Here is a 144,179-nt window from a genome sequence, read left to right on the forward strand (position 1 = left end):
TCCAAACCCTGCTTCGGGCAATCCTAATGGAACAGAGCCTCGTCAGAAGGAAGCTCTTCAGAAAGGTAGGCAGAAGAAGGGTGATCAAATATGTTTCTCGAGTCCATACTCGAGGTCTGATTTTCCTGTGAAAAAGGTTGCTGAGAATCTTGTAAAAGTTGACCTCTGTCGGGGCCCCCTGCTCCAGCGCGGCCCCTAGGTCGTCTACCCATACCCCCAAACGCACTGCTTGACCTCTACGAAGGACAGGGCACTGTGCTCGCCAATGACCTTCCTGGCGGCAATAAGCGCATTGATTAATATTCACAGTACTCAGAGGAGCATTTCCTTTTGGAACGTACTGACCTCTAGTCTGTGTCGTACCTCCTCTGGGGTTTCTAATAATTTGCTGTAATAATACTTTGGTTTTCAAATCTCCCTTTCTCTTTTCAATTTTTTCCTTCTCCTTATTAACACGGTTCTCATAATACTGAGCCATGTGCAAAACCTCAGATTGAGATTTTGCCTGCCAAGCGCTCTCAGAGGACATAATTTGTGACTGGATGTCAGGTAACAATCCACGTACAAATTTGTCCACGAACAACCTCTTCCCCGACTCTGTACCTAAATCCTGTCCACTGAAGTCAGAAAATACCTGCTCGAATCTATTGAAAAATTCGGTGGCGCCTTCAGTTTTCCCTTGAACACAGGCCGTATGCTTGTCCCAAATAATCCTTTTTTCTGGGATTATAGTTTTTAGTTTAGTGACAATCCTATCAGGTAAAGTAAGTATTACCTGTGGCGGTTTCTCACCAGCTGGTCTTTCTCCATCAATTCTAATCATATTTGCCCACGTATCTCCCAGCCCTGGCACATCGTCTATTGTCCGAACCTGTTTCCATACATTTACGGGTAGGAGTACAGGGAATAACAAGTCAATGTCACTCAAGGTGAACACAGAGGACTGTAAAACGGACTCTATTTCTTTATAAAACCCCGTCAGGTTTTTTCTAATATCAGGAACTGATTGTCTAATTGAGTTCACTTCCTGTTGTGAAAACAGGACGTGAACGAATTGCGATACATAATGTGCAGGGATATCCACCGGGGGGGCACCAGTCGCCTCGTTGGTGGGGATCTCAACTTTTGGGACAAAGGTCAGAGGAACCTCTCTCATAGGCAACTGAGATATAGGTACCTCCAGCCGCTTACTAAGCAATAGAGCCAGGTCGAGCGCTAAGGCAGCTGTAGAAGTGTCGGGCGAAAAAGCCCTTTTACAAATCCCCAATAGTTCTATGGGGCAACTAACCTTCTTCCTTACATATTCCTCTTGCAGGTGCTGCACCATCACCTGAATTACTTTTCTTTGCATCTCTACTGTATACTGATTATACGTGTCATACACTTCGTCTGGCGGTATCGATGAATCCAAGATCCATCGGACCGCATCTTTGGTACAAATTCGTACTTCCTCAGGTGCTGTTCTTCGGCATGGAAGGAACCGCTTCTGTACATATATTCTATCGTCCTCATCATCCTCATCTCGTGATTTTTCAAAGTCTTTCCTAAACTCAAACAATCTTTCAACATGTCCATATACTTTCTGCTCTGTGTCCCTCGAAAGTGCCAAAGAATTCAGATCTCTCACCCCTTGTGGAAGATCTGAATTTTGTAATCTACCCCACATCACACACAAATGAGTCCCCAAACCTTCGATAAAAACATTTTTCTCGGGAAAACTATTCAAATTAGATAATGTAGAAAAAACATTAGCTTGATCACCTTTCTCCGTGCAATGCTTAGCCCTTGCAAACAATTCCTGTTTCCTATCTGCAGAAACAGTACTACGAGTCACAATCTTTGACCCTGCACCTGGATCGACTCCAATCAATACGGGGCCACTCGGGAGCGAAGGTATAGGTAAATTTAACAAAGGTGTAGGTGCAGGGGGAAGGGGCGGTGCGACAGGCGGAGGAACGACAACCAAAGGACTAGGAACAATAGGCTGTACAGGGGGAACAGGAATAGCAACAGGAACAACAGCAGGAATGGGCAGAGTGCCCAAAACAGGAGCATACGGAGGTGCGCTGAGGCATCGGGTCTGCGTTCATTTAATAATTTCTCAATAAATTCCTCAGACACATGGAAATCCTTAAAGGGATACATTTTCTGGATCCCGAGTGAAAAGGCTCTATCCATATTTTTAACTGATTCTGACCGCTTTTCTTTATCATATAACAATGCTTTTTCAGCGTTTGTTTTATGACAACGTGCATGTTTATCCCTACTTTTAAGCTGCTGCAATGCTTCTTTCTTCCAATTTTGTAACACATCAAAGGCTGCTGGTCTATCCTTTTTCTTTAACAAGATCGATTCTAAGTATTCAATACGGGGGATCTCAAAACTACCGTTGATTGGCCACTGAAATTCGTAGGCATGTCTGGTCTGTCTGTGCCAAATATGATTAAATACTATACTTCCAATGCCATACTTACAGTACATAGTACACGCCGGCGACCCCTCCTGTGGTGCCGGGCGGCTAAATTCCAAGGATTGCCGATCGCTGCGGAACAGAGCCCTAAAACAGCTAGACAATTTCCTAGGCATTTCACAAAAAATTGGTGTTACCTGGTTCAATAATTGTGTCTGCAGATACAATACGCCAAATTCAAAGTGTCAGGGTTAAATTAAGAGCCGGGTCACGACTGCACCTGACCAAACTTAAGGAGGACCGTACGGTTTACAAAGAACTTACCTAACGAATTTTACCTTGCGTTTGGTGGTTTCGGCAAATCTGCCCGCCTCAAAATTGGACCCTCATCAAGATGCCGTGTCAGACCACACGACTATCGTCCAAGGATCGGATCGTGCAGCGCTGCCGAGGTTTCGCGTCTCGATCGGTCGGGCCCGCAGAATCACACCGTCCGATCCCGGTTCGATAGTCTGCGTCAACCTTAAATGATCCGGCATCAATCTTGAGGGTCCCTATTCGGGCGCCAACTGTGGAAACAGAAAAATTGATATGAGGCCGGGAAGCCCAAAGGAAACACACCAACACAGGTTACAAAGGACATACAAAGCGCTTTATTCAAAGTTACAACAATTACCAAAAGTCAATTGACATACGGATAGCTATTCGGCCCTCAGAGTAACAGAACGAACCATCAACGGTAGTTCGCCGTGTTAGTGTGAGAGACCGTACATTGGGATACTCGGGTTTTTATACTTTTTATCCAGCCTTGGCCAACCCCCTCGCGGGTTAACCATTCTTTGGACCAGGCCTAGGGTTCGTTGCCAGGTCAATCCCATAATGTATGCAATTTGATCAGTTCCGCTGATACAGTTGTTCATTTACACATACGTCAAGGATAGGACAAGGTCTCAGTTCGCGACCCCAACAAGTGGCCTGCGGGCATATTACTTATTCATGTGTGCGGAGGTCACAACGGCCAGAATCCCACTCAAAATGTCATTCGGCCTCCATTTTGTTGTTCAGGGTGACTTCCACACTGCAAGAGTACCTAAAATGGTGGCTTAATCCAAGATGGCGATTTGCACAATACATTAAGGTCAAGACCTTTCCGCGGAATCTATGTCCACAATGTTTTTAGACATCTTGGCGTAGGCCAACATACATTCAAACAATGCGATAGGAGGTACAATATTATTTCGATTTCCACAACTTGGGAGTGACTTGTCTTGTGGGGCACCAGTACTTATTCATGGGTTCATGTTTCACAGGGTATGCTTCTGATGATGGCTCTGAGCATGGTGTTGTTTGAACGGATTGGTGGGGCCATTGATTTCGTATTCTACATTGTGGGCATTCAAACTGTGTGGGCCTTTCATGGGTGTTTGGAAGTAGGTTGCATGGCCTGATGTGTGTGGCATGTGACAGGTGTTGATGGCCGTGCCAGTGTGTGTCTTCTGGCACTTTTAGCATGTTTAAGGAGTGACACTTCACAGCCCTTGCAATGTGTGTGGGGTTATGGACTGACAGCCCATTTGGGCTGTTCTGATTATGAATCAACTATTATGGTGTGCAGCACCAGTTAAAAGCCACAAACCTGTGGGGAATTATGCACTTTTTTGGGATGCTATGTTGTGTACCAGCACATTAGGGCTAGTGGTGTTGATGCTTTTTCATGCATGTACCATGCATACTGCACCATGGTGTTTTCAGCTTCAAATTGATTGCAGCTGGGTGCATGGTGTGGCTGCATTATATTGAATGCAATTTTCAACCAATTTTATGCTATGACAATGAAGTCTGCTTTGACCATGCACTTTTTGTTTGCATCCTACATTTAGCATGCATTTATCCTTGTTTGCTGTATCACATTGCTTTGTGCTTTCTTCTTATGTGTTCCATGGCAGTTGCCTCAGTGGCCGCCTTCCATAGTGACATTGGCATCTGCAAATTTATGTGTCAATCATGATACTTCCGGGAGTGAAAGATGTGAGCATTTGTGTACTTGCATTCTTGTGTTTTGCATCACAGCTGCACTCCAAAAATGTGCATCCAACTTGCAAACACATCCGCTGTATCTTCTGTCCCTAACCCTTCACAGTCCCTTTGTAATGCACTTGCAGCTTACTTATTTTCAAAAAGCCGTTTCATCCTTGTGACACGCTCTTCCAACACAACCCTACCCATCTGCCCCCCTATCACTCACCCTCCTCCTGCTCCTCCTTCGCTTCTGTATCCCCTGAAGAAGTCACTAGAGTTGTGAACTCCATGGCAGTCTCTTCCAAACAGGTCGGCCCATGTTCATCCAGAACCATCAAGGGCAACATCTCCTCTCTGGCCCCTGCTCTTGCTGATCTCTGCAACCACTCCTTTGCTGCTGGTCTGTTTCCATCCTCCCTACAATACCATCTGCAGACCCTTCCTGCCCAACCAAATAACGCACCATTTCAATCACCACCTTCCTGGGGAAAGTGCTCAAGAAGTTGCCCCTCCCCCAAATCAATGGCCATAACTTATTTGTTGGCCGTAGCATTTCTCAATTCTTAATACCCTGCTGTCCTGATCCTGCTTGATATCTCATGTGCATTTGACAAAGTGAACCATTCCATCCTCATTAGAATGCTCCATGATACACTTCTTATCACAGAGGGGGCAGTGGAGTGGCTTAGCTCATTCCTAAACAACCATTCTTACTAAAGCATTCTTGTCCCTTTCTCCTCCCCTAATTCCTCCTCCTCCAGTGGCATCCCCCACATCTCCAATCTTTTCCCCTGCATATTTGACATATATAGTTCCCTGATCCAATGCTTAATTACATCATTTGCCCACAAATTCCATTGCTATGCTGATGACACACAACTCTTCAGCAAAGTTCATACTGACACACTTGCACCTTCATTCATCCCTGACTGCCTCTCTGCCATCCTGGCCTGGTGCACTGCAAATTAACTTGGCTTGTATACCTTCAAAATTGAGAGTTTCCTTATCGGATCCCATGCACCCTAATTCTTCCCTTCACGCTGGCCTTCCTATATGGGCTCCCCCCTGCCACTTCTTGCAAAGCCAGGCATCTTGGAGTCATCTTCCACTCCACATGTTCCTTCATCCCTCATATTCTGGACATTGTCAAGAAGTGCCTGTTTCAGCTCTTCCTTCTCAAAGTAACTCTAAACTTTGAAACCTTCTGCCAGAGACTCAATGTTACCCATGATCTGGTTCTCTCCAGGCTACACTACTGCAACTTCCTCCTCCTTAATATCTTCCTTGATCCACCCTGCAGCCCATCCAGCTTACACAGAATAGGTCAGCAAGTCTTATCCTTGGCCTCAGGCATAGGTACCGCTTCTCTCCTGCCCTAAAAAGCCTTCACTGACTCATGTCCCCAGCATGGATTACATTGTAATCCCTCTGTATCATCCACACGGCTATCTGGAACCAGATAGCTCTCTATCTTCAACACTTCCTGATAAAAATACTCCCATTCTATAATCCTGCGTTCCTCTGGCCACAACTTCCTGCACGTGAAGCACTTTGCTATAGAAAGGGGTGTTGGTTGATTGGTTTCCTCAGCAGGCTGCCTTCTGTGTAATAGCCTCACTCTCCATCTGCGTCTTGAGCAGGACCTCCTTAAGTTCCCAATAAGTCTCAAGTCCTTTCTCTTCTCCTCTTCCTTCTCCTCCTCTCTACCCTGTTGATCATACAGTAGTTTGACTGATGTGCATGGCCCTGATGTATCCTCAGGGCACTGACCCCCCACATCGATCATCCAAGCCACTGTGTATATACTGCTCTTTCTCCCACTCACACCTCACCATGGAAGGTTGCACTTATGTTTATATTTTCTTTTCGCAGAACTTCACCCAAAGCAGCTCTCCATGAACAACTCAAAACCTATTCCTGTACCAGCCTCCACTGTACACTTGCAAGTTGGGAACATTCACAAGGCATAGTAGGTTTGTCTCCCCTCCCAGTTATTGTCATGTTTTGCTTGTGATATTTATTACATAATTTCTCTCTGTTGTAATTCATTGTCTACCTTCCCCTATCCCCACCTTGTTGCCCTGTGTGCATGTTGGGTAATTGTGTGTGTGCCTAACAAGTGAGAAATATATAGGTTTATAACAAATTTGCTCCTATGACTGTGATCAGTGTGCTGTCCCAATACTACACAGATGATGGCTTGCCTTATCATTTCATTGGTAGTCTTCCAATGGTGTTCCTGCTTTTTTGTGGGATCAGTTGTCTGCATATTTGATGTCTTCTTATTTTCATGCAGCATGTTGACTGATGTGTGAATTGTGTATGTGCCATTGTGTAGTGAATGTGGATATGTGACATGGACATTTGAGGCATGTCATTGAGTGGGACAGGCAGTGTGTGGGATGTTGTTGTTTGTCAGTGTGTATGTTTTGTGTGTTTGATTTGCATGCAGTGTGCAGGTGTTTCTGCATGTGTGGTGGGACACATGTGGGTGGATATCTTCTGAGTTATTGTTTGTATGTGTTGGATGCCACTGAGGGGTGCCTGTGGGTCTTGCATTTTTTGGTGCAGGGATTTCTTAGCTGCACTTTGTTTCATTGTGTTGATTGTCTGCAGATCCTTTGGTCAGGGAATGATGGCTGTGTCACGGTGCTTGCCCCAAGACATCAGGAGCAGACCAGCCTTCCCAGGGCACTGGCACCCATGGGACCTTTAAGGCCCCAAAGGATTATTATGTTTGTGGAATGTTGCAGATAAGTGCAGTAGGGCAGTCTGAATGCTGGATGAGTGCTAATGAGTGAACGCCTTTCCTTTTTCTGTCTCATAGCTTTGTGTGTGGTCATTGTGTAGTTTTTAACTGTATTTTTTTGGTATTCTCTAAGATTAATTGATCATTAATTGTTCATCCCATGATTTTGTATTAATTGAAATACACACTTTTGATATCTTTGTAATAATTATTATGTCCTCTGATGCCTCCTTTCAGTAATTCTATAATTGTTGATTCTCCACTCTAGAGAGTTGAGATCCCCGACATTGTCTGCATAACAGTGGCTTGCAGGTCAGACATGATGTTTTAGAATGTATCGATGCTTACACATTTGAACAGTATGTAAGTTACTAAGATCCACCGGAAAAGAAGGGGACCACTACAGTGGGTATGGTGCACATCATACATATCCTTTCACATTACATATGGGATGGTTTTGGTGACACAGAGGTGATTTAATTGAATGGTTGGCGTGGTGGTAGTGGTGTACTCCCTCTTCAATGTGTTTGTTTTGGAAACAAAAGATGAAATGCATTTTAGTTCTAAAGGATGCACACAATTTAGCACTTCCAAGGGCACTTTCTCAGGGTGGTTTTTTGGGCACAGTGGATTGGTGCATTGTCATTGAATGATGTAGCGGGATCATTTGCACTCAACAGGGGAGGGATTTTAGGTGAAATAAGATTACCCAAGCTGGGTACATGCAGCCTCTCCACGTGTCCTTTGCCCAGACATATGCAAGCAGTGGGCCTGTGGCCGTGGATGCGGTGCCCCCACCATGTCCACTGGCACACCATGCCTTGTTACATCATTGTGCAGGACACATGCAGCCAAATGATCCTGCAGACTACTGGTGGTGAATATAGCAACACACCACCAGAGTGGTCAAGAGAGCGGAAACGTGACTTGAACACACCGAATGTGTGCTACACTCCGCCCCGAGTTGCAATATGGGCAGTGCTGTATCTTAACTCAGCAGTTGTGTTAGGGTTGCATATAGGCGTCATCATGTATGTGCTTAGAGGGTAGGCACTGTCCCCTGTAGAGATGAGAATGGTTGTCATTGTCATTTGTTGACAGTGTCTATTGCTCTGTGTGCCACATGCATACATGTGCATGGGCCTTCATACTCTCCAATGTGCCATGCGTTGCCATGCTTCCCAGCTTCCACAGCCCAGTGTAGAGGGGACATCCTGAAGATGTAGCTATCATGGGTGCTGCCAGGATAGTTGGCGTACACTTCAATAATGATGCGCTTGGCAATACACACAACCTGAACATTTATGAAGTGCCATTGTTTCCGGTTGCAGAAGATGTGCTCTGTTGCTCGAGGTGGATTTAGAGCAATATGTGTGCAATCAATGGCACCTAGCACGTTTGGGAAGTGTGCCACCCGATCAAATCCTGGACTACTGCTTGTATTTCTGCAGGTGTTCTGGGCATATAGATATGCCGGCAGATAGAAGGACATGCAGTTCTTATTGCCAACAACTGGTTTCGGCAGCATGACTGCGTGACCAGTGAGATGCCACTGACTATGGCAGTGGTCCACTGGAATGAGCAAGTGGCCAAAAAATGCAGTACAGTGAGCACCTTTTGCCAGGGTATCTGTGCATGTGTGCACATGGTGGGTGATGTGAGGTCATCGTCCCACTTCGTGACCAGGTCTAGGATGATATGGGGGGGAACTTATACCTGGCATAGACCTGGTTGTCAGGCATCCCACGAAAGTTTGTCCTTTGGTGGACGGTCCGGGCCATGGCCACCCTCCTCCTGTGGTGTCCCTGGAGGACTTCTACAGCAAATGGTGCATTCATTGTGGCTGTATACGTGCGTTTGTTGATCATGCATGCTTTTTATGCATGTGTTTGTGTATGCGTTGACGTTTATGCCTGCTATCGTGTGGCACAGGGTCTGCGCTTGGTTTTTTACGTGCCGGCGATCCCTGTCCAATTGCATGAATATGGTTGTTTTGCGTGTGTATGGGCAGTGCAATTGTTTGACAGTGGAAAATCCCTCTTAACGGCCACATTTTCACCTTTTCTTCACATTCCACGTGTTCAGCCCCCTTTTTTGGGTGCTGCGCTGGCCTGGCCTGGCCTTCACTTGGAGTCACATGCAAGGCGTTCGTGGTGTCACGTTGACATGTTGGACCGGTGCAGATTCCTCGCAAGTCCCAGATAAGCCCTGCGCATTGTGTTCTATGAATCGACGAATGAGGACATACGCACAATTTCACGCGCAAGTCCAGTTTTTGCAGCGCAGATTATTCCATTAATGGGGCCATTTGTTTTTCTGATGTTCTGTGCTGCATCACATTTTCTGGCTCCTCTGTATATGGGAACATAACCTTAGAGTCAGGTAGACCAGGTAGAGAGCAGGACATCAGTGAATCTCTCCCACTGCCAGTATAATTCTCTTGACCAAAAGGCCTTCTTCAACCAACTGTGTTTGTTTCACAGAGTCACAGAACTAAGAGGGCAGAGAGAATAGGTACATGCAGTACTCTTTCTTTACTGAAGCAGGAGAATAGCAACTTCTATATGGTTTGAGTACCTGGCATTCAAAGGAGTGATATAGCATATTATTGAGCACCTGTCATTTTCTGGCAGCAAGTGACATAGGTCACTTGGGCATTTAATGGAGTATCTGGCATATCGGATGAGAACTTGGATTTTAATGGCAGTCACACGCAAGTGATTAGAATAGCTTGGTACCTCTCATAAGATCTAAGTATCAGGTAAAAACTGTAAATACCTAGGTTGCATATCTGATAGTGAGTGATAACTAAAATGTTATCACCTTTTTATTTGCTGGGGTATATAATGTGAGTTACTGGGATTTCATGAAATATCGTGCTTTTATCTCGAGTGCCTGACTATCTGCTTTATGGTGTAACTAACTGTCCTTTGATTGCAATACTTGGGATAGGATGTGAGTATCCAATCACTTCAGAAAACAGATGGAATATGATGTCAACACTTGTCTAAATGATGGCAAAATCTGGACAATGGTTGAAGTACGATGGGAATGTTGATGGAGAATATTGCATTTGGAAAAAATGATCTAGTATGTTATGGAATTATTTGATTTAAACTCAGTACATCATAGTATTTTTAATTGAAAATCAATTTAAGGCAAAAGTCAGATTTTACTATACTATGCACTGATATGGCTAGTTCAATAAAATGTAATTGTTTTAAAATTACTCAATTAATGAAATTGTATTTATGTTTAATGCAGTTACACGTTTGAAATTGAATAACTTAAAATGTTTTTTCTAAAACATATACTTTAAAAGGGATATTGAACCCTACCATTTAGGATAATCCAAATTAAACTTGAGCCTTTATGGTGATTCTGGCACAGTACCTAAACCCTAACTCTTACCTGATCCTGGGCCTTTTTTTACCCTTTTGTTTATAGTTGGCTCTAATCCTTAGCTGACCCTAATGTATCCCTAAACCTGGCGATGACCCTAAATGTTACTGCAGGGCTTTCCCTACCCTAGCCCAAAACAGAAATGCTGCCTTGTAATTGTATCTTAAATGTTGTTTTCCTGTAGTATAGCATCTCACTTATATGGTGCAGCAATACATGGTTTGCCTATACATGCATTTATGTGAGTAAAATATGATGGAATGACACTATGTCAATGAAAATACGTCAGTGGTCATTTCTAAAACTGCATATATTGTACAGGCGGGACCTGTTATGTTTGCACATATGTGTGAAAAGGCCCCCCTCTGTGCAATGTTTGTGTTAGGGAGAATTCGCAAACATTTGCTAATTCCCTTCTACCTTGGAGACCCCCAGCTCTTGAGTTGGACTTTAGGACTTTTCATTTTTATCCTGGAGAGAGTGAGACCTTTTTCACATTCTTTCATGTATTTTTCTTTAATTTGAACAATGTTTCTTTTGGTTTTGGAGTCTGACAAACTCCATAGGCATCATCTTTTTACATTATGACACAGGACGTTCAGTGCAGTGGCACAGGGAAGTCTTTCAGATTTCCCAAAGGTTTAAATACCTTCTCTTGGATAAAGTACTGTTCCCAAGAGCTGTAAAGTGAAATTGACTTTCCTTACATTTGTAACGTTCTAGACCCAGCACACACTATCTTACCATAGGGTGCTGGAGGGGTTACTTATTATCCTCTTTCTCTAGTTTCTCATGTAACATTTTTATGTTACCCTTTCTAGAATTAATGGCTGGTGGCAGTGGTTTACCTTTTTACTACCATTGAGTGTTTCTACCGCGGGCTGCAATTGCAGCTGCAGTAAAGCACCCATGGGTACACATTTTGTCAAAACGGCCTCAATCTCCCTTTTTCACCATTTCTTGTTGGAAAGGTCCTTCTTGAGATTTACTCTGAGCACCAAACCAGGTTTGGTCCCTTTGTTCATTTTGTCTTTGGCGGGTTTCACTGCTGAAGGCCACCTCGGGCTCCAGGGTGTCTGGCAGGGCAGGAAGTGAGGGCAGTGCCCGAAACTCCCTGTGTTTAATAGCGTTGATTAAAGGAATGCACCCTGTTAGGGAGAATTCTCAGAAATGTGTTAATTCCTCTCTACCTTAGAGACCCCCAGCAACTTTGCTGGATTTTGAGGACTTGCATTTTTAACCTGGAGAGAGTGAGACCCTTTTTCCCACTCCCTCATGTATTTTAATATATATTTTGGTTGTGGAATCTGACAAACTCAATTGACATCATCATTGTGCCTTGTGTCACATGACACCTTCAGTGCAGTGGCATTGGGAAGTATTTTAGATTTCTGAAGGTTTAAATACCTTCTCTTAGATAAACTTCTGTTTCCAAGAACAGTGAAGTGACATTGACTTCACTTACATTGTAACTTTCTAGACCCAGCACACACTATCTTACAATAGGGTGCTAGAGGAGTTACATAGTATCCCCTTTGTCTAGCTTCTCAAGTAACATTTTTATTTTACCGTTTCCTCGATGAATGGCTGGTGACAGTGGTTTACTTTTAACTACTGTGGTGTGCATTTACCGCGGGCTGCTTTCGCAGCTGCAGTACAGTATCCCTGGGTGTCATTTTTGTCAAAATGGCCCGGTCTTCTTTTTTTGCCATTCCTTTGTGGAAGGTGCTTCTTGAGATTTACTCTGCGGGACAAACCAAGTTTGGTCCCTTTTTTCATTTTGTCTTTGGCGGGATTCATGAGTGAAGCCCGCCTCTGGCTCCAGGGTGTTTGGCGGGGGCAGGAAGCGAGGGGCTGCCCAAAACACATTGTGCTTAGTCTCCTAGGAGACAGGAATGCACTCTTAGGTGACTGGCAAGCTGGCTGTCTGGCAAGTACAGCCACCCTGCTGGGTGTCTGACAGCTAGGCTGGAATGAATGGGATGAAACCTGCATAACAGGGAAGGCTTTTTGGCTTGGAAGGCAGAGTCGACCACTGGACGAAGGAATCCAAAGAAGAACTTGAAGAGGACGCCTGCTGCAACTCCTGGACCCTTGGTTTGCCCTGTGAAGCCCTGCTGCTGTGCTGAAGCTCTAGTTACGTTTCAACTAGAGACGCCCTACAAGGACAACTGTTCCCCTTGAGTTGGTGGGACCAATCAACTCCAAAGTAAGCCACCTGGACATCCTCTCGGAAATGGTTGAAATTCCACTGCAGTTGCTGCTTGAACACTATAGCCATGGTCAGGAACACTAGATTGTTTGTGTTGCTTTTAAGCTGGCCAAGAGCTCCAGAAAGATTCTCCAGACTGCTGGACCCTAGATACAAGGAAAGCCCATCTCGACAGCAGGGAACCACAGTGTTGCTATTTTTGGTAGACACGAGAAGCTGAAACACTGAAGTGCCACTTGTTTGAAGATTGCCGGTTGCGGTCGGTGACCATGCCATTGCCATGCAGGAGTCCCCAGGAGTCATCCCTCTTGTCCCCATGACTGAGGCCAAGGAACACCAGGATCTGCAGAGCTGCACAGGAAAGGAAGCCATCTGCTGCACTTTTCTTCAACCTAAAGGTACTGTACAGTCTAAAAGAACTTACATCTTGTTGTGTAACCTCACTTGTCCTTGTTGGAGACTTGTCTTGGTTGCATCTGTAGAGTCATTAACATCTTCATTACCTCACAAGCCTAATCAGCTTGTGGCCCTACTTTAATTTCTTCTATTCCGCCAAGACTTTTAAAACATTGTGCAAGACTTTCTACTTACCTGCAAGAGTTGCTTCAGTTCACCTTGACTTTCGCTAACTTAACATTGGCTGGCCTGGCTCCCTGAATGACTATTCTCTCCTCTGCTTATGTGTTGTGTATTCCTTCCAGGAAGGGGTTAACTGTCTTTGCATTCGGGGTTATTTTGAAAGTACTTACCTGCTTGAGAATAATTGTGTGAATACTTTTCTTATTCTGAAACCTCTTTTCTTTGACACTCCTCTCAAGAATATTCTATAGGCAACAGTGATATATTAATGTCCCCAGCACCCTTATTACTGAAGTCACCTGAGGGTGTAGATAGTGTCTGTGGGCCATCCCAAAAGGGTATTTACTTGTTTAGAAAACTAACGGTGTGTATTTTGAAGTGTATCTGTGTGTTGCTTTATATTGTCCCTCCTAAAAAGGCTTACTCTAACTGTTAAATACATTAATATTTATGTAATCAAGAAACCCATGTGTAAGAGTTTATTTGAATACTTGTCACTGTGAATCTCTGTGTAACTCCCCAACAGCTCACATTAACCTCTCTTGAGATAAGCACGTCTGATCAACACGCTACCAACCTGTATAGTACAGACTTATACCAAAGGTCATGTTCCTATTGCCAGGAGGTCAGGGTTGTTGTAATGCACACAAAGGGTACTGTACACAACCTTGCCTGACACTGGTGGTAGGCAGTGAGGATCTATTGTAGAGTTGTAACACTAATAATTTGCTTTGCTTTTTGTTCTACTAAAAACCTTCACAAGGCTAAGCTCCACTAGAAAAGCAATTATAACATGACAAATATGGATAACTTCAGTCAGGAAGCACTGATCATTTTAACAGTAGTGCAACTGAAAGAAATGTGTAAAGTCAGCAATCTCCCTGTAAAAGGAAAGAAAAATGAACTAATTGCAAGATTGTTGAATCATCAAAGTCTAGGTAGTAGGAAATGTGGAAAATTATATTGGGGATGATAATGCAGAGTCTAACTCTGATGTCTTAGAAGAGTCAGAAGAGAGAGCACCTCTTTGCCTCAACAGGCCCTTTTGCATCAACCTTTAGCCACTGGGACCCCACAAGGTCCAGCACTGAGTCCAGAATGTGTGTCTCTTGAAAAAATAAGACTTGAGTTGGATTTCAAAAGATTACAGATCCAAGCTGAAACCAAACATCAGGACATCAAACTTAGGAAAATGGAAATGCAGCATGCTCTTGAAATGAAGAAATTGGGCCTCATTACAAGTCACCCGATCTGGAAATAACGGTGGCGGTAAACCCGCTGCCACCGTAGTTTCCGGACCGGGTGATCATGAGTTCTGCAGGCAGGAGGTGTCATTCCCGCCAGGTCTGACCTGGCGGGTTTAACACCACCCACCTGCAAGCTGGTGCCGTGTTTGGACTTGGCAATGGGGATTTACCAAATTCTGCATCCTGAATCCCCGGGTCACCCGGGTCGCAATGCCCCGGTAATTCCGGGAATCACAGGCGGAATGGTAATACGAGTCCGGCGGTAACCTGCCGGAAGTTCAGGCACGGTTACTTAATGAGGCCCATTGTCTCTTGAACATGTTTCTATCCCAGTGTCCTCTGGGTCCTTCAGTTCAAAGAGATCTTGCACGTCTAAAGAAGCAGTGAGTATGTATGATGTGAAACTTGATATTTTGGATTGGTTGGGTGCTTTTGAATACAATTATGGGTTTCGGGGTTTCACAGGGAATCCATTGATTCCTTGGCTTTTGTCTAGGCTCCCCCAGGTTGCAACTGATGCTCTAATGGAGGTGGGGGAACTTGAAAGATTGGAGTATGAAAATGTGAAGCTGCTTTTATAGCTAAATTTGGGGAAACTCCTTCCCAGTACCTTAAGGTTTAGGACCCTCAAAAAGACTAATGGTCCCCCAGGGGCTACCTGGGTGTGTGAATGTTTGAAAAACGTAGATGGTTGGGTTGAGGGGTACAGAGTGAAGTCCTTTGAAGGAATGAGAAATCCATTTTTGTTGGCGTCTATTTTTGATGCCTGCTCTCCTGAGCAAAGACAGCACTTGGCTGACTCAAAAGAGATTGATCCCAGGAAGCTAGCAAAAGCTCCTGACTTATGGGTTGCCAACACGGCCACTCACAAGGTGTAACGCTCACCTGGTATCCACGGGGATGCCACTCAGCCTGTTCGAACCTCCTACGACCTCCAACCCTTCCCTGGAGTCTGCTTGACTGAAGACTGGGCCTGAAACACAGGATTGTCAGAGTTGAATTCTCTATTGTCTCTGCTTGCTTAAACCTCCCTTTCCTGGGGTCCAAACCTTTCCCTCGGTCCAAACCTCACCATGTTTTCTTGTGTAGCACGCTCTCCATCCTGCTTTCAGTGCAGGGGTGCATTGATTGATGCAAGCTTGTTGCTGCCTCGTTGCTTCACTGGCATGAGCCCGACAGACTGGGCTTGCTGTAACTTCAGCCTGACCAGTAAGTAGAATGAGTCTTTATGAACAGTTCTGTTAACTCTTGTTTTCTTCTAATGTGTCTTTCCTTCCTTAAGTAATGGACGGGTTTCGGAAATGGCGGCGTGCTGTTGCAGTGAGTAGCACTAACGGTGAGTGAGGGCGCGATGCAGCACCTTCTTACTTGTATTAATCAAAGTTTGTTTCTATGGTTCTATGTCCTTTTAGGTGCCACAATGTCTCAGTGTGGTTGCTAGCTAAGAGGAAGAGACGCGGTGAGTGAGCGCGATGTACGGCGCCTCCGAATGCTTTCCACGCTAACCTGCTATGTCTTTTCCTCTTACAGATTGATGAGATGCTCAGGAGTGGAAGTAACCCCGAGCGGCTTGAATTCAGGTAAGTGTTGAATCTCGTACAGTTTTCGAGTAAACAGAGATATGCAGAATGCTTATTAATGTCTTCTCCTCTGTTCTTTTCCCTTTTCTTAGGAAGCGGCATGCCAAGATGAAGATGACACCGCCATAGCTGCCCACAGGACTGGAAGAGCGATGGATGGGAGCCGGATGCTCAGCAAGGTAAGGCTATTATTAATGGGGTTCTTGTTCTTGCAGGGGCGCTGGGCGTGGCAGAAAGGAGCAGGCCTTCTAGAGACCGATCCAAGCACGGTGAGTGTCACGCTCCTGGTGCAGAGAAATGCAAACCGTGTTTCTCGGCCTGGGCGTGGCTTAAATAGTCTCTCGGTACCCTAGGTATCCCTGGGTTGAACCACACCCAAAAGGCTAGACTACATATGCAGTTGCAGGAACTGGAATATGTGGGAACATCCATCTTGCCCTCTATGCACTACAAGTCCAATGCCATCCTAAGGAAGTGTGTGAACCTGGTGCCACAGGCGCCAAGTCTGACTCCAAGTGGGTCTTTGGAAGGATGGAGAGGCCCTTTGAGGCCATGTAGGTGATAGTGGCCTGGCTCCAGTCTGATATCTCAGAGGGCTTGAGGCAGGAATCATGACACAAGGATTCTGGGGGCACTCACAAAAAGATGAGGGGAAAGAGAACAGGAAAGATGACAAATATAATTCTAAAACCTCCCACCCAAAAGAGGGCCAAAAACATAGAAGGGTAAGCCTTTTGGGAATCCACGTCAGGCTAGTGAAACCTCTGGTGCCAAACTAGAGGGAGGTCAGCAGAAACCCCCATTTGTCAAAACATTTGGAAAATGTTATGTTTGTCGGTCAACTGACCATGTGAAAGGGGATCCCAGATGTAAGGGTAAAACTGCAAGGGTCCAAACTGCCTCCTTAGCCTTTATCCCTGAGGGAGAATTTCATTTGGCAAGTGGATACTTTCATCTATTGGCTGAAGACCCCATTGGAGTATCAGACAGTGTTTCTTTAGTGTCCCTGGGTCTGTGGGAACAGCATAATTTAGATGTGTGTAACGCTATACGAGATAACACCAAAGAATATTTCAAGGACTGTGTACTTGTGAATGGTCATAATACCCGGGCCATTAGAGACACTGGGGCCAGCAGTACAGTGGTGGATGAATCTTTTTTCAAACCAGAGGATGTTGCTAAGGCACCCAAATGCTCCACTAAGCTTGCTGGAATCCCTGTCCAGATGGTTCCAATATTACCAGCTCTCATCCAATGCAACAATATGACTGTAATAATATCTGTCAGTGTACAGAGTGAGGTGCCTAGGAGAGGCCTGCTGGGGAATGACTTAAAGACTCTCAGAGTTGTATCAAGCACCCCAAAACCTCACAGTAAAAGGAAGCAGGGCCAGACTAAGAAGGCCAGAGAGCTCACTTCAGATGACTCTCAGTGTGTTTTTACAGAGGAACCTATAACACCCAGTCCACAGGAAGAGCAAACTTCTACTTCCAGGAAAAAGGAGACAAAGGGGAAACCCAAGATCTCAGGAAACAAGAAAAGTGGCACTCCTGTGCCCAAAACCAGGACATCCCCGAGAGGACAGTCCCAGGTCACACCAGTGACCCCTCCACCAGCTGAAGCCGAGTGTGAGGTTCAACCAAAATATGGTGAATCATCTACTGATGACACTGAGCTAGAAGAAGACCTCCCCCCTGTTGGATATCAAGATGCTAAAGACCACCCTGAGCTGTAGACTTTACTTGCAGAAGGTGGACCCTCTAGGGCATACTTTAGCAGAGGTAAAAGAGAGTGTCCTACTCTTGAAAGTCTTTGCCAACAGGCAGCTTCCCAGCTGGAAGGACAAGAGCCAGGGAAGCACAGATTGTACTGGGAGGATGGCCTCCTCTACAGTGAACCTATTGAGTCTACCGCAGGGCACTACATTGTTTTTTAGTGCCTCAGGAGGAAAGACCACAGTTTCTACCATTAGCCCACACGCGTCCTCCAGCTCGTCATTTAAGATTTAAGAAGAGCAAGGAAAGGATTTCTCTTTATTTCTACTGTGCTAAGATGGGGTCTGATGTAGATAAGTTCTGTAGAAGCTGTCACACTGGTCATACTTCTGGCAATAGTGGATCCAAGAATGTGGCACACTTGGTGCCTCTCCCAGTGGTGGGCGTCCCTTTTGAGAGGGTAGGAATCAACATTGTTGGTCCCTTAGACCCTCCCAAATATTCAGGCAACTAATTTATATTGGTTGTGGTAGGCCATGCTACCAGATATCCTGAAGCCATACCTATGAGGACTGTTCCTGCTCAGGTAGTGGCCAAGGCCCTCCTTGGTATTTTTACCAGGGTAGGTTTTCCTAAGGAGGTTATCTGAGACAGGGGGACCAATTGTATTTCCCACTATATGCAAGCCATGTGAAACAACTGGGAAGTGACCTACACATTCTCAACAGCCTATCAGTCCCTCAATAATGGGTTGGTTTCAGCTCCTTTGAGCTCTTCTATGGTTATCCAGTTAGACGTCTCTCGACCAGAACTGGGAGCTTTGCTTCCAGCCTCTGCTCAGGAGGAAGAGGAGGAGAGTGAGACTCAACCTGACCTACTCAGGGGACAACCTTTAGATGGGAAAGATAGAAGGAGTACATCTCTCTTCTGATCTGACACTGGAACAGCAGGAGGAGCGCACAATTCTGTTAAATCAGTTTTCCCCTCTGTTTTCACTATCACCAGGCTTGACCCCTTGGGGCCAGCATGAGACTCTCACTGGTGACTGTCCCACTGTCAAAAGCTGGGGTTACAGAATGTCAGACAATGTATGAACCCACATAAAGGAAGAAGTCAAGAAGATGCTTGATCTCGGGGTAATCCAGCCATCTACAAGTCCATGGGCTAGTCCAGTTGTACTAGTGCCAAAGGCAGGATCCAAGGAAATGAGATTATGTATGGACTGTAGAGCTGTTAATGCAGTCACCAGGACTAATGCCCATCCTTTACCTAGGACAGAAGAGCTGGTGGACAAATAGCATTTTCAACCCCAGGAGACCTCATCCGTTTAAGGTTATGCCTTCTGGACTAAATAATGCACCACCAAAGGGGTGTGAATCATATTCTGAACGGGATGGAGGACTTCTGCATGGCATATTTGTATGACATTGCAGTGTTCAGCCCTACTTGGGAAGAGCATTTTGTACACCTTGGATATGTTTTGCAGACTCGAGAGCAGGCCCATCTAACCAAAAGGCAAGCAAATGTCAAATTGGTCAAAGTGGTCTACCTGGGACATGAGGTAGGATGGGGTGAAATAAGGCTGTTGCCTAGCAAGGTACATGCAGCACAAGACAGGGCCAGACCTACTACTCCAAACCAAGTGACAGCCTTCTTAAGTCTCATCGCTTACTATAGGAACTTCATTGAGAACTATGGAACCATAGCTTCTACCTTGCATGTGATCTCCTCACCCAAATTCCCCAAGAAGGTCAGGACGAATGATGAGGAGTGCACTAAGACATTTGAAGGACTTAGGAAAGCCATTTCTCAAGCTCCAATCTTGAGAGCTCCTGACTACAACAAATCCTTTATTGTACAAGCTGATGCTTCAAATACAGGAATAGGTGAAGTTCTATATCAACTGGATGAGAAAAGCAGGGAACACCCTATCTGCTTCATCAGTAGGAAATTGAAGGACCGTGAAACAAGGTGGGCAACAATTGAAAGAGAATGTTTTGCAATGATGTGGTCTTTCAAGAAGTTTAGACCATACTTGTATGGATCTACTTTTGTAATTCAAACAGACCACTAACCATTGAGATGGCTAATGCAGATGAAGGTGGAGAATCCTAAATTGTTCAGATGGTCAATTAGCCTTCAGGTGTTTGATTTTACCATAGAACACAGGCCAGAGTGTAATCACCAAAATTCTGATGGTCTATCCAGAAAGTATGACTGCCTGGAATAAGGAGATTCATCCAGTAGTGGATTCAATCCTCCTTAGTCTGGGGGGAGCAGGAGTGTTTGGGAGAATTCTCAGAAATGTACTAATTCCCTTTAATTTGAACACTGTGTTTCTTTTGGTTTTGGAGTTTGACAAACTCCATAGGAATAATCTTTTTACATTGTGACACCTTCAATGCAGTGGCAGAGGGAAGTCTTCCAAATTTCCCAAAGGTTTAAATACCTTCTCTTGGATAAACTACTGTTTCCAAGAGCAGTAAAGCGAAATTGACTTTACTTACATTTGTAACTTTCTAGACCCAGCACACACTATCTTACCATAGGGTGCTGGCGGGGTTACTTAGTATCCTCTTTCTCTAGTTTCTCATGTAACATGTATTTGTTACCCTTTCTAGCATGAATGGCTGGTGGCAGTGGTTTACCTTTTACTAAAATTGAGTGTTTCTACAGCAGGCTGCAATTGCAGCTGCAGTAAAGCACCCATGATGCCCATTTTGTCAAAATTATCCCGTCTTCATGTTTTGCCATTTATTGTTGGAAAGTTCCTTCTTGAGATTTACTCTGCATGTCAAACCAGATCTTGTCCTATTGTTCATTTTGTCTTTGGCAGGTTTCTCTGCTGAAGCCCGCCTCTGGCTCCAGCATTTCTGACAGGGCAGGAAGTGAAGGAGGTACCAGAACCTCCCTGTGCTTAATCCCCTTCATTACAGGAATGCACCCAAAGGTGATTGGCTGGCTGGCTGTCCTTGGAGGACAGCCACCCTGCTGTGTGAATGACATCTAGGCTGCAAATGAATAGGAGAAACCTGCACAAAAGGATATGTCTTTTGCTTGGAAGGCAGAGTTAACCACTGGACGAAGGCATCCGAAGAAGAACTTGGAAGGGACGCCTGCTACAACTCCTGGACCGTTGGTTTGCCCGGTGAAGGCCTGCTGCAGTGCTGAGGCTCCGAATTTACCTCAACTAGAGAAGCCCTGCGAAGGACGTCTTCTCCCCTTGGGTTGGTGGGACATATCAACATCAAGACAATCTCATCTGGACATCCTCTCGGAGCTGGCTGTACTTCCACTACTGCTGCAGGAACCAATTGCCAGGTAGAGGAATAACAGAATCGAGTGTCTCATCTTTAAGTTGGACCAGAGCTTCAGGAATATCCTCCTGACTGCCGTGAAGCAGGACTGATTGAGCCTGATCCACCTCAAGAGAGTTCTGGACACCAGATGTGAGGAGAGTCCAAAAGGTATCCAAGAGCTGCAGTGGTGCTATTCACGAGAAGCTGAAACCGCAAAGTTCTGGTGATCTGAAGTTTGCCTATTGCTGGTGCTGACCTTCAAACCATAGTGCACAAGACATCCTCCCTCTTGTCCCCACGAGTGAGGACCAGGAACAACAGAATATGTCATACTACAACTGGAACAGCAGCCAGCTGGAACCAATTTCTTCAGACCTAAGGTGCTGTAAACTAATGGGTACTTACCTCTTGTTGTGTAGCCTTGCTAGCTCTCAGCTGAGACTTGTCTGCCCGTTGCAGAGTTGCTTGCTGCTTTGCCCCGTCACAAGCCTCCCAGTGTGTGGCCCAACAGTGATTTCCTTTTCTTCAAAGAATTCTAAAACATTGTGCAAGACTACTACTTACCTACAAGAAGTGCTTCAGATCACCTAGACTTTTGCTAAATTAACATGGCTCCCTGAAAGACTCTTCTAACCTCTGACTTTGTGTTTTAACTATCCTTGAACAAACGTCACATATTCTATAACTTGTTTAGCTCGGAAAGGGTTAATTTGCTTTACTTTGGGAGGTTCAAAAGTACTTATCTGCTTACGGATATTTGTTAACCATTGTTTTATTCCCCCATCCTTTCCTACTGACACTAACCTCAGTATTGCTCTAAATATTTAAGTCATCTCTTTGTGTAGGAAGTATCTGTGTGCCATCCCAAACGGGTAGCTAATGAATTAAATAAACTGAGAGTGTATATTGAAGTATATCCCAGTGTTACATATATTTACTCCCTTTCCAAGAAGTTTTATTCAACTGACTGTTAAATTAATAAATAATTGTTTAATCAAGAAACCTTGAGAGTGTTTATTTGAATACCTGTCACTGTGAATCTATCTGTTACAACCCTACAGCTCACATTGACCCATCTTGAGATAAGCCTGGTTGCTTAGTCACTCTGCCAATTTGTGTAGTAAATGCTTATACCAAAGGTTGGGTTAACTATTGCCAAGAAGACAAGGCTGGTGCAGTCTCCCACAGGGTACTGCATAAAATATTGCCTAACAGTTTGTCATAGTGTAAAAGGGATTAAAAGCATTGTTTGCCATAGTGTACAAACTAGTAAAAGCAGGTGATTGCATTGACTTCTTTTCTTGCACTTCGATTTGCAAATAGTTTGAATGTCTTCTGCACTTACACATGGAAATCACTAGCTCCAGCACTATGCTACAAAATCAGCCAGCTTTTAGCAGGAATCACAAGAAGGCCGTTTCTACAGAAATCCAATACATTACCTCCAGCATCAAAATGAGTTGCCATCTGTAGTGCATGCAGCGTCATAATGCAGGGAGGATAGTGTAGCAGATTTGTAATTTTTCTGTGTGCCCACAGTCCGCCAAAAAGTTCCATGAAAATCGTGCAGATCATAGCATGTATCTGTAAATAGATGTTAACATGCTTATTACACATGTGTATATTGTTACACCAGTAGGAAAATGCCTTCTAAAATTGGACAAACCCTGGTATATGAGGGCAAAACGTGGCAGCAGAGAAAACAATGGGCTTCCTTTGCAGTAAATTGTATGAAGGGAATTTTGGTTGAACTTGTGTGCAAAAGGTCACCTTGATGAAATGTGAACATTTCTAAGACTTAAAGGAAAAGAAAAGAGGAAAGAAAACTGGCATAATCGCCTTAACACATTTGCTTTCCACAACGGGGCTCATTTCGTAATACATATAAATGGCATCACCAACATTATCATTTGCAAGCTATTGACTCCCCTGCATGCAATTGTGAACTTTCACAAAACCAATTACAAAAGGAAAGAGTGCACACCTGCAGAATCGCCTTTACACTTTTAATTTACTATTGGTTTGTGAAAAATGGAAAGGCGAACTGCAAATTCTGCTTTGCAAATGACATTGATGGTAGTTCCTTTGGAATCGGTCTGATTTGGTAGATTCTAAGTTTTTTGTTTATTATTTGTATCGCGTGCCTAACCCTCAGGTAACTGGGCACTTGAAAACTTAAGGTTACAGACAAGGGCATACAGCTTAGAGACAGCAGGAATAGTTACAATAATTAGAGTACCAGCATGGTTGGGCATGACGCTTGGAGACAACAAGAATACAGAAAACCAGAAAGAACCCTGGTTACATGTGGGTAAAAATCTAGGTTGCAGGAGACAGAAATACAATAGTAGGCTAGAAGGTGAATGACCAGAGCATAGACATAGTATTTGGATGCAGACATTGCTGGGCATACAATTTGGAGACAACAAGAATACGGAAAACCAGACAGGACCCTGGTTACATGTGGGTCAAAATCTGGGATGCAGGAGACAAAAATGCTGCAGTGGGCTGACAAGTGAGTGATCAAAGTATAGATGGCGGAGGGAGGGCCTAGAAAATATTTCGTACTAGGGTGGGGTATTACTCAGAAATAATGGTGGGCTTAGTGAATGCTAATAACGGGAGGTTTGTTACCCAGCCAGTTTCTGACACCGGCTTCGAATGTGAGGAAGGAGGGTTCCTGTTTCAGGGGGACGGGTTTAGAGTTCCATTGTTTGGCAGCTTGGACTGGTAAGCTGGCCCCTCCTGTTGTTTTTAGATTATATCTTGCGACCACTAAATTGTGTGAGTGCGATGGCCTGGTATTGGATGTGGGATGGTGTAAGCTGATTTTGTCAGCCAGGATTTCGGGGCTGCGTTGGTGAGGCATTTGTGGGTGATGGCCAACGTGCGTAGTGTGATTCTGTCACAATTAGGTAACCAGTTGGCATTGTGTCTGTGTGTGGAGATGTGCAAGATTTTGGGAGGCCGAGTGCTGCTCTTAGTGAATTATTCTGTAGCACATGGAGTTTGTTTTTGTTATGTTCTGAGGAGCCAAAGAATAGTGTGTTGCAGTAGTCCATTTTCGAGAGAGCAAGTGCTCTGGCCAATGTTAAGCAGCTACGTGGGTAGAGAAAGGATTTGCAACTGTAGATCAGTTTGTTGGTGTAGGCTGTGGAGGATGCAATTCTGTTACCTGTTTGTTTAACGAGAGTGGTGAGTTGAGGTGAACCCCTAGTGTTTTTATCTCTTTGGATAGATTGATTATGTTGTTATTAATGACGAAGGAGGAGAATATGGTATTGAGTTTGTTCAGGCATGCCTGAGTGCCCACGATCATTAGCTCGGTCTTATCGCCATTGAGACAGAGGCCATTGGTGGCCATATAGGCTTGTATTTCCAGGTAGATGTTGTTGAGCAATTTGGAGTCGTGGTCGTAACAGCCAGAGAGCAGAATAAGGACTTGAGTGTCATCCGCATAGTTGTTGTAGACGACTCCCAGGTTGTCCAAACGGCTGAATAGTAGCTTCGTAAAAATGTTGTATAAAGCGGGTGAGATACAGGATCCCTGAGGTACACCACGCAATATTGGAGTTGGGTCAGCTGAGGCAGATGGTGAGAAGACTCTGTTGGTCTGGGTTGAGAGGAAGGATGCAACCCAGTCTGAGGCATCAGTAGAGAAAGCTGCTGATGTGGACAGATGTTTGGTGAGGATTTGGTGGTCGATGAGGTCAAAGGTGCAGATAGATCGAGTAATAGTAAGATATCTAGTTTGCCTTTGTCCTTTGCCTCGTCCATTTGTATCTTTAGATCTAAAAGAGCGGACTCAGTTCCATGTCTGGGTCTGAAGCCAGATTGTCTGAGTCCTAGGAGATTGTTCTCCTCTAGGTGTTTCTGGATTTGTAGATAAGCTACGTGATCCAATATTTTATTTTCATAATATAATATTTTCCAATATTTTAATTTTATTTTTTAGTAACGGCTTAACCCAGGCTTCCTTGAGGTTGTTAGGTACCTTGTTAGAGGCAAATGAACAGTTAATCAAGGTGGTGATGAACAGGGCTAATTCTTTAGCTCCATCCTTGATGATGGTGGCCAGGCAGACATCTCCTTGACAATGGGGTGGTTTTAGGCTTTTTATGACGTCTTCCACTTTCTTGGGAGTGACTTGCGAGAAGGAGAAATGGGTGCAGGAATGGGAGGTTCTGTCTTGGTTGTGGTGGAGAGTCTGGCGGTCCGAGATACGACTTGCCGTTTTTTGTTTTGGAGTAAGGTAATTTTATCTGCAAGGGCTTGTTGGATCTTAATGCACCAATCTGCATTTTTGTTACAGTCTTGTGTAGTGGGGCAGACGATTTGAGTTCTTTTAGTATGCTGAATAGTTCCTTAGTTCTGGAGTTGGCATTTTGTATTCGGGCATTGTAGGTGTCTTTTTTTGGCCAAGAGGATAGCTGTTTTGTAGATTGCGGAAGCTGATGTGAAAGCAGTTTTATTGGATACGGAGGGTGCTTTGCGCCAAATGGCTTCTGCTGATGTTTTTTTTTAATATTTATGAGCCTTTTTAATCCACGGGTGAACCACTTGTTGAGGTGAGCCAGTGGTTTAGTTTTCCTGAGTTTGAGGGGGCCGCCATATCTAGAGCAGATTTGAATGCACTGTTGTAGAGGTCTACCAGGTTTGGTGGGTCGAGGTTGCAGAATGTAGTCTCATTAACAAGATCACTACTGAGGGGTTGGAAGCTGTCTATGGTGATGTCCCGACAGTTCCTGGATAGCGGAGGGGGTTCAGGAATGGTTTTGGTCAAAGCTGGTCCAGGGATGGTGAACAGGATGAGGTGGTGGTCTGACCATGCAACAGGTTCATTCTGGGTGATGGATAAGGAGCAGTTAAGGTCAGAGACTCAGTCTTTTGCATGTGTGGGTGTAGTAATTCTATGTATAAAGCCTAGATTAGAGATTGTGTTGTCCACTGCAAATGTGTGGGGATCATTGGGGTCCTGGAGGCCCAAATTGAGGTCTCCTAGGAGGATCGTCTTGGATCCAAATTTGGTATGAGTGGAGAGGAGATCTAGGATATCATCCTCGAAAGATGGCCAGGTGCCTTGGGGCGGTAGACAAGGTGCATAAGTATAGTGTGGGCAGGTGACAGATTTAGTTTCACTGACAGGAGCTCCACTGATGGGAGGCTTGTGTGGGGCAAGGCTCTCAGGGGTAGTTGGGATTTGGCAATGAAGTCCACTCCACCGCCTTTGCCTGAGGATCTGTCAGCTCTAATGATGGTATAGCCTTCCAGAAGGGCTAGAGAGTGCGGGTCCTGCTGCCTTCTGAAGCCAGGTTTCAGTAATGGCCAAGAGGTTTGAGCTGATGAGATCCGAAATTTCAGTGGCATGAGCCACGAGGGAGCGTGCATTGATGAGGGCTCCTTTGATATGGGTGACTGGTGGCAGGGAGATGGGGTCTTTGGGTGTTGTATTAAGACATGGTAGAGCTGTGGAGCTACTGGTGATGAGAGGAGAGTTTTTGGGTTTGAAGGTGATTTTATGGTTGAGGAAGCGAGTACCTAGTCTTAGGTTCTGAGTGTGGATTGAGAGTGGGATGAGTGGTGTAGGGCATGAGGCGAAACAGTGTAACCATTCAGTGGGGCTGAGTGGGTCACTAGTAGTAATGTTTAGTGATACTGCACTCGTTGGGCTGGTGTAGGGGGTGGCGGAAGGAGCGGTGTGGCTGAGTGAACTAGGGATGGGATGGAGGCTAGGGCCAACGTGACTCTATGGAAGGAGGGCATGGTATTCTTTACGTGGTAGGCTGGTTCAATAGAGGTAGTTGGGATACCAATGTGCAATTACCTAGATTCAGATGTCAGCAGATGGGCAACTCAATGAGCAAAAGGAACACTTAGGGAGCACAGATATGCAATTACCTAGAATCAGATGTCAACAGGTCGGCAAAATCAATGAGCAATAGAAACACTTAGGGTGCACAGATATGCAATTAGATTTAAATGTCAATGTATGGGCGAAATTTATGAACAAAAGGATCACTTAGGGTGCACAAATACGCAATTGTCTAGATTCAAATGTCAACAGATGGGCAACATCTGTGAGCAGTAGGAACACTAAGGGTGGACATATACGGAATTGTCTAGATTCAAATGGCAACAGATGGGCAAATCTATGAACAATAGGAACACTAAAGGTGCACATATACACAATTGCCTAGATTCAAATGTCAACAGATGGGCAAATCTATGAACAATAGGAACACTAGGGTACACAGATATACAAATATCTAGCTTCGAGAGTCAGCAAAAAGGCCAAAATATGTATGTAGTCTGCAGGCATCGAAGGATATTGGGTTGGTCGAGTATGTATGTGGAAAGCAGCATACATGGGTAGCCAGCATGGTGAAAGCAGGCATAACAACAATATGGATATAGTAAAGAGCAATAACATAAAACATAAAACAAGAGCAGGACATGGTTGATATGTGTGGCAGGCACTCGCACACTATGGTGTGCTGAGCGGGTGTAACACAATCGCAAGTAGATGGGCTGCAATTCTGGGAGCTGTGGCCACACTATGGGCAATGAGGAGCCAAGGTTCGGCACTATGGCTGCCGGGACAGCATCGGCGTTGTGAGGTCTCGTGTCAACTAGATGAAGATCACCTTGCGTTAGGAGTTGGATGTTAGCGTGGTGGTGGCAGTTCACTGATTTTTGAATGCTGGTGTGATAGTGGTGGAGTGGGCGGGAAGGCGCAGTACAGCAAAGATGTGAGAAAGGTTACCTCTGTTGGCAAATTGGCAGGGTGATGGGCCCTGGCCTCTGGACTGCTCTGGACAGTCTTGGGACTGTAGTTGGCCTAAACCTCAGGGCCTTCCCTGGAAGGGCCGGCTTGTACCTCCCGGCGCATCATAGGCTTACAAATTGGCAGAGAAAGCCAATCGCAGAGCGCCTGTGCTTCGAAGGGGAGGTGGAGCTGAAGAAGCAACTCCTAAACATGGGTGTCCATCTTGGAGTGGCCTGGGTCCTCGTGTGGTTCAATGGCGTCGGGTTGGCCAGATTTAGGTGCAGGATGCAGGCAAAGGAAGGCACAGCTTACTATGTGTGCAAACAGGATGGTAACCAGTGTCAAAGGTTACTAGATGGAAAAAGGGTTACCGCGCCTAACGCGCAAAAAGTAAACCCATATATGGTGATATTCTCTGCACAGGAGGTAGCACTTGATGCATACCTTTACGCAAGCTGGGCTCCTGGGGGGCACTGCTCTGGCAATTATCAGGAGCTCCTTCCCCTTTCAAAGTCAGTCGTCTGGTTATGGATATAAGTTGAGGCAAATTCTATAATATTTCATGGGACTCATGTTCAATAAAATCGTAACATGAATGCCAGGTGTAAAAGCCTTGAGTTAAAGCCTTTAACGAATTGCAATTCATGCCATGGCTCAATTTCATTTATTTGTATGGTGGAGAGGAGGGGCGGCACGATACTTAGCGTGCCAGGCAGCTTTTATTGACTTTGCACTGCGGTGGGCAAAAGGCATTATACGCACTTCTATGCCACATTTTGCTCTTTAAATTTGCACCTGGCAGCGCTAAAGATGAAGATTTGGCGACGGGAAGCCACTTACATTACAGTGTAGATGTATAGACACCATGGACATTATTTAGGGGTCGCAACCCCTGAGGTCTCCCTTGCTAGCCCTGTGGTCTCCCTTGCTACCTCTATAAGAAAAGTGTTTTAAAAACATTGTTTTTTCATTGAAATTGACGCTGATGGGCTGTAGCCAGCAGCATGTGGTTCTTTGTTTCTGGAGTGGCTGGTTTTCTTATAGCAATAGCCAGTAAGATAGCTCCCAGCAAGGTAATCACAGCCTTTCATTCTGCTGTGGTTGCAGTGGCGGCTGGTGAGTTTGAAAGCTGGTGGGGCGTACATTTCCCTGTGGGAAAAATGGCCTCCAAAATTTGCAATTTATTGTCCAAACCCACTGAAATATGACATAAATATCATTAGATTTGACATACTAATGGTGGTACATTATTGTTCTGTGCGCAAGTGTGATGGTGTATTCTACAGCAGCATGTATTGCAAACAGCTTGTACTATGGTGTATGCATAAAGGAATTAATTATATAGATAGTCATTAATGGTGGAAAAATATCATTTTGTCATGCTGTTACTGACATTCACATGCGTTCATCCTCTAACTAAGTTGGTATTTCAGGCATTTTCTGAAAAGGGAGAAACCAAGCTAAAATAAGTTGGTAACCACTTAATAAATGCAACATTTGTCCCACGTCTAATGGCTGCTTGCCTCGCTGAGCCGCCATTGTCAGGTGGAAGCAGAGCAGATTTTGTCCGGTAAGCTATAAAAGCAAATAATTAAAAGAGTGTTGACCTATTCCGATCAAAAAACTAGCATTTAAAAGTCTCTTAATCTATGCCCACTCTCAAGTTAAAATTGTTTTGTGACTGGAACGATTTTGGGTTAAAATGAGACTGCGGCCCTAGGACATGACTTGCCCAGGATCACACTCTATTGAAGTGGCAAAGCTAGGGTCAGAACCCTGCTCTCCTGTTTTCAAAGTTGTATTTAATGCTCTTAGACCTTGTTTCTTTTGCATGTGGGTTATAGTTATCATACATGTATAGCCTTTCCAGCAAAGGGTGTTTAAATCAAATGGAAGGGCTCACTTAAAATATTTACAATACAACTCTGATTAGGTTGAATGAAGATCTTGCTCCTGTCGGCAGTCATGTGCCTCCACATTCATGCAGCCCTTTGCTTACCATATCCAATACATGTGATCCTTGCTCTTTCTCGTCATGGGGGTCTTGCAGCTGCGCACTGATGACTCAGAAGAAATGACCCACAACTATATTAGCCTGCTGGAATTGTAAGATAGCAAGAGAGCCTTTTGGGTGCTTCAGCTGCCTTTTTTCTAAGGCTAAGTGTGCCTCTTGGCCAGTGTTATGGGCCACCAATGAAGTGGGCCTTTAAGTGCTATTAATTTGCGGTTTGGAGTCTCGGGAGAACAGCTCAGGGAGGGGTAACATGCTCGCCTTGAAAGCAAGATGACACAGAGAAACACGAGTTTGATCACTGAGACATGGTTCACGGCCAGCTCTGTCACCAGCTTTGACACACTCCTACCCGACGGTTACAAGATCCTCTCTGTGCCCAGGCCCAACCGTGCGGGGGGAGGTGTGGCCCTTATCTTCCCTGAGTGGATTCCTGCCACTGTTACTCCCACGCAGACCTACTCCTCTTTTGAATGTCTTGTCTGCCGACTATCTCTCTCTCCTAGCCATTCCCTTACCGTGGCTACTATCTATCGGCCACCTGGTCAAATTTCCTCCTTCCTCTCCGAGTGGGCGGACCTCTCCTCCTCACTCCTGTCCTCAACCACTCAACTCCTCTTTCTTGGAGACTTCAACATCCACCTGGATGCCTCCTGTCCCCCCTCTGGACTATTTCGCAACCTCTGCGACTCTCTCTCACTCTCTATTCTCCCGTCTGGGCCGACTCATTCTGCAGGGCACACTCTTGATGCCCTGATCTCCTCTGACCTTCCCCTCTCTGTCCCTCTCTCCACTCCTCTCTCCTGGAGTGATCACTTTCTCCTCTCCTCCCACCTCACCCTCCCTACCCCACAGGCAAAGCCACCCCCATCACTGCCACCTTCCTTCTCGGTCATCCGACCCATGAAGCGCGTGTCAGTTGAGGCTTTCGCTGCCACCTTCTTGCCCCCTCCTCCCCCTTCGGCTGACTCCCACCCTGACACAGCCCTCTCCACTCTCCACTCTGCTATATCTGATACTCTTGATATCCTTGCCCCTGTCATGAGAATCCGCCTGAAGCCCAAAGCCAAATGTAACTCCTGGTATGACTCGGATCTCGTCACCCTTAAACGCAAGTGCAGGGTGGCAGAGAGGAAATGGCGTGCTTCATGTTCATCCTCTGACAAACTGGCCTGTCGCCTGCTCCAAAGGCAATACCGGCTCTCTGTTCTCACCAAGAAGAGAGCCCTTATCCAAGCCCGCATCTCTGCGGCATCTAACAATTCGGCCGAACTCTTTAAAATCTGCAAGGAGCTGGCCAACCCTGCTGCAGTCTCTACCTCTCCTGTCCCCTCCCAGGCCCTCTGCACGGCACTGGCCTCTCACTTCGTTTCAAAAACTCAGGACATCCTGTCCTCACTCTCCTCCTATAACCCCCCCCCTATTCCCTGCCCTTCCTCTGGCTCTTCTGCAGCCACCCCTCCTCTCTCCTTCTCTTCCTTTCCCCTTTTTTCTGCTGACGAGGTTTCAAGACAAGTCCGATCTATGAAAGTCTCGTCAAAACAGGTCCACCCCTGTTGCTCCAAAACTATCAAGGACCACATTGACTCCTTGGCTCCTGCCCTTGCTGACTTCTGCAATCACTCCTTCGCCTCTGGAGTCTTCCCATCCCCTCTCAAGCACTCCCTTGTGCACCCCCTTCTTAAGAAACCCTTTTCCGACCCTTCCTGCCCAGCTAACTATCGGCCAATCTCTATCACTCCCTTCCTGGGCAAGCTCCTGGAGAAACTGGCCATCTCCCAGCTTAATCTCCATGCTGAATGTGTTCATAGTCTTTATGACCATCAGTCTGGCTTCAGAGCTGCCAGAAGCACGGAAACTGCTCTCCTGAACATCCGTGAGGACCTGCTCTCGAACCTTGACTCTAACATTCCATGTGTTCTCATTTTGCTTGATCTCTCTTCTGCCTTTGATACTGTCAACCATACCATCCTGCTCAACCGTCTCCATGATAACCTCGATATCACTGGTCAGGCTCTGTCGTGGCTGACCTCTTTCCTCTCAAATCGACCCTCCCAGGTCCAACTGGGGTCTTTCCTCTCTGACATCTTCTTCTCTACTTGTGGTGTCCCCCAGGGATCTAACCTCTCTCCCTGGCTGTTCAACCAGTATCTGGCACTTCTCGCCCACCACATCGCCGCTCTCTGCCCCAACTTTAAGTGCTATGCGGGTGATAACCAGCTCATTTTCAGGCTACCCTCGGCCTCCTCTTCTCCTTCCCTCATCTCTGACTGTCTTTCTGCTATCCAGGAATGGTTTGCCGCCAACGACCTCTGCCTTAATGCCAGTAAGACTGAGATTCTACTCATCGGCACTCCCACTCCCTCCTTCCCTGCTGCTCTCTGGCCGGCCTCTCTGGGCCCTCTTCCTGCTCCTACCTGCAAGGCAAAACACCTTGGGGTCATCTTCGACTCCATACTCTCCTTCTCTCCTCACATATCCGACGTATCTAAGAAGTCACACTACCAGCTACACCTCCTCAGAGGTATCCTTCCTTTCCTCTCCTTCCCCCAGAAGCTCGCTGTCTCTAGAGCCCTGGTTCTCTCTAAGCTGGACTACTGTAACAGCCTCTATCTAAATCTGCCCGCCTCTACTCTCCGCCCTTTGCAACTCATCCAGAACAGGACTGCAAGCCTTGTCCTTGGCCTCAAGCCCAGGGACCGTATCTCTCCAGGACTGAAATCACTACACTGGCTCCCAGTGACTGCGAGGATCAAGTTCAAAACCCTCTGCATTGTCCACAAGGCCGTCTGGGGCCTTGGGCCAAAATACCTTCAACTCTCTCTTCCTAAATATCTTCCTTCTCCAGCTCTTCGCTCATCCGCCTCCAACTTCCTCAGGGTCAGCCGCTTCTACAAACAACGAGTTGGGGGCAGATCTCTTTCCACTGCAGGGGCCTCCCTCTGGAACAGCCTTCCTGCCTCCCTGAAACTTGAGGAGAACCACCTCCGGTTCCGGAAGCACCTCAAAACCTTCCTCTTTGCCTCCGCTTTCTCTCCCCCTCTCCCCTGCTAATACTACTGAAACTGCACTGAATCTGCAACTGGGCCATTCACCGTTCTCAGCCCAGCCACTCTCCCCTGCACTGCCTCCACGGCAACCCCTGCACTACGGGACTGTGTCTGTATCCATACAGCCCCCCTTCCCAGCACTTGTCTGCACTTACCTCGCACTTGCCACCAGCTGGCCCTTATTTATCCTGTATGCTAATAACCCTGTACTGCACTTTCCCCTCTCCCTTTCCCCCATGCACTTTTCCCTTCCCCTCTACCCTTGCACTTGCGCGATCTGAATGACACCTGGCCTAGTAAGATCTTTGTCTGTCTCCCCTTGTCCCCCCCCCCTGCCTCGTCGCGCCTTGAAACAATTGTGTATAGGCGCGTTACAAATGCCTTATCATATCATATCATATCCCCAGGTCCGACCTTAGAAACCTCAGGGTATTAAGTGCGTTATAAATACCCTATCATATCATATCCTTACAAACAACCAGTGCCACATTCTGCGTGTCCCATCTTCATGTGTCTGGCATCTGTCAGAACCTCGATGCCTATGCCATAGAAATGGAAGGTGGGATCCTTTTCAGATCCAATGCGAATGTTGGCCCGGTGCAAGTTGCCTTTTTTCACATAAACAGAATCCACAGGCCGCAAACTTGCAACGTCCCGCGTTTTCCATAAGTTGCGTAAAAATAAGGGAAAATGCTCGACGTTCCAAGCGAGCGACCTGTGGATTCTGTTTATGTGAAAAAAGGCAACAGGCCCACCGTCAGCACCCCTGGTGAACCTCCTCTTCTTGCTCACTTTTCCACCAAAGTACAAGCCTTCTCCCACTCAATTTCAATTCATTTTTGTAAGGACGGAATCAAGGCAAAAAATAAAAATAAAGGCAATGGTCTTTAGGCAAACAAATAGATTCACAAAGCTGACATAGACACTGGAAAGGATTCTCATACAAGCACAGATAAGGGAAGGTGACTAAAAACATGAAGGATTCTCTGGTTCACACACCAATGGAACATTTTAGAGTTTTATAAACGAGGTACAAGTAGGAAACTATGTTTTGTTGGTAAAATGCAAAAGGAACTGTGCAGCACAGCAGCCCAAGTCCCGTGGCCCGGCTTTCACCAGGAATCATCCTGGCGAAAGGCCGGGCAGTGGATCGAGCAGCACTGTGCACAGCAGACCATGTCCAGCAGGCCGCCCTTCACCAGGAGTCATCCTGGTGAAGGCCGGGCATCAGACCGAGCAGCACTCTGTGCAGCACAGCAGCCGAAAATCCCACGGCCCGGCCTTCATCAGGAATCATCCTGGTGAAGGCTGGGCGGTGGACCATGGGCTCGATGGTCGTGGGCACGACGCTGCGTGAGCCGTGACACAGTGGGACTGCATCTCGCAGTGAGAGATGTAGGCCGCCGAGTGCCATGGCCTGCGCGGCCACCATTAAAAGTAGTCTTGGACTCTTAGTCGCACAGCATGCAAACCCAACAGGACCAACTGAACAGAAACACACCACCATGAATTATTCCAATAAAAAGTAAAAACATAATAAAGACTTACCTGTACACTCTTACTGGACTGGAAGTACCATTGACGGCAACAGCACACGTGGCTAGACCTGGTGGGCAGCTGGGCAGGAGAGAGAGAAGTGCACACCAAGGGGTCCGGGGCTAAAGAAAGAACGAGAAGAAGGTGAGGCACTGTGTTCCCATGACCTGACTCCTTCCACACACCACACACGGATTGTCATTGTCTGGCACAGAGCCAATGACACTCCACATAACCTGTTGCTATGCTACATGGCCTGGCTGCTGAGGTCTGAGGTAAAGACTCAAACTGTGGTGCGCTGTTTGCACACAACACCAAGAGCGTGGGGCCACCCCTCCAGCGCCCAGCCAACCACCTGAATGGGAGAATGGTTACATACAGTGCGTGGAGCTACGAGCTCCACGCACTGTACATTGCAGAAAATTTAGTAAATCAGGACGCACTCCACCACAGCAGAAGGCCAGGCCCAAGCCAGCAGCCCAGCATTGCAAAGCGAAAGATTAACAAATAAAGAATTACTTTGCAGCTCTGCACAAGTTTAATTTGCTTTTTTTTTTTTTTTTATTGGCAGCACACTCCAGAATAGTTGTCTTTTCTTTCTCCTTTCTCGTGGGGGGTGGGGGTATCAACCCTCCCCCAATGTAATAGGCCACCACTGTGCAGTTGATAAATGAGTACCAACACAGGTTGGGTGATACTGTATGTATAGTTGTTCTATATGAAGCGTTTAAGCGTAAGTGCTATATAATAGCACATTATTATCGTTTGGCCTAGGACTTCTGTTTGCATTCATAGTGATTTGGTAATATGGACCTAAACGCACTGTTATTAACGATACATATGGTGATCCATTCCTGGAAGAAATGTATATCACTTTAAAGTGATATCCTAACCATATTTTCCGTAGTGTAATTAGAAACAATGCTATGTGAAGCCACTTCCTGTTTTGCCTAAGGGTGAAAGGTTGTGTTCCATTGCTTCCCTTGATGTCACTTCGGGGTGAGGTCAATTGACATCACTTCCTTTGATGTCATCAGAAGTCAAGGGTTGTGTGATGTCTCTTCCGCTACCCCTGGCATTTTGGGGCAATAACGTCGCTGATCAGCTCCCCACTGTCAAATTACTCAACAATTAGCACATAAATGGCTCCCATTATGAAATATTGTAAGGCTTTGACAAATACATTAAAACCAATTTGACAATATCATGCCTGCCGCAATACCGCATTTTTGTCAGGCTTAGTAGATGGGACATGCAAAATGGAACTTTACTTTCCGTACCCAAGCTCTGATTAAAAAAAAAAAAAACCTTCATAGGAGAAACGGTCTGTCGACAGACCTTATGGACTAAAAAGCCTCTTCTTTTACGATCCGACGGACATAGTAATGCTACAGGACGAAAGCCGAGAAGAGCCACATTTCATTTGTATTTGATGCAATACACATTTGAGGAAGCAAGTGTTCAGTTTGATGTTGTTGGGCATTAGGTATTGGTCTTTTGTTCTAGGTTGTGAAACTGACTTGGACGCACCGACTTCATAATTCGGAGATTTTTTCTGCAATGCTGTACGTTGCAGCACAAAGGTTGCTGCCGACGATTTTACTATAAACTCCCATTTTCAGCAGTCAGAAGCTAAAGCCTCTTGTGCATGCGAGCGGTGTGGCGATTGAATGTCCCTTTAATAATGCAGTGGAGAAATTAGTCATTCCTATGCAGAAAATGAAAACGAGGCGGAATAAGAAACCCGCTCACCTTGACCACGCTTTACAGAATAAGGTCAGAGCGCACAGAAGATTAATGCTGTTTAGCTTGAAGCTGATTCCGTTGCCCTTATCAACAGGTGAGTTTTTGGCTGTAGGGGACTAATGAAGGTTAAATGCTGAAGTTGCATTTTTTTCATGAGAGAACACGTAGGATGTTTTATTTTTTAGACACAATGAATGCACGCATTCAGTACATCTCTTGCTGAAGGCTAGGTGTGTGGCCTTCCCAGCTCTTTCACTGCAAACGAACTCATAATGTCACTGGGAGAAAGGTAAGGTGGGTGTCAACATAGATTATTGAAAGCATTTAATGGCATGGTTTCGCATGTTTAAAGGCGAAAGTGTTCCAGGGTGGCCCTAAAATCTAAATCGCCTTCATCGACCTGACTCAGGCCTTTGACCAGCTCGACAGGGCTCGCCTACGGGAAAACTGGTGAAACAAAACAGTCCCCCACTCGTGATGGGACCCATAAAGGCCCTTTATCAAGATAAAACCATGAGGGTTTGTTAGGGAGAATCCTCTGTTTACGCTGAATTTCCTAACCTAGTGAGTCCCCCAGCAGCTTTGCTGGATTTCTGGAGTTTGTTTTTTCCATCCTGCCAAGAGTGAGACTCTTTTCTCCCACTCTTGGACATGTATGTGTGTGTAATTCCTTTGAAATGTCAATGTGTTCGATGGGCTATGGGGTCTTTCACTCCATAGGGTCTCATATGTTTTTCTATGTGTGTTACACCGCACCCTACGTGCCGTAACACTGGGGCGTCCTAGCGGACCCCCACCATAGACTCCATACCCGGGGACTGACTACTGTCTCCCCGGGCATGTAAAGTCACCATTGGCTTTATTAGACCTAAATTTACTAACAGGACTAGTACAAACCATCTTATTGTGGACGTACTAGTAGGGGTAATTCGATTACTCCTAGACCTGTTACTCGAGGGGGCACTGTCCCGTCCCCCCTCGTCAAGTTTTGGCTGGTGGCAGTGGAAACTACTTGTTATGTTCGACCCCGAACATAACCCTATGGGATTCGTCCCATTGTTGTAGATTACTACTTTTTCTCATTAATCTCTGACGTACCACCGATCTACTTATCTTAAATAAGTTTATCGAGTGGTATTTTCTGCCAGAACTCGGTTTGTAAAATGGCGTCTGTGTTCGTCTCTGTGACTCCTAAACCAAAGGTCGAGCCCTTTGTTACACTTTTGGCGGGCTCTGTACAGAGACCCTCCAAGGTGGTGCCATTCTGTCTGGGTTACCTCAGGGGTGTGGGAGGGGGTTTAGGCACCCTGGACCGAGTTGCCTTGCCAACTCAGGTCGCACTCTGGAGTGATTGGCCCAAGTGGTGAGCGTTCCCGCTCACCACTTAGCATGTGTTGATTGACAGGTAGGCTGAATGAATGGGGGTTTTCTGCATAAAATCAGGGCTTTTGGGACTGGATCTTCAGAAGTCGCCACAGGACCTAAGAATCCGACGAGGGTAACGCTGAGCCGACCTGCACGACGACACCTCCGGTGGAGCCCTGCGGAACCGACTCACCACTTCCCGACGACAGAGGAGATCTCCCTGCCGGAGAGTCTCTTCCCCTGACTGGTGGGAACAACCAGTCCCCTTTGCTTTTTATTCGCCTCAGGACGCGGTGGTCGAATTGCCCGTGCAGAAGCACCTCGGCAACCGGATAGCCACTACCCCTGAACCGCGACCAAAAGGTGGTGCCTTGTGACAGAGCACTCCGCGGCTGGTCTCTTCCCTGGTGGTGCACCGGACTTCATTTTCTTCGACGACGAGATCATCTCTACTCTTGGCAAAGACCCGACGTGCATCCACCACCAGGAACAACTGCCCCCGCCGGAGCTGCCCTCCACAACAAGGTACCGTGTCCGCCTGGCTTCCCTTTCGATCGGTTCGAGTGAGGTGTCTTAATCCTCTCCGTTCCGTTGGGTCGCCTCCAAGCTTTTCTCATTCTTTGTTCTGAACTGGTTCAACCTGCCGATAACAATTTGCTACACAGACTTTAATGCATCTCCACTAGAGACTTTTTGGGACATCGCGCCTTGCCTCTCTCCGAGTGGGCCTGGCCCCTGAACTTTATGATCTATTGTGATTCTTGCCTTCCTGCCTTGCATTTTATCTGATAGGATCAAACTGTGTTGATTTCATAACCTGCCTATCTTTTTCTCTCCCTTCCTAACTAATATTCGAGTGTCATCTAGGTTGAGGTATACACCTCTGTTGAAAATAAGTGGTACCAGTAAAACCTAGAGTTGTCGATATTTTGCTAGGGGGATTGATCGTTTTCTACTTCGTAGAGTAATTGTGTTTGATTTGTTTGCTGTGATTTGCCGTAGTGTTTTTCATAGACATTTTGTTATAAATAAATACCTTAATATCTTTACACTAAGCCTTGTTGCGTGTTTGCTTGTCTTGCTGTGAAGAATTGCCCTATTTGTATACTCCACATACTGCTCAACTTTTCTTGAGAGAAGACTGACTGCTCAGCCACAGCTACCACGTGAATCTGTGTGGTGCAGACTGCTACCAAGTGGGTTCACCGCCAATGCCTGTAGTCCTAAATCTTTTGCAGTGGTCCCAGAGGGAACTGCACAGGTTTCCGCCTAACAGGGTTAGACTCAGCTGTGCAGGTCACCTGTCAGAAGCAATTCACACAGCTAGAGTTGTCAAACAAGGATGTCCTCTGGCCCCGGCTTTATATAATGCCTACACAGCTGACTTCGCTGAAGATGAAAAGGACATAAGAAGTTTCCCACCAACATTTGGCGACTCAAGCATTTCGAGACACCTTTATGCAGACAATATCATCATGCTGGTTTACACCCCGGTTGGTCTTCAAAGACAGCTGAACAACCTCTTCAACTATTTAGAGCGTAACAACTTAGAGTTGAACAAGGCGAAAATCAAAATCAAGACCTTTGAAAAAAACTCAAAAAAACAGAAAATCCAAACCAGCATAGTGAAGTCCAGCTGGAGAAAGTAACCTGCTTTAAATATCTAGGAGTGACTTTAAACAACAACATCTTTGTAAAACCAATGCAAGACTTGTTTTTCAACAAATTGAAAATGCTATCCAATCAAGCAAAGACCATGGATAAGAAATGTGCCGGTTTTTCCTTGATCCCCGCAATAAACCTTTTTAAGGCCAAAGTGGTGACAAGCTTGTTATATGGAACAGATGCCATGCCTCAACTCCCCCAAAAAAATGGCTGAAATTTTAGGGGTATTTTTGGAGAAGAGTTCTCGGTTTGCCACAGTCAACCCCAATAGCCCTCATTAGGCGAGAGTTATGCCTGCCATCGCTAAATACAATAAATTCCAGGAACACACTGGCTGTCATGATGCCTGCCCCCAGATATCTGGAACAGGTCCATCTGTCCAGGGAACAGGCACCCAAGAAGACACAGGAATTCCCAAAACCCTGCATAGGGGCTTTATGGGTTCAGTCCTGGCGCCGTAGGCGCCAGGCTCATATTGCCAACTTTAAACTATGCAGGTCATCCTGCAAAGAACTCATGTACAGGCCATCATGAGGCCATGAAGGGACTACTTTCCTTTAGGAACTATTTTGCTGCTTGGGTGTGGTACTAGAACTTCTTACCTGGGAACTACATTTTTGATGCTATTTAAACCATGCCCGAAGAGCAGCACACACTTTGCGTTATTCTGCATCTTAGCAGCATAACGCTCACCGTGTCTGCAGTCCAGCATCCAGTCTATAGCCACACCCTTCTTGTGTCCGGACCCGATCCTAGAGAAAAGGAAAGAAGAGAAGGTTAGAACAAGGAGATTTCCATTTGGTCATCATCTTTTCCTGGAGCAGCCACACCTGTGGATAAAGGAAAAAGACATTAAAATAAACCGTGTCGCATTGTCAGCTGCAGCGCCGCGCCATACTCACCTGTCTTCGGAGCATCTCCACGACCCGGCGCAGCACCCGTAAAATCGCTGCCCGAAACATCAGCATCTGAAAAGACAAGAACAAACAAAAGGTGAGCGGGGTTCCGCCAAAGACATTCTTTTACTTACCGCAAGATACTTACTCGGAATTTTACCGCTCGAGGCAGCGTTGGTCACCATCCTATGTTAGACATTTTCGGAAAGGTGCTGCACCTGTAAAGAAGATAGAGAACTATTGGTTAATTACATTTGGAACAATATTACTTGCTAGACAGTGCTTGTTACAAACTGACTCTTACCTAAGCGCTACCTTCATCCATCGTGGCAAACTCACTCCTTGGATCACGCTGCAAGGGAAAAGGTATGAAAGGAGCAAGAGTGAATTAACAGACATTTGAACTCTAAAAGAACTATACATTCGGTTTACACACTACTTACCTCAGAGTCATTGTTGTCTGGAACTCTGCCAAATACATTTGGATCAGTGAAGTAACTGAACTTATACGCGCCCCTGCACTCCACGCAGGATGGAGAGTTCATCCTTCCAAACAATATGGTCAGACTTAATGAAGGGGAATACTGGAAGTTTTCAGGGAAAATAGTGTTAGTGTAACCTCTTTACCACGGGTGGCTAATCCCCTTTACTGCTTTTAGGAAAATATTCTTGCAGGCCAGGCAGACGAAACTGAGTGGGCAAGTGCAGTCGATCATCACTTCGCTACGAGTCACACTGGTGGAGACCGCAGCAGTCCAGCTTCGTTCGACACCCCTGTGGAATCCAGGTGAGGGTAATACTGATGCTGTACAGTAAAGTCCTTCTTCAACCAAGACCAAAACCATTGGATATAGTTAAGAAGGAAATGGACAGCGGCAAAAATCAGATGCTGTCAAGCTGGGCAGCGGAAAACAACAAACTCCTAGAAGACCTAAACACCACCACAGAGGACCTCTTATCAAACCCAAAGAAGGTCATCAAGAAACTTACAGAATTGGATTGGATAAAGGCCTTAGAGATGGCAGAAACATACAATCTGACTAAGATCTTTCCAGCACCACCAAAGAAAGTCAATGAAGTCAGAGGATTTCTGAGAAAATTCCCAGACAAAACCTTGAGTAGACTATTTCTCTGATTCCGCTTGAACACCTTGCAGACTAATGAAATAATGGCAATCAGAGGATTACCAGCTTCAAACAATTGCCGTTTTTGCAAAGCTATGGACAAAGTCGAAACTAGTCGACACCTACTACTAACTTGTATAGGAACCCAGGCTGTAAGGACTAGATACCTGGGGAAAATTCCAAACTCCTCCTTAACTAATGACAAAGAGACCTGGTGCTCCTTACTAACGAGTGGAGAAAAAACGCAATGGGTTATTGGAGTAGCTTCATTTATGAAACCTCTTGACTTGGAGTAGCTGAAAGACAGAGCAGACTCAACCAGGAGCAGAGGATAACAAGCGGTTCCCCCTATTTGCTTTTGTTTGTAAAGAATGTTGTGCAATTAAATCAAACAAATAACATTTTTTAGAAAATCTATTTTTAAAATGTTTTTGCACACACTTTTGTTTATTTTTTTAAACTATACTGTAGCCTTACAGAATGCTGTTAATATATATACAGGTTAATATAAAGAGAAGACATGGCTAGTGCATATGTTCTTTACTATACAATTAAGGGTGGTGCTATCAAAGGTAAATATGGACCACTATCTCATTTTGCATTTTACATCAGCAACCATATGTATACTGATAAATAACCTCCAATGATCATTAAACTTATCAACAGTACTCACTCATTTTGTTAATGTGTCTTTTCAACAAGGATTGTGGAATCGCTTCCATCTATATAACTCACAGAATTTGTAGAATGGAATCATGTCTTGGATTCACTAGAGTCAGGATGTCTCCCCTTACATGGGACTACATTTGTGTTTGTATCCGTCTGGGATGATATTCTAGGTGCATCAGAAGACAGTCATATGTCTTTGCATGGTATATACAATGTATCGGCAGTGTTTAACATGGTTGACTACGGTATCCTTCTCTCTCGTTTAAAGAATCCAGTGGGAACGTCAGCCTTATTGAGATTTAGACGTTTCCTTTCAGGTAAGTTCCAATGGGTGAACGTTGTTACCTTTCTAAACCCACTACCGTGAGCTGTGGAGTGACTCGGGGCTTATTGTTACCTCACATGTTATTCAAGTTATACATGTAAATGTTAATAAGGAACGTCCACAAAATACATTTTCACTTTCACTCCTATTCGGTCCATATGTTGGTTGTTATAGGTCAAACCCAGTGGTCCAACTGGAAAGTTCTCTCAAATTGAGGAGTGTTTTTTCCAGGTCCACCAATGGATGATCCATAATGGTTGCACCTTGATCCCTGCACGACTGAAATAATGCTGCTTGGCTTTCAAGTGTTGAATGGTCCCAGCAGAGTCTCAATTCCCAAACACTCTTTAGGTTGCATAATTCATTTGTTATCAAGGGGAAGAATTTGGAAAGTTATTTGGAAACCTGATCTTACCTTCAAACTGCAAACTTCCCTCTGACTTCATCCTAGTGCGATTTCTCACCCTACTCCAGTTCTGGGTACCCTCATTAACTCCCTTCTGGACTGTGCTGATTATCATAAAGCAGGTGTCTGTCAAGTCATCTTTAGGCTGTTTAAAATGCTGCAGTTCATCTCATAATGAAACTACACAAGAGTTCATTGTTGTAAACTATGACAGGAAAGTCTTCTAGAAGGAGGATGCTGAGTTCCACATAAGTTATGTTGGTTGGCCATAGATTCCACTTTCAAATGGGAAGATGTGGGGAACAGACCACCGGTGCCCACCACCCAGACTAAATCAACTAACAACAGTGGAACACTCAGCATAGACCAATCCACACATTCCAGACAGTCCTCACTCACTCATGACATCACAAGTGCCACACACCAGATCACGGTTCCATGTGATTACAACGAAAACAGGAATAACAACAACTTTTTTCACAACTCTAAAATAATGGAAAATACTGAATATCTTTATTTTTTTAAGGGTACTCACAAGCTACCTGTTTCCCTAGGTCCAAAACTCCATCCTAGCTCCCTCCCAAACCGTTTTATTTCCTTAGCCCACCCATATATATTTTAAGTAAACAATTCGGTATATTATGGTATTTTAGGGTAATATAAATGGTTGTTCGTTATTCCTAATTTGTTAATATCAATGTATACCCCCGATCACCACACTCCTCCATCTCACGTTTACATTTAATATTAACTCTGGCTTTCAGGTTATGTATATATCACCCTTAAGATTCGTTGATTACTCTTCAAGTGCATTCATCATCTGGCTTCAGGTTAGTTCCAAGTTCCACTTCTATCAACTGGCTTTAGACTTGTGATCCCTAAGTTAACATCTATTGAGTATACCTCACAAGGCACTACGAGAGGTGATAGATTCTTTTCTATTATGAGCCCAAGAATTTGGAACAAACACCCTCTTAAGAGATCCACAAAGTAGATTCTATAAATGTATTCTGTAAATAAATGAAAACCTCCCTTTATCAGTAATTGTGCATACTAATTATTTCTTCTTTTGTTGCTCCTTTTCTTTAATGTGTTTTAGTTCAATATACATTTTCACAATAATTTAATTATATCAAAAACAACATTGTATAACTCATTAAAATATTAATGTCATAGTTCATGAATATTTGGTAAAAATGCAGGTTCAGCACAGTAAAGCAAATTTACCAGCTGCGGGACTAGCACATTAAAAGGGGAAAGGGGCTTCATTGATAGCCACACTGTTTTATGCACTAGGCTGGAGAATGCCCTTAATAATTGTGTTTTAAGCTAACAACATATCGGCAATAAAGTTTAGTCACAGGTATTTACATGAAGTTTAACGTTAGACTGAGGCGCTGTGAACAGGCCTCAAAGCATGATTTTTAGAAACTTGTTCACATTTCATTAACTTGCTTAGTGGCCACAGAGGCTGGCAGCACTTTGAAAATTGCACGTTCCCAGGATCGCACAGTAGGGAGCAAACAGCTTTTGGTACTTTTCAGGTAGGAAGCAGAGCTTATGAATCCCGTGGAAAAAAATTGAACACCTAACCATTTTATAATTCGCCATATTAGTTTATGAAGCTGGTCTACTGGTGGTTTCAAAATGACCAATGTGGTTTCAAATGACCCCTTAGTACATCTCAGCCTGGGAAGAAGTTCGAAGAGTGCCTAAGATGCAACATTAAAACGGTAAATTGCTTGTGGTTCAAGGCTCTGGCAGTGTAAAGATCAAATGCGTTCCGATGAGAAGCAGATGGAGATGACCGGTGGCAGAAGAGTAAAGATCTGCTGGTCATCTCAAATGTTTCAATGAATTGGCATTATGATGTGGGAATTGTGGGGTGGACTGTGATGTCACAAGGGTGGAGAAGGGTGGTGTGGTAAAGTTTGCAGGACCCAATCATTTTAAGATAATTTATGTCCCTCTATAGGGGAATGACACAATCCTGCAAATCAGCCTCTCAAGGAGGAATGGCATAGGGCCTCATTACGAGTTTGCAGGTAACCATGGTGCTATTAGCTCCATGGCTGCCTCCAAACCGGGCTCCATTACCGGGTTCCTGCAATGAGGAATAACCGGGTCATTCCGACATATGAGGACCCGGTAATTCTTCCTTGCAGGAACCATTTTCCATTCCTGTATGAGCCCCATAGGGCTCAATGGGAATGGGGATCGAGGTAACAATGGGCACATTACAAGTGTCCCGTTGTTACCTCCCTCTTTCCCGCGCGGGACCCGGAAAAGACGTCTGGTTTTACCAGACGTCTGACCCAGGTCCCGCAAAGGGAACCTCGTAATCGGCCCATAATGTTGCAATGTGCTTTAATGCTAATTAGTTTATGAAATTATAACGCTTTTGTTTTTGTGGCATACTTTTGACAGCACTTTTCATGCAGTTCTGTTCCGCATTCTGTTTGAATATTTGTTTTCCCAGCTGTGCACTGGGCCAGAATAAATGTTGTTACTTGCCTGGTGTACATTCCTTTTTAGACTACTTTTGTAATTTTTAATGGTGAGTTTGGACAAATATATGAATATAATCCTACTAAAACCGGAAAAGAAAAGAGGGGAAATTGCATTACAAATCGGATTTCGCAATCAAACCTATGACACAGCTTCTAAGAGCACAATCATTCTTAGCCATAGTTTAAACAGAATCATATTTAAACTTTCTCTTTTAAGATATCAGCACTTAGATGCAGGTTTCCCTGCCTGTTTTCCTACATGCTGTGCGTTTTGTAATTACAATAAATAAAATAAAATAAAGCAATCACGATCCTAAATGTATGACACTCTGTGGCGAAGTACACTGCACAGGACTGGTATGCAAGCCATGCAATTCACCTGATTCCTGGATCAAAACAAATGGAGTACTGTTTTTTTCAAATCCCCGGATTCACTAATGTGTTTTGGTAAAAGAAGTGGCAATGGTTACTGACACACTTTCTTCCTTCATTACCAGACTGGGGGATGTTAATGGATGCGCCTAGTGGGTTGTGTGATCATTTAGAATAAGGACATTGAGGAGATGGTATTTTGTGTAACATTGTTCTTTATTTGAGCACAACAACTATAATATCCCTATGTGTCTCCACCTAAAAGGGTGCTCAACAGGATGTCCTACAAAATAATTCAAGTCCTCCATCCAGAAAAACTATCAACTCTCAAATAAAAAGAACCTAACTTAATGATAAGTACCATGTGGGTCTTTTACCCAAATGATAGAATACTGGCTGTTTTCTGACCCCACTCTAATGTCTCTGTATCAAAAAGGGCTTCTCACCCAATACACATTTCAAACTAAGGCACCAGCAAGTGTCTTTTTTAAACTTGACCTCCTGCGAATTACTTATCAGTCCTTGCTCAGTCCCTTCCCCCCCCTGTCCTATCTTCTTCCTGGTCTGTCTTGTCCTTGGGGAACCTCCTGGTTCATAAGTCCAGACCAGTCCTTCTCTTCAGGCTACAGTACAGGGAAACATATGTTGTTGTCTCCACCAATCTGCCTCCTGTTTGTTCCTCTCCCTGGGGTCTTGGGCCTCACACCACGGCTTGGGTTCAATTTCTTTCCACCCACCTTGGAGGCTGTTTGTTCTCACCACACCTTGGATCTGGTTGCTCACACATTGCCTTGTGGTATGTTTGCTCTTGATCTCACCCTGGCTTGGGGTCTAGTTGCTTTCACCCCACCATGGCTTTCCATTGCTATCACCATGCCTTGGGGTTTGGTTGCTCTCACCTCAACTTGGGGTATGGTTGTTGCACCTTGCAGTCCTTTTAAGCCTTTCTACCCTCAACCCGGATCCCAGGAACGACCGTGTACCTTCTGTCTCCACGGAGTGCTCCTCAGGCTAGGCATACAGGTAAGGTGATGTGGCTTCTTTACTCTGGCTACTTTCAGCAGTTCCACATGTGCCAGAGATATCGCTCCCTGCCAACTGCCTTCCTGCAGGGTTTTAACATGGTTGCTGGTCAGGCGTTCTCTACTGCAGTAGACCCTCAGGGACCGGACATCACCAGTCGGAAGGAGAGCCGAGCATTCCGTGGGCTGACCCACAATTCCGTCTGCTACGCCGCCTGTGTGCTCGCCTCTCTCGGGCCCACCTTTCAGGAGGAGGTCTCTCTTCCTGCTCACGCTTCCTGTCCCGCTGATTGATCTCTTATATTTCATGCAAGAGGGGGTAGTACTTTCTCCCATTCCAACCCATATATCTTTACTGATCCACCTTGTATATCCAACAGTATTAAGGTCAGTATATTACCTGAATCTGGGCATTACCGACTCAGGTAATGCCCCGTGGCCCATAGTTATAGGCCCGGGCAAGGGTCATATTACTTTTAGTACCCCAGCCCTCAAGACTTGTGTGACCGGGGCACTAAAAGCATTTTTTTCTGACAGAAAAAGAAACGACAAAAAAAAGACCAAGAAAATGGCCACCGGGAAAGGGAAAACGGAGTCCGTTTTCCCTTTCCATGGCGGCCATCGGGAGTGGGCGCGCTGGAAACAGAAGTGTTCCCAGCGTGTCCGCTCCAGAAAAAAAGGAGAAGAAGGTAAATGGGGTGGATTTGGGAGGAAGGGAGGTCGGGCCGGGAGAAAACAAATGTACCTGCGTCCCCGCCTTGGGACGATGGAAGCCTCCAGCCACGTGGAGGTGCGGATCGGGGATAAGTGGGGTGAGGAGGGCAGGGAGGAGGGCAGGAAGGAAAAAAAAAAACCTTACCTGAGTCCCGGAGGTGGGCGAAGGCAGCCTCTCAACTGTGGGGAGGCTCGAAGCGGGGATGGCCCCGCTTCAAGCGTCCTCATTGGCTGAGGGCTGCCACGCCCTTGCCGGGTAAAATGACCATGGAATCCCGGCTGAGTGATTCCCCGCCGGCTAATGCCTCGGCGAGGGCCAATCAGAATGGTTGTTTCATTCTGATTACGCCCCCGTCGGGAACTAGACCTGTATGACTGCTCTTTTACTTCTTCTGCCCCTTTGGCCTCTTTGACCTCACTTGACTGTGTTCTCCCCTCTGTGCCCCTCTTTTGAATGCTGTTGTCTCTTGTCCTCTGTATACCCAAGACCGTGCTTGACCCCGGAATCCCTCAAGTGACTACTACTGCCCTCTTCAGTGCTTTGCTTCCTCTGAATGCATTGCCCTTTACCCCCCGCGACCCCTCTTTGATTGCTAGAGCCTCCTTGGTCTCTTGGTCCTTTCCATAGTGGGGCTCCCAGAACTTGTTTGGAACATGTCATCTTCCCCACAGGAAGGGAGACATGGATTCACAACTTCTCACTTTGCCAGCCTCTGCTCTTCCAATGTGTGCATAGGGCTTTCTTCATGAATGAAGGGGGAACCAAAAGTCAGAACCAAATCATGGGCAAAACGTTTATTTTTAACAAACTGACTAAATTAATCTCCTAAAGGCAAACGACACAATATTCCATTTTTATAGAGACCAAAATGCATCTAGCATGGCCTCTAGTGTCTATGTATTCTATATCCAATGCAATTAACTAAGATTGCTTCCTGGGGCCCATCATTTTGAAGTCAGATATGTTTTGTTCAAATACGCTATAGCTGATTCATGAACCTTGAGTGCTCATCATTCAGTATTGGGGTTTAGCAATGGACTCAGTGATGTTGGAATTTGGACAGGCAAGCAAAAGGTCAAGGGAAGTGAAAGAGCACGGAGTGATAGTGTGGGAACGGCTGAGATGATTCATAGATGCATAGCGGAGGGGCTAAAGGTCACGTAGAGGAAGGGTGCGTTAGATGGGGATGCAATGCACTTATTCATGTAAACTCGTCCCGGTGCTTCAACAGCAAATTGCGGGGACATTTTAATTAGCATTTTTGCGTTTGTGTGTGGTAGTGCACAGTAGACCGAAATGATTAAGGTCCACGGAACTCTTTTTTTGTGTGCACAAATTGCAGGGAGAGGTTGTGCTCTGAGGACATGAGTGTAGCATGGCTTCATTTGTGAAAAGACCTGCTTATTAATACCGTAATACCGTGCCGTTAAAGGTTCAGCCATCAGTTCTTTTCTATTCCTAGCAGCTCAGAGTCCCCTTATGAAGGACAAGGCACTTGATTTTAGCCTCTATGCCATGGACTGAATTGGAGTGTCCCTCTTCTATTGTTTTGTTTGTTTGTTGTATTTTAATGGCCATAACACAGGAAGAGCATTAACAGATAACAGCTGCTGCTTTGTTAAACTTAAGCCATCTTTCAAATATGGTATTGTGACTTTGCAATCGAAGAGTGTATAGGTATACAGGTCAGACGCTACAGGGGAGCATGTAAAGATAACAAATTAGGTGAGATCTGCAAAGTGGTGACAGAGTTTACATTAAAAGAAAATCATTGTAGTTCATAGTTTGACCTGCTATATCACTGTCAGCCTTTATTCGAACAGTGGAGTTTTGACATTGTTATTCATCTCCCTAACGCCAAAACAATCATGTTTCACTGTGCATTGGGGTGTTTCTTCTCCTACACACAAAGCAATCCAACCTCGGTGTGCGTGATTTCTTTTCAAATCCTTTTCATCTACACAACATAGGTTAATGTGTTTGGGTTCTTCTTTCCTGCGGCCAAAATAATTGTCCATCTATCACAATGCATGTGGGGCAATAATTCACGAGTCAATGGCCCTCATTACAGGTGTGACGGTCCGCAAACAACGTGTCAGTATTCCAATTACCATCACTCATTCCAGATTGCAGCACTATGTGAGGCAATGCCGGTAACAGTGGTGCTGGCAACAGAGTACACTATGCCCATTGCCGGGAGCACAGGTAACTGAAACTGCGGGATACTCTGGTACCATGGAAAGAAGGTTGCTTTATAACAATGGATTTCCTGGAAACACTGGCACAAAAATGCCAGTTCCACCAGGAAAACCATGCCAGAAACACAGGCACTGCGGAGCAGGTGGTAATCAGGCCCAGGTGTGGATGAACAAGCCACATGTGCAATTTACCCAGCTGCACGCAATAAGCACAGGCACTGCTGAAAAGGACCATACTACACTCACCTTCCAACACAACCATGCTGCCACTTGTAGGAGCAGTCATGGGCATGGAGGTGTTGAATGCAGGAGTGCAGCTCTGTGAGCAGGAGGTGCAACGGTGGCCAAAGGCTGGCAGGAAGTGGTGGAGGAGGAGGATGAGAATGCAGAGGAACAATGGTCAGCAAGTTGTGCCTGGCTGGGGTGCCCCTATACTCCACAAAACGGCCACACCATGGTCCCAGACTGACAGGCACACTTTACAGCCTGAACGGGGAGACCATCCTTGCAATAGTAGACCTCATTCAGGACAATGTCCAGATCATCATTGGCATCCAGACTGCCATACCTGCCCTGTTGAAGGTGGTGACTGTGCTGCATTTTTTCGCCACAGGCCCATTCCAACACACAGTTGAGGAGCTGCATGCATGGCATCTCCCAGCTAGAATTTTCAATTGTGCTCATGCAGGTCATGGATGCCCTCCTGAATCATGTGTCCCAGCACATCACACTACTAATGACACAGGCCCAGGTGAACACCATCAAGGTCCACTTCCATGCTCTTCCAGGCATGCCTAATGTATTGGGAGCAGTAGACTGCACACACATAGAGCTAGTGGCTGCCCACGCCACAGAGGAGGTGTATCGGAACAGAAAGCTGCACCACTCCATGAATGTGCAGGTCATCTGTGATGCAGACCTGGCCATCACACACTGCTGCGCATGCTTCTCAGGATCAACACATGACTCCATGGTCCTGCACAACAGCATGCTTCCTCTGAACATGGCGTGTTACGTTGGACATTGGATCTGGCTAGTGGGTGAGTCAAAAGATCAACACACACCACATTGCATGTGCACCATGGCATGGGGACGTGTTCACTGTCACCAGTGCATGGCCAACAGGCACCATGCAAATGCAGGGACACATTCTGCAGACAAGAGTGGGTGGACATGACTGGCATGTACCACATGAGTCAATGAAAGGACACACCAGAACAATCTGAGCATTGAGACAGGCATATGTAATGCACCAATGCACCACAGGTACCAGAATGCATCACTCCCATATCACAAAGCACAGCTTATCCTCACAATGCCCCACCTACCAACACCAAACCATTCTTGGGAGTCAGATCCTACACATGTCTTGCCAGCATTACCTGTCACCGGGTGCAGCAAGGTGACTGATGGATCGCAAGCGCAAGCACACAGACACAGACCCCGATGCATGTGTCCCACATCCACATCCCATCATACATGCACTGCCCAGTCACTACAATAATGTGGCCCTCATTGTGTTCATTTCCATGCAGGTGACTCTGACTACCCATTACTACCATGGCCGATGACCCCTGTGAGACATCCACTGAGCCAGTGGTAACCAGCCTACAATCATACTCACATTGGAACAAGGGCAACAATTGAGCTCCGATTGGGCCCTTATGTACAGGCCAGTGAAAGTGGGGAAGATAGTCCTGGCCTGTGCCATGTTGCACAATATGTGCATCTGGTGAAACATTCCCCCACCCTCGTACATGGACATGCCTCCTGCAGATGAGTGTGATGGCCGTGATGTGGATGCTGCTGCTGACATGCACAACACCATCACAGGGAGGACAGGGATGGACATGCATCCCACCAGGAACTCATACCAAACTACTTTTGAGCACACAGCACCTGCACACCACCCATGGCACACACTGCATGTGATGCAGTGCAAATATAAGGCATGGTAGTACATAAATTAATTGTCAGGCCGTGAATACATATGGATAACCATATGTTATATTACATGAACAAACAACAAGAAATGTGTGGCCCACCACCCCCTCCCCAACTAGCCCCCCAAATAAACCCCACACTAACCCACACCGAGGAACCCTCCGAACTAAACAACTGCAACTGACCCACTCCAACTGACCCACCCTGACTAGCCCTCCCTGACTAAACCTCCAAAGAAAATCCCAAAAACACTCCCTAGGTCACATCAGTGTCACTTGATGTCTGGAACTGGCTCACGTCCGAGGTTTCTTAACACCAGGCCCGCCCTTCTGTGGTGAGCATGACAGCCACAGGGATCAGCGCCTTGAGCTTCTCTGTTGTGTGCTGGCAGGCATGGTTAAAGGAGGGTTGTAACCGGCAATTTCCCTATGCTCTAGTTCCACCAGCAGGGAAAGGGTGAGGGTCTCAGCTAGGGGCTATATTTACTCATTCCCCTCCCGAACCCTCTCTGTGAGCAGGGCTGTTGTGCATGATGAGCAGCCCAGGATATGTGCACAGCACCGACCAGTGGCCAGTACGCTCTCCCGCAACATTCTGGTCTCCTCCTGCATCTATCTGGTCCCCTCCAGGTGCTGGCACACGAGTCCTGCCACTCCTCCATGTGCTGTATGCATGCATCCATGCCTCCGATACTGGCTATGGGTGGCAGAAGCGGGATGTGGAGTTTGGAGGGGCTGAATGGGGGACCGTGGTGGGGTGTGTTCTGGAAGTTCAGTTCATGCATTGCCAAATTGTATGGCACATACACAGAAGTGTTTCCAGGTGCCACTAGCAAGATGGTGATAGACATGGGTGGACAATTTAGGAGATTCGGCCGTACTGGGCTTTGTGTCATTGTTACTGTGCAAGTGCAGGGAACAAGGTTGCGCAGTGGAGAGAGGAGTGATGGGACTGGGATAGGAGTGGTGTAGTGCAGGAGGAGGGACTATAAAGGGTTGGGCATGTGTTGATGGGAGCGACAGGTGTAGTTACAAGGGATGAAAGTGGGGAGGGGAGTACAGTGCGAAGAAAGGGGTAGTCTAGATTAAAGACCAAGTTGGACCTCTTGCCATACTCTGTGATACTCCGTGATGTGCAGAGGCGAGGCGTGAAATTAGTCAAAGGTGACACCAACGTCTGTATCCTCTTGCGCCAATGGAGGATGGCCAGGGAGTGGGTGGGTGACAGGACACAGGCATCAAGATTAGGTGCTTCGCTGTCTCTCTGGCATTAAGGCAGGGATCGTCAGAAGAGCATGTAGCATGATTAGCAGTCAGGCACTCATGAATGAGAAAGGATGGAGAGGAAGTAGAAGATGGAACATTAAAGTTGAGCATTGTGTCTCCAGCATTACACTGGGAGTGGGGTGCAATGGTGGTGGTTGAGTTGGCCAGAGGGCCAAGGTAGCTGTTGGGGAGCCATGGCGATTGAATGGTGCCCTGAGGGACATCACAGTGAGGTGCAGTTGAGAGAAGTCCACTATTGCACTTGGGGATATCAGTCTGACAGGTAAGCGTTCAATATGCAAGGGCCAGGTCCGTCAGGGCGCAGTTGATGCATGCATGCATGTGAGTGTATCACAGGGGCAGATTGCTCATGGAGGGTGTGTGCCTCGTGTATGTGTGGCTTCTCATGTCGTCAATTTTTTCACATGATCAATACTCATGTGAGCATATATGTGTTTGGATGTTTGGGGGGGCAATGCTTGTGAACTCTTGGCCAAAAGCCATGGTTTGTTGGACACTGTTGGGTTAGATGTGGTCTGGTGTCATGCAGTTGAGCATGCCTATGTGTGTTGTGGGCTGCATTTGCATGCCCGCTGTAATTGTTTTGGTGTGGCAGGTTGTACACCATGCCCTCTCCAAGTGTCCCTGCCCCAGCCTCTGCCATTTCCACTCCCTTGATCCCTTCAAGGCACAGCACACTGCAGCATTTCTCCTCCCATGAGATGAGTTCAGTTGGTGAGATGGTCCCAGCGTTAGTGGCCAGGCTTTCCTTACGGTGGACTGACAACAGGTTGCGGACCCTCAGGCCGAGGTCATCCCACTGCTTATGGCAGTCCGTACTGTGCAGGGTACGGGTCCCACGGCTGACACCTTCTTCGCCTCCTCCTCCCAGACTGCATTTGTTCTGAGTTGTGTACTGCACCAGTGGTCTGTCACAATCAGCTCACGAGCATGTTCTACAATGCTGTCTGTCAGGATGGTTAGTTCCTGCTCTGATAAAAAGCATGGCTTCTGCTGCTGTTTTTTCAGGGAGACAAGCTGCCATGCTTGCTAATGAGATGCTGGTGTCTGTGTGTATAGATGGCAACAGGAACTGGGTGATTTTCAATGGACTGCGTTTTCCAAAATGGCTGCCGGGAACTTCTATTTCTCGCGATAATGTTGTTTCCGGTGCCAGTGTCTCTGTTGACGTTGTTTCAGTGGGTGACATGCTGTAAACAGTGCCACAGGCATTGTTGCTAGAGGTGTCACCAATTTCACCTGGCAATGATGGTGTTTTCATCATGCTAGTTGCACCGTTTCCGGTGTGCCATAATGTGCGCTGTCGTGATGTTGTGTTATGCTAGTGATTCCGTGGTTCCCAGAAACTGTGCCACCGGATCCACAGAATCACTGTCCAAATACTGGCTCACTTGTTATGAGAGCCAATCAGTGTGATTTCCTTTCTGCTGTCCCTGAAAAATGACATGTGACAATGTGCTTGGTCATCTTCTTTGTCAATAAAAACATGTGTGAATTGGGCAATCGCTTTTTCCTCACTAGCATACAAAATGCATGTGTATGTGGGAGGTATTTTTCTTTCTCCTCTCCTGTGCCCCCATAAAAACTGCATGTCAACTTGGCTGATTTCGGTCCTCAATACATCATATGCTAATATGTGTCACTTGTTGTCACCTCTCTTGCACACAATATTGTGTCAATGTGTGGAGCTTGCTGTCTCCTATCTTGTGCCCCATTAAACCATTTTTAAAAATGTGCTATTTCTTCTCTCCAGCACTGACAAAAAACATGCGTATTTAGATTTGTCCACTTATTGGCCCAAAAAGAATAATTTGTAGTTGGTACGATTGTTTTCCCTCACTTGCACTCAAACACACCAGTTTGGGCTGTGTTGTAATATGTTTAGCGCAACAAATTAATGCCCCAATCTATGAGATATGCCATCTTGTGTCACGCACCAAAAGAAAAAGTGCTAGTCACAGGGGGATTACACTTTAGCAGCAACCAAAGGATTCACCTGCCAATGAGTGACATGTGTTTCATCATAGCATCTCCTACAGTTAACTCTGCTCTGTCTGTTTCTTCTGGGGCGAGTGACCTATCATCTTCCAGCATAAAGACATCACCTACATCATCCTCATTGGGCATTGCACGACTCATGGCTGTGAGGCTCGCTAACTCTTGGTGAGGGAATTTAGAATGATTTTGGTTGTTGTGCTCTCACTCACATGTGAATTGGTGGTATGATAAGAGTGTTCAAAATCTCTGTGGGACCCTGGGGATTGAATTGTGGGGATTCATGGGCACCATGTACCGCCATTTGCTTAGTGACTGTTAGACTGGATCCATGTGGGCAGGCTCCTCTTACTCACCCCAGCAATGCAACCTACTTGTATGGCAGGGAATTGTCACATGACACCTACTGGGGTGCCTGTCCTTTTAAGAGACATTGGCATGGTGGAACCAATTGGATCTATATCAACCTCCACGTCAGTACCCCTCAGTGTTGTCTTAGAATAATACAATACTCTCACGTTCATGGAAGACCAGGAAGTGCTGCCAACACAGTGGTCCAATGCAGGGATCATAAAAGACTAACAATTACAGAAAGAACAAAACAGCTTGAATGTGTATCTTCTTATAATAACGAAACTGCTGTTCTACTGATTCAAATTTGGTGGCTGGATAATACTGGCAAGTCCAGGGAGTACATGGCTGTAGTGCTACAAATTCAAGATCGTAGCCAGATAGTTTAACTGCTGATTCAGCAGAGATATATATAGAGAGAGGCGAAACAAATAACGTGGCGTGAAATCTGTGAATTAAGAAAGTGCAAACATTCATTTTGTGAGAGGAAAAGCATGCATATTTATACAATGAAACACCCTGTGTGTAGGTGGTTGAAGGGTCCTATAAAAGTCTTGAATTCTGGCTTAAAGTAGGGAAAAACGGAAGAGAGAAGAACTAGTGCAGGAGGCTGAAGGACAGAGATTAAGTAGTAAAAGTTGGAGTTGGAGAGGTGAACAGAAGGCTAAGCAGAAAAGAAACATATGGTAGAAGTAAGGTTGTAGAGGAAGTGGAAAGACTGAAGAGAGGAGGCAAGAAAGGAGGAGACAATGGAAAGGATAAAGGGAGGTTGAAAAGAAGAACATTATTTGATGTAGCAAGGAGGAGAAAACCGCCAGGGAAGGCACAAAGTAAAGAGGAGGTTAACATCAATAAGGGGAAGATGGAGGGGGAGGAAAAGAAAGATTTGGAGAGGGAGTGTCAAGAGAATAGTAAGGATTTGAAAAATGATGGAGCGAGAGTCAAGTAAAGGAAAACGAGCTGGTGTAGGAGACTAATATGGTAGAATGTGGGAAGAGGAAGAGTGGAGGAAATAGTGTTTGATCACTCAATAGGAGAGACGGATGGAGTTAGTAACCAGGCAAAAATGAGAAGGAAAAGCGATGTATCAGGCATGATCAAAGCCTTAGAGGGAGGAATTAGAGAGGGGAGAAGGAATGAGCATGTTTGGCTACATTGAAGAGGTAGAAAGAGAGAGAAACAAGGGAAACAGAGAGGAGCAGAGCATAGAAAAGAAGCGTGTGACCCCCTTATGTACTATGTTATCACAGAACATTGAGGAGGCAGTGCACATAGAGGTGGTGGGGAGTAAAGATAGGTCCTCTAATGACAGAGAAGAACTAAGATATGGCACCCAGACTGTGACTTGTCTAGGTGACCTAGAGTTTGGTGATAATGCTAGGGCCTGGCTTTAAGGTGCACAACCATCTCACTTGCTGCTTAGTAGATCCATTGCACACGCCCAGCATTAGCCGTGGTCTCCTGAAAACTTGAAAACCTTAGCTAGTAAGAAGATAACAGCTGTATAAAAACCCAATATATAGGAAAAACATGTGGTGCCAACTACAATCTCAGATTGTGGGTGACTGAAATACAGCAAAGATGGGAACTTTGGTTCAAAAAGAGAAGTTTCAGTTCAAGACAAAGTCTCTTTCTTGTTCCATGGTTCAATGAAAGTGATTTCATTGAACCAGGACACAAGCGGAAACTTAGAATTCACCCAAAGACATGTGTGTGCTTATTGGAAATCATAGACAGGACAAGGTGTGCACAATATCTATGTAACATTGGAACACAGCTAATGATCACCCTAATTAAAAACGTATTAACTGTTCTAATCACTGATTTGCATTGTGTTGATTCCACTCAACCTCTTCAAACAAGACAATAGTAGTCAGTATTACCTGTCAGATGTTGTGGTTGGTGTGGTAGTGGCAGCAATATTTGTGGTGGTAGTTACAGTAGCAGAGGTTGGAGCTCCATTAGTGCTGGTTGTATTGGTGTCCGTAGAAATGAAGGAGGTGGTAGCTACAGTGATTTTACTTAATGACCCTGTGATGAGCATTCATGAGATGACATGGACTGTAAGTTATGTCATCCTTGCCTTTGGTAGGTGTGATATGTTCATCACTTTCTAGATCTGATGTGGTAATTTGCATAGTGTTTCTATTTTTTTAACATGCAAATGTGAGTGTAACCTGAATTAAATTGGGATTCCCTATTTATTTTGCTCACCTCTGTCTGTAGAAAGACCATCCACAAAATCATGTTACTGACATGCCTGAGGCCACCATTGCCAAATGTATACAGGATCCATTATTGTGCCATAGCTACTTTGAAGTTGGTAGGATGGACACACCTCTTTTGGTGGTCAGCTTCGCCCTGTTCTCTGCTACATGTCATATGACCCCCCACTTTAGGTTATTCCACTTATTTGTATACCTCATCTACACCGCTAAGGAAGGTGAAGGAGGCAGACTGTGGGCTGTTTTGAACATCATTGTCCCATCAATCAGAGGGGCGTTTTGGCAATGTCCTCTTCAGGGACACTGAGCGCCTGCTCCCAGTACTTCACTTTTGAGCACATACCATCACTCAATCCATGTATATGTGGCTGAGATTCGGAACGTGTTTTAGTTCCTCTTTTTAAAATGGTTACTGTCACATTTTTAGACTGACACACATGCATATGCATTATTTACTGGAGCAAATATGTGTACTGTGTACAATATTTACTAATATACGCAACTGCAGAGTGCACTGTAGAGTGCTGTTTGCTGCCTGTGCCTGAACCTTTGGCTGTGAGACTTGGGAAATGCTCACATTGAAAGCTGCATCATTCTTTTTTGAAAGTTTCCAAACGTTCCTAGAAGACCATGTGGCCATGCCCCTCTTCCCAGAAAGCAGCATAAAGTGTGCAGGTGCGCGCATCAGCTCGCGCACATCTGCAGAGTGCACTGTAGAGTACTGTTTGCTGACTGTGCCTGGACCGTTGGCCGTGAGACTGAGGAAACGCTCACATTGAAAGCTGCAACATTATTTTTTGAAAGTTCCTAGGAGGTATATATCCTATGCACATGGACCTTGGACACTGATAACGGTCCAATACAAACTTTTACACTTGTTGGGTGTCAATAGTAATCGCTTTTATTTAGAATTTTCCCTGTAGATCGTGTGGCCACTCCCCTTTCCAGAAAGCAGCATAAATTGTGCGAGCGTGCACATCAGTGCACGCGCATCAGCGTAGTACACTGTAGAGTGCTGTTTGCTGTGGGTAAACCGTGGCCCACTTAATATTTATATATATTCTTATGCAGGCATGTCACTTGTTTCATAACTACCTGTGTGTTACTGAACCACTTTATATGGTCTAGCAGTTTCCTACAGTATCTTTTCATTGCATTGGGCCCATTAGTACTACTAGCACCACTAGAACCACAGAGCTTGATAGCCACCTACTTTGGAACAGCTTGACTCTAAAAAACCTGTTGCTACTTGACTTACCATGGTCCCCCTTTCCTTTACCCCACACCTATGTTGTCTCCCTACTTTCCCTGATAATCCAGGATCCTCTTTTTTTCTTCCTCTAATCATGGGGCCCAAGCTTTGATTGCAAAATAATAAAAGGAAGTTGCAGGGTCGAAGCATTACATCCCCGGAGTTACCCTCTCCAACGGGAGCCCAAAAGAAAAGGAGGGGTGTGGGCCTTCAAGAATAAGGAAATTGGCCAACACACAAATGAAAATATCCAGCTTCCTGACAGTGGGGAGCAGAGGAAACAGAGAGTAGCTGGGAGTGGGCCCAAAGGAGGGTGATCATTCAGGGGCACATTGGGCAGAGATTGAAGACACTTGTGAGACTCTGAATGAAGTTATCCCTACTCTGCCAATAAATAGCTCCATAGTTGTCAATGACTATTTATTGAACCTGTGCCATGAATTTTGGAGACAATCTCTGATAGAGAAATATGCATCCACACAAGGACTGCTGAAGAGAAATGCGGAATTGCTGGTTAATATGGATAACATCATTGGAAGTAATCTCTCTGGAACTCCTAACCTGGAGCTGCTGGCACAAGAAGAGTCTGGTATTGAGGATGAAAGTAACTGTTGGGTTGTGAGTAAAAAAACTTGAGATGGATCGATGAACACAGCAAGTAAGCTGGAGACCATAGCAGCATCTTTGGGTGCTGTGTTTGCCCTCTGCTCTAATATCATGAAAGAGCATCGGGAACTTACCACACTTGTTATAAGGCTTACAGAGAATAATAATCATGGCAAGATAAAAGAGGATGAACAGATTGAAGGAAATGAGGGTAAACAGTGTGATTTGGAAGATGGTCTGAGTGATTTATGTCGTAGTAACAGCAGAGGATGATTGTGGGAATATGATTGCAATAGTAGAAAGCGCAGAGAAATCTGCTGATAATGTGAATGTGGTCACCTTTTCAGTGGGTGAACGAAGTATAACATATTGAAGTAAAAAAACTCACCAGCCGGAAATGCAATTATAAAAAAGGAGCAAAGCAGAGGTGCAAAACAGCTAAAGGTGGAAGGAATCTGTCAGCAGAGTGAATAGTGCTTCACTAGCAGAGACATGGAACAAGGATGTCATATGTGAGCTTAAGGGTAATAGATATGATTTAAAAGAAGTAAATAAGTTCAAGCTTGCACCTAAGATGCCTGTAAATAATGAGCAAGGATTGTTGAATAATTAGTTGAATGCGATGGAGAGTGAGCCCAATTTGAATGAAGCTGTAATTTAAATGGTACCAGAAGAATGACTGAAGATTGAGACCCAGGAGGAAGGGTGTGTGAAATATGTGAACATAACTGCAAACAAGATGGTGGACACTCTCTCTTGTAGGGATCGGGAGATCTATATGAGAGAGAGGGAGGGATTAGATATGTGCAGTATTAACACAAATTACACAGGGAAATGTGTGTATAAAGGTATACATGGGGAAAAGAAGAACATGAGCATGTGTAAATCCCTGAAAATTCTTTAAATGAATACCCGTGAGGAAAGCACCTATTTGAATTGAAAGTGGATACTGGAACAACTGCACAAGGTCCCCCCACTGTGTGGGATTACATCTACTCACATAGTGAAGGTGACACTCCCTGAATACAGCAGTTGGAAGAACTGGGCAATTGTGCAGTTTGTAGCACTGGTGATTGTTGAATTAATCTGCCCTTACGCAGAGACTATGTGGAGTAATGGGTACAAAATACTGATATGTAATACAATTGTGGAAAATATCACCAAGAAAGTGGGATTAGCAAATACTGGGCAGAAGAATCAGCTGATTAATGGAGGTGCATGGAGCTTTGACATGTGGGTCCTGGAGGCAGGATATCTAGAGGAAAATGAGAATCAGGGATTTTGGATAAACCAGTAATTATATCTTGGAACACCAGAGGTTTCCGCTCCTACATGCATAGTGATGGTAAATGTTTTGTGGATAATTGTGATGTATTCACTTTTCAAGAGACTTGGGTGAGTGGCACAATTTTGATCAATGGGTTTAACATCCTGGTAAAAGCAGTGGCTTGCAGTGGGTTGGGACATACTGTTGGGGGTATATGTATTTTGGCGTTAAGAGCCCGATAACCAATAGCGAGTATAATATATTTGGTAACTCAACCTTCCATCTTTGTGGAATTGTTAAAAAACTTGGTACCTTTGAGGAAATATTGGTGATCAATGTGTACGCCCATCCGGTGGGGCATGTTTGGATGTCATTGCTAGCATGATCATGGATACCATTGAGAAATGGTTGGTGGAGGCCCCAAAACGCTGAGATTATGGTGGTAGGAGATTTTAATGTGTACTGTGATAAACCAAAAATACTAATGAACAAATTGGAAGATCTATGTGGTGATTTTGATGTGATAACACCTTTTTTTTCTGGGTAGGAATGGCAAAATCCTCACCTCACAGGACAGGTAAAGATAGCCAATGGAATGGTATGGCTAGAACTGCTTCAAATTGGGGTATTTCCTATTTAAATATCAATAATCTTGACACATAAGAATTTACCTAAACTAATGGTACAGTTATCGCTTTTATGGACTAAATGTTTGTCTCTAAGGGATTAAGGACATAATTGAAGCAATTCAAAGATATTCCTACGCCTCAAAGTAATCACTCAGTACTTAGATGTATACTTAAAACACACACTGCTGACAAAGAAATTAATATCGAAACTTCACTGGGAAAGAATAAGATCTATTGGACTTAGAAAAATCTAAAAAGATTTGATGAGAAGTTCAATCTCCTCCCCCTTGATAGTGAGGATAGAGTTGGGATGGGAATAAAAGGGTTGAGTGTCATGATTGATATGATCCTAATGACTACTAAAAGAGCTTGTGTCACTCAGTCATTGGGCAAGAAACACTCTAATGTGTATGATCAGACTATTCATAATGAAAAAAAGGAAACTGAGGGGGAAATAAGGGGCATTAAACTGGCTAGGGTCCTGGATGCTGAATATAAACAGAAAATGGAAGGCCTTCTTCGTATGAGATACAAGAACTGGCTGAAGGTTTGCAAACATAGTATTAGAAATGCTTACCGGGGAAACGTTTTCAAACTATGTAAGACCTCTGACTCTAAGAATTTCTGGTATCTGTACAGACAACACTTGATGGTGAATGGTATTACAGACATTAATGTTATATCAGTGGAGGAATGGACAACATATGTTGGCCATCTATACTGAGGAGAACAAGATGCGTATAGATGTGTGGGAGTATAATCTAACTGATTTTCCTTTTGGTCAGGTTGACATTCTTAAGATCATTAATAATATGAATTCATCAAGAGCACCCAGCCCAGACGGATTAGCCAAAGTGGTAATTAAATGGTATCCCAATAAGTGGCTAAACCTTTTTGAAATATGTATATTAATATCTGGCGTGGTGGGGATATATCAGACAGTTGGAAAAAAGCTGTCTTGGTGCCCATATTTAAGAAGGGTGAGAGAACTAAGCCGGGTAATTACGAGCTATTGGCCATGGCGGATATTAGCTTTTTGCACCCTCTTATTAACAATGATTAACACATGGAGCAGTACAAAAAATGTACTGGTCCCCCAACAAACTGGCTTCAGACAAGGTCTTAACACAGTGGATAATCTGACTTCCCTGAATCATATTATATCACATACATACAGGAGAAAAGGGACAAATCTGTATATATGTTTTATTGACTATTCAGGCACTTTTGAATGTGTTGATAGCAACATGCTCTGTAGTAAGCTTTCGAAATGGGGGCTTTGCCCGATAGTTCTACACGTTTTGAAAGCCATGTATACTCACTCTACAGTGATGATTTATCTGGATAAGGAAGCTATTATTACTCCTCCTGTCAGCACTAACAAGGGTTTGAAACAAGGCTGCGTAGTTCCCCAGTGTTATACAATCTGTACACAGCTGACATGAAGGATGCCCTTGAGAAAGTGCTTGGATACCCACCTTAAATTGCGGCTACTGTTGTTAGCTGGATGTCATGGACCTTTATCATGGACAAAACACAGTCAGGGTTGCAGTGCTGCAGCGTATGCTTAACGCCCTGGATGAGTTCTCTAAGAATAATACACTGAGCATTAATGCAAAATAAATTAAAAAAGGCATGGCTATAGATGGAAGATAAATGATGAGGAGCTTTTGGAGGTGGGAACCTATCCGTATCTAGGCATTCCTATAATGGAATGTCATTAAAGATTATATGGAAAAAAATGGAGATATTCGTTGGAGGGTTTCCTCAAACTCTATAAAAGCAGTGTTGTTCCAGGTGTTCTTTATGCTCTAAAAACCATAAAAGCCAAATACCTGACCTGGTTCGATAGTTTAGAATGGAAATTATAGCACCCAGTTCTTAAACTTCCTAACACGGTACCTATTGAAGCAATACAATGTGAATTAGGCCTGGTTTCTCTGGGTACTTTATGGAAAATTAGTTGTTGTAAACTATATAAAATAATAAAAGTTGTGCAACAGAACTGAGTGCTATAGCTATGAATATGGATAGGAACACTAATGTAAATGAGTTCATGACAAATCTACAAAAGAACGTGGTAACCTCTTATATGCTATTGGTCTTCCCATGCCCGGGGATGGTGTGGAGGCTTTTACTTTTCAGAAACGCCTCAAGAAGAGGGCAATGGAGTGGGATATTAATAACAATCTACCAAAACTTAGTATGAAGAAACGGTATGTACAGAAAACCCTTACAGGATTCGAAATTGCAAAACCTAAAAGATATATTACAAAAATCTAAAACTAGGGGCTATTACGTTTCATCCAATTGCTCCTACTCAAATACTACCTCGCTATGATTATGTGGGGGGGGGGGGTTGATCAGCTGTTCCGTACCAAGACAACCTGTGTTGTGTATGTAAGACACTTACTGACTAACTGCACACACTGTCAAGAATATCATATCAAAGGCTATAGGGATCGGGTGAGTGATTCTAGAACGGTGTCAACTGACCCATTTGGGTCAGATATATATACAACAAACACTCTGGTGTATGTGGGAGCAGCATATTACATCTGTAATAAAAATAAAAAAGCTGCCAACAGCCAGTGAATAATGAATTCCATGTTAGACTCTTTGGGATGTTACTTTTGTTTTATCCAGCTCTTGGGTATTTTTAGAGATGTGTATACATTGTCTCTTTTAATAATGTCAGAAGCAGATGTTTATTGCTTTCTTCTTAAACTTTTAATACTAATGTTAAGATGGTTACCTTGATTTTTATTCTGTTTTAATTCATGATTTGATTTCATAGGTATATGAATAATGGAGTGATATATGTGTTTTGTTTGTAATGGAACGTATGTATGTTCATGTGAATAGTGTATAAGGTTTTAATTAATCAATTGCACTATAAATAAAAATAAAATTAAAATATTTGGCATGTTTCCATGTATGAGCTTGTTCATTACTGTAAAACTTGTAGTGAGTCCCTATGTATCCGAACTGGCACTTAAAAGATGTTCAAATGTATATTAAGATTTATATGGGTAGAAATCCAGATGGACCTCAGATGGACCATGTGGCGGGTGAACATATTGACTTTATGGGCATTTGCTTTGTTCTCATGTCCATGTATGGCCCTGCTTTGTTTGTTTGTTTGTTTATTTATATTTAGTGTGTGCCAGACCCAGCGGTATCAGGGTGCAAAGAACATGAAGAAACATGAATATGTTCAGCTTGTAGTTACACAGTTACAGAGGGTATGTACAGGGAATTCACAGGAAAAATACAATATATGTAATGTACTGGTAGATACATACAGAATATGATACAGGATATATAGGTGTATACTTACAATAATTTACAGAAGTTAGAATAAACCTATCATGAGCAATACAATGTCTAGGTACACAAGGGTCATAAAATGTTGTGTTATGACATGAATGTCATGCATCGAAGAGTAAGGCGGTCTGATGGGTGAATTATTGGTCTTTATCTCTAAGCCATTTAATGGTATTATACCTAAAGTTTAGAAAGATTTGATCATCCCTCAAGGTGGGGGGGGGAGTTCCATAGTTGTGCTGGTTTGACTGGGAAGCTGCTACCACCCGCTTTAGTCAATTTAAACCTGGGTTCGACTAAACAGTTTGCATTTGCACACCTGGTAGGACGGTTAGAGGTTTTTTCTGGTAAGTCTTTCCACAAGTTTGCAGGGAGCAGCATTGTTCAAGCATTTGTGTGTTAGCGAAGCCGTTTTGAGCAAGATATTGTCATTGGTAGACAGCCATTTAAATTGTCTTCTAGCTTCTGAGATATGCTATTTCCTGGTAATGCCCTGGGCTGTTCTCAACACATTATTCTGGAGGATTTGAATCCTACAACAGTGTGCTCTCTGGCACCTAAGTAGAGGGAGTTGCAGTAGTCCAATTTGGACAAGATTAGTGCATGTGCCAGTATAGTACAGCTATCCTTAGAAAGAAAAGGTTTTCCGGCTCTGATCAGCTTGCACGTGTATGCAGAGTCCGAGGCCATACAGTTGACCTGTTTAACAAATGTAAGTGTGGAGTCTAGGTTGAAACCTAACGTTTATACCTCTTTAGCCACTTTGATGATGTTACCATCAATGTTAAAATAGTTATATTTGGGACTTAGTTTAGTAAGGCTAGATGTTGTTCCCAGAATAGGAGCTCAGTGTTGTCATCATACAGGCATAGTCTGTGGTCGGCCATCCATGCCTGGATGATGATGCACATTTTATTTACTACGGTCATATCCTTGTCATAATCCCTGGTAAATGGTTTGAGAATCTGGGTGTCATCTGCATAGTTTGTGTAGGTGACACCAAGAAGGTGCAGATCATCGAATAGGGGCTTAGTAAATATATTATACATTGTGGGTGAGACGTAGGAGCCCTGCGGCACACCACATGTAATGGGGATGGGGTCTGCTGCTGCTAACGGTGAGAAGCCCCTCATAGTCCGATTGCTCAAGAAGGATTGGATCCATGCAATGGTATCCTGTGAGAAGTAAGTCGAGATGATTACATAAGTCTTTATGGTCTACCACATCAAAGGTGGCTGAAAGGTCCAGGAGGAGTAGCAAAGCTGTAATTCCCCTGTCCTTAAATTCGTCATTTTGGGATCAATCAGTGCAGTTTCAGTACCATGTTGTGGCCTGAAACCAGACTGATGGATTACTAAAAGCTGATGGGACTCCAAATACTCCTGTACCCTGTATGCCACTTGCTGAAGGATTTTAAGTAAGACGGGCATTGTCGTGATAGGCCTCTAATTGGTAGGGATAGATTGGTCGAGGGATTGCTTTTTGAGAAGGGGAAGGACCCAAGATTCCTTTACAATGTAAGGGTTGGTGCCAGAAGAGAAGGATGCATTGATACGCTTGGTTATGAAGGGTGCGAGGTATCTCGCTGCCCCTTTGATGATTTGGGCTGGGCACCTGTCTCCATGGCATTTAGAAGGTTTAAGGGATAGGAGCTTTTAGGGTGGGATTATTTTTTCCACTTCTAATGTTGAAACTCTACCACAACTGAACCATTGTGGCGGTTTAGTGGAATGTATGGGCATACTGGCAGGAGAGTCGGACTTGCATAAAATGGCTTTATTGTCCACAATCTTATTTTGAAGCAGGGAGATTTTATTGGTTAGGGCCTTCTGTATATTAGTGCACCAGTGTTTGTCCTTAACACAAGTGTCTAATACAGGTATGGAGGCTTCCAGTTCTTTTAAAATCACAAAGAGATCCTTTGTACTAGAGTTTGCTTGCAGAATCCTGTTGTTAAAGGTTTCTTGTTTGGTGTGTAATATTTCCTTCTTGTACAGCGCTGAGCTATTACTCAGATTGGTTTCTTTTCAAGAGTGATTAGGTGTCTCCAAATGCCTTTGCATTTTCTTTTTTTCGGCTCTTAGTGATTTGAGATGTGGGGTAAACCAAGAGTTTAGATGGGCTCTAGGTTTACTTTTCTTCATTTTTAGTGGGGTGATTGTATCCAGTGCTTTAGTCAAGGTATTATTGTATTTGTCAAATAGCCTGGTGAGGTCATTAGAATCTGGCAGTGAGTTAAGGGTTGGTAGTGTAAGCGGTAGGAGCTTGTCTGCCGTTATATTCTTTTAGTTCCTCGTGAGGATGGGCGGTGCCACTGGATTATTTTTAGCAGTAGTGAGTTTAGCTGCAAATGAAAATGATAAGAGATAGTGGTCTGTCCAAGACTTTGGAGTTATGGAGGTGACTGAGGCATTACTGTTAAGTTCAGCCTCCCAATCTAATTTTCTACCTTTGTTATGAGTGGGCAAGGCCACTTTTTGGATAAAGCTAAATTCTGTAAGCACATTGTCTATAGCTGTCGCATGTCGGTCATTGGGGTCATTGAATCCCAGATTGAGATTCCCTAGTAGTAGTATTTGAGAGGCAGTGTTCATATTGTTGGAGAGAATGGTGGATATATCCTCCTCAAAATCACCAATAGGGCCTGGTGGTCTATATAACAGATAGATGGTTAGCGTTTGGGAGACAGGTAAAGGTAGCTTAACTGTCAGTGATTCACATGAAGTAATGTCCAGTGAGGGGGCTAGTCTCGGTTTAGGTTGGTTTGGCTACGAGCGCGCTATGCCTCCTCCTCGTGAGTCGATCCTGTCTGCTTTAAGTATGGTGTAATTATCTAGGACTGCAAGCATGAGGGCAGGGCCTGCTACTACATGTAGCCAGGATTCAGTTATGGCAAGGAAGTTGTATTCTTCTGCCTGGATTAAGTCAGATATCTCAATAGCATGTGCCACTAGGGAACGGGCGTTGATTAAGGCGCCCTTGAAATCTGGGGTGCTACTGATAGGCCGAGGGTTCAGGAGCTTAGGCCGAGGGTTCAATGGTTTGCCCTTAAAATCTTTTTCCGATAGGATCAATGTGGGGTATTCACTCTGATATGTTTTGTTCTTGGTGAGATCCTTAGGCCTAGGCTAGGGTGAAGTATTTGAGGCAGTATTTTTGTTCTTAACAAAGTGGCTGTTCGGGGGGCATTCTTTCAGCAGCTGTGTTTTGTGCATGGCTCCGCCGGATGTTTGTGGAGTTTAGTCAGTCTGGAGCAGAGTCTAAGGTTTCTTAATGATGGATGACAAGAAGTATTGGTTGAGTATTGATTGAGTATAGGTTGAGATGGTTTCACAAATGAAGCAATAATAACAATGTCTTGGTTAGGTCCAGTTTCAGGAAATGTTGGTCTGTCCAGTTTATAACAGGTGTAATGCCTGTGGATGCGCATGACAAGTAATTAGTTGAGGCCCTGGTATCTACATAGTTATAACAACCTCAAAATATCAAGTTGATCTTGTTAGAGGGTTTAAGTATATGTTGTCTAATAGAGGTAAACATGTGTAGCCATTAATGTCCTGGATGTAAAATGCATCATGAAGAATTGTAAAAATGTATAACATTAAGAATGTAAATGTAGTTTGTCAGGATGTATACTTCCGGTTTGAGAACTATAACTTGTATTTCAGTGTCTATCAGTTAATGGATCAGGATGCTATGTTCGATGGAAACAAAATGTATGTATACATTCATTTATTCATTGATTTTATTACTTGGTGTTTTATAAGGGGCCACATGTACAAGTGAGCATAAAGACTGCACTATAGAAAGAGTGTGTTGTCTGAAGAATCAGTGAAGTATGAAGAGTGACAGAGAAAAAGTGTAAAAGGATACAAACTAAATGGCTCTTTAAGTAAAGGAAACAACAAATGAAGTGCCTCAGAACTGTGACAGTTGCCTGCTTAAATCTATAGATATCTAGGGGTGTGACCATGGGGCTGTGGATATTCCAACAGTAGCTGGTGATGAACCTGGTGATGTACCAGGAGGATAGATAATGTTCCCTGGTTACCTTCACTTAAACCATGCCATTGGCCAGGGGACAAGCACATGTACCATGTAAATAACACTCACCATTTACATATACCTATTATGCAGAAAAGAGATCATATTATCAAAAAACTCCAATGCTGCTGACCCTGTAAAGTGGACAGCATGCAATGGATGAACAGAGTCTTGTCCATTATTTCATAATTAAAGCAAGTATTGAAACACAAAGCCGTTCACCACTGTTGTGGAGACAACAGGAGCCAATGAGGCGTTGTTACAGGAACCCAGCAGTCAGGCACACGAGTGCCCATACAACATTTGTTAATCCAAGATGGAATACAAGGCTTTTATAACCTGGGTCTTTCTAGAGGGAGGACTCCACAACCATATTATATACACTTGCGACAAAGTGCTCTATCACTATTATGAGACACGTTTATTGATGTAATGAAACTACTACTATATTTGATTGATTTATTTATTGAACATTTGTTAGGTGCCTATACAACAAAATGGTGTTTCCAGGTGCCACAAAGTGTCAGGAGAATTGCTCAGGGGCAACGCGATCGCCTTCGAAACAAGACGACGTGGAGCATCACAGGTTTGATCCCCGGTCCGCGCTTAGAAACCTTTAGGTATTAAGCACGTTATAAATACAAATTTAAAACAAGTTGAGAAGAAGCAAGTAAATAACAGTGGTCCTACTAGACCTTGTGACTTTTGGATGTTCAAGTGCAGGAGAATGGGAAGGTAAGGGGGCGGAAGGAGCAAGGTATGGACAGTGCTGGAGGGAGCCCAAGAGGGAAGTTCCAAGGGGGACTATGGGAGGAGGCCACTGGCTAAGTGCTAGGGTGGTGGAATCCCCAGGGTGGGATGCACAAGGGGGCCCACAAGGGCAGTATTTAACAGGAGGATGGTGCTGGTGTGGACTGGGTAGAGGGCCTGGTAACCTGTGGGATTCATGAAGGACCAGGCTACCAGTCTCAGTGGAAGTGGGGTGATTTAGCAGGGAAGGGAAATAGGAAAAGAGGGAAAGAGGTAGACAAAATCAGAGTTTTGAGAAGTTTCCAGAACTTAAGGAGGTTCTGCTGAAGAGTGAGAGAATCAGGGAGGCTGTTCCAAAGAGAGGCACCAGAGGAAGACAGGTACCTGCCCCCCATTCTATGCTTGGAGAAGCGTTTGGCAAGCAGAGAGCTGGAGTTAGAGGAGCAGAGGGATCGGACAGTGAGGTAATTAGGGAGGAAACGTTGGAGATAGCATGGTCCCAATCCCCAGAAAGCCTTGTGGATGATACAGAGTGTTTTATATTTGTTCCTTGCATCCACCGGGAAACAGTGGAGAGCTTTTAGGGCGGGAAAGATAAGGTCTCTGGTCGTGAGGCCAAGGGTATGTCTTGCAGCTCTATTCTGGAATAGCTGAAGGGGGCGTACGGAGGAAAGGGAGAGATTGATTTTGAGGCTGTTCCGGTAGTCCAGCCTAGAGATGACCAGAGCTCTGTAGACATTGGGCTTCTGGGGAAAGGTGAGGAAAGGGAGAATGCTTCTAAGGAGGTGAAGCTGGAAGTGGGCCTTCTTGGCAAGTTCATAGTTGTTAGGGGTGAAGTAGAGAGTGGAGTCAAAGATTACCCCAAGGTTTTTGGTCTCACAGGATGGTGAGGGTAGAGGGCCCAAGGAGGGTAGCCAGTGGGTAGGAGGGAATCAGGGTGCAAGTGATCCAGTAAGAAGGATCTCTGTCTTACTTCCATAAATACAGACATCACTGGCTGCACACCATGCCTGGATGGGGGGAGGAAGTAGAGATAGTAGAGGGAAGTTTGAAGGAACAGAATAACACTGGAAATGAGAAGAGAAGGAGGAGATGAGGTGAGCAAGAAGGTTGAGATCGAAGATCAAGAGCCACCGCAATATGATAGATCCCTGGGGGATGCCACAAGTAGAGAGTGAGTTGATGTGGAGAAAGTGCGCAGTTGCAACTGAGAGGGGCGGTTAGTGAGGAAAGAGGTCAGTCCTTCCAGTGCAGGGTCTGTGATGTATCACAGAGCCATGTTATGACGATAGGATGGTTGACCATGTCAAAGGCAGAGGAGAGATTGAGGAGAATGAGAACAGCAGGAGAGTTGGCGCCATGTGTTCATGAGAGCAGTGTATGTGTCTCTGGATGGCCATAATCCAGATTGATGGTCATGGAGGCAGTCACCAAGTTCAATATGAAAGATCATTTGGGAGAGGACCAACTTGTCCAGGAGTTTACCCAGGAAGGGGGTTGTTGGTGATAGGCTGATAGTTAGCCGGGCAGTAAGGGTCAGTAGATTGCTTTTTAGGAGAGGGTGCACAAGGGGGTGATTGAGGGAAAAAGGGAAAGAGCCAGTGACAAAGAAGCGCAATTACAGAAGTCAGCAAGAGTCGGTGTGAGAGAGAGGATGTTGTCATTAATGGTTGTAGAGTAGCAGGGGAGCACTGGCTCAGATGAGACCTTCATAGAGCAGACAACTTTCGAGACCTCATCAGGTGCTATGTGCAGGAGGGAGGAGAGTGTGGGGGATGGAGGGAAGGGAGCCAAGGGCGGCAGGGTTCAGGGAGAGTTAGTGGCAGTTGGAGTGGTGGAGAGTGTGGAGAGGATGTCCTGAGTTTTAGATGTGACATTGGAGGCCAATGTAGTGCAGAGAGCCTCAGAAGGAAGGAGAGAGGTAGAGACTGCCGCTGGATTGTTGAGTTCCGTACAGATTTTGAAAGGTTCAGCCATGTTGTAAGTGGCTCCAGAGATGCAGGCTTGGATGCAGGTCCTCTTCTTGGACCAGATAGAGAAGCAATATTGTCTTTGGAGCAGGCAACAGGCAAGTTTGTCAGTGGATGGGCCTGAGGTCTGCCACTTCCATTCAGCAACTCTGCACTTAAGTTTCAGAGAAGCTAGGTTAGAGGCATATCATCTGTTGAACTATGAGGCAGGCTTCAGGCAGATCCTCATCACAGGGGCAAGGATGTCAAGGATGTTAGAGATGGAGAGGTGAAGGTTAGTAAAGACAGAGTCAGAGGGAGAGTCAGAAGCAGAGGTGGGCGAGGGGATGAAGGTGGAGGCGAAAGCAATGACTGACACTCGCTTCATTGGTTGAATGATGAGACAGGAGGCTGGCTGTGCTGGAGGTGGCTCAGTCAGAGGCCTGAGGTGCCCCAAGTAGGAAGAGATGAGAGAGTGGTCAGACCAGGCGAGAAGGGTGGGGACTGGGTTAGAATTAGGGATCTCACCAGAGATTATGGCATCCGGGGTTTGTCCGGCTGAATGGGTCCGACCAGAATGGAGAATAGTAATAGAAATGGAGTCAAAGAGGTCACAGAACCGTGAAGTGGCTGATTCTCTGCAGACACTGACACAAAGGGAGGGAATACCACAGTATAATAGACAGTGCCCTAGATTCAAGGGTGTGGGAGTTTGGAGTCAAATGGTGTAGTGGGAGTGTTAAGCATTGTTGACAGAGCAGGTGGACTATTTTGGAAGGACCTGAGGCGCTGTAGGCTGGAGGAGACAATGTGATAGAGAGTGTCAGGAGACGATTATAGTTGGCCATCAGAAGGAGGAGGATGCAGTTTTGGTGGGAGCAGTTGTGGTGTGAGCAGTTGTGTTTTAATTAAGATTTTAATCTTCCATGTAATTTTTTAGTTTTTTTGCTGGAAATACATGGATAACACTATACATAGCCGCCATGTAATTATGGTTAAGTTGCTAAACCCATAGGAAGAGCACTTTTTGGGCGGCTTATAACTTTGCTCCCCCCGGACAAATCATCACCAAACTTTGCAAAAAAAAGTATATTGCCCACTCTAATTCGTCTTCCAAAGATTGGTGAGGTTTGGTAAAGGGGGGGGCAAAGTTATAGGGGGTCCCAAAATGTACCCATGGACTGATGGACTGAATGGAGAAGAACGTTGCTCATTCATACAGCTCAAACCGCTGGACGGACATTTGTGATGTCATCTTGGATGTCCTGGGTGTTAGGCTTAGCAGTGCACGGTGGTGGCGCGAGTTATGGTTGCTTACCGTACCATAACTGGCGAATTTCAAGGTTTTTTCGGTTTTACTTGGAACCATAACGTCCCTTTAACAACGTTTTTTCACTGAATTTCATTGGTTTCTGTTAGTGCAACTTTACCATAACGTCCCTTTAACAAAGTTTTTTCATTGATTTTTATAGGTTTTTATTAGTGCAACTTAACCACAGCACGGAGACACGGGGCATGAGCGGGGGGTGGGGGGAACACGCGGGAGACATGGGGCATGAGCGGGGGGTGGGGGGCAAAAGCAGGGAGGCACGGGGCATGACTGGGGCGTGGGGGGCAACAGCAGGGAGACACGGGGCATGACCAGGGGTGGGGGGAACATGAGGGAGACACGGGCATGAGTGAAGTGGGGGGTAACAGGAGAGAGACACGGGGCATGAGCGGGGGGTGGGGGGCAACAGCAGAGAGACACAGGGCTTGACCGGGGGCTGGGGGGCAACAGATGGGAGACACAGGGCATGACCGGGGGGTGGGGGGCAACAGGAGAGAGACACGGGACATGAGAGGGGGATGGGGTAACAGGAGAGAGACACGGGGCATGAGAGCGGGGTGGGGGATAACAGGAGAGAGACACGGGGCATGAGCAGGGGGTGGGGGACAACAGCAGGGAGACACGGGGCATGACTGGAGGGTGGGGGGCACCAGAAGATAGAAACGGGGCATGAGAGGGGGTGGGGGGCAACAGGAGAGAGAAACGGGGCATGAGCGGAGGGTGCGGGGCAACAGGTGAGAGACACGGGGCATGAGCGGGGGGTGGGGGGAACAGCAGGGAGGCACAGGGCATGAGCAGGGGGTGGGGGAACAAGAGGGAGACATGGGGCATGAGCAGGGGGTGGGGGAACACGAGGGAGACACCGGGAATGAGCAGGGGGTGGGGGGCAACAAGAGGGAGACACGGAGCATGAGTGGGGGGTGGGGGTAACAGGAGAGAGACATAGGGCATGAGCGGGGGTGGGGGGCAACACGAGGGAGACACAGGGCATGAGAGGGGGTGGGGGTAACAGGAGAGAGACTCGGGGCATGAGCGGGGGGTGGGGGGAAGGGAAAAGACACACGGGGCATGAGTAGGGGGTGGGGGAAGGGGAGAGACACACAGGGAATGAGCCGGGGTGGGGGGGAAGGGGAGAGACACATGGGGCATGAGCAGAGGGTTGGGGGAAAGGAGGGAGACACGGGGCATATGCGGGGGTTGGGGGGAAGGGGAGAGACACACGGGGCATGAGCGGGGGTGGGGGGGAAGGGGAGAGACACACGGGGCATGAGCGAGGGGTGGGGGGAAGGGGAGAGAGACACGGTCATGAGCAGGGGTGGGGGAGAGACACGGGGCATGAGCGGGGGGTGGGGGAAGGGGAGAGAGACACGGGGCATGAGCAGGGGGTGGGGGGAAGGGGAGAGACGCACAGGGCATGAGTGGGGGTTGGGGGGAGGAGAGAGACCCACGGGGCATGAGAGGGGGTAGGGGGAAGTAGGGAGACATGGGGCATGAGCGGGGAGTGGGGGGAAGGGGAGAGACACACGGGGCGTGAGCGGGGGGTGGGGGAAGGGGATAGACACACAGGGTGTAAGCAGGGGGAGGGGGGAAGGGGAGAGACACACAGGGCATGAGCAGGGGGTGGGGGGGAGGGGACATGCGCAGCGGGTGGGGGAAGGGGAGAGACACACGGGGCATGAGCGGGGAGGGCAGGGAAGGTGAGAGACACACGGGGATTGAGCGGGTGATGGGGGAAGGAGAGAGACGCATGGGGCATGAGCGGGGGGTGGGGGGAGGGGAGAGACACACGGGGTATGATCGGGGGTGGGGGGAAAGGAGGGAATCACGGGGCATGAGCGGGGGGTGGGGGAAGGGGAGAGACACACAGGGCATGAGCGGGGGTGGGGGGGAAGGGGAAAGACACACGGGACATGAGCAGGGGGGAGGAAGGGGAGAGACACACGGGGCATGAGCGGGGGGTGGGGGGAAGTGGAGAGACACGCAGGGCGTGAGCAGGGGAAGGGGAGAGACACACGAGGCATGAGCCGTGGGTGGGGGGAAGGGGACATGAGCGGTGGGTGGGGGAACAATAGGGAGACACGGGGCATGAGCGGGGCGTGGGCGGGGAAGGGGAGAGACAAACGGGGCATGAGCGGGGGGTGGGGGGAAGGGGAGAGACACACGGGGCATGAGGGGGTGTGGGGGGAAGGGGAGAAACATGCAGGGCATGAGCGGGCAGTGGGGGGGAAGGGGAGAGAGACAAGGGGCATGAGCGGGGGGTGGGGGGAAGGGGAGAGACACACAGAGCATGAGCGGGGGTGGGGGGAAGGGGAGAGACACACAGAGCATGAGCGGGGGTGGGGGTAAGGGGTGAGACACATGGGGCATGAGCAGGGGTTTGGGGAAGGGGAGAGACACACGGGGCATGAGCGGGGGGTGGGGGGAAGGGGAGAGAGGCACATGGGGCATGAGCGGGCGGTGGGGGGGAAGGGGAGAGAGACACAGGGCATGAGCGGGGGAAGGGGGGAAGGGGAGAGACACACGGGGCATGAGCGAGGGGTGGGGGAAGGGGAGAGAGACACGGGGCATGAGCAGGGGTGAGGGTAGGGGGAGAGACACGGGGCAAGACTGGGGGGTGGGGGGAAGGGGAGAGAGACACGGGGCATGAGCGGGGGTGGGGGAGAAGGGGAGAGACACACAGGGCATGAGCGGGGGGTGGGGGGGAGGGGAGAGACCCACGGGGCATGAGCGGGGGGTGGGGGAAAGGAGGGAGACACGGGGCATGAGTGGGGAGTGGGGGGGAAGGGGAGAGACAAACGGGGCATGAGCGGGGGGTGGGGGGAAGGGGATAGACACACAGGGTGTGAGCAGGGGGAGGGGGGGAAGGGGAGAGACACACGGGGCATGAGCGGGGGATGGGGGTACAATAGGAAGACACGGGGCATGAGCGGGGGGTGGGCGGGGAAGGGGAGAGACACACAGGGCTTGAGCGGGTGATGGGGGGAAGGGGAGAGACACATGGGGGATGAGCAGGGGGTGGGGGAGGGGAGAGACACACGGGGCATGAGCGGGGGGTGGGGGAAGGGGAAAGACACACAGGGCATGAGCGGGGGGAGGGGACATGAGCGGGGGTGGGGGGAAGGGGAGAGACACACAGGGCATGAGCGGGGGTGGGGGGGAAGGGGACATGAGCGGGGTTTGGGGGAACAATAGGGAGACACGGGGCATGAGCGGGGGGTGGGCGGGGAAGGGGAGAGACACACGGGGCATGAGCGGGTGGTGGGGGGAAGGGGAGAGACACATGGGGCATGAGCGGGGGGTGGGGGAGGGGAGATACAAACGGGGCATGAGTGGGGGGTGGGGGGAAGGGGATAGACACAGAGGGTGTGAGCAGGGGGAGGGGGGGAGGGGAGAGACACACGGGGCATGAGCGGGGGATGGGGGAACAATAGGAAGACACGGGGCATGAGCGGGGGGTGGGCGGGGAAGGGGAGAGACACACAGGGCTTGAGCGGGTGATGGGGGGAAGGGGACAGACACATGGGGGATGAGCGGGGGGTGGGGGAAGGGAGAGACACACGGGGCATGAGCGGGGGGTGGGGGAAGGGGAAAGACAGACAGGGCATGAGCGAGGGGAGGGGACATGAGTGGGGGTGGGGGGAAGGGGAGAGACACACGGGGCATGAGCGGGGGGTGGGGGGAAGGGGAGAGACACACGGGGGGTGAGCGGGGGAAGAGGAGAGACACACGGGGCATGAGCCGTGGGTGGGGGGGAGGGGACATGAGCGGGGTTTGGGGGAACAATAGGGAGACACGGGGCATGAGCGGGGGGTGGGCGGGGAAGGGGAGAGACACACGGGGCATGAGCGGGTGGTGGGGGGAAGGGGAGAGACACATGGGGCATGAGCGGGGGTGGGGGGAGGGGAGAGACACACAGGGCATGAGCGGGGGGTGGGGGGAAAGGAGGGAATCACGGGGCATGAGTGGGGGGTGGAGGGAGGGGAGCGACACACAGGGCATGAGCAGGGGGTGCGGGGGAAGGGGAGAGACACACAGGGCATGAGCGGGGGTGGGGGGAAGGGGAGAGAGACACGGGGCATGAGCGGTGGGTGGGGGGAGGGGAGAGACACACGGGGTATGATCGGGGGTGGGGGGAAGGGGAGGGAATCACGGGGCATGAGCGGGGGGTGGGGGGAAGGGGAGAGACACACGGGGCATGAGCGGGGGGTGGGGGGGAAGGGGAAAGACATGCGGGGCATGAGCGGGGGGGAGGAAGGGGAGAGACACACGGGGCATGAGCGGGGGGTGGGGGGAAGTGGAGAGACACGCAGGGCGTGAGCAGGGGAAGGGGAGAGACACACGGGGCATGAGCCGTGGGTGGGGGGAAGGGGACATGAGCGGTGGGTGGGGGAACAATAGGGAGACACGGGGCATGAGCGGGGCGTGGGCGGGGAAGGGGAGAGACACACAGGGCATGAGGGGGTGTGGGGGGAAGGGGAGAAACATGCGGGGCATGAGCGGGCAGTGGGGGGGAAGGGGAGAGAGACACGGGGCATGAGCGGGGGGTGGGGGGAACAGTAGGGAGACACGGGTTGAGCGGGGGGTGGGGGGAAGGGGAGAGACACACAGAGCATGAGCGGGGGTGGGGGTAAGGGGTGAGACACATGGGGCATGAGCAGGGGTTTGGGGAAGGGGAGAGACACACGGGGCATGAGCGGGGGGTGGGGGGAAGGGGAGAGAGGCACACGGGGCATGAGCGGGCGGTGGGGGGGAAGGGGAGAGAGACACAGGGCATGAGCGGGGGAAGGGGGGGAAGGGGAGAGACACACGGGGCATGAGCGAGGGGTGGGGGAAGGGGAGAGAGACACGGGGCATGAGCAGGGGTGAGGGGAGAGGGAGAGACACGGGGCAAGAGCGGGGGGTGGGGGGAATGGGAGAGAGACACGGGGCATGAGTGGGGGTGGGGGAGAAGGGGACAGACACACAGGGCATGAGCGGGGGGTGGGGGGGAGGGGAGAGACCCACGGGGCATGAGCGGGGGGTGGGGGAAAGGAGGGAGACACGGGGCATGAGTGGGGAGTGGGGGGGAAGGGGAGAGACAAACGGGGCATGAGCGGGGGGTGGGGGGAAGGGGATAGACACACAGGGTGTGAGCAGGGGGAGGGGGGAAGGGGAGAGACACTACGGGGCATGAGCGGGGGATGGGGGTACAATAGGAAGACACGGGGCATGAGCGGGGGGTGGGCGGGGAAGGGGATAGACACACAGGGCTTGAGCGGGTGATGGAGGGAAGGGGAGAGACACATGGGGGATGAGCAGGGGGTGGGGGAGGGGAGAGACACACGGGGCATGAGCGGGGGGTGGGGGAAGGGGAAAGACACACAGGGCATGAGCGGGGGGAGGGGACATGAGCGGGGGTGGGGGGAAGGGGAGAGACACACGGGGCATGAGCGGGGGTGGGGGGAAGGGGAGAGACACACGTGGGTGAGCGGGGGAAGGGGAGAGACACACGGGGCATGAGCCGTGGGTGGGGGGGAAGGGGACATGAGCGGGGTTTGGGGGAACAATAGGGAGACACGGGGCATGAGCGGGGGGTGGGCGGGGAAGGGGAGAGACACACGGGGCATGAGCGGGTGGTGGGGGGAAGGGGAGAGACACATGGGGCATGAGCGGGGGTGGGGGGAGGGGAGAGACAAACGTGGCATGAGTGGGGGGTGGGGGGAAGGGGATAGACACACAGGGTGTGAGCAGGGGGATGGGGGGAGGGGAGAGACACACGGGGCATGAGCGGGGGATGGGGGAACAATAGGAAGACACGGGGCATGAGCGGGGGGTGGGCGGGGAAGGGGAGAGACACACAGGGCTTGAGCGGTTGATGGGGGGAAGGGGACAGACACATGGGGGATGAGCGGGGGGTGGGGGAAGGGAGAGACACACGGGGCATGAGCGGGGGGTGGGGGAAGGGGAAAGACAGACAGGGCATGAGCGGGGGGAGGGGACATGAGTGGGGGAGGGGGGAAGGGGAGAGACACACGGGGCATGAGCGGGGGGTGGGGGGAAGGGGAGAGACACACGGGGGGTGAGCGGGGGAAGGGGAGAGACACACGGGGCATGAGCCGTGGGTGGGGGGGGAGGGGACATGAGCGGGGTTTGGGGGAACAATAGGGAGACACGGGGCATGAGCGGGGGGTGGGCGGGGAAGGGGAGGGACACACGGGGCATGAGCGGGTGGTGGGGGGAAGGGGAGAGACACATGGGGCATGAGCGGGGGTGGGGGGAGGGGAGAGACACACAGGGCATGAGCGGGGGGTGGGGGGAAAGGAGGGAATCACGGGGCATGAGTGGGGGGTGGGGGGAGGGGAGCGACACACAGGGCATGAGCAGGGGGTGCGGGGGAAGGGGAGAGACACACAGGGCATGAGCGGGGTGGGGGGAAGGGGAGAGAGACACGGGGCATGAGCGGTGAGTGGGGGGAAGGGGAGAGAGACACAGGGCATGAGCGGGAGGTGGGGGGAAGGGGAGAGAGACACGGGGCATGAGCGGGGGTGGGGGGAAGGGGAGAGACACACGGGACATGAGGGGGTGTGGGGGAAGGGGAGAGACATGCGGGGCATGAGCGGGCAGTGTGGGGGAAGGGGAGAGAGACACAGGGCATGAGCGGGGGGTGGGGGGAACAGTAGGGAGACATGGGGCATGAGCAGGGGGTGGGGGGAAGGGGAGAGACACACAGGGAATTAGCGGGGGTGGGGGTAAGGGGTGAGACACATGGGGCATGAGCAGGGGTGGGGGAAGGGGAGAGACTCATGGGGCATGAGCGGGGGTGGGGAGAGACACACAGGGCATGAGCGGGGGGTGGGGGGAAAGGAGGGAATCACGGGGCATGAGCGGGGGGTGGGGTGGAAGGGGAGAGCACGGGTCATTAGCGGGGGGTGGGGGGAAGGGGAGAGACACACAGGGCATGAGCGGGGGGTGGGTGGAAAAGAGGGAGACACGGGGCATGAGCTGGGGGTGGGGGGGAAGGGGAGAGACACACAGGGCATAAGCGGGGGGTGGGGGGTAGGGGAGAGAGACACGGGGCATGAGCGGTGGGTGAGGGGAAGGGGAGAGAGACACAGGGCATGAGCGGGGGGTGGGGGGGAGGGGAGAGAGACACGGGGCATGAGCGGGGTGTGGGAGAACAGTAGGGAGACACAGGGTATGAGTGGGGTATGGGGGAAGGGGAGAGACACACAGGGCATGAGCGGGGGGTGGGGGGAAGGGGTTAGACACACAGGGCATGAGTGGGGGGTGGGGGGAAGGAGAGAGAGACACGGGGCATGAGCTGGGGGTGGGGGGAAGGGGAGAGAGACACGGGGCATGAGCGGGGGGTGGGGGAACAGGAGGGAGACAAGGGTATGAGCAGGGAATGGGGGGAAGAGAATAGACACACAGGGCATGAGCGGGGGTGCGGGGAAAGGAGGGAGACACGGGGCATGAGCGGGGGTGGGGGGGAACGGGAGAGACACACGGGGTATGAGCGGGGATGGGGGGTAAGGGGAGGGACACACGGGGCATGAGCGGGGGTGGGGGGAAGGGGAGAGAGACACGGGGCATGAGCGGGGGAAAGGGGAAGGGGGGAGAGACACACAGGGCATGAGCAGGGGGTGGGGGGAAAGAAGGGAGACACACAGTGCATGTGAGCGGGGGGTTGGGGGAAGGGGAGAGAGACATGGGGCATGAGCAGGGGGTGGGGGGAAGGGGAGAGACCCACGGGGCATGAGTGGGGGGTGGAGGGGAAGGGGAGAGACACTTGGGGCATGAGCGGGGGATGGGGGGGAAGGGGAGAGAGACACGGGGCCTGAGAGAGGGGTGGGAGAACAGTAGGGAGACACAGGCATGAGCGGGGGTTGGGGGAAGGGGAGAGACACACGGGGCATGAGCAGGGTGTGGGGGGAGATGAGGGAGACCCGGGGCATGAGCGGGGGGTGGGGGGAAGGGGAGAGACACGGGGCATGAGCGGGGTGTGGGGGGATAACACAAGGGAGACACGGGGCATGAGCGGGGGTGGGGGGTAACACGAGGGGGACACGGGGCATGAGTTAGGGGTGGGAGGGTAACACAAGGGAGACAGGGGGCATGAGCCAGGTGTGGGGGGGTAACACAAGTGAGACACAGGGCATAAGCTGGGGGTGGAGAGTAACACAACGGAGACACGGAGCATGAGCGGGGGGTGGGGGGTAACAGGGGTGACAGGTCATGAGCGGGGGTAGGGGGCAATAGGTTAGACACGAGGCATGAGCGGGGGTTGGGGGGGAAGTGGAGAGAGAAACGGGGCATGAGCGGAGGGTGGAGGGAACAGTAGGGAGACACAGAACATGAGCGGGGGTGGGGGAGAAGGGGAGAGACACACGGGGCCTGAGCGGGTGGTGGGGGGAACAGTAGGGAGACATGGGTCATGAGCGGGGGTTGGGGGGGAGGGTAGAGACACACGGGCATTAGTGGGGGGTCAGGGGGAAGGGAAGAGACACACGGGCATGAGCAGGGGGTGGGGGGGAAGGGGAGAGAGGCACGGGGCATGAGCAGGGTGTGGGGGGAAGGGGAGAGAGACACGGGGCATGAGCGGGGGGTGGTGCAGAAATGGAGAGACACACGGGACATGAGCGGGGCGAGGGGTGGGGGGAAGGGGAGAGAGACACGGGGCATGAGCGGGAGTGGGGGGAAGGGGAGAAATACACGGGGCATGAGCATGGGGTGGGGGGAGGGGAGAGACACACGGCACATGAGCATGGAGTGGGGGGAGGGGAGAGACACACAGGGCATGAGCGGGCAGTACGGGGGAAGAGGTGAGACACAAGGGGCATGAGCGGTGGTGGGGGGGAAGGGGAGAGACACGGGACATGAGCGGGGGGTGGGGGAAGGGAAGAGGCATGCAGGGCATGAGCGGGGGGTAGGGGGAAGGGGAGAGAGACACAGGGCATGAGCGGGGGGTGGTGGGAACTGTAGGGAGACACGGGGCATGAGCAGGGGGTGGAGGGTAACACAAGGGAGACACAGGGAATGAGCGGGGGCTGGGGGTAACAGGGGAGACACAGGGCATGAGCAGAGGTGGGGGTAACAGGGGAGACAAGGCATGAGCAGGGGTTGGGGGGTAACACAAGGGAGACACAGGGCATGAGCAGGGGGTGGGGGGTAACACGAGGGAGACACGGGGCATGAGCAGGAGGTGGGGGTAACACAAGGGAGACACAGGGCATGAGCAGGGGGTGGGGGTAACACAAGTGAGACACAGGGCATAAGCTGGGGGTGGGGAGTAACACAACAGAGACACGGAGCATGAGCGGGGGGTGGGGGGTAACAGGGGTGACAGGTCATGAGCGGGGGTAGGGGGGAATAGGTAAGACACGAGGCATGAGCGGGGGTTGGGGGGAAGTGGAGAGAGAAACGGGGCATGAGCGGAGGGTGGAGGGAACAGTAGGGAGACACAGGACATGAGCGGTGGTGGGGGGGAAGGGGAGAGACACACGGGGCCTGAGCGGGGGGTGGTGGGAACAGTATGGAGACATGGGTCATGAGCGGGGGTTGGGGGGGAGGGGAGAGACACACGGGCGTTAGTGGGGGTTCAGGGAGAAGGGAAGAGACACACGGGCATGAGCGGGGGGTGGGGGGAAGGGGAGAGAGACACGGGACATGAGCAGGGTGTGGGGGGAAGGGGAGAGAGACATGGGGCATGAGCGGGGGGTGGTGCGGAAATGGAGAGACACACGGGACATGAGCGGGGCGAGGGGTGGGGGGAAGGGGAGAGAGACATGGGGCATGAGCGGGAGTGGGGGGAAGGGGAGAAATACACAGGGCATGAGCAGGGGGTGGGGGAAGGGGAGAGACACGGGGCATGAGCAGGGGGTGGGGGGAAGGGGAGAGAGACACGGGGCATGAGTGGGGGGTGGGGGAAGGGGAGAGAGACACGGGGCATGAGCAGGGGGTGGGGGGAAGGGGAGAGACACACGGGGCATGAGCGGGTGGTGGGGGGGAGGGGAGAGAGACACGGGGCATGATCGGGCAGTGGGGGAAAGGGAGAGAGACATGGGGCATGAGCAGGGGGTGGGGGGAAAGGGAGAGACATACGGGGCATGAGCGGGGGGTGGGGGGGAAGGGGAGAGACACACGCGGTATGAGCGGGGGGTTGGGGGGAGGGGAGAGAGACACAGGGCATGAGCGGGGGGTGGGGGGGAGGGGAGAGACACACGGGGCATGAGCGGGTGGTGGGGGGGAGGGGAGAGAGACATGGGGCATGAGCAGGGGGTGGGGGAAAGGGAGAGACATACGGGGCATGAGCGGGGGGTGGGGGGTAAGGGGAGAGACACACGCGGTATGAGCGGGGGGTTGGGGGGAGGAGGGAGACACGGGACATGAGGGGGGAACGGGAAAGAGAAACGGAGCATGAGCGGGGGGTGGGAGGAACACACAGATAATCAGCAAGGGGTGGACATGGGAGACACGGGCCATGAGCGGGATGTGTGGTGAACAAGAGAGAGACATGAGGGCCTGTGCCTCACCACATTTTCGTGGCCGATGCAAGACCGATGCAGGGCTGTCGCAGCCCACATCTACACTGTGCAGGCAGCAGTTCCCGCTCCGATAAACAAAGATGGTGGGCGTCTCTGAAAATAGGGGGAAGGGGAGAGAGACACGGGGCATGAGCGGGAGTGGGGGGAAGGGGAGAAATACACAGGGCATGAGCAGGGGGTGGGGGGAAGGGGAGAGACACGGGGCATGAGCAGGGGGTGGGGGGAAGGGGAGAGAGACACGGGGCATGAGTGGGGGGTGGGGGAAGGGGAGAGAGACACGGGGCATGAGCAGGGGGTGGGGGAAGGGGAGAGACACACGGGGCATGAGCGGGTGGTGGGGGGGAGGGGAGAGAGACACGGGGCATGATCGGGCAGTGGGGGGAAAGGGAGAGAGACATGGGGCATGAGCAGGGGGTGGGGGGAAAGGGAGAGACATACGGGGCATGAGCGGGGGGTGGGGGGGAAGGGGAGAGACACACGCGGTATGAGCGGGGGGTTGGGGGGAGGGGAGAGAGACACAGGGCATGAGCGGGGGGTGGGGGGAGGGGAGAGACACACGGGGCATGAGCGGGTGGTGGGGGGGAGGGGAGAGAGACATGGGGCATGAGCAGGGGGTGGGGGAAAGGGAGAGACATACAGGGCATGAGCGGGGGGTGGGGGGTAAGGGGAGAGACACACGCGGTAAGAGCGGGGGGTTGGGGGGGAGGAGGGAGACACGGGACATGAGGGGGGGAACGGGAAAGAGAAACGGAGCATGAGCGGGGGGTGGGAGGAACACACAGAGAATCAGCAAGGGGTGGACATGGGAGACACGGGCCATGAGCGGGATGTGTGGTGAACAAGAGAGAGACATGAGGGCCTGTGCCTCACCACCTTTTCGTGGCCGATGCAAGACCGATGCAGGGCTGTCGCAGCCCACATCTACACTGTGCAGGCAGCAGATCCCGCTCCGATAAACAAAGATGGTGGGCGTCTCTGAAAATAGACGCACTGCATGCTTCACGGCAGCCAATAGAAAAGCACGTCAGATGTCCGCAGACATCACGCAAGCTGCTTTCCCAATCAATGTCCTGTCCACGGAGCGAACAGGGAAGTGTGACCGCAAAGCCAACACAGATATCACTAATTTTTTCTGACCTACTTTTTGGTCATTTAAAAAAAAACTACTGGACAGATTTTCACGAAATTTGCAAAAGCAGGCTAACGTGGCCATGTAATTCAGTAAAAAAAACTTTGTTAAAGGGACATTATGGTTGCAAGTAAAACCGAAAAACCCCTGAAAATCGCTAGTTATGGTAAGCTAAGCAACCATAACAAGCGCCACCACGGTGCACTGCTAAGACTAACACCCAGGACATCAAGGCATTAATAATTTTAGTATTTAACATCACAAGATCATTAATATTGTATCTCCATCATGTCTCCTGCAAACTATGCCTATGTTACGACATGTGTACCTTAGTATATTGGAAACAAAATCATAATACAATGCTATTTGGATTAATGCATTGCTTAATGCACTATGTACCTCATGATATTTATTCCAATGATCCTTGACACTACTTTTAACATTGCAATAAGAATCCTATGTACAGACTTTTCATGAAATGTAAATGCACATGTGCTGTCATCAATGACATTTGTGATGTCATCTTTGATGTCCTGGGTGTTAGTGTTAGCAGTGCACTGTGGAGGCGCGAGTTATGGTTGTTTAGCTTACCATAACTGGCGAATTTCAGGGGTTTTCGGTTTTACTTGGAACCATAACGTCCCTTTAACAAAGATTTTTTACTGAATTTCATAGGTTTTTAGTAGCGCAACTTAACCATAACGTCCCTTTAACAACTTTTTTTTACTGCATTTCATAGGTTTTTAGTAGCACAACTTAACCATAATGTCCCTTTAACAAAGATTTTTTTACTAAATTTCGTAGTTTTTTAGTAGCACAACTTAACAATAATATCTCTGACTTTATGTTCATGTAACATGGAACATACTGAACCCCCTCTACTGAATTTGATGTACGCGAACTCTTCTAAAGTCCGCGGACATATGCGGACAACAGCAACACTACCCAAAAAGTCTGAGGGGTATGTTTAATTGTTATATCATAACATATGATCATTGTACAAATTCGCAAACCAGCACACATACACATTATATGTAGTAACAATTAAGAAGTGTAACCCATATATATAACACATAAACCATTCATTTAAATACAATATGTTCTAAAATGGAATATACCAAAAGAAAAAAGATAGGCTTCCAACATGATTACCTCACAGAAACTCCACAACTAAGAACAACAGCAGATCTACAGACCAGTAAGAACACACCTTACCCAAAGCTAGTAAGTGTACTGCATTTTACTCATATTATTTCTAAACTTTCTGTATTAGATGCAAAAAAAGTGATATTATTTTTTTTTTCTCACAGAAATGTCTAGTACTTTGGAGTGGCTAGAGGAGCATTTCCCACGTGAGGAAATGTCTGAAGATAGTGAACCTAATGGTAGATACTTTACTATATAAACCAATTAATAAATATTATTTTATAAACATTTAAGATATACCTTTTTTTTTTGGACAGACCATACAAACATTGAAAATAGTAAACAAAAAGAAATATTGGATAAGACTCTCCAGCACATGGAAGAAAAAGTGGACCTACTCATGGCAAATTTCAACAATTTAAAAAACGTTGTGGAGGATCACTTGAAACAAAAAACTTGATACCATTGTCCCACATGTACCTGTCCCTGTCACCATATCCCAGTCAATTATCCCCAAACCCTCACCATGAACCAAAACGTTTTGATGAGACTTCCATCCCTTCTTCACCTCATATGAACCCTATTGAAACCCCCAATTCTCCTGTGTTTGTCTCAGTTTCTGCTTCACCTTCTCTGTCATAAATGGAACATCCATATATAATAAAGTAAAATTAATATATTGTGTCCTAATTAATTTCTTGTTTTTTTAATTTTTTAAAAGCAGTTCAGATGTCATGCGGACAGTGCAGATGTCCGGAATGTCTGTGAAGAAAAGAAATTGGAGGTGTCCTAAGAAAACTATACCTGTTCGTACTGTTCGCTAGCAAGTTGAAACTGTTCTAAGAACACACGGGATGTCCGGGATATCCGCAATTAACCAAAATTGAGATGTTCTAAGAACATTATGCCTGTTTGTAATGTTTGCAAACAAGTCCAATCTGTTATAAGAACACATTCGGTGTCCGAGATGTCCGTAATCAAAGTAACACACGCTGTGTCCTGAAAAGTTCGTAAATAAACACAATGGGGTGTCCTGAGGACGCTAGACCTGTCCGTGCTGTTCGTAGGCAGATTGAAACTGTTCTAAGAACACATAAAGTGTTCTGGAATGTTCGTAAATAAACAAAATGGGGGTGTCCTGAGGACGCTGTCCGTATTGTTCGCAGGCGAGTTGAAATTGTTCTAAGAACACAGGCAATATCCTGAAATGTTCATAAATAATCAAAATGGGGGTGTCCAGAGGATGCTGTCCGTATTGTTCGCAAGCGAGTTGAAACTATTCTAAGAACACACGTGGTGCCCTGACATGTTCGTAAATAAAGAAAATGGGGGTGTCCTGAGGACGCTATGCTTGTCTGTATTGTTCGCAATCGGATTGAAACTGTTCTAAGAACAAACGCCTGTTTGTAACTGTTCGTTTGGCTTGTGTCACACTTTTAATTAGTTTCAAGACCCGAACAGTATCCGTAGAACACCAACGTGCATGCGCAACACAGTTTGCGTGCATTTGGTGTCCTGCGGGCACCGGTTCCCTTCGCGGACATGTTCGCAAAGCTATCATGTGACCGCGCCCACGCTGAGCGTGTGTTCTGATTGCGGACACTGTTCACGTCCCCGAACAATTTAAAACTACCTTTTCAGGCAATCCACAATATTTTTCAATAATGAATCACCATAGCACAAGCCCCAGACAGTAATCCAGAGTTTCTACATACTTTTTGGTACTTTTTGAACCTTTTTTTGGTGTTCGATCTGTCCACGGACAGCGTGTGTGTCCACGAACTGCGCACAAGCACCCCTATAAAAGGCCACATTTTAGAGCTCATCCTCATTGTATTTCTGGCTATTTTACAGAACACAGTGCATTTTGCTGCCAACTTTGCAGATTTTCATCTGAAACCTGATGGCATCCATGGCTGCAGTACTGCCACCTATTGCTACATCTGCCTCAGCACCACCCCCGCCCCCTCCACTACCACCACCTCCGCCCCCTCCACCACCTCCCCAAGGGCCTGAAGAGGGGAACAGGAGTGAGGATGCAGAGGAGGATGAAGAGGATGACGAGAATGAGGTAGTGGAAGTCCCTACTACCAGCACCCGCCGTGAGTCATGGGTGTGGCGGTTATTTACCATTCATGGTAATGTACCTAAGGCACGTGCAAACCAAGTCACCTGCAACCAGTGCAAAATGGTACTGAGTCACGGGAGGCCTGATTCGTACAGCTTTGGTACGACTACTATGAAGCGACACCTAAAGTCGCTCCACGCGGGGGCCGTTGGTAAGGTTGTACCTTGCGAGGAGCGTAGTAGGTTGACTTCCTCTACTACATCCTCTGTTTCCGATCCTGTCACCACAAGGACGACTCCTGTGGGACAGCGTATTCCTCCAGCTGCCTCACAGGCCATTCACAATGCTGATGAGCCTTTTCTTTTGAGGGTCACAGTTGTGTGTATGTACTGTGACGCAGTACTCTGCAGGGGGGAGAGACTTCAAGTGCTTTTGAGACGCTGGTCTCAGAGCATGAGAAGACCTGCTCACTACCTAAGTAAGGCCCACTCTACATCTTCCTCTCTCCACCATGCCTTTCAATTCCCCGTGGATGGTGTCCCCCCCCTTACCCTCCTTTCCGCTCCTCTCCTAGTATGTCGTGTGTAAAAAACCCCCAAAAAATGAGCGGGGGAAGGGGGGGAAGGGGAGAGACACACGGGGCATGAGCGAAGGGTGGGGGAAGGGGAGAGAGACACGGGGCATGAGCAGGGGTGAGGGGAGGGGGAGAGACACGGGGCAAGAGCGGGGGGTGGGGGGAAGGGGAGAGAGACACGGGGCATGAGCGGTGGGTGGGGGGCAAGGGGAGAGACACACAGGGCATGAGCAGGGGGTGGGGGGGAGGGAGAGACCCACGGGGCATGAGCAGGGGGTGGGGGAAAGGAGGGAGACACGGGGCATGAGTGGGGAGTGGGGGGAAAGGGGAGAGACAAACGGGGCATGAGCGGGGGGTGGGGGGAAGGGGATAGACACACAGGGTGTGAGCAGGGGGAGGGGGGAAGGGGAGAGACACACGGGGCATGAGCGGGGGATGGGGGTACAATAGGAAGACACGGGGCATGAGCGGGGGGTGGGCGGGGAAGGGGAGAGACACACAGTGCTTGAGCGGGTGATGGGGAAGGGGAGAGACACATGGGGGATGAGCGGGGGGTGGGGGAGGGGAGAGACACACGGGGCATGAGCGGGGGGTGGGGGAAGGGGAAAGACACACAGGGCATGAGCGGGGGAGGGGACATGAGCGGAGGTGGGGGGAAGGGGAGAGACACACGGGGCATGAGCAGGGGGTGGGGGGAAGGGGAGAGACACACGGGGGTGAGCGGGGGAAGGGGAGAGACACACGGGGCATGAGCCGTGGGTGGGGGGGAAGGGGACATGAGCAGGTTTGGGGGAACAATAGGGAGAAACGGGGCATGAGCGGGGGGTGGGCGGGGAAGGGGAGAGACACACGGGGCATGAGCGGGTGGTGGGGGGAAGGGGAGAGACACATGGGGCATGAGCGGGGGGTGGGGGGAGGGGAGAGACAAACGGGGCATGAGCGGGGGGTGGGGGGAAGGGGATAGACACACAGGGTGTGAGCAGGGGGAGGGGGGAGGGGAGAGACACACGGGGCATGAGCGGGGGATGGGGGAACAATAGGAAGACACGGAGCATGAGCGGGGGGTGGGCGGGGAAGGGGAGAGACACACAGGGCATGAGCAGGGGGTGCGGGGGAAGGGGAGAGACACACAGGGCATGAGCGGGGGTGGGGGGAAGGGGAGAGAGACACGGGGCATGAGCGGTGGGTGGGGGGAAGGGGAGAGAGACACAGGGCATGAGCGGGAGGTGGGGGGAAGGGGAGAGAGACACGGGGCATGAGCGGGGGTGGGGGGAAGGGGAGAGACACACGGGACATGAGGGGGTGTGGGGGGAAGGGGAGAGACATGCGGGGCATGAGCGGGCAGTGGGGGGGAAGGGGAGAGAGACACAGGGCATGAGCGGGGGGTGGGGGGAACAGTAGGGAGACATGGGGCATGAGCAGGGGGTGGGGGGAAGGGGAGAGACACACAGGGCATGAGCGGGGGTGGGGGTAAGGGGTGAGACACATGGGGCATGAGCAGGGGTGGGGGAAGGGGAGAAACTCATGGGGCATGAGCGGGGGTGGGGAGAGACACACAGGGCATGAGCGGGGGGTGGGGGGAAAGGAGGGAATCACGGGGCATGAGCGGGGGGTGGGGTGGAAGGGGAGAGCACGGGGCATTAGCGGGGGGTGGGGGGAAGGGGAGAGACACACAGGGCATGAGCGGGGGGTGGGTGGAAAAGAGGGAGACACGGGGCATGAGCTGGGGGTGGGGGGGAAGGTGAGAGACACACAGGGCATAAGCGGGGTCGGGGGGGAAGGGGAGAGAGAAACAGGGCATGAGCGGGGGTGAAGGGAAGGGGAGAGACACACAGGGCATGAACAGGGGGTGGGGGGGATGGGAGAGAGACACGGGGCATGAGCGGGGGGTGGGAGAACAGTAGGGAGACACAGGGTATGAGTGGGGTATGGGGGAAGGGGACAGACACACAGGGCATGAGCGGGGGGTGGGGGAAGGGGTTAGACACACGGGGCATGAGTGGGGGGTGGGGGGAAGGAGAGAGATACACGGGGCATGAGCTGGGGGTGGGGGGAAGGGGAGAGAGACACGGGGCATGAGCGGGGGGTGGGGGAACAGGAGGGAGACAAGGGTATGAGCAGGGAATGGGGGGAAGAGAATAGACACACAGGGCATGAGCGGGGGTGCGGGGAAAGGAGTGAGACACGGGGCATGAGCGGGGGTGGGGGGGTACGGGAGAGACACACGGGGTATGAGCGGGGATGGGGGGTAAGGGGAGGGACACACGGGGCATGAGCGGGGGTGGGGGGAAGGGGAGAGAGACACGGGGCATGAGCGGGGGAAAGGGGAAGGGGGAGAGACACACAGGGAATGAGCGGGGGTGGGGGGAAAGAAGGGAGACACACAGTGCATGTGAGCGGGGGGTTAGGGGAAGGGGAGAGAGACACGGGGCATGAGCAGGGGGTGGGGGGAAGGGGAGAGACTCACGGGGCATGAGCGGGGGGTGGAGGGGAAGGGGAGAGACACATGGGGCATGAGCGGGGGGTGGGGGGGAAGGGGAGAGAGACACGGGGCCTGAGTGAGGGGTGGGGGAACAGTAGGGAGACACAGGCATGAGCGGGGGTTGGGGGAAGGGGAGAGACACACGGGGCATGAGCAGGGTGTGGGGGGAGATGAGGGAGACCCGGGGCATGAGCGGGGGGTGGGGGGAAGGGGAGAGACACGGGGCATGAGCGGGGTGTGGGGGGATAACACAAGGGAGACACGGGGCATGAGCGGGGGTGGGGGGTAACACGAGGGAGACACGGGGCATGAGTGGGGGGTGGGAGGGTAACACAAGGGAGACAGGGGGCATGAGCCAGGTGTGGGGGGGTAACTCAAGTGAGACACAGGGCATAAGCTGGGGGTGGAGAGTAACACAACGGAGACACGGAGCATGAGCGGGGGGTGCGGGGTAACAGGGGTGACAGGTCATGAGCGGGGGTGGGGGGCAATAGGTTAGACACGAGGCATGAGCGGGGGTTGGGGGGGAAGTGGAGAGAGAAACGGGGCATGAGCGGAGGGTGGAGGGAACAGTAGGGAGACACAGGACATGAGCGGGGGTGGGGGGGAAGGGGAGAGACACACGGGGACTGAGCGGGTGGTGGGGGGAACAGTAGGGAGACATGGGTCATGAGCGGGGGTTGGGGGGGAGGGTAGAGACACACGGGCATTAGTGGGGGGTCAGGGGGAAGGGAAGAGACACACGGGCATGAGCGGGGGGTGGGGGGGAAGGGGAGAGAGCCACGGGGCATGAGCAGGGTGTGGGGGGAAGGGGAGAGAGACATGGGGCATGAGCGGGGGGTGGTGCAGAAATGGAGAGACACACGGGACATGAGCGGGGCGAGGGGTGGGGGGAAGGGGAGAGATACACGGGGCATGAGCGGGAGTGGGGGAAGGGGAGAAATACACAGGGCATGAGTAGGAGGTGGGGGGAAGGGGAGAGACACACGGGGCATGAGCATGGGGTGGGGGGAGGGGAGGGGAGAGACACACGGGGCATGAGCGGGCGGTACGGGGGAAGAGGTGAGACACAAGGGGCATGAGCGGGGGTGGGGGGGAAGGGGAGAGACACGGGACATGAGCGGGGGGTGGGGGAAGGGAAGAGGCATGCAGGGCATGAGCGGGGGGTGGGGGGAAGGGGAGAGAGACACAGGGCATGAGTGGGGGGTGGTGGGAACTGTAGGGAGACACGGGGCATGAGCAGGGGGTGGAGGGTAACACAAGGGAGACACGGGGCATGAGCAGGGGGTGGGGGTAACAGGGGAGACACAGGGCATGAGCAGAGGTGGGGGTAACAGGGGAGACAGGGCATGAGCAGGGGTTGGGGGGTAACACAAGGGAGACACAGGGCATGAGCGGGGGGTGGGGGGTAACACGAGGGAGACACGGGGCATGATCGGGCAGTGGGGGGAAAAGGAGAGAGACATGGGGCATGAGCAGGGGGTGGGGGGAAAGGGAGAGACATACGGGGCATGAGCGGGGGGTGGGGGGGAAGGGGAGAGACACACGCGGCATGAGCGGGGGGTGGGGGGAGGGGAGAGACACACGGGGCATGAGCGGGTGGTGGGGGGTAGGGGAGAGAGACATGGGGCATGAGCAGGGGGTGGGGGAAAGGGAGAGACATATGGGGCATGAGCGGGGGGATGGGGGTACGGGGAGAGACACACGCGGTATGAGCGGCGGGTTGGGGGGGAGGAGGGAGACACGGGACATGAGGGGGGAACGGGAAAGAGAAACGGAGCATGAGCGGGGGTGGGAGGAACACACGGAGAATCAGCAAGGGGTGGACATGGGAGACACGGGCCATGAGCGGGATGTGTGGTGAACAAGAGAGAGACATGAGGGCCTGTGCCTCACCACCTTTTCGTGGCCGATGCAAGACCGATGCAGGGCTGTCGCAGCCCACATCTACACTGTGCAGGCAGCAGATCCCGCTCCGATAAACAAAGATGGTGGGCGTCTCTGAAAATAGACGCACTGCATGCTTCACGGCAGCCAATAGAAAAGCACGTCAGAGGTCCGCAGACATCACGCAAGCTGCTTGCCCAATCAATGTCCTGTCCGCGGAGCGAACAGGGAAGTGTGACCGCGAAGCCAACACAGATATCACTAATTTTTTCTGACCTACTTTTTGGTCATTTAAAAAAAAACTACTGGACAGATTTTCACGAAATTTGCAAAAGCAGGCTAACGTGGCCATGTAATTCAGTAAACAAAACTTTGTTAAAGGGACATTATGGTTCCAAGTAAAACCGAAAAACCCCTGAAAATCGCTAGTTATGGTAAGCTAAGCAACCATAACAAGCGCCACCACGGTGCACTGCTAAGACTAACACCCAGGACATCAGGGCATTTATAATTTTAGTATTTAACATCACAAGATCATTAATATTGTATCTCCATCATGTCTCCTGCAAACTATGCCTATGTTACGACATGTGTACCTTAGTATATTGGAAACAAAATCATAATACAATGCTATTTGGATAAATGCATTGCTTAATGCACTATGTACCTCATGATATTTATTCCAATGATCCTTGACACTACTTTTAACATTGCAATAAGAATCCTATGTACAGACTTTTCATGAAATGTAAATGCACATGTGCTGTCATCAGTGATGTCATCAATGACATTTGTGATGTCATCTTTGATGTCCTGGGTGTTAGTGTTAGCAGTGCACCGTGGAGGCGCGAGTTATGGTTGTTTAGCTTACCATAACTGGCGAATTTCAGGGGTTTTCGGTTTTACTTGGAACCATAACGTCCCTTTAACAAAGATTTTGTTACTGAATTTCATAGGTTTTTAGTAGCGCAACTTAACCATAACGTCCCTTTATCAACGTTTTTTTACTGAATTTCATAGGTTTTTAGTAGCACAACTTACCCATAATGTCCCTTTAACAAAGATTTTTTTACTAAATTTCGTAGTTTTTTAGTAGCACAACTTAACAATAATATCTCTGACTTTATGTTCATGTAACATGGAACATACTGAACCCCCTCTACTGAATTTGATGTACGGGAACTCTTCTAAAGTCCGCGGACATATGCGGACAACAGCAACACTACCCAAAAAGTCTGAGGGGTATGTTTAATTGTTATATCATAACATATGAACATTGTACAAATTCGCAAACCAGCACACATACACATTATATGTATTAACAATTAAGAAATGTAACCCATATATATAACACATAAACCATTTATTTAAATACGATATGTTCTAAAATGGAATATACCAAAAGAAAAAAGATAGGCTTCCAACATGATTACCTCACAGAAACTCCACAACTAAGAACAACAGCAGATCTACAGACCAGTAAGAACACACCTTACCCAAAGCTAGTAAGTGTACTGCATTTTACTCATATTATTTCTAAACTTTCTGTATTAGATGCAAAAAAAGTGATATTATTTTTTTTTTCTCACAGAAATGTCTAGTACTTTGGAGTGGCTAGAGGAGCATTTCCCACGTGAGGAAATGTCTGAAGATAGTGAACCTAATGGTAGATACTTTACTATATAAACCAATTAATAAATATTATTTTATAAACATTTAAGATATACCTTTTTTTTTGGACAGACCATACAAACATTGAAAATAGTAAACAAAAAGAAATATTGGATAAGACTCTCCAGCACATGGAAGAAAAAGTGGACCTACTCATGGCAAATTTCAACAATTTAAAAAACTTTGTGGAGGATCACTTGAAACAAAAAACTAGATACCATTGTCCCACATGTACCTGTCCCTGTCACCATATCCCAGTCAATTATCCCCAAACCCTCACCATGAACCAAAACGTTTTGATGAGACTTCCATCCCTTCTTCACCTCATATGAACCCTATTGAAACCCCCAATTCTCCTGTGTTTGTCTCAGTTTCTGCTTCACCTTCTCTGTCATAAATGGAACATCCATATATAATAAAGTAAAATTATTATATTTTGTCCTAATTCATTTCTTGTTTTTTTAATTTTTTAAAAGCAGTTCAGATGTCATGCGGACAGTGCGGATGTCCGGAATGTCTGTGAAGAAAAGAAATTGGAGGTGTCCTAAGAAAACTATACCTGTTCGCACTGTTCGCTAGCAAGTTGAAACTGTTCTAAGAACACACGGGATGTCCGGGATATCCGCAATTAACCAAAATTGAGATGTTCTAAGAACATTATGCCTGTTTGTAATGTTTGCAAACAAGTCCAATCTGTTATAAGAACACATTCGGTGTCCGAGATGTCCGTAATCAAAGTAACACACGCTGTGTCCTGAAAAGTTCGTAAATAAACACAATGGGGTGTCCTGAGGACGCTAGACCTGTCCGTGCTGTTCGTAGGCAGATTGAAACTGTTCTAAGAACACATAAAGTGTTCTGGAATGTTCGTAAATAAACAAAATGGGGGTGTCCTGAGGACGCTGTCCGTATTGTTCGCAGGCGAGTTGAAATTGTTCTAAGAACACAGGCAATATCCTGAAATGTTCATAAATAATCAAAATGGGGGTGTCCAGAGGATGCTGTCCGTATTGTTCGCAAGCGAGTTGAAACTATTCTAAGAACACACGTGGTGCCCTGACATGTTCATAAATAAAGAAAATGGGGGTGTCCGGAGGACGCTATGCTTGTCTGTATTGTTCGCAACCGGATTGAAACTGTTCTAAGAACAAACGCCTGTTTGTAACTGTTTGTTTGGCTTGTGTCACACTTTTAATTAGTTTCAAGACCCGAACAGTGTCCTTAGAACACCAACGCGCATGCTCAAAACAGTTTGCGTGCATTTGGTGTCCTGCGGGCACCGGTTCCCTTCGCGGACATGTTCGCAAAGCTATCATGTGACCGCGCCCACGCTGAGCGTGTGTTCTGATTGCGGACACTGTTCACGTCCCTGAACAATTTAAAACTACCTTTTCAGGCAATCCACAATATTTTTCAATAATGAATCACCATAGCACAAGCCCCAGACAGTAATCCAGAGTTTCTACATACTTTTTGGTACTTTTTGAACCTTTTTTTGGTGTTCGATCTGTCCACGGACAGCGTGTGTGTCCACGAACTGCGCACAAGCACCCCTATAAAAGGCCACATCTTAGAGCTCATCCTCATTGTATTTCTGGCTATTTTACAGAACACAGTGCATTTTGCTGCCAACTTTGCAGATTTTCATCTGAAACCTGATGGCATCCATGGCTGCAGTACTGCCACCTATTGCTACATCTGCCTCAGCACCACCCCCGCCCCCTCCACTACCACCACCTCCGCCCTCTCCACCACCACCACCTCCCCAAGGGCCTGAAGAGGGGAACAGGAGTGAGGATGCAGAGGAGGATGAAGAGGATGACGAGAATGAGGTAGTGGAAGTCCCTACTACCAGCACTCGCCGTGAGTCTTGGGTGTGGCGGTTATTTAACATTCATGGTAATGTACCTAAGGCACGTGCAAACCAAGTCACCTGCAACCAGTGCAAAATGGTACTGAGTCACGGGAGGCCTGATTCGTACAGCTTTGGTACGACTACTATGAAGCGACACCTAAAGTCGCTCCACGCGGGGGCCCTTCGTAAGGTTGTACCTTGCGAGGAGCGTAGTAGGTTGACTTCCTCTACTACATCCTCTGTTTCCGATCCTGTCACCACAAGGAAGACTCCTGTGGGACAGCATATTCCTCCAGCTGCCTCACAGGCCATTCACAATGCTGATGACCCTTTCCTTTTGAGGGTCACAGTTGTGTGTATGTACTGTGACGCAGTACTCTGCAGGGGGGAGAGACTTCAAGTGCTTTTGAGACGCTGGTCTCAGAGCACGAGAAGACCTGCTCACTACCTAAGTAAGGCCCACTCTACATCTTCCTCTCTCCACCATGCCTTTCAAATCCCCGTGGATGGTGTCCCCCCCCTTACCCTCCTTTTCGCTCCTCTCCTAGTGTGTCGTGTGTAAAAAACCCCCAAAAAATATTGAAAAATAAAAATAAAAAAAGGCTTTTTTCAGAGCTGCCTTTCACAGTTTAAAAATGGAAGTGAAAATAAATGAAGCAGGGCCTTGTGTATTTTTTAGAAGTCCGCAGACAGTCCGCGGACATTTAAAATTTTGGGGTGCTGCCCTATCATAACCATTGCAGTTTCGTCTGTGAGGAAGTGGTGGCTCTGAAAAGAGCCTTTTGGTGGTATTTGCATGTGTTTGAAAAACTTGAAATGCTCAACACCTACTACAAAATGGATGCTGTAATTCCAAAAAAGGTTGCAATGCATTTTGTACATTTCTCAGAAAAATCTGATTGCCAGCATAAGTAAGATGGACTCCATCTCTGCGAAAAATGTATGTGCTAAGAAACATAATATTTTCATTGTGAAAAGAGGACATGCCAACATTTCTTATAAAAGCCCAAACAGCCTTATTGACATTGTGCCTTGCTTTCTCCATTTGTGGACCAAATGAAGAAGAAGGGAGCCACATTTGTCTCTGCGCAATCTGTGAAAGAATTACTTGAGAATTTGGAAACATGACCATGACCTTCCCAAGTCCTTCTTTCTTTGCAAATTGCAAAGAAATTCCACATACATATCCTAAACTGTTCCCTCCACAATGAATAACAATTATGTCTGGATGATGCTCTGTCTCCAAAGTAGCACAGAAAGGTAGCAAGTCCAACCACTTCATTCCACGTACTCCATGCCAGTGCACTTCCACATGTGGGAATCCAAGATCTACGGCTACTCCACAGCTTTCTGCATGCACCTTCAACCAATGTATCCACGAGTCTCCCAAAATCCAAACAATCTGTTTTCTGAAACACACAGCCATAGCTATCTGTTCTTCTCTCAGGGAAAAGAGTATCAGACAAACTCACAACACACCCACTAAACTTTACTAACCAATCCCTTGCTCTGCTAATTCTCATTTGCATGCCTCCCCACCCCAAAATCCCCGGATGTAACACGCAAAGTCCGCGGACTACCACCATGTCCGCAGACATATCGTAACATGGACAGTCCTTCTACCATTTCCATTTCACTTTCTGTGCCATTCCCTCATTGGATATAGTTAAGCAGTCACACGACCATCCACCAATCACATTCAAGACCGCTACATCTAACTGCATATCATAGATCAGCAATTCCAAATGTACTGTTAATCACTTTGATTACAAGTGTCATATCATTGGAAAGCATCACCTACAAGAAATACTATACAAGTCTCCAAGATTTCTACTTGCAGCTGCATGCATATCCATATGCATGAACACAAACTACAGGTATGCATATTTTCTGTATAGTACATGTACAATTCTTATACATTCATATAAACAGATTAACTGACTCTTAGCTTGTATAACCTATAAAATGAATTTACTGTCATTTTTCCCATCTCCTATAATCAACTGTCACTTCCAAACCTATCTGCTATTTAATTTCATTTTACACACACATTTGCAAAACAAACATGTTGAACTAACATATTTAAAGTAAAATATAAAGAGTTCACATAGTCAAACAAAATTGCATGCACACACTATGTTCAAATATCAAACACCAGTACAAAAACATAAAAATCAATGTCTAAATTAACATCAGTGCTATATACAAACAAAATTCCTAATTTGTTTCATTTACAATTGCAGTGAAGACCACTCTCCTGAAAAGCAACAGCACAATTTGAAGTACAAACAACAACTAAGAAGAAACCTGCTCATTCCACAAAAAAGTAAATTAAATACTACCATAATATTTGTACTATTACTCAAACATACTGTAAGGTTAATTCATGCTATTTCTGTGCCTAAAAACAGAGATTGTGCACCATTCTGTCCGCAAATCCCCATTTGTTAAACATAGATTTACAGGCAGAATGGCGCACAAAGTCCCATTTTTCGGCGCACAATGACACAACTCAGCCCCTAGAATTTTTATATTATAGAACAAACAACTGTTTTAATTGTATACCATTAGATTTACTATTTGTACTTCTCCACACCACTAGCTTACTTTCTACTGTCATCTGAATCCCAGTTTAGTAGCACATAAATTCAAGAATACCCATCCCAACTGGTTGTAGTTGCCCAATGCACAATCACACACCATCACATACAACTTTATCATCATACTCAAACAATCATGCACACAGCACACATACATTAAGAACACCCCAACCCATACCTTCTTTATTTTTTTCAACAGACCCTAAATAATGCCTACCAAAAATCAAGTCCGTAGAAATCAACGCGGAAGTAGAGCAAATTAAAATAGAAGTGTCCAAAATAAGCACCCATCTCTAGCAGAATTTGTACAAGAAGTTCAAACAAAACAGCTAATACAGTCATTTAGCGAAACAAAACAAGCTTCAAGTACAGAAACGTTGCCTTCTCTATCAAAATGTAAAACAAAACAGAAAACAATTAACAAGAATTCAGCTACCACTACTGCTAAAACTGCTCCTATAAATCTAGCAGTGGTCGAGGTTATGAAAAAGTGAATAATACCACAATACCATAAAGGAACAAGAAGTACTCCTTACAAAAATATGCCCTGAAAACGTAGATTTACCCCTCCATTCAACTGAATCAGAACATCTAGTGTACAAATGGCCATGCACGTCAATGTGTAACATTCCCAAAAAAATGTTCCAGTCTTTACGCCAATTCCTCAATCAATATGTGAAAGGCAAAGACAAAATCAAAATTAAACTACTGCAAAATATGAATACCTGTCCAGTGCACAAGTACACAGGACTACAAGGACATTCATTGGCCTGCATTAAAGAACCTACTTGCAGAACCACCTTCCATGATATCAAAAGGATATCAACATATCATTCAACAATAAGAAATCTAGTCTATAAACTGTACTATGTTAAAAGTCCTGCTTTAGCCCTAGCCAATTTAAACAACATTCTTCTACATGGTACAGCAAAAGACCTACTTGAAGAAATTGACTATATCCAGAAAAAATATTTTGGAATTGAAAGCCACTTACAGAATTCTTTAAAACAAATTAGCAACAATTTTATGCATGGCAAACTTCTACTACACACATACAAAAAAGAAATACTGAAATTTAAAAGTACATCTGCTGAAGTACCAAAACATTTGTGTGTATGTTGCCGCAGATCATTTTCTAAAAGTAACACACAAACTGTAGACCTAACATACAAAATAGAAGACAATGAAGATTCTAAATGGTTTGAATTACCTCTCTACCTTATAGCAGAAAACAAATACGAAATAACTGACCTCTTAATACTTTGCAGTTACTGCACTACAAAACTTGACAACGACCAAAATTACCTCCCTCTGAATTAGTGAAAGGCATTTGTGGAAAAGTAGTGTATTTACTATTAGATCTAAAACAAAATGTGCACACTCTGGGAGTGCAACGTCCAATGGAGCAATCTTTAATTATCTTTGTAAATGGTGTACATACAAAAGACAAAATAAATTGGCAACAACTGGTAGATTTACATAAATTTAGACAAGCCTTTCAATATCTAAAAGACAATAATGAATACTACAAAGAAATTAATATTGAAGAAAACTTGAAAGAAACCACTGAAATAATTCAAGAGTCACCAGAAGCGGGTCAATTTCAGCTTCTAGATCCTGCTACAGTATCCAATACTTTAGACCATTATACAATTCATCCATTGCACTCTAATGACACCGTAGAAGATGCACTAGAAACGTACCAAATGCGACAAACAAAACGATCACCTATCAGCATATGGGAAAAAAGTATAGAAGCACGTGTTTTTCCTTTACTCTTTCCTACTAGCAAAGGAGGAAGGTACAATGATAGACCTATTCACATAACAGCATCAGAATACTGCTCGTTACGGATGTATTCTGAAGATCCCAGATTTAGACAAAATGTGGAATACATATTCCACCTACTCTTTGAAAGTGAAGCACCACATATCCACATGCTTTTACGGATTAAAGATGCTTCTAAATTTGGTGAAGACAATGATGCCACTGTGTTACAGTTTTTTGAAAAATATGTCACTTGTGAAATTCCATCGGAAGCAAGAAATAGTGATCTTCATGCACACATTTTACACTTTCAAAGACACAAATGTGGCAAATATTGTTGTCGCAAATACAAAAACAAAGGGAAATACTACACCAAATGCTGCTTTGGTTTCCCTAGGCCAGTTACAAAAACAGGTCAAGTAAACAACTGTGGGGCCAATTCATAGAATTCGGCGCACAAGTGGCGCACGCGGCTGGCGCACAGTGTGCGCGTGCGGTAGTCTGCGCCAGACGCGTGCGCTGAAACACATTCAGGCGCACAGCGTATTCATGGATTCCAACATCCACAACCAGCCGTGGCGCAGAGTGGCGCAGCAACCCTGCAGCAGCGTCAGTTATGCCCCCAAGAACGCCCCTTGCGCAGGGAAAAGCCATCAAAATCCCCAATCCAGCGCAAAGGGCAGCAGCAAACGCAGAGCGGGGAGCGTGTATTTCAGGGGTGTGCGGGTGTCCCCACACGCGATAGGCCTGGGTACGTGTATTACAGGGGTGCGCGAGAAAATCTACACGCGATTGGGCTGGGTACGTGGATTTCAGGGGTGCGCGAGAAAATCTACACGCGATTGGCCTGGGTACGTGTATTACAGGGGTGCGCGAGAAAATCTACACGCGATTGGGCTGGGTACGTGGATTTCAGGGGTGCGCGAGAAAATCTACACGCGATTGGGCTGGGTACGTGGATTTCAGGGGTGCGCGAGAAATTCTACACGCGATTGGCCTGGGTACGTGGATTTCAGGGGTGCGCGAGAAAATCTACACGCGATTGGGCTGGGTACGTGGATTTCAGGGGTGCGCGAGAAATTCTACACGCGATTGGGCTGGGTACGTGGATTTCAGGGGTGCGCGAGAAATTCTACACGCGATTGGCCTGGGTACGTGGATTTCAGGGGTGCGCGAGAAAATCTACACGCAATTGGGCTGGGTACGTGGATTTCAGGGGTGCGCGAGAAAATCTACACGCGATTGGGCTGGGTACGTGGATTTCTGGGGTGCGCGAGAAATTCTACACGCAATTGGCCTGGGTACGTGGATTACAGGGGTGCGCGAGAAATTCTACACGCGATTGGCCTGGGTACGTGTATTACAGGGGTGCGCGAGAAAATCTACACGCGATTGGCCTGGGTACGTTGATTTCAGGGGTGCGCGAGAAAATCTACACGCGATTGGCCTGGGTACGTGTAGTACAGGGGTGCGCGAGAAAATCTACACGCGATTGGCCTGGGTACGTGGATTTCAGGGTGCGCGGGTAGTTCCACACGCCATTGGCCTGGGTACGTGTGTTCCGGGGTGCCGTGAACTTTCACACGCGATTGGTTGAAATCCACGTGTGTTCTGTCATCACGTGCAATGAGGGATACTCCCTCGCACGTCACGTCACAGACGCGCTCACGCGCTGAGGGCCTTTGGTCCAATGAAAATGCGTATGCGTGCAGACGCGCTTACGTGCTAAGGGCCTTTCCTCGAATTACACACTGACGTGCAGAATTTTCACGTGCCAAATCACTCCGTATCAAGCTGGCCACGCGTAAGCACACGGAAGACCACGCTCCTGCCCAGAAGGCCGAACTACTGCCCCCCAGAGCCCCGAGCACGCTCCCACCTGCCATCTGCTGCTGCCTGACTGCCTGCTGCCCACGTGCCCTGCCATTTGCTGCCTGCACATCAGCCAGGGGTGCTGTTGGTGTGACCACCCCTGCTGGAACCAAAGACTCCCGACTGGGATTCCATCGCTCCACAGCCCAGCCCCAGGACCCAGTTGCCCACCCACTCCTGCCTCTGGGGTTGTCATGTCGGGGCAAACTCCATCTGTGACCACTGACAACCCCCGGCCAGAGAGGCAGAGGGGCACCAGCTTCAGTGCCACCGAAGTTGGTGTCCTGGTGGAGCAAGTCCTGGGGCAGTATGATGCCCTCTTCGGAAGTTCCCGCGCCGACAAGGAAGGACGGACTCGGATCTGGACTGACATCGTGACTGCCATCAACGCGGAGGGGGTGGCAGTCCGCGATTTCCAACATGTCAAGAAGCGCTGGGAGGACTTCAGGTCCAGGACCCTGAACAAGGCCCGGCGCCTCTTGAAGGCAGCGGATGCCAAGGGGCGCCGGGGCCACTTGTCGGAGGAACAGATGAGGGTCCTGGAACACATATCCCCAGCGCTCCACGTCCAGGTCCTTGAGAGGCAGACCCGTCTGGAGTCGAGCGGTGAGTGTACATGCATCCTGATTGTGAGCAGTGCGTGTGGTGATTGTTCAGTAGTGTGCAGGTTGCACATCTGTTTGTATGGGGTCGAGTATGGGTGCGGGTGTACAGGGCCGTGGGGCTGACACATGCGAGGGCTGTAATGTGTGAGACATGGATGGTGCCTGTGTGTGTGGGCTTGCATGCCAAATGCAGTTGTGTGGGCACACAAGTTTGTATGAATGTGTATGTGAGTAGACATGTCCGTGATGTCACGCATGTATGTTGTTTTCAGCTGCATGTATCAGCGCTGTGTACATGTGCATGTGTGTGTATTTGACAAGGGTGCAACAGTGATGCAACATGGATGCATGTGACAGCGGTATGTGGAAGCCTGATGGGCAGATGTGACATGGATGCCCGTCTGAACACTGCGACACTTGCCAGAGGTGTACACATGTATGCAAGTGTGGTGGTGTGTGTACATGTGTGGTGCACTTCCTGTGTTGCATGTGATGTCTGGCTCACCTTTGGCTGCTCATGCTGTTGTATGTGTATGGATGGTGTTGGCAGTTGCGATATGGCTGTGGTATGGCTCGTGTGTGCGAGTTGTAATGACATGTGTGTTGGGGATTGTGATGACATGTCTGAGGTTTGCCAATGCCACTCATGTACAACTGTCATGTGTGTATGTGTCCATTGTACATTGCCCTGATGCGTGTGTTTTGTTTCTCCCTGTCTGCAGCGTCAACTGATGAAGAGGGCGGAGAAGGTGCTGTGGAGCACAGCAGCGGGGATCCCACCGCCAGCCGGAGACGCAAGGCCCGGCTCCCCTCCCATGTTGTCATCTAGTCGGGGAGTGAGGAGTCCGGTGCCGCGTCCCAGGCCGCAGCTGCCGGGGGGAGGTCCAAGAGGCGGAGGTTGCAGTTGGACTCCTCGGCAGCAGAAGGGGCAGCTGGGACCCCACAGGGCCCAACAGGGGAAGATGGCACAGAGTCATCCAGGTTGGTGGGGGGTTTGGTGGAGGAGGAGGCCGTGCAAGCACCAGAGACGGGGTCTGGGGGTGGGGATCCCACTGGTGCTAGTGGTGCAGTCCGAGACCAGGGACAGGAGGCAGCACAGGCCGCCGCGGAGGTGCCTGTGTGCAATCCTGTCCCTGATCCTGTCCCTGCATCATCTTGCACCAGCAGGGATGCCTATGTCCAGACCAGTTTTCAGGCAGGGGATGAGCTGACGTCAACTGGCCTTCCTCTGCCTGCGGACGTGGCTATCCAGGCCCGGGTTGAGCCTGTCCTGGCTGGTGTGGCGTTGCGTCAACGGGCCATGCGAGGTGACCTGCAGTCTTTTCATGAAGAGACTGCACGTCATCTCGAATGGCTCGTTGACCACGTCAGCCTGCTGGGACAGGTCACCCAGGCCAGATTCCTCCGTCTGATGGGGCTTGCCACGACTCCCTCCTCAGCTGGACCCCCTACGCGCCAGTCGTACTCTGTGCCATCTTCCCACCCATCAGTCACCTGGGTGCCCTGTGGAGCTGCCTCTGACAGTGCGGCCAGGCTGGTGGAGGAGGCATCCCTGCCACAGTCGGGAGTCGGACGTCCAGCAGGGGTGGCCACGTCAACGACTGCACCCCAGCCGGCGGAGGATGTGCAGGCAGCAGGAGGCAGTGCAGGGGCAGAGGCACAGCAGCAGCAGCACCATGGTGGGAGCCATGAAGGCTCGGGGCCTTCGACATCGGAGGGGCAGGCATCGGCCGGAGGGCAGGAGGACCCAGGACAAAAAGTGTCTTCCGTGTGGCAGCAGTTGGGCCACGCCATAGATGCGGAGCGGCAGCGGGCGGAAGAGGCACGGCTCTCAATGGTCAGGGCGGAGAACTCCATGCAGAGGGCCCTGAGGCGGGCCGAGTGCCTCGAGGCAATCCGCAGGGGTTTGGAGGTGGACACATCGACGGCCCTGCGGACCCTCGGGGCCATGGAGGAGGACCGCCTCCGGGACATTGAGGAGGAGTTCGATGATGCCCTGGCCCGGCACATCCAGAAGTGAGCCGTGGAACTAGCCCGCTGCCCTTGTACATAGTTATGTAGGTAGTGTTAGGTTTCATTTTTGTTTTTATTTCATTTGGACCTTTTGGACATTGGCCACATTTTTGTATATATTTTTTTTATTAGTTAGTGTAGTTAGATAGGTTTCCTTTATTTTGTTGGGATAATGGACCCTGGCTTCTTGCATTGTACATAGTTGTAGACTTGTACATACTTTCTTTTTTAACATTCTCCATGGATCAATGGCTTTTATTTTTATTTCCCATTGGATTTTGTTTTGTGGACATTGACTTTGTACAACATTACTTTGGATTTCAATATTCATTTTTTTTTAAATTTTGAACGGACATGCTTCTTTTCATTTTTTTACATTCACATTTCTGTTTCTTCATTTTTGATTCTATTCATGTTTCCTTTAATACATTATTTTTTTGTTGAACTTCAATGTGTGGTATCTCATTGTTTTCATGCATTTCATGTTATGTGTTTTGAGATTCACTGACACCCATTGGGTGTATGTGAGGGACATGTGTTTGTTTCGGAACTTGCAATTGGTGTTCTGTGATGTAATTGCAAATTATGAGTGGGTGGATGCAATACTCGGGTGGGTGTTTTGCATTTGGGGGCTGACCATAGAGACCAGGGTTCTGGATTGTGATGACATGTTGGGTGGGGAACATGAGTTGGACATGGGTGGGGGCCTGGTGGAGGCTGCCCCTGCACTGCTGGGGGGTGGGGGTAGTGGGAGACATGGGTGGGGGCCTGGTGGAGGCTGCCCCACAGTGCTGGGGGGTGGGGGTGGTGGGAGACATGGGTGGGGGCCTGGTGGAGGCTGCCCCTGCACTGCTGGGGGGTGGGGGTGCTGGGAGACATGGGTTGGACATGGGTGGGGGCCTGCTGGCAGGTGCCCCACAGTGCTGGGGGGTGGGGGTGGTGGGAGACATGGATGGGGGCCTGGTGGAGGCTGCCCCTGCACTGCTGGGGGTGGGGGTGCTGGGAGACATGGGTGGGGGCCTGGTGGAGGCTGCCCCTGCACTGCTGGGGGGTGGGGGTGCTGGGAGACATGGGTTGGACATGGGTGGGGGCCTGCTGGCAGGTGCCCCACAGTGCTGGGGGGTGGGGGTGGTGGGAGACATGGGTGGGGGCCTGGTGGAGGCTGCCCCTGCACTGCTGGGGGGTGGGGGTGCTGGGAGACATGGGTTGGACATGGGTGGGGGCCTGCTGGCAGGTGCCCCACAGTGCTGGGGGGTGGGGGTGGTGGGAGACATGGGTGGGGGCCTGGTGGAGGCTGCCCCTGCACTGCTGGGGGTGGGGGTGCTGGGAGACATGGGTGGGGGCCTGGTGGAGGCTGCCCCGCACTGCTGGGGGGTGGGGGTGCTGGGAGACATGGGTTGGACATGGATGGGGGCCTGCTGGCAGGTGCCCCACAGTGCTGGGGGGTGGGGGTGGTGGGAGACATGGGTGGGGGCCTGGTGGAGGCTGCCCCTGCACTGCTGGGGGGTGGGGGTGCTGGGAGACATGGGTTGGACATGGGTGGGGGCCTGCTGGCAGGTGCCCCACAGTGCTGGGGGGTGGGGGTGGTGGGAGACATGGGTGGGGGCCTGGTGGCAGGTGCCCCACAGTGCTGGGGGGTGGGGCTGCTGGGAGACATGAGTTGGACATGGGTGGGGGCCTGCTGGCAGGTGTCCCACAGTGCTGGGGGGTGGGGGTGCTGGGAGACATGAGTTGGACATGGGTGGGGGCCTGCTGGCAGGTGCCCCACAGTGCTGGGGGGTGGGGGTGGTGGGAGACATGAGTTGGACATGGGTGGGGGCCTTGTGGAGGCTGCCCCTGGTGACTGGGGGGGTGGGGGTGGTGGGAGACATGGGTGGGGGCCTGGTGGAGGGTGCCGGACAGTGCTGGGGGGGTGGGGGTGGTGGGAGACATGAGTTGGACATGGGTCGGGGCCTGGTGGAGGCTGCCCCTGCACTGCTGGGGGGTGGGGGTGCTGGGAGACATGGGTTGGACATGGGTGGGGGCCTGCTGGCAGGTACCCCACAGTGCTGCGGGGTGGGGGTGGTGGGAGACATGAGTTGGACATGGGTGGGGGCCTGCTGGCAGGTGCCCCACAGTGCTGGGGGGTGGGGGTGGTGAGAGACATGGGTGGGGGCCTGGTGGAGGCTGCCCCTGCACTGCTGGGGGGTGGGGGTGCTGGGAGACATGGGTGGGGGCCTGGTGGAGGCTGCCCCTGCACTGCTGGGGGGTGGGGGTGGTGGGAGACATGGGTGGGGGCCTGCTGGAGGCTGCCCCTGGTGACTGGGGGGTGGGGGTGGTGGGAGACATGGGTGGGGGCCTGGTGGAGGCTGCCCCTGCACTGCTGGGGGGTGGGGGTGGTGGGAGACATGGGTGGGGGCCTGGTGGAGGCTGCCCCTGCACTGCTGGGGGGTGGGGGTGGTGGGAGACATGGGTGGGGGCCTGGTGGAGGCTGCCCCTGGTGACTGGGGGGTGGGGGTGGTGGGAGACATGGGTGGGGGCCTGGTGGAGGCTGCCCCTGCACTGCTGGGGGGTGGGGGTGCTGGGAGACATGGGTTGGACATGGGTGGGGGCCTGCTGGCAGGTGCCCCACAGTGCTGGGGGGTGGGGGTGGTGGGAGACATGGGTGGGGGCCTGGTGGAGGCTGCCCCTGGTGGCTGGGGGTGCAAGGGGACATGCGTTGGTGGGCAGTAGTGCTAGTTGATATGTGGGTTGGCTGGTGGGCATGGCCAAGGTGGATGGGGTGCCTGCAGGACATGTGCTGGGTAGGCCCCTGTGGTGTGAGCCACCTGCAGGGGCCGTGGAGGGTGTAGAGGGTACACCTGGGAGGACCCACACCCCTGTAATACACATACCCTGATAATATCGCGTGTGTAACTTCCCGCGCACCCCCGAAATACACGTACCCCGCTCAATCGCATATTTGACTTCCCGCGCACCCCCGAAATACACTTACCCTGCTCAATCGCGTGTGGAACTTCCCGCGCACCCCTGAAATCCACGTACCCGGCCAAATCGCGTGTGGAACTTCCCGCGCACCCCTGAAATCCACGTACCCGGCCAAATCGCGTGTGGAACTTCCCGCGCACCCCCGAAATACACGTACCCCGCTCATTCGCGTGTGTAACTTCCCGCGCACCCCCGGAATACACGTACCTCGCTCAATCGCATATTTGACTTCCCGCGCACCCCCGAAATACACGTACCCCGCTCAAACGCGTGTGTAACTTCCCGCGCACCCCCGGAATACACGTACCTCGCTCAATCGCGTGTGTAACTTCCCGCGCACTCCCGGAATACACGTACCCCGCTCAATCGCGTGTGGAACTTCCCGCGCACCCCTGAAATCCACGTACCCGGCCAAATCGCGTGTGGAACTTCCCGCGCACCCCTGAAATCCACGTACCCGGCCAAATCGCGTGTGTAACTTCCCGCGCACCCCCGAAATACACGTACCCCGCTCAATCGCATATTTGACTTCCCGCGCACCCCCGAAATACACGTACCCCACTCAATCGCGTGTGTAACTTCCCGCGCACCCCCGGAATACACGTACCTCGCTCAATCGTGTGTGTAACTTCCCACGCACTCCCGGAATACACGTACCCCGCTCAATCGCGTGTGGAACTTCCCGCGCACCCCTGAAATCCACGTACCCGGCCAAATCGCATGTGGAACTTCCCGCACACCCCTGAAATCCACGTGCCCGGCCAAATCGCGTGTGTAATTTCCCGCGCACCCCCGAAATACACATACCCCGCTCAATCGCATATTTGACTTCTCGCGCACCCCCGAAATACACGTACCCCGCTCAATCGCGTGTGTAACTTCCCGCACACCCCCGGAATACACGTACCTCGCTCAATCGTGTGTGTAACTTCCCTCGCACCCCCGGAATACACGTACCCCGCTCAATCGCGTGTGTAACTTCCCGCGCACCCCCAGAATACACGTACCCCGCTCAATCGCGTATTTAACTTCCCGCGGCGCCACTTTTTTTATGCGCTGGAACTCTACCGCCTGCCTTCGTGTGGCGGCCGTGTTTCAGCTTGTGCGTGGCTTTGGCTGTGCGTGGCTTTGCCCTATTCCATTCCATGAATACGTGTGGTTCGAGTGCGTGTGGGCGTTCCCTCTGCTTCCGTGCAGTACATCCCCAGTTACGCCCTTATTTTCGCGTGTTGTTCCCCATTCCGTGCGTTACGCCCCATGTCCCGCCCACTTTCTGGTGTGTGCGCTGAGGTTGTGCGCTTTCACTGTGCGCGTCGCGCACACCTTTCGCGATGTTGCAGTGACTTGTGCGCCATGCACGGGTTTGGCGCACATCCCGCGGTGAACACGCGCAGGGACTTCCATGAATCGCACGCGTGCGTGTGCGCCTGTTTTTTTCCGCTTGCGCATGCTTGCGCATGCTTGGGCCTGCTTGCGCCTAGATTTTCGGCGCACGTTTGCTCCATGAATCGGCCCCTTTGTGTCTTCAGTTAGACATAGAGTTAAAGGTAAATCACCTAAAAATACATATTACATAAAAAGAACAGAAGAAGAAAAATATATCAATGATTATACTGCAATCATTGCCCACTTATGGAATGCAAGCATAGATATGCAGTACATTGCAGACAATTCTACTGCAGTTGCACGATATGTTACAGCATACTTAATCAAAGCAGAAAAAAACGAGCTTCAAGACCTCTGCAATGACCTGTCATCAGACAAAACACTGTCTCAGAAATTATAGAGCTTGGGCATAAAAATGCTCTCCCATAGAGAATGTGGCTCCTATGAAGCAGCAGATCGTTTAACCGGTACTGCTTTGTATGGAACATCTGAAAATATGGTATGGCTAAGTCTTGGTCCTGCTAAATCTAGAAAAAGAGTTCTGAAATCATACACCGATATAGAAACAATAGCCAAACATGATCCCAACAGCCAAGACATATTAAAAAAACAATTTGGTGGATACATACTACCCAAACAGAGGTACCAATTTAGAAAATATATTTATATACCACATAGCCCAAAACTTCACATACAAAAATAATATAAAACCAGATGAAAAAAGGGTAGATACAGAGTATCAAATTGTGAAGGCAGCTTAGTAAAACTCACCAAACCAAATTTAATTAATCATATCAAATTGTCATTAAAGACTCCTCAACATAAAGAACTATATTACATGTCCCTACTACAACTCTTTAAACCATGGAGAAAAAAAGAAGAAATACTATATAACTATGACTCCTACGAAGACGCTTTCAATGCAAATGAAAGCACTATAACCAATGTTAACTTTGCACAGTACAAAACAATGTGGCACAATGAACAGCAACATGAAGAAGAACTCCAGGCCCAACTAGATAAGGACACTCCTGACAGCAGTAAACCTTTTGTAACAGGAAGCCAAGAACCACTGAGAGAGCCACTAATAACAAATGAGACAGAATTAGCTATTACGGAAGTAGAAAACACCATGTGTCAGTATGAAGATAAAGAAGACTTAATTATACAACATTCAAAACTAAACAATGAGCAACATAGCATTTTTCAAGAAGTAACAAAAGAAATTGCATATGGTGTACAACATGAAAACAAAGAATGCACCTGTTAAAATAACAAACCTATACTACTGTACGTCAGTGGTGAAGCTGCTTCTGGCAAAACATTTGTAATCAAAATCATCAGTAAATTCCTTCAACAATTGACAAACAACAACCTGCCAGTAAACACCAAGACAAATTAGACTATTACACACTTTCTACAGACGCTGCAATGGAACTACACAGAGTATTAAAACAAATGAAAATGCTACTAATAGATGAAGTGAGCATGGTCTCCAACCTAATGTTGGCATTGATTCACCTCAGATTACAAGAAGTACTCAAAACAAACTACGAAGAGCTCTTTGCAGGAAAACACATTATTGTTTTCGGAGATCTTCTTCAATTGACACCAGTGAAAGGTGAGCCTATTTTTAAAACCTTAGGATACAAACTCTGCCGTAATACTGTTGGCAGCATAGGAAATGTCAACCTTTGACAACATTTCCAATACATAGAATTAACAGAAAACATGCAGCAATCTACAGATCTCACTTATGCCAACGTCTTAAAAAGTATTAGACTTGGTATACTATCTCAAGAAGCACAAGCAATGTTGAAAACCCGGCACATTCATGCACTTTATGGCGATAATGCATGTGCTATTGGTGTTATAGAACAAATAGCCCACAAAAATGTCAATTATATGGCCTTAATGCCAACTCTTGCAAGTTGTTTCAAATTCAATGAAACAATGTTAAAAAAATAAATGAAACCAATAATTGAAATTAGCACCACAGACAAACTAGACATACATGGTATGACACTACCCATGTGTGAACAAGCTACAAGACTGAATAGTTTAGAAAATTCAATCTCCAACACAGCTGGATTGGAAAAAATATTAAAATTATCCTTAAATTGCAGAGTAATGCTTAAACGTAACCTTGACGTGGATCAAGGACTAGTTAATGGAGCACTGGGTAGAGTTGTTGGCTTTCAAACATACCCACGTGACAACAACATTCAGTTTGTCAATATTCTCTTTGACAAACTTTCAGAAGTGAAAAGGATAGGATGCTCAACAGCTCGATTCCTTTTCTTCAAAGACATGTATGTACGCAGAGAAGAATTTTCTCTAACTCTTGCATACGCAGTCACCATTCATAAATCACAAGGTCTTACCCTAGACAAAGAATTGATAGACATTGGTAACACAGTCTTTAAAGAAAGCATGAGCTATGTAGCACTATCACGCTTACGTACACTTGACGGTCTATTTCTACTCAACTTTGATGCAAGTAAAGTAAACGCTGATATTCCTTGCATTTTAGAATACAATAGACTTTGTTCACTATACACCCCCATCTAAGCCATCCAGTGTGGGTGGCTTCAGCTTTATCCCCACAGAAGAAGCAATGTGCACAACATATCGTATCTGACAGTTGGCAATATGTCTGCATAAATGTCCAACACAGCAAAAAAGATATCAAGGAGGTCATGTGCAATTTCTGTGGTATGGTTTTGCAGAGGGAAACTTCACACAAGCTATCTCAAAGCTTGAGAACATCCACGTTAATTCACCACCTTGTCTGCGTTCATTGGAATGAAGTGGTAGATTCATATAGGAAGGCTCATGTGAAACATAACATCAAAGCACATGGAAGAAGATCAGCACAGAAGTATTTATCATCTGTGCCACAGTCTTCAAATACGATATCTAGCTATTTTCCACTAACTAAAACCCAATCTCAGTCTTTCCTACCTGCACCTGATATTTCTAACATTATCGTGATTTGCACAATCTGTCACAGCTGGATCAAGACGGGAGGTGGAACACTACATACTTTGGGCAAGGCTCTTTTAGGACATATGGCCATTTTTTTGTTTTTTATTCTTTATTTGCATTTAGTAATTCAACCTTTTTCACATAATTAAGTCTAAAAGAAAAAACGGGTAATGTAATTAATAGAATCAAGGAATTAACCCTATCCATGAGGCCATAACATTCACTGAGTAAAAACAGCCACTGAGTAAAAACAGCCATGACATGATGATAACAACCGGTCATTATAAAAGAAGAATTTCAAAGTTTAAAAACTGTGGTAAAAAGGAGTGATGTATAATAACAACGTGGGTATATCAATGTAAATTCATTGAGGATGACAGTTGTGTGCCAAATTGGTGAAAGGTGGGTATTCAGATAAGCTTGTCCTGGATACGGTTCCAAATGTGGTAATCAGCCACCCTGATTACCATGGATTTGGAGCAATAGATGGCACTTCAAAATTGGTCCGATCCGTAATATCCAAATTTATCATAACTTTTAGAGTAGAAATTGGTCAAGAGGCTACAGTTGATGAGCACATGCTGAGTGGTTTCCATGTCTTGATAACATATCACAATTGCCAATGCTAGGTATTTTTTAAAGTGCCTATTTTTTTTACCCTATTCTTTAGAAAAAACACAAAAAATTTACAAAATATAAAATGTGAAAAAGTTATTTTTTAACCTTGTGTTATATGCATGAATCCTAGTGTTTTTCTCTTCCCAGTTCCTACATCTTTTTTCCTTATCTCCCAAAACAGTCCTTGTCAGGGTCAACTTTTCAGGTATAAAACTAGACAATAAAATCACAAACTGAACATCTGTATCTAAGACCATTAATTGATTATTTCAATACAGTGTGTATTAAAAAGAAAAGTGACATATCCTTATGTATTTCATTATAACTGTGGTTAACCCCTGTGGAAGAGGCTATAAAACATTTTCTTTTTAAAAAAAACTATCCACATATATTTGTGGGCAGTAGTCTGTAAAGATTTATTTTAGGGCACATTGAGTGTTGTCTTTGTACACAGTTACTGTAACACTTTAATAACTTTCTATTCATCAACAGTACATTTAAATGTGAACAAATAAAACATTTACGTAAATTTGCAAACAATGTTTTTTAAGAACCGGTTTATTGAGGGGAATGTGGTTGTACAATTTCTTTTTATTTTACTCTCTACACATGATACATCATTTTCATTAGCCCACTTGTCTTTATCATTTATGTCAATTATGTATGGAATAACAAAACCCTTGAAATTCAAGGAAAAACCTTTATTTGCAGGGATGTTAAGGTGAGCAATATATTGTAAATACAATCTTGAAATTCAAGAAAATAATTACAAAGCCCTGAAAAATTCAGCTAAAGCCACCATAACTTCATGCCCCCTGTTGCACAGCCTATGACCACAATATTGACATCACAGATCACATCACTGATGACATCACTAATTATATTACATTAGCATTAAGGATGGCCTTCAGCCATGGTCAGTGTGCATGGCCAAATATATTTTAACACATTTATGGTTACTAATCACAGTTTTCAGTCATGTCACTGACAACAAGCTTCACCCATGTGCACTGTATTTTGTGAAAACACTAACAAGCCACCAACCATAGACTTTGGCCTTCACCAGTGGCTACAGCTTTCAGTTGTGTCCACTGTATATTGCATACATCCACTGTATATTATATACAGTAGTCGCCAACTAACCATGGGCTTTTGCACAATACTGGCAAGTGTCCACAATCTTTGGTTGTGCCCACTATATAGTGTAATATATAAATGGGCCGGTAGCCATGGTCATTGACCATGAGCAGACTGTACATCTTTTGGCCATGTCCAACATATATTTTAAAATACTAACATGCCATAACCGATGGACTTCAGATGTGCCCACTGTGTATTACACAACACTAACCAGTCCCTATCTATGGCATTGAGTGGTGCACACTGTATATTACATACACTAACCATGTTCTTCAACACAATACTAGCCAGTCGCCATGGCCTATGGCCATGCCGACTGCACAGTGGGACATATTAATGGGCACAAGCTATGGCTTTTAGCTATAGCCACTGACTACAGCTTTCAACATTGCCCACTGTGTTTTTTTAAACTATTACGGCCCTCTAGGCATGGCTTTTAACCATGCACATTGATGTTTTCCAACACTAACTGACCACTAGCTATTGTGGTTTGTGATGGCCAGAGACCACAGCCTTCGTCATGGCAAATTCCATGGCCTAAACATTTTTATGAGCTAATTTATGAATCTGGAAATGTCTAATGCTATCATTTGTGTAATCTTTTATAAACAATGTAATTGGCACCAGTGATGTCATCAGTGATCCAATTTGTGATGTTATCTGTGTTCTCCTACAACATATAATTAGTGATGTCATCAGTGATGTGATCTGTGATGTCATCATTGTAGTCATATGCTACGCAACAGGGGGCAGTTAAGGTGCCCCCAACCACTGGCACAGGCCTTATTGTTAAATAAGAATTCTCTGCAACGCAGATGTGCACTATATTACACACTTAGAGTGAAAAGACACTAATTCCCCAAACCTGTGTGTACATTCATTTCTTTACATGTTTTTCTTTTTTATTGAAAAGTAATATGCATAGAAAAAAGTGTTATAAATATAGATGTTCTTGAATCTGCAAATAGAAATCTGTAAGAGGGTAAACAATAGTTTATCATAACGCAAGCTCTAAAAAAAACAACAATTTCACTCTCTCAGAGTTTCCACTTCAAATAAAGCTGTAAATATTTAATGACACTTACTATTTGCTTATCCAAAAGATCCACATATTATTTACATCAGCAACAGAGTAAGCATGTGCACAGCGTGACTTCTGCAATCATAGCCTACATAATAATTAAGAAATTAAAAATGTTTATAAGTGAACTTATAAATAACATGGGCATAATGCCATAAGTGTTTCATCTCCGTACACATAATTCTGTTGTTATTCTAAAGAAGGTGTGAAAAAATTGCCACTTAAATAAAAAAGCTAAGGATGAAAATGGATCTGGTATTCAGCTTTTAACCTGTCCCAGTTCTTAGTTGCAGCCCCTCCCACAGCTACCCATTGTTGGCAAAGATCACTGATGACTCTCATAACTTAAACATTGGGAGCCGATAAAACTGGAACATGTGGGCTTCACACTGTTGCCAACATTTAGGGTTAATTTAGTGTCGGTGGCATGGCAGGTGTGCAAACAGGTGCTGGATGTGGTGCCAATTGCCATGCACGTAATCCACATCAACCCAGTGGACTCACATCAGATGATTTGTCACCATTGATATTCCCAGGCTTTGTGATAGAGCATTCGAAGGGCCATGTCTTTGTATATTCTTGCATAATGTTCATTGAACTTATTCTGCCTTAAAGTTTCTTCAACCATCTACAGGGGTTTATATTCATGTGGCTTTCTTCCTGGGCTGGGATGGATTAGGGACCCAGATGGCATCTTCATCGCTGCTTCTGCTGATCTCATGATTAGACATGTTAAAATGTCTAACTAGTAAGGACAATAACAAAAATGACAACTCTAAAAAGACAATGCCACAAACAATGACACCTCCTCTCTGAACCTCTCTAGAATTTCTGATGACTCTTAGAATGGAGTGCTCCGGTGCTACAGATGTTTCAACACTCTGGCTGTTGCTGAAAGCACCTTTAATGGGTGCAGGTTGATTCTGCACAACCACCACTCACAGCTAAAATGAGTAGGTAAGATCACATTTAAGAAAAAAAAGGCTGAAGTCTAGTATGTGCCTAACCATCCAGATGGCGTTAGTTGCTAGTTTGAGACATAGTTCACAGTATCTATCCCTCAAACAGAATTAGTTAAAGTTCTTCCAAGGCATGGACAAGATCAGAAATACAGACGGCCATGAAAAAGAAAAAAGGGAAGAAAGAAATCCCAGAGGGCACATGATGACCATACACCTCCGAGAACACCACAGAAGAAGAAAACAGGCAAAAGAAATGCACTCAGATTGAGGATAAAAGAAAGCACATGCTACAAAATATCCTCACCCAGCTTGTTCAAGGAAAAAGACAGCTGTCCAGTCCAGTGATGAGAAGGTAGAAACACTGTCATCTTTCAGTCAAGCTATTTAAAAAAAGCTCTAAAGAAACGAAATACGGAGTAATATCAAAAGGAGAATGGAGACAATTTTGACCCAGACGCTCACGTGCATCCCTGGTCATCAGAATGGAAGCCTCAAACAAAAGTACCAGTGTACCTGATGAGGAGGTTGATAACACTACTGGTCAAAAAGAAAACAGAAACAAACAGCAGAATGAGTGCCCAAGACCACATCTGCCAAAAGGAATTGCTTAAAAACCTAAAAAAGACTAAATAAATCTCAACTGCATGGGAAAGTATACTAAACACATTAAGAAACAGTCTGGATGTGTTGGACCAATTTCAAATATAATCTACCTTGCGAATAAAGTAAACGAGAGAAAGACAGGAGAATAGACTACGACGGTTCGGACAAAATGGGCCCCGAAAGCCGTATGCCTATTGCGTAATCCCAACAGAAAGGAAATGGCCATCATACTAGAAATTGATCCTATTTCAAGCACGCTACCAACATAGAAGGCAGCAGCAGTCAAGGGCAAATTATTTAGCAAATCGTTCATCAAAGAAAACCTTAACAATATTGTTTTTATTTTTATCAATTCTTACAGACTTTGTCCATCCCCTATTTAAGAAACACCTGTTTGTGTTTGGTGAAAAATAAACACTTGTTACTTGTTCAGTTTTGTATGATTTTTATATAAATCACTAGCTTAAAAATATTTACTACATATCCTGCTGACATATTTCAACATATAAATAAAATAAAGACCAGGTGTATGTCTAAGTTGCATCGGACATTGTCATTTTCTTGAGGAATTTGTGAATCACTTGATGAAACCTGACAAAAAACCTGTTCTGCACAGAGTGGAAAAAGCAATTAAAGAAAGTTATAGATGTGCATTGGTATGCTAAATATTCACTTTAAATCCATGGAAGAATCAGTTTGCCTAGAAAACTTTCATGACCACTGCCAGTATTTCTGTGTCAAGTAGCATTTGCGTAAGAAGTACATTTAAAATGTTCACTGTGTTTACTATTGTAAGGTACTCTATATGGAAGCTTCCAATAAACCAACCCACACTTTTACAACCTCTTATTTGATTAAACACCTCATCCACTTCCATTATGACAATATAGAGAAACCCTATACAAAGGCTTATTTAAATAAAAAAAAAGTGCAAACCCATGGTGTTTCTGCACACAGGTATCTACTGTAAAACGCATCTCTGCTGCTGCTGTTCCCATGTTTAGACATGTTGAAATATCAAACTGCTGAGAAAAATCTAAAATAACAAAACTGACAACTTTAAAAAGACAATGCCACAACAAATGATGCCTCCTCTTTCAACCTATCTAGCATTTCTAATCACTCATTAAATAGAGTGTTCCAGTGCTGCAGGTGTTTCATGACTCTGGCTGTTGCTGGCAGTACCTTTAATGGGTGAAGGTTAATTCTTCAGAACCACCACTCACAGCTACATTGAAGAGATAATACCACATGTAAGCCACAAGAGGCTGTAGCCCAGTATGGGGCAGACCACCTATAAGGTAGTAGGTGCTAGTTTGAAACATTGTTCATAGCTTCTATCCCTCATGCAGAATTTGTTAAAATGTTCCCAAGGGATGGGTGAGATCAGAAGTAGAAGCAAACCTGGAATAGAAAAAGGGGGAAGAAAGAAAGCCAAGAGAGCACATGATGGCCACACACCTCTGAGTATGCCGCGCAGAAGGAGCAAGGTGACGAGAGAAAAGCACTGAGGGGGAGGTTGAAAGAAAGCAGATGGCAGAAAATATCCAACCCCATCTCAGTCAAAGAAATCGACAGCTGACAGTAACAGTCCAGTGAAGAGGAGGCAAAACCATTGACATCTTCCAGTTCAGATAAATAGAGTTCTCAAGAAAGGAAAGACTGACTAAAATCAAAAGTAAATTGGACCCAAACACTCTCATTCATCCCTTTTCATCAGAATGAAAGCCACCAACAAAAATAGCTTTTGTTTATTAACTCAACATAAAGCATAGACAATTCTTGTACAGTCACGCTGCCTTCATATAAATCTGTGTGCTCCAATAGAAATGCCAATGCGTTTTTCACTTTTCCAATATCTATAAGCTGTTGCCAAATGTTCTTATCTTTTCAGGAAACACCATTTACTAAAACAAACAAAGAATCTGAAATGCCACACTTCACTTCTAGATCTTTTACATTTTCTTCCAAATTGAGAGATAATTAATGGGTACTAATCATGGCCTTCAGTCATGGGCACTGCCACTGTCTTCACCCATGAGCACTGTATATTATAAAACACTAATAGCTCACCTACCATACACTTTGACCTTTACTAGTAGCTACAGCTTTTCAGTTGTGTCCACTGTGTATTGTGTGCACTATTCAGCCAATTGACATGGCCTTTAGCACAATACTGGCCTGTGGCCACAATCTTTGTCTGTGCCCCTATATATTATAATATATAAATGGGCATTACTAGCCTTCGACCATGAGCAGTTGGTACATCTTTTGGCCATGCCCTCTGTATATTTTAAAATACTGCCATGAGAGATGGACTTCAGATGTGCCACTGTGGATTATATAACACTCACCAGCCCCTATATAGGGCCCTCTGCCGTGCCCAGTGTATATTATATAACTAACCATCTACTAGCCATGGTCTTCAACACAATACTAGCCAGTGGCCATGGCCTTTGGCCATGACAACTGTATATTCTAACATATTACTGGGCACTATATCAGGCTTTTAGCTATGGCCACTGACTGCAGCTTTCAATATTGCACACTGTATATTTGAAAAGAGTGACTTGCCACTGGGCATAACCATGGACATTGGTATTTTGCAACACTAACTGACCACTATGGTGGTTGGTGATGGCCAGTGATCACGTCCTTTGTCATGGCCAAGCCCATGGCCCAAACTGTTATTAAGAAAATCAAAGTTGTTTTGAGCAAATGTCATGCCTAATGCCATTACTGCTGTACTTTGCTATATACAATGGGCCTCATTACGACCCAGGCGGTAAGTTACCGCCTGGGCCGTGACTTTACCACCATGGCGTAAACTACGTTTACGCCATGGTGGTTGGCGGACTTACCGCCCCATTCCGAGGTTGGCGGGGCGGTAAGTCCCCAATCCCCATTTACCCTTCCCCATTCCCATTTTTGCCCCATAGGGCATAATGGGAGTGGGGAAGGCGTTAATTACGCCACCGTAAATTACGGTGGCGTAATTAACTCCATGGTCCCTTAGCGCCATGGATTTTAACACCTGCTAAAAGCAGGTGTTAAATCTGCCATGGCGCTAAGGGACCTCGTACTCAGGCGGTAAGGGTCAGCGCTGTTTACGCCGCCGTAAAACGCTTACCGCCTGAGTCGTAATGAGGCCCAATGTAATTAGTGTTGTTGTCAGTGATGTCATCAGTGATGTAATTTGTGATGTCATCAGTGTTCTACCACAACATATAATTAGTGATGTCATCAGTGATGTAATCTGTGATGTCATCATTGTGGTCATAACCTGCACAACACGGGGTGCGGCGTTAAGGTGGTTTTAGCTGAATTTCACAGGTTTTGTTGAGTTAGGTTCTCATCTTAATGCCCCTACAACTCATGTTTTTTCCTTGAATTTCAAGGGTTTTGTTATTTCATACATAATTGACATTAATAATACAGAAAATTGAACAAATGAAAACGATGTGTCATTTTGTATTGATTTTAAAAAAACAAGTCTTCTGTTTTTCTCCAGTCTCATATGTAAGAAAGTCTGAAACCACACAGCCAAAATAGATAAGTCTCCCAAATACCCACCGCTTTACTGACCATGTCCTTTGGCCATGGCCTGTGATTTTTCACCCCAACAACACTATAACTATAAAAATAACTATAAAAAAGCAATAAAACACAAACACCCCAAAATGTTTAGCCTCGGGCATGGAACTACTCGTACCCGCAGTTATCTGAAGTCCTGCATGGCCTCGGATATAACTGTGAATTTTTGAAAAACTTGACAAAAAAAAAGCTTTCTTGGCCCTCATCAAGTGCCACTGTCGTCTATGACAGCTCCTCCCAGACCCACATGCCCTACTCACCTCCCCTGACCTCTCCTTTTCCCCCACAACACACAATGTTTCTGTGATGCAGTTAGCTTTGAGATGTCACTTATTTGAGGATTTATACACAGCTACAGAAAGCTCTGTGTTGCAAACTCAGTCCCTGGACCTCCTTTAACTCCAGAAATTCACTTTGTGTCCTCCAGCAACCTTCCCACCTCTAGTCTGAGCTCATTTGTAATTATGTTAACCTGCAAATAGCTTTTTAACTGCTTTATTTTCCTGTTATCCTCGGCTATAAACACGGTTCTCTCTCGCATCGACTGATTTCTACAAATACCCGGTTGTGGGTAAATACCTGAGATAACGATATATATTTTTTGGAGAAGGGGGCACCCCTTTCTGTGTCAAATTTTCAAATAACTACTGCACGGAATAACCCCAAACCACATATGGATCGCGAGTCAATGCTTAATTTCCAAGTTGTTTCAGACCTGGTCCAAATACGTCTAGCGGTTTGTGCACTTTCACAACAGTTGACCTTGTTTGTCCATGGGAAAATGAATGGGAAGTGCGCTGCACTTTTGGAAAAAAATATGTTTCTGTCTTCTTAATAACTTTTTTATTTTTTAAAAATCTTTACAAAACATATAAGTCTGGGGGGCCCACGGGTCCTCGATCAATATAGAAATGTCAGTCAAATTCATTAATCGAATCAAAAGTTATTAACAATAGAATTTTGAGGGAATACCTATTGGAGCCCGCCTCACCTGAACTATAGGGAGGCTCTTATATAATTTGAAAATATTTGTTTACAAACTGTTACCGTTAAAGTCTACAAACATCGGAAATTCTAAAGTTAAGACCATAATACATTTTATAAATACATTTAAAATTAATTCTAATGTTTGTAATTTTTGTTAGTTGAAATTTAACTCTTTTGTAAACCTTTCGGGCCTCATTATGACCCTGGCAGTCCGGGAACTATAGTACTGGTAAGCATGCCGGTACCGCAGCTCGCGCCCAACCATACTACCAGTTGTGGTCGTGGATGGCTGTCTGCCCGCCAGGTCTGACCTGGCGGGCAGACTGGCACCCGTGAGCTCAACACGTCAGATGCACCGGCAGCACTCTGAATGCACCAGTGCATCTGACAACCCCATCCCCATTCTGCCCTATGGGGCCGAACTGGGATAGGAAGGACCTTGTTGCTGGCACCCACAAATGGGCAATTACCGGGTATGACGAACTCGGCATGACCAGATTCTTGCGCATTCGCGGGTGCTGGAAAAAATGCAACTTCGGCGGCACACATGTCAGTTTTACCGGCATGGCTACCTCCTGAGTTGTAATGATAGAAAAATGGTAGCAGGCGCCCTTCTCTCTAAACAACACGGCATTATAACCTATTCAGTGGTTATTAACCACATTGAGAGTTTGCAGCCTGCTTTTTGCTCACTGTACCTTTCACAGATGGGAAATATCCATATCCAGTCCCAGGAGGATAGCTCAGCGGCAGCGTGCTCGACTTGGAAACAAGACGTCACGGAGCAACACAGGTTCGATCCCTGGGTCCGCGCTTAGAAACCTCTGGGTATTAAGCACGTTATAAATAACCTATCATATCATATCATCATATCATATCATATCATTTGCATATCAGTCTTTGTCCCGCCCACATGGGCAGTCCAGCACCGAAATGCTATGGCAATTCCTTTCTGAACAAGAGTACCAACAGCAACCCCATACACATGTTTCAACCTTATTGGGCCTCATCAGTGAGGTGAAACTGTGCCTCTATGAGCACAGTGAGCAGGGAGTACACATCTGGTTGCCCCCAGGTAACTTAGGGTGACCAACCCCAAGTTCCTTCCAAAAATTCAAAAAAGTTATCAGGCAACCCTCTCTCGAAAGAACACGGCATGATAGCCTGTTCAGTGGTTATTAACCACATTCAGAGTTTGCAGCCTGCTTTTTGCTCACTGTACCTTTCACAGATGGGAAATTCCCATTTGCATATCAGTCTTTGTCCCGCCCACACATACAGACATCGCGTTCAAAATATCTTGAATAGCAAACTTAACAAAATTATTTTTTAAAAATTCTCTTCTAAGGGTAATCAGGAGGGGCCATATTAATAAACATATTAATGAAATGTCGAGTATATTTTCCTTTTATGCCGTCCCATGCTTCACGGCTGCCCAGCCTCGGCATTCTAGCTGTCCATGCTAGAATGTTTAATCAGACCATTAACATTATTTTTCTATGCTCTGGGGATTTCAGGGAGTTTACAGCACCTCTCTCATAGATTCCCTGACTCAAGGCAACATAAAATAACAGATGCGTTTATGTTGATTTCCATGACCCTTAATCATTTATTCAATCTCTTGCCCCCATACTTATAGTAGAAGCGCATCAACCCTCTAAGGCATGTTTGAGTTCGTTTTAGCACCCTTTTGATATTGTTCGACCAGGAGCCACTCTGATAGAACAAAATGCATACGCCTTGACCACTGCAATATTGACATATTCCAAGTTGAATTTGAGATTATGATCCATAAAAAACATAGCTGCATAATTTAAAGAATCTTGAAGACCCCAATGTGCTAGTTCAAGCAAAGCCATATCATTGGCATACATTAATACCCCATATTTTGTCCCATTTATTTCCATGGGGTTAGTCCTTGCAAATGAATTGTATAGGTCCAAGTCCAATAGAAACAATATAAACAATAATGGGGCGAAGGGGCATCCTTGACTGACCCCTTTGATAGTAGTGAACTCCCTACAGTAGGTTGCCAAACCTGGGCATCTTACGACCGCACATGTATCTGTGTATAGATCTGGATTAATTTAAATACATCCACAGGAACCACTATTTATTTATTTATTTATTTATTTATTTATTTATTTATTCACATTTTTTGACCGCACAGTAGACCAAAGGCATTGTGGCGCTTGTCACAGTGTTGCTTATACTTAGTTACATACAGTTCAAGTCTGTAGGTGTTACATTGGACGATAGTCTTCTTTTGTTACATGCATATATTGAGGAGCAGGTAGCTAGGAGAACAAGGTTAGTTGAAGAGGACAATTTGGAGTTTTTTTGCGGAAGGAGAATAGAGAAGTTTCAGCTCTGAGTTTGGTGGGGAGGGAGTTCCAGAGCTTAGGTGCGTGAAAGGGGAAGCCTATACCTCCTGCCTTTGTTCTGTTGATGCGAGGTATAGTTAGCTGATTGGTGTATTGTAATCTGGTCCGTCTGGTGGATTGAGATCTACATAATGTGTCAGATAGGTATGAGGGTGCTGAGAGGTTGATGCATTTATGAGTAGTTGTGAGAATTTTGAAGGAGATACGGTCCTTGACTGGGAGCCAGTGAGCTGTCCTTCTTGCTTGAGTGATGTGTTCTCTTTTCGGTATGCTTAGGGCTGCTCTAAGAGTGTTATTTTGAGTTGTTTGGAGCCTAGATAGGTTTTTTTTGGAGGTGCCGGCTAGGAGGATATTAAAGTAATCTAGTTTGGCTCCTATGGTAGCTCTAGCGATGGAGAGGCAATTATCTTTGGTTAGGAATGGTTTTATTGTGTTAATAAGTTTAGTGCTCAGCATGGAGGCTGGGACTATGGCATTGACTTGTTTGTCCATAGATAGAGTAGCGTCTATGTAAACCCGAGTGTTTTGACTGAAGATAATACTGGGATGACACAGTTATCTATGTTGAAGTTGAGGTACAGCGGGTTGAGGTTGGAGAGAGAGGATTTCTGACCTAAGATGAGAATTTCGGTCTTGTCCCCGTTCAGGCAGAGGCCGTTAGTGGCCATCCATGCTTGTATGGTGGATTAGATTTGCTGTAGGGTAGTGGCGTCTTGATGATAATGCCCCGTCAGGGGAAGGAGAACCTGTGTGTCGTCAGCGTAGTTATTGTATTGTGATTCCAAGTGCATCCAGTTTGTCGAAGAGAGGCTTGGTAAAAAGATTATTGAGCGTGGGGGCAGTACATGAACCTTGTGGGACACCGCAGTGGATGATGGAGGGTGCTGCATGAGCTGTGCTAGAGAACACTTTCATGGCTCTGCCCTCTAAGAAGGAGGCAAGCCAGGACGATGCGTCCTTAGCGAAGTGGGCAGCTTGCGTCAGATGACTGGTGAGTGTGATGTGATCTACCAGATCAAATGCTGCAGAAAGGTCCAGGAGGAGGAGGAGGGCAGGCTTGCCTTTGCCAAGGATGTTAGTGATTTAGTTTTTTAGATCTAGAACGGCGGTTTCAGTCCCGTGCGCTTTGCGGAACCCAGATTGTCTTTTTCCTAGGATTGTGTTCGATTCAAGGTATTGTTGAATCTGTTTGTGGGCGGCCTTGTCTAATATTTTCAGGAGGAATGGAACTGTTGTTATGGGTCGGTAGTTATTGGGGTTAGCTGGCTCTAGGCTGTCTGGGACTATGCCCGTTTTGAATGAAGCATTGATGAATGCTGTGAGAAGAGGGGCGAGCGGTAATGCGCAGTCCTTGATTATTTTAGGGTGGCACACATCACCCTTACATTGTGAGGGTTTGAGGTGTCTGAGGATGTCAATGACATCTGCTTTGGAGATTTCTGTGAATGCGAATTTGGGCATGTTGCTTGTTTTTACATTTGGATGAGGCTGTACATGAGGGTTTTGCTTAGTTAAGGTATTGTAGTGGTGAAATATCTTATTTTGGAGGAGGTTAATCTTTGCAAGCATGGCTGATTCAATGCTAGTGCACCATGCTTCGTCTTTGACAATTCCATCCGGGCATGTGGGTGGTACAGTTAATTCTTTAAAGATACTGAAAAGTTCTTTAGAGTGGGAGTTGGCAGCGGAGATACAGTGGTTGTAGGCTTCAGATTTGGCAATGAAGATGGCGTCTTTGTATTTTTTGGCTATGGATTTGAAGTTGCTTTTTGTGGTGTCACTAGGATTACACTGCCAGTTTTTGAGCACTTGTCATTTGTCTTTGCGCAGGTTCTGGAGTTCCTCTGTGAACCAGGAGTTGGAGTGGAAGAATTATTATTTTTTTTGTTTTCCAATGGAGCGACGGCGTTGGCCGCTTTGGTAATGGTGTCTTTAAATATTTCCGTGAGGATGTTCGGGTCAGAGGAGAACGGGGGCACTAGGCATGGCAGATTAAGTTGTGCACTGACGTTGTCCGCGGTGAGTTTTTTGGCACTTCTGGCTAATGTCGCCGGTGCTGTGGTAGGGACTTTAGTGCATATAGAGACTGGGATGTCGAATTGGAGAAGGTTGTGGTCTGTCCAGGGGAGGCTGGTGTTGGATGTGATGGCTGTGTTACAATTATGGTCTATGATCCAGTCTAGGATGCGTCCTTTTGCATGCGTAGGTGCAGTGATTTTTTTGTGAGAAGCCTAAGTCGTGGAAGTCTTTGGCTAGCGAAGTAGCCGTTTTGTCCGTGGGGTCATTGAATCTTAGATTAAGGTCTCCTATAAGTAATGATTTAGTGGATTTCTTAATATTGTTTCCTAGGAGGTGATTGACTTGACCTAAGAAGTTGGCAGTGGGGCCAGGTGGTCGGTATATGATATGAGTATTTATTGTGATGTTTGGTGATAGTGCTAGTTTGACTGATAGAATGTCAACATTCCCTTCCTCTGGGTTGGGTATAGTTTTGATAGATAGTGTTTCTTTGTGGATAAGGGCTACTCCCCCTCCTGATTTGGCAATCCTGTCTTGTCTAAGGATGGCGTATCCTTGAGGTAAGGCTAGTGTGATGGCTGGGCCGGAGGCTTCGTTGAGCCACGTCTCTGTGATAGCGAGTATATCTAGGTCTTGAGTGGTTATTAAGTCATTTATTTCTAGGTTGTGGGCATTGAGAGAGCATGCATTGATTAAAGCGCACTTATATAGCGTGGGGAACAAAGTTCTTTATGGGTAGGGGAGTCTGACTTGGGTGCGGATGTACGTTGAGAGTAGGAGTTGCCGCTAGGTGTGGTGTGTGTTGGCTTAGTGCTGTGGCATGTAGAGCTAATGTTATGGTGGTGGTGTTTGTTCACTTTGATGGTGCGTGAGATGAGTCAGCAGTTTCTGTGTGGTGTGAGAGTAGGGGTGGCATTGTGCTGGATGGGGAGGGTTCGGGATCTGAGTCTGACCAATCTCAGACTGAGGTTCGGTACCAGTGTGACTGTTATGTTTTGAGGAGTGTGTGAGGGCTTGGGCAGGAATTCCATAGTGAGAGGACAACTGGAGGTGTTGTGATAGTGGTGGTTAAACTCTAGGCCAGGGAACAGAGGTGTGGTTATTTCAGTGAGTAGCATGCATAATAAACATGCGTAGAAGGGCAGGGAGTACATGCTGTAGGTGAATTCACTGAGCCGATAGTATGTGCGCTCTATGTTGCTCATAGGCAGTGAGTATATTTCACAGAATTGGCCAGGAGCAATCAATACAGTATTAGGCAGAATGGGCCAGGAGCAATCAATACAGTATTATGTGGAATGGGCCAGGAGCAATCAACACAGTGTTCAGCAGAATAGGCTAGGAGCAGTCAACACAGTGTTCAGCAGAAAGGGCAAGGAGCAATCAACACAGTATTAGGCAGAATAGGCTAGGAGCAATCAACACAGTGTTCAGCAGAATGGGCAATGAGCAATCAACACAGTATTAGGCAGAATAGGCTAAGAGCAATCAACACAGTGTTCAGTAGAATGGGACATATGCAATTAACGCGGGATGGGGGCATATATCACTGACTGCAGTAGATGCAAATGTTCGATGACGCAGTGTGCGGGTTTGTGGTTAGCTTGGAGGACAAGCGGGGGTGATTTACGGTTATCGTGCCTTCCGTGTAGGTAGGACTGTGCGTGTCGTAGTCCATAGGACTTATAGGGTGCAGGTGTTCATTCGTGAGTGTCTCCTTTTGATGGTCAGCAGGACAAGCATGGGGATCATGGATTCCATTGGTGGTAGTGAAGGAGACTTGCCAGGCTTGTAGCGAGAGAAGGCGACAGGATAGCGTCCCACGCCGTAGCGCAGTGGCGGACAGGGGCAGACAGGAGGGGCCTTTGGCTCACGGGCCTTAGGCAAAAAGGGCCGGCTTCGCCTCTGGTTTTCGGGACAGAAAGATATGTAGATGCGGTTGCTAGGCAACCGAGGTAAACGTTCACCATGGCGGCCTCTTGTGGTTACGAGTCACGCCAGACTCAGACTGCCTTCGATTCAGCACTGCTATGGGAGGTAATCAGGTGCAGGATGGTGCAGGATGCGGTGCCCTTCTGGGCTGGTGCCGGTGCTCGTGTAGTGGAGGTTTTCAGGCCCAAGGCTGGGCGGGATCAGTTGATGTTGGACGGCCTTCTGTGTTTGGGTCCCAGCTGCTCCTGCAGCCTGTGTTCGATGTCGGCCCTCAGGAGAGGATGATGCAGGGCTCCAACAGGGCTCCTGCCCAAATGGAGAGTGGGCTAAGGGGCAGACAGGTGGGGCCTTTGGCTCACGGGCCTTAGGCACATAGGGCCGGATTCTGCCTCAGGTTTTCGGGACGGAAAGATATGTAGATGCGGTTGCTAGTCAACCGAGGTAAACGTTAGCATTACGTTCACCATGGTGGCCATCTTGTGGCTACGAGTCACGCCGGACTCTGGCTGCCTACGATTCAGCACTGCTATGGGAGGTAATCAGGTGCAGGATGGTGCAGTATGGCACGGTGCCCTTCTGGGCCAGTGCCGGCACTCGTGTAGTGCAGGTTTTCAGGTCCAAGGCTGGGCGGGATCAGTTGATTTTGGACGGCCTTCTGCGCTCGGGTCCCAGCTGCTCCTACAGCCTGGGTTCGATGTCGGCACACAGGGGAGGGTGATGCAGGGCTCCAGCAGGGCTCCTGCCCAAATGGAGAGTGGGCTAAGGGGCAGACAGGTGGGGCCTTTGGCTCACGTGCCTTAGGCAAATAGGGCCAGCCTCCGCCTCTGGTTTTCGGGAAGGAAAGATATGTAGATGCGGTTGCTAGGAAACCGAGGTAAACGGTAGCATGACGTTCAACATGGCGGCCATCTTGTACCTACGAGTCACGCCGGACTGAGGCTGACTTCGATTCAGCACTGCTATGGGAGGTAATCAGGTGCAGGATGGTGCAGGATGGCACAGTGCCCTTCTGGGACGCTGCCGGTGTTAGGCGGAAACCTGTGCAGTTCCCTCTGGGACCACTGCAAAAGATTTAGGACTACAGGTGTTTGGCAGTAAACCCACTTGGTAGCAGTCTGTACCACACAGATTCACTTGGTAGCTGTGGCTGAGCAGTCAGACTTCCCTCAAGAAGAGTTAGGCAGTATGTGGAGTATACAAAATAGGGCAATCTACACAGTAAGACAAGAAAACACGCAACAGCAATCAATCCCCCTAACAATAGTTTGACAAGTCTAGGTTCAACGGCATCACTTATTTGCAGACAGAGGTGTATGCTTTAACCTAGATGGCACTCTAGTATTCGTTAGGACGGAAGAGAAAAAGGGGGTTAAGAAATCAACTTGATACCAATACTTTTAAGCACAAATGCAAGGCAAGAAGACAGGAACCACTGCAGATCACAAAGTTCAGAGGCCAGGCCCACTCGGAGAGAGGCAAGGCGATATGTCCCAAAAAGTGACTCAGTGGAAATGCGGCATCGAGTCTTTATCGCAAATTGTTATGGAAAGATTGGACCAGTTCAGAACAACACGCTAAAGAAAGCTTGGAGGCGACCCAAGGGAAAGGCGAGGATTAAGACACCTCACTCGATCCAGCAGAAAGGGAAGCCAGGCGGTCACGGTACCTTGTTTGTGGGGAGACAGCTCCGGCGGGGGCAGTTGTTCCTGGTGGTGGATGCATGTCGGGTCTTTGCCAAGAGTAGAGATGATCTCATCGTCGAAGAAAAGTGAAGTCCGGTGCACCACCATGGAAGAGACCAGCTGCGGAGTGCTCCATCACAAGGCACCACCTTTTGGTCGCAGTACAGGGGTAGTGGCTATCTGGTTGCCGAGGTGCTCTGCACGGGCAATTCGACCACTGCGTCCTGGAGCGAAGAAAAAGCTGCTGGGGGACTCACTAGGTTAGGAAATTCAGCCTAAACAGAGAATTCTCCCTGACACTCGCCCCCCCAGACTAAGGGACAGGAGGATTTAATCCACTCCTGGATAAATCTCATACCTCTAGTCGATGACATACATCCTAGAGAGACCATCAGCATTTTGGTGGTGACACCCTGACCTGTGCTCAATGGTGAAATCAAACCCTTGCAGGCAGATCGACCATCTCAATAGTTTCGGGTTTTCCCCTTTCATTTGCATTAACCATCTCAAGGGTTGGTGGTCAGTCTGACTGACAAAAGTAGAACCATACAAGTACGGCCTAAACTTCTTCAGAGCCCACACAATAGCAAAGCACTCTCTTTCGATTGTTGCCCACCTTGTTTCAGGATCCTTCAGCTTGCGGCTGATGAAGCAAACAGGGTGCTCCCTACCTTTCCCATCCAGTTGACTGAGTAGGGCACCTATTCCTACATTTGAAGCATCTGTCTGCACAATGAAGTGTTGGCGGTAATCAGGAGCTCTGAGTACTGGGGCTTGGCAAAGAGCCTTTTTCAGGTTTTCAAAAGCCTGATTGCACTCCTCATTCCATCTAACCTTTTTAGGAAATTTGGGCGAGGAGATGACATTCAGTGGAGAAGCTATGGTCCCATAGTTCTCGATGAAATTCCTGTAATACCCAGTGAGGCCTAGGAAGGCTCTCACTTGGGTTTGAGTAGTAGGTGTTGTCCAATTTTGCACAGCTTCAATCTTACTGAGCAAAGGCCTTATTTCTCCACCTCCTACCTCATGTCCAAGATAGACTACCTTACTCTGTCCAATTTGGCATTTACTCGCTTTATGGTCAGATTGGCTCGTCCAAGAGCCTGCAAAACATCTCTCAGGTGGGTTAAATGTTCTTCCCAGGAATTGCTGAACACTGCTATGTCATCCAAGTATGCCATGTAGAAGTCCTCCATCCCGTTCAGAACCTGATTTACCATCCGTTGAAACGTAGCAGGTGCATTCTTCAATCCGAAAGGCATTACCTTAAACTGGTATAAGCCAACGGCGGTAGAAAATGCAGTTTTCTCCTTGGCATGGTCTGTCAGGGCTATTTGCCAATAGCCTGACGTCAAGTCAAATGTGCTGTGGAACTTGGCGGCGCCAAGTTTATCCACCAACTCATCTGTTATTAGCAAAGGGTGGGCATCAGTCTTGGTGACTGCATTCAGAGCTCTATAATCCACGCAGAATTAAAGCTCTTTAGATCCGGCCTTTGGTACCAACACAACTGGGCTAGACCAGGGACTAGTAGAGGGCTGTATTACCCCGAGATCAAGCATCTTGCTGACTTCACCTTTGATGTGGGTTTGTACGTTTTCTGACATGCGGTATCGTCTGCTTTTGACTGGCAGACAGTCACCAGTGAGTATGTCGTGCTCGCCCCAAGGGGTCAAGCCTGGTGAAAGCGAGAACAGAGAGGCAAACTGATTCAATATGGATTTGTACTCTTCTTGTTGCTCGGGTGTCAGATTGGAACAGAGATTTACTCCTTCCATTTTTTCATCCAAAGTTAAGCCTCTGAGGAGATCTGGAAGAGCTTCACTCTCTTCTTCTTCCTCGGATGATGCTAGAAGCAACGCTCCTACATCAGGTCGTGAGACATACGCTTTGAGTCGGTTGGTGTGGAAGACTATCGGAGCCTTCTTGGGATTGCCCAAGTCCACCAGATAGTTGACCTCTCCGAGTTTACCCACCACACTGAAGGGTCCCATCCATTTGACTTGCAAGGCCCTCTGCCTTGTTGGGATCATAACGAGAATGAGCTAGTCTTGAGCGAACTCAACCATGTTAGCCTTTTGATCGTGCCAGTGCTTGACCAATGCTTGTCAAGCTTTCAAGTTATCGCTTGCTTCTGTCATCATGTGCGACATTCTCCTCCGGAGACCTATCACATAGTCAGTCACTCTGACTGGCTTGGGGGAAGGAGCACTCTCCAACCCCTCCTTAATCAGGGCCAATGGATCTCTGACGGGATGACCATAGAGAAGTTCGAAGGGAGAATAACCTACTCCCTCCTGAGGGACTTCTCTATAAGCAAAGAGAATGCATGGCAGTAGAAGGTCCCACTTACGCTTAAGGGGTTCCTCTAAAGCACCTATCATGCGCTTCATGGTTCGGTTGAACCGTTCTACCAACCCATTGGTTTGTGGGTGGTAAGCTGTTGAGAACTTGTAAGTAACTCCACAGGTTTTCCACATGGCTTTCATGTAGTGGGACATAAAGTGTGACCCCCTGTCAGAGATTACTTCCTTAGGAAACCCGACCCTGGTAAAAATACCAAGGAGGGCCTTATCCACAGCCGGAGCTGTAACAGTCCTCATAGGAATTGCCTCAGGATACCTAGTAGCATGGTCTACTACAACAAGTATAAACCTGTTGTCTGAGGAGGTTGGAGGATCAAGGGGACCAACAATGTCAATCCCTACTCTCTCAAACTGGACTCCCACAACTGGGAGAGGCACTCCAGGTGCCACATTCTTGGAGCCAACCTTACCAGAGGTCTGGCCAGTGTGGCAGCTCCTGCAGTGTTTTTCTACTTCGGCCCCCATCTTTGTCCAATAGAAGTAGAGAGATAGCCTTTCCTTAGTCTTTTTGAAACTCAAGTGACCAGCCAAAGGAATCTCGTGGGCTAACTGCAAGAACTGTGGTCTGTTCTCTTGGGGTACTACAAGCCGCTTGTAGTCTCCAGGTGCAGACTTGGTCGGTTCACTGTAGAAGAGGCCATCTTCCCAGTGCAACCTGTATTTCCCAGGCTCTTGCCCTTCGGCCTGAGCTTCGGTCTGGTGGCGAAGACCTTCCAGAGTTGGACATTCTCTCTGTTCCTTATTGAAGTCTGCCCTGCTGGGTCCACCTTCTGCCAGTAAAGACTGCAGCTCAGGATGGTCAACAGGATCCAGATCTCCAATGAGTTCCTGGCCTTCCATTAGCTCTTTGTCAGAGTCTAATTCTACCACACAGGGTTGTACCTGCCTCTCAGCCTCAGCTGGAGGTGGAGTTACGGGTGTATTTTTGGACAACCGCGGGGAAGTCCTTGTAGTCTGCACGGGAATGCTGGCTGCTGGTTTCGGGGTAGAAGTCTTAGGTTTCCCTTTCGCTTCTGATTTCTTCGAGACAGCGGCCGACAAAACCAGTGGAGCAGGAGTGATTTCTTTCTTCATCATCTCCTGGAGAGTACCGCGCATGGTCCTCTCTCTTGCAGCTCTGGTTAGCTCCTGTAACCGTTTACTAGGAGGTCTGGGAGTATGCGATACAACTCCGAGAGTTTTCAAATCATTACCCAAAAGTACGTGTCCTGGTACCTCACTCTGTATGCTGACAAGTATCTTTACAGTCATGTCGTTACACTGGATGAGAACTGGTAATTGGGGAAGCATCTGCACAGGCCCTCCAGCTAACTTGGTGAGGCGTTTGGGTGCCTTAGCAACATCCTCAGCCTGAAAAAACGATTTATCCACCACAGTTATGTTGGCCCCAGTGTCCCTAATGGCAGGAGTCTCCTGACCATTCACCTGGACACTGTCCTTATAATACTCTTTAGTATTATTGGGGATAGAATTATAGACGTCTAAATTCTGTTGTTCCCACAACCCCAGATATACTAAAGAAACGCTGGCTGAGACTCCAAAAGGTTCATCAGCTAGCAGTAGAAAGTTTCCACTTGCCATTTGGACTTCCTCCTCTGGAGCGAAGGCTAAGGGGACAAGCTGGACCCCTGAAGGTTTACCCTTACATCTGGGATCTCCTTTCACGTGGTCAGTCGAGCGACAAACAAAGCATTTACCGAATGCTTTTTGGAATGGTGGCTTGTTCTGGCCTCCTTCCGGTTTGGCACCAGAAGACACACTATTCTGCTGCGGTTTTCCTTGTGGCTTACCCTTCTGGTTTTGTTTGGGGCCCTCTTTGAAATTTGAGTTATTCAAATTCTATTTTGGGTCCTTTTTAGGCTGTTTTCCCTCATCCTTTTTCTGAGTTGCCCCAGAATCCTTATGAGTAGCCCTGTTGGCAACCCATAAGTCAGCAGCCTTAGCCAGCTTCCGGGAATCCAATTCCTTCGAATCAGCCAAGTGCTGTCTGAGCTCGGGAGAACAGGCATCATAAATCGACTCGAACATAAAAAGATTCTTCATACCCTCATAAGTGTTTACTTTGTAACCCTTAATCCATCCCTCTAAGTTTTTCAACCCTTCACTCAACCAGGTAGCCCAAGGGGTACCGTCATGCTTTTTGAAGGTTCTAAACCTCTTAAGATACTGGGAAGGGGTCTTCCCGAATCTAGCTATCAAGGCTAGTTTCACACTTTCGTAATCCGTCTTATCCGCCTCCCCCAACTCCATTACCACATCAGTCGCAACAGGGGGGAGCCTAGAGAACAACCAGGGAAGTAAATCATTCCCGGTGATGTCCTGGAGCCCATGATTGTACTCAAACAGTTTTAACCAATCCAATACATCCAATCTCGGTTCATACATACCCACTAATTCCTTTGGCATCCGGGGTCTTTTGGGACTGGAGCTTCTAGAAGAACCAGAGGAGAGGGAAGCATTTTCCACAGACAACATTTTCATCTCTAACTCGTGATTAAGTTCTATTTCCCTGAGCCTTAACTCAGCTTGCTTCTGCTCAGCCTGGGCATTTATCCGTCTGAACTCAAGCTCTTGGTTTCTTTCAGATTGAGCCAAGAACCGTTTGTATTCTAATTCGAGCTTCATATTTTAAAGTTCAAAATAAGCAGGGTTACATGTGGGATCTGGTTTGGGCCCCGTAGGTACAGCTGGTAAGGCAGGTAGAGGAGCAGGGGAGACAGTTTTGTTAGCCTCTCCTTCCTCTTCAGCCTCTTCATCACTATCGTCAGAATTACGATTTAGATCAACACCATCACTGTTATCTACATCTGCTGGAGAAGTTGGTTCCTCTGAACCAGTACCCAGACTTTGGTTTTCCAGCAATCTCGCTAGCAGTTCTAACTTCTTGCCTCTTACAGAACGATTCTCTTGCCTACAGAGGGCTCGTAAACTCTCAGTATTTTCACCTGACAAGGACTCTTGACTGTAAGCTTTCATAGTAGACATGTTTCTGAAAGTTGCTTTTTAGTGCTAAGCTTTGTGGTTAGTTATCCTAAAGTGTGGAAAAGCACTCTAAACTGTATACTCGATACAAATCCCACCGCTGTACACCAGTGTTAGGCGGAAACCTGTGCAGTTCCCTCTGGGACCACTGCAAAAGATTTAGGACTACAGGTGTGTGGCAGTAAACCCACTTGGTAGCAGTCTGTACCACACAGATTCACCTGGTAGCTGTGGCTGAGCAGTCAGACTTCCCTCAAGAAGAGTTAGGCAGTATGTGGAGTATACAAAATTGGGCAATCTACACAGTAAGACAAGCAAACACGCAACAAGGCTTCGGTGTAAAGATATATAGTTATTTGTTTATAAGAACACATCTATAGAAAACACTCTGGCACTCAATACGGCAAACAATTTCAATCACAATTACTATACGGAAAATATCAATCCCCCTAACAATAGGTTCAACGGCATCACTTATTTGTAGACAGAGGTGTATGCTTTAACCTAGATGGCACTCTAGTATTCGTTAGGACGGGAGAGAAAAAGGGGGTTAAGAAATCAACTTGATACCAATACCTTTAAGCACAAATGCAAGGCAAGAAGACAGGAACCACTGCAGATCACAAAGTTCAGAGGGCAGGCCCACTCGGAGAGAGGCAAGGCGATATGTCCCAAAAAGTGTCTCAGTGGAAATGCGCTTCGAGTCTTTATCGCAAATTGTTATGGAAAGATTAGACCAGTTCAGAACAACACACTAAAGAAAGCTTAGAGGCGACCCAAGGGAAAGGCGAGGATTAAGACACCTCACTCGATCCAGCAGAAAGGGAAGCCAGGCGGACACGGTACCTTGTTTGTGGGGAGACAGCTCCGGCGGGGGCAGTTGTTCCTGGTGGTGGATGCACGTCGGGTCTTTGCCAAGAGTAGAGATGATCTCGTCATCGAAGAAAAGTGAAGTCCGGTGCACCACCAGAAACGTTAGCATTACGTTCACCATGGCAGCCATCTTGTGGCTACGAGTCACGACGGACTCAGGCTGCCTTCGATCCAGCAATCCTATGGGAGGTAATCAGGTGCAGGATGGTGCAGGATGGAACGGTGCCCTTCTGGGCAGGTGCCGGCACTGGTGTAGTGCAGTTTTTCAGGCCCAAGGTGGGCGGGATCAGTTGATGTTGGACGGCCTTCTGCGCTCGGGTCCCAGCTGCTCCTGCAGCCTGGGTTCCAGCAATCCTATGGGAGGTAATCAGGTGCAGGATGGTGCAGGATGGAACGGTGCCCTTCTGGGCAGGTGCCGGCACTGGTGTAGTGCAGTTTTTCAGGCCCAAGGTGGGCGGGATCAGTTGATGTTGGACGGCCTTCTGCGCTCGGGTCCCAGCTGCTCCTGCAGCCTGGGTTCGATGTCGGCCCTCAGGGGATGGTGATGCAGGGCTCCAGCAGGGCTCTTGCGCAAATGGAGAGTGGGCTAAGGGGCAGAGAGGAGGGGCCTTTGGCTCACGGGCCTTAGGCAAAAAGGGCCGGCTTCCACCTCCGGTTTTCGGGACGGAAAGATATGTAGATGCGGATGCTAGGCAACTGAGGTAAACGTTAGCATTACGTTCACCATGGCGGCCATCTTGTGGCTACGAGTCACGCCGGACTCAGGCTGCCTTCGATTCAGCACTGCTATGGGAGGTAATCAGGTGCAGGATGGTGCAGGATGGCACGGTGCCCTTCTGGGCCGGTGCCGGCACTCGTGTAGTGCAGGTTTTCAGGCCCAAGTTTGGGCGGGATCAGTTGATGTTGGACGTCCTTCTGTGCTCGGGTCCCAGCTGCTCCTGCAGCCTGAGTTTGAGGTCAGCCCTCAGGGGAGGTTGATGCAGGGCTCCAGCAGCGCTCCTGCCCAAATGGAGAGTGGGCTAAGGTGCAGACTGGAGGGGACTTTGGCTCACGGGCCTTAGGCAAATAGGGCCGGCTTCCGCCTCCGGTTTTCGGGATGGAAAGATATGTAGATGCCGTTGCTAGGCAACCGAGGTAAACGTTAGCATTATGTTCACCATGGCGGACATCTTGTGCCTACGAGTCACGCCGGACTCAGGCTGCCTTCGATTCAGCACTGCTATGGGAGGTAATCAGGTGCAGGATGGTGCAGGATGGCAAGCCGCCCTTCTGGGCCGGTGCCGGCACTCGTGTAGTGCAGGTTTTCAGGCCCAAGGCTGGGCAGGATCAGTTGATGTTGGACGGCCTTCTGCGCTCGCGTCCCAGCTGCTCCTGCAGCCTGGGTTCGATGTCGGCCCTCAGGGGAGTTTGATGCAGGGCTCCAGCAGGCCTCCTGCCCAAATATCCTATCTAATTGTATCCACATAATTGCCCTATCTAGAGATTCAAAAGCTTTTGATAAATCAAGGAAAGCAACATAAAGACATCCCAACCTAAACTTTCTTATTATTGTATTCAACAGGAAGCAGTGATCCAATTTAGTATATCCTTTTCTGAACCCTGCCTGGCTTTCGGCAGCATGTTATTAACCTCTGCCCATTTTTCTAATCTTGTCAGTATACATTTTGAAAACATTTTGCTTTTACTATCAAGCAGAGAAACTGTTGGGATCACTACTTAATCCTTTTTTGAAAATTGGCACGATTAAGAACTTTGTCCAAGACACAGGAAGTAGCTGAGAGTGTGCAATCACATTAAAAACTCTACTCAACGTGCAGACCCACCATGCAGAGAACCACTTGATAACCTCAACCTTAATACCCTCCGGTCCCATTGCTTTTCTCCCATTATCAACCACCAGTGAAGCAATACTCTCTTCTTCTGCAAATTTTTCACAAACAGTGACAAGCGCTCCCAGCCCTTTTTTACCTATATCAACCTCTGATGAGCTAAATAACATACCTGAGAAAGCCTGCACCATACATCAGGCTTCATTTTATTAGCTTCTTTGTTATTCCTCGATGTTGTCCCTTTAGCCACCGGCCTCCAGAAACTGTGTATGTTATTTTCTAGCACCATTTGGTCCAGGTGATCCCATTGTTTTTCTATATGGTCCACTTTTTGATTTTTACATAAGCATTTATAATCCAATTTTAGAACATGGAGTTCTCCCCCATGGAGAGCCCCAGTACTTGATTCTTCACAAAATCTCAATTTTTCCATCCTGCACTCTGACTCAAACCATGGTGCATCCGCTCTCCTTCTGGCTTGGATATTCACTGTTTCGATTTGCCTTTGATCAAGAAGTTTTGCTTTTTTTTGCATTATGAGATCAAAATTGTCAATTACTTTAAGGTCTTCCACATTGGGGTTGAGAATAGCTGATTTTCAAAGGCCATTATTTGAGCTATTTAAGACTGTTTTTATCCAGTTCTTGGTTAAAGTTGGTTTTGGTCTGAACTGATTGGGCCTCATTCCGAGTATGGCGGTAAGGGATAGCGGGCACCGGTAACGAGACCGGTGGCGGTGATCCCTTACCGCCATACTCCAAGTTCCCTTTGCGCCCACACCCTTAACGCCTGCTTTGAGCAGGTGTTAAAGTCGAGGGCGCAAAGGGGCCTCCAAGCCAATAACGGTGACCGTAATGAACGGTCACCGTTATTTGCATCTTCCCCATTCCCATTGAGCCCTATGGGGGCTCATTTGGGAATGGGGAAGAGCCTTGGTGAATGGGGAATTACCGCCCCGCCAACCTTGGAATGGGGCGGTAATTCCGCCATCCACCAAGGCGCTGCCGGTCAGGGTACGGCGTCAACCAAGGCGTTAATAGCGCCATTGGTTATCGCCGTACTCAGAATGAGGCCCATTCTCTCCAACCATTTCACCAGGCCCATCTATTAGGTCTCCCACTTAAGCACAAATGGGATATGGTCACTCTCCAGGTGATTAGCAACCCTAAAATCAAGAACATGTTTATATGCAAAATAATTTATCAGCCTGTAATCTATCAGTGGAGACCGCACCCCTGATCTAAACTTGTTTCTCTGTGAGCTATCTCCAGGACATCTTCGATTTAACTCCACCAGCCAAGCGTGTTTCATAAAATCATTGATCAGGCGTCCTCTGGCATCTTGTTCTGAGAGGAAGGGGCTGCTCCCCGGAATACAACACATTATTGCCAGAGCAGCCTGATCCTCTTCAAATTGTTCCTTTACCGCTGGTTTGGCATTAAGATCACCCAATAGCAGGCAGCTGAGGTTTTGGTCCTGAAATAAAACCTTGCTAAGCATACCACCAATTTTAAACAAATTCCCAAATGCCTCATTTGGTTGAATATAGATGTTAACAAAATAAAGTTTCTCACCTAAATTTGGGTTAGTATCCAAGAAAATGATAATACATTCTGTATTGTCTTTACATGTCTCTATACTTTATAGCATAAACTCTTATGAATCAGGGTCTCAATACCCTCACTCAGCCAACCTAGCCATAAATGTCTTGCAGCAATCAATAATACATACAAATCAGCAAAATATTTCTATAAACAGTTCTCATCAACCAACCAAGTTTCTTGCATGCAAATTACATCATGCTCTTTTAGCCATGCCAGCCATTCTAGATCACTGAGATTATTAAAAACTCTGGCTGCTCTGGGGATTAACAGATAAGGCATCATTAGGGCTGAATTGGAGGTGCATGCGTAAAGCACCCATACAATGACTTGCATGCCTGAGCTGATATTCTACTTTGAATCATTGTATGGGGTAAAGAAGGGGTTTGTCTCAGGTTTAGTTATAATTCAACATTGGATTGATCCATGATGAGACGGTTATTACCAAAGGCAATAATCCTTACACAGAACTCTGAAGAAACGATTTATAATAATATCCATGTTCCCACACTTCGGACAATGTCTGCCTACTCAGCTGTTATTCTGGCCAATGAGGCTGCTAGTAAGGCCCATGGGACTGCTAAATTAATGAACAAGCCAGTGGAAACCTGCTCTGAAAAGAAATGAGGTGGCTTCTATAAAAGGAAACATCTCTCTGCCTCAGTTAATAACATACCTCCCTATATAACTACTGATCGTGTAAGTCCTGAGACCATTGGTGATCTCGTATCCTGTGAGATAGCTTCTAAGGTCCATAAGATTGGAAAACTCTTGGCGCAAGACAAGGCAGATTGTATGATTCGGGATGATGAGATAAAAAAAAAAACACTCAATCCACTAATGGCAAACTTAAATGTTGTTTATTAAATACTCGTTTTCTTGTAAAACATGCCTTGGACATTTCTGACATAATTCCTGAGCAAAATCTGGATATTTTATTTATTACGGAATCTTGGAATACCAAAATGACACATAATGCTATGCTACTTGCCACTCCTGAGGGCTACTCGGCCCTTCACGTTGATCGGGAAGAGGGTAGAGGAGGGGGGGTGGCTATTATTTTTAAACAACCTTTGAAACGTTATACTTCTAGTGTTCAGATGTGGAAAATTGTGAAGCTATATTAGTGAAACTTAATGTTAATCCAGTTTTCTCTATCAGCCTACTCTAAATATTCTGCAGCACTTATTATCCTTGGAGACTTCAATCTATGGCAAAATAATCTATTAGATGAGGAGGCCAAGGATTTGAAATTGTCACTTGAATCTATTGGTTTTAAGCAGCTGGTCTTAGATGCAACTCACAGTGGTGGTAACATCCTAGATTGGATAGTGGTAAAAAATGTGGAAACACGAATTACTTCAATCACAGAATGTGCCTGGTGTGATCATGACAATGTGAATAATACCATTTTGGCCTAAGTCGATGCTACAAGATATCATCAGCAAGGAGGAAGCTACATTGGCCTCCAGTTGAACAAAGGATTACATTCAAAGGTGCAACTATGGGTTATAAATGCATATTTAAGAAAGAATTTAAGACTTGAGTGTTTGACGAGGGGGCAGATTAGTTATTCTATACCTCACCCACCTTTTAGAATATCAAACCTTTACCATATTGATGTTTTATGTACCTTTTGTTTTGTCCTTGTTGAGCGCTCTGAGGCCTGTGGGGGAACAGTGCTATATACAAATAAATATAGATAGATAGATAGATAGATAGATAGATAGATAGATAGATAGATAGATAGATAGATAGATAGATAGATAGATAGATAGATAGATAGATAGATAGATAGATGTAGCATGGCCAATAATCTGGCCAATACCTTGTGGTTGTGCTGGCTCAACTCTTCCCTTCAATATGAATTACCCACCTAGGGACAAACCATGTATCATGCAAGTGAGATACTTCATGCTTTGAATCTTTATACACCTCAATACTTCTGCATGACAATACCTCACTACAATGTATCACACAGGCCCTAAAAAGTGTATTTCTCAACCCAAACCTGATTTGCAACTTCCACAAAACATACAATCTGATAAAATTTGAGTGGCAGTAAAAATATTAAAAGAGAAATCTTGGACGCAGGATATCAACCAGGGCCTTAATTAAATCTATTTTATAGGAGTTCTTATTTCCATGTGTAAAGAGTTTAAAACAACATATAATATTCTGATTCCTGCATCCCTCCAGGAGATCATATGTATTTTTAGATGACACATTTTTTGTTCCACTCTAGAGGCAGGGGTAGAGAGATTTGAATTCCTATCTTTGACCGCTCCTCTCATTTGCTGCACTGTGTGCATATTAGCTCAAGTTATGTCCAGCCCAGTATCCTCAGGCTTTCCTGCAATCATTTCTAGATGTATTCCGGTTGTATTTGGGTCACGGTGTGTACTGGTCCTTGCAACAGGTTCACCACTTCCCATGTAGGGTGGCAGTACAGTCCCCCGTACCTGTTGAACTAGATCACTATTTTCCAGTGCGGCTAAAGCCACTTTGTCCACTGTAGCCGCCTCACGATATACACCTGCAGCTGTTGAAAGCCACATACCTGTTTTGAGCGTTCAGACTCCTCTTTCCACCTTTAGCGCTCTAAGCAGTGTTTGAATCCACCAGTTTGGTGATAATGTCCAGACATCTGTCTAACATAAACGTTGTTCTTGTATCAGTCGCAGTTGAATGCTCATATAGGAGAGCAGAGTGTTCAACCGCACTAGCCACTCGACTAGGTGATTTTTGCTTAACCTTGGCTGTATCAGGTATGAATCAATGCTAAACACACTAGTCACTTCATCCGGATGGAACACGTAGTATGAATGATTACCCAGATATTCTACCACTTGAAGTTCTTCTGTCATTACGGTCCTCTGAAGTCGATCAGCCTCATCGAGAGGTTGTGACTCACTAGCTTATTTGGTTAATGCAGCTATACTTCCCTCAGAAGCAGGCCTCACCTCCTCCTTAGTTCAGTCGGTTCAATTGACCTAGAGATAAGATTGTCCATACAATCCCTAATACCCCACTTAAAAAGAGGATGGGATGGCTGTGACAGCCCTCTGCTGTGCCGAGCCCTAGGCATGCTCCTTCTCCTGATGTTGAGAGTGAGATTGGGTATTTGTTGAGAAAGTAGAAGCTACATCTGGGGCTTTTTCAAAGGGGTGAGTGTTCAGTAATTGAATCGTCTCTGGTGCCAGCACTGATAGCACTGATAGATTACCAGCTACAGGAGCTCCATATTTGGGTCAGAGGCATTTGTCTTGGTACAAACTATCTATATATCGTTCCAGCCCCGCTACTCTCTCCAAGAGAGTGATATCTAAGTTAATTTGTTTTACAGAATAGGTGTCTGCTCCTTTTGTTTGTTCACCCACCTCTGCAGTCAATGGCATTCTTGGTAATAGGTAGGATCCAGGACCTTGTACCCTAGCCTGGTGTAACTCTGTTTGGAATAGGCCTGAGGGCTCCAGGTATCCTTCTATACTCACTTCTAAGTGTTCCTCCAATTGCCCTTGATCAGCGTCAACTTTTCGGCTTTAGCCTTGCACTAGGCAATCCAGCTCCATGACCAGTGCATTTTCATGAGCACCATTGGTTTCCCCAGGATCAGCCAGTCTCAGTAAAGGCAGTCTAGCTTGGCTCCCAAGCACCCAACTCATTAGTGCCTGTGTCTCCTTGTTCGTCTGGGGGGGAATCAGTTAACCCGTCTACCATTTGCAATGCCTCTACAGGACCTATTGGTAGTTTTGCTAGCAGCAATCCATTTTCATCTTGAGACCGCCCCCATGCTCTCTGCTGCTCTCTGCTGTTATAACAAGCGTTTACCAAATGGCGCCAAGCAGTGTCACCAAGCAGCCACTGTCTCCCCCAACGTATTGACTCACACCCGTATTCTCCATGTGGGGCATGAGGTGTGGGGTGCCATTAACATGGAGTGCTGCGCTTAGACTAACAACTATTTCTGATCATAGGTAGAAATTGATAAAAAAAGGGGAGGTCAATATGCCTGTGTGGGTTGGGTCACACTAGCTTATCACCCTCTCTCACAGCCACAACACACATGCCCAGTCACATACCTCTAATGGGCCAAATCAAATTTTCTCTACTGCGGACAGTGTCCTACAGGGTGAGGCATGCACTCACTGCTAGGCACTGGCTGTGGCGGTTGGGCACCGTGCACTGTGAACGCACGGGCTGTGGGCCCTGTATAGCACCTCTTTTTCTTCTCCTTACATGCCAACAACACTCGCGGTAAATAGTGGTGCTCCCATTGGTGCGCCCAGTCAGAAGCTCTTTGCCGATGACCCGCAGGCTCCTTGTGTGCTTTGGCTCTGCTTTGGCAATAGCGCTCACACAAAATTGCTCGAAGAAGGCATCTTACAATGTGCTGCGTGGAGCGTTGTCTAACCGTTACTGCCCCCTAGAATGCAGCTGCTTCCAACAACAATCTTGTCAGTTTAAGTGTGTGTATGGCATAAGACAAAGTGTATAACAGTGTGTGGCATATGTATATGTGTCACAAGTGTATGTGCTGTAATGTTTCTGTGTTGTGTATTGTGCTTGTTTTAGGAGCATGTGTTGCAGCAACATGTGTTGTAAGAAAGCAATTTATAACATTGTGTGTGATAGGAACATATGTCGTAGGAGTGTGTCTTTAAAGTGCATGTCACAAGTGCATGTGTGTGTGTCATAGGAGTGTGTTTCATAGGAGCTTGTGTCATAGGAGCATGTGTCACATGGGTATGTGTCAAGGATGCATGTTTCCAGTGTACATGTGTCGAGAGTGTATATGCCTTGGTGCATGTGTCCAAGGTGCATGTGAGAGCATGTGTCATATATCCACATGTTATGTGTAGTAGGCACATGTGTAGTAGATGCGGGTGTTACAGGAACATATATCATAGGGGTGTGTGTCAGAAGAGTGAGTATATTAGGAGAATGTGTTTTATGGGCATGTGCCTTAGCTGCAGATGAGAGCATGTGCCATATATCTACATTTTACATGTTGTAGATGCATATATATTAGGAGTATGTGTTGTAAGAACACATGTTGCAAGGACCATGTGTTATAGGATTGGATGTCATAGTAGCATGTGTCATAGGCATGTGTGTGTGCAGTAGCAGCACATGTACTGGCAGCACATGTCATAGGAGCAAATGTGGTAGAAACATGTGTTGTAGGAGTGTGTGTCATAATAATGTGTCATCAGAGTTTGTGTTAAGTGTGCATAGTAAGAGTGTTCATCATAAGAGTGTGTGTCGTAAGAGTGTGTGTCATAAAAGTGGGTGTGGTTGGTGCATTGTGTTAGGAGCACATGTTGTAAACCCACATGTTATTTGTTGTAGATACATGTGTTGTAGAGTATTATAAGAACATGCATTATTGCATTATAGGAGTATGTGTTGTAGGAGCATGTGTTATAGCAGTGCATTTCATAGGAGCA

The sequence above is a fragment of the Ambystoma mexicanum genome, chromosome 3q, assembly GCF_040938575.1.
Source record: "Ambystoma mexicanum isolate Mex_15411 chromosome 3q, UKY_AmexF1_1, whole genome shotgun sequence".
NCBI lineage: Eukaryota > Metazoa > Chordata > Amphibia > Caudata > Ambystomatidae > Ambystoma > Ambystoma mexicanum.